The sequence below is a fragment of the Drosophila tropicalis genome, unplaced genomic scaffold (assembly GCF_018151085.1).
Source record: "Drosophila tropicalis isolate 14030-0801.00 unplaced genomic scaffold, ASM1815108v1 contig_4, whole genome shotgun sequence".
Lineage (NCBI taxonomy): Eukaryota > Metazoa > Arthropoda > Insecta > Diptera > Drosophilidae > Drosophila > Drosophila tropicalis.
In genome coordinates this window covers 2,756,319-2,900,497 of record NW_027172862.1, presented here as the reverse complement: position 1 = coordinate 2,900,497, position 144,179 = coordinate 2,756,319, and the positions used below count along the sequence as shown (strand labels likewise).

Below are 144,179 nucleotides of genomic sequence, written 5' to 3'. Positions count from 1 at the left end.
TCTTTTAAGCCATAGCTACTAAAGCGTTTCCTATTAAACTAGCTGAATTGGTTTTTTTTTTTTGCAGGGTATAAGCACTTCGTTTTGAATATAGATAGTTTTCATTTTGGTTGGCGGGCAAATACTTGGCACTTGGCAAGGGCAAGGGCAAGTCCAGACGAAAGTGAAAGTCAAATGGGGGTAGCAGCTTCTCAGGCACACAAATACAAACACACACACACACACACACACATACCAATTTTTTCCGCACACATGTGCCATGCCAAAAGCTAAAGAACGTAATCGCACGTAAGTCTTGACGTCCAGTAAAAAATGCAAAAAAAACGAAAAAAATTGTAAACGGGAAGAAAGCAGGAAACAAGGATGCTGCCACAGAGAGAGAGAGAGCGAGTCCTGTGCCTGTGTCCTGGTTCTGTAAAAAATTCATGTGTAAATGTATGCGCATATGTGTGTGTGTGTGTGTGTGTGCGGTGAGTGAGGAACGCACGGTCGAACGCACGCATTGCCACATCCACAACATGTCCTGCTCTTACCTCCCACACCCATCTGCCCTGCTCTGTCCTCTCCATCCATCCATCCACCTCACCCCATACCGGCTATCATGCAGCTATTTCGCTCTTCCCGTCTGCGTCACTCACAAGTCTCGAGTGACGTCCTTTGGTGGCAGCTGCCGGCAATTCTCCTACCCCTCTCCACCCCCTCCATCACCCCATCTCCCCAATCCATCTACCAACTCCCAGTCATCGCTTAAAAGTTCAATATATATTGAATAATACTTGCTGCAAATTGGATTTAGATCCTGGCCTAGACTGAATGTGTGCTTGTGTGTGTGTGTGTGTGTGTATGTGTGAGTGTAGTTAGTTGGAAGACTTGGTTGGATAGCCATGTCCAAATTAATAAGCTAAATATATAGTTATCTATTTCATCTGAATTGATTAGTTTTGCAATTGATCGGGTTTAATAAACTAAATGTTAGTAAACAATTAACTTCAAATTTTTAGTTTTTCTTTGTATATTTATGTATGAGCAGAGGAAAAATATAATCAACTTTTAAACAATGACTATGAGAGACCTTCACATCCTTGATTGATATGATGTGAATTCAAATTAATATTTTCAATCTCAATTATCAGATTAATCTTTATTCACTTTTCCTAAGACTCTCGGAAAATTCAACGAATGACTGAAGAAGGGAATTTTGGAACGGAATGGAAATATCCGGACATGTTCTTTATTCTTTCTCTTTGACAATCACAACTTGCTTTCGTTTATCCATGATATCGGCGACTCTTCGTAAAGGTTACTCCTCTCAAGATTCTACATAAATAAACTTTAGATTCTAAAACTATACAAATCAAACCAATAGATAGATATATTTGGATATCATTTCTGGCTTTAACACTACGTTCAATATAAATAATGTTTATTATTTTGAATTAAGCCAATAACTCTTTCATTTGTTTTATTCTCTACAGCTTTTTCACTGCTTCCTTTAGGATAAATTGTCATTTCAAGTTAATGAGGTCCAAAACGATTCATTGTAGTTCGTCTTGAGAGACGATATATCAGCCATGAAGTATATATTTCAATGATTATACGTCAGTCTGATCATTAAAACAAAGAAAGCATCTTCGGATCAAACTGGTTTTAGAGTCCTTATGACTATCTTTGATGGAACTACCTTGCTTTGTCAAAGATCAACAGATCATTTATGTATAAACATAATTAAATTTAATGACGAGACAAGTTCATATAGCCATTTTCGTCTGTTTGACTGTCTGAAGAGATAATCGTAACTTCTAACTAACAAGTTTTGTTGTTATTTAAGTTCCTAGACTATTTCTTAGAAACAAAAAGGATACTACAATACAAGTATGCCCAACAAGAGAATTGAAGTGCTTATACATAAATCGATTAACTTCTGCGACTAAATATCTATCAATCAAAATTAGACAATAAGTATACATATTGGGAAACATTTTCCGGGAATTTTCTTTAAAGTTACTAATCAATCATTTAAAATAAAGCAGATTTTATGAAAAAGTATTTTTTCTTCTGTTCTACAAAGGAACTTACACATACCCTCAGTACACAAGGAGGTCCTGAGATTCGGTCCTAAAATCACCCTAACCGGCACACCTGTCAAAAGTTTTTGATTACTATTTGCAGGATCTAAGGGAATAACACAAAAAGAAACTGTGTGAGCATTGAGTTGTCATACCTGGACTGGATAAAAGACATTACCTATGGATCTTTTGAAACTAGGATCTGACGCAGAATCCTATTTTTCAATAGGATATGAGCTGCAATTTTCGAGTTTTGCATTCCTATTTTTTAAAAGCTGAAACTGGGAATCAATATTAATCACGCTTTAAGTTCAATTATGTTTTCTTTTCATGATTTTTGCTCTGGCCTTAATATTAAACTGAAATTAGAGATGTTTACTTTATTAAATAGTTGTGATTGTCGTGTGCCTAGATGGAGCAAGTTGTTTATTGTGAAATAACAATTGGCAGCAAATAATTTGTGCAATTCTCAACTAGATAATAAACTTGTTAAAGCTTCATTGGACTCAGTTCTCAGTTTGGGTACATCAATACCCTCAAATAACGTATATACACACACACACAGTAATTTCGTCCTCTCACACACATGCAGACTCAAAAAGCATACACACACACGAACACACACATCCACAGAGAGCCCCTTGTAATTTTGGGTCCAGGTCCAGACGTTACGCTAATTTCCAAATCTATAGCCAACGGCGCTTATGAGCTTTGGCCAACAAAAAACGCCATGAAGTTTGCATTACGTATGTAAAATAGTGAATTCAGGCCTCAATCTACACACACACACACACACACACACACACACACGCAACATACAAACAAGCTCAGGGCACAACTTACACACTTTACATACGGCAACAGCAGGAACCATGGGACAGCAAAATTGTCGTGGGCTATAAGGTAATGGGGTTGGGTATGGAGGTAGTGGAATGGGCGATAGCTTTTATTGTAAGTTAAGTTGGTCATACATATGTATGTATATATGTATGCGTGTGTGTGTGTGTGTGTTTGGGTGAGGGTGAGTTAGCTTCAAGGCATCCTTCAGTTTGCCATTCGCAAATCTTCGTCCTTCGTGTGTCGGAAATTTAAAATTTTTGTGTGGAAATTGGTTTAGCAATGGATGGTCTTTGATGGCCAAGGGTGGGAGGGTTTTTGTGTGTGTGTGTGTGTGGGTGTGTGTCTGGGGGGGGAGGCAGGTGTATATGGTGCTGATCGGCCCAAGACTGCCTAATGGCCAAACTTTATACATATACACAAACAACTCTCTCTCTCTCTTTCTCTCCCTGTCTCTGTATATATAAGAGGGAAGCAAACAACATGAACGCCTGATTGTATGCTACACTTAACTTGAGCTCCTCAATTGTAAACTATGCGAAGCATAATATATGTACATATGTATGCATATACATATGACCATGTGTGTACCTACATACATACATATATGTGGAAGCAAGTTTGATATGTGTATATCCATCATGGTCCAAGCAGTCGATGTTTTGTTCTGGTCGTTCGGCATAGTGTCATGAAACAATGAATAAAATGGAGAATTGGTCAGGATATTGCATTGTCATTCGAAACAAATCCATCTTGCATAATGTTTTCCAAACGAATCCTGACAAAATTCACATAACCAGTAAGTCAAACAAAAAATTCTTGGACTGTAAAATTCTAAAAAGAAAAGGGAAAGTGCAACACAAGTGTATATACTTACTTACACCTATCAAATACATTTCTGTATAACAACACTGGTAATCTAATTGTTGACTAACACCAACATTGGAATATAAACTAACATAAACAGTGAGGAATATCATTACGAATACATTTAAATACATGAGCTAACAGTTTAGTTCTGAGTACTGAGGAATTTAAAAGCTTCAGTAGAAACCAAAAAAGTGCAAATGTTTTTAACAATTTCATTTTTGCTTACACTTCACATACTCATCATTCTCACTCATACCAACATAAATAGATATAGCAAAATAAAGCACTTACATGTCCGGGAATTAATCATAAATCGAACTTTTAGCCAAGTCTATAAGTTGGCATAGAAACTTATGCACTTTTATTTGATTAAATTTAATTAGCCTACTATCTTTACTTCATTTGGTTATAACTTGCAATTCACAACTAGTTTTTGCCTTGCCGCTGTAATGTGGTCTGAAGTTTTTAGCATTGTCAGATTGGCCAATACCTAAATGGTTTTAAGCTAAATTTCTGTACAAAAAACTAGGTAGAAGAGATGTCCCTTTTTGGTTTGATGAAACTGAATGGACTTAAATATATTATCATATTGTTCGTTACCTTTCAAATTTGGTCTTTTGTTTAACGACTATTTTAAGAAAGATATTCTGAAGAGACTTTGAACCGGCTCAAATGCAAGGTTTGCCTTTAATAAATAACTGTTTGAAGTCTACAAATCAAACTTTTCACATGTTTTACATAATATTTCTAAATATATCCCATATAAAGTTATGATTGAAGACTAAAAAACTTTGCTCCACTGTGTGATTGTGATTTTAGTCACTTCAGGAGTTTTGTATTGTGGTGTGGATAGTTTGTTGGCCATAAATTAGTGTGCGTTCCACCACCCACTCACCCACATACACACACACACACACACGCATACCAATGGGCACACGCACACATGCAGGACAGTCAGCGACACAGTTTGAAAGGATTAAATTCTGTTTTTGTAATTAAGTTGAAATTTATAATCAAGGCAAGTTTTTGTTGTTTAAGCAGAAAATGGAGACTGGAGAATGGCGATGGGGATGGCTATAAGGGAGTGAGGGTTGTGTGTTTGTATTTCCCAGTTTTGTGTCTTATGCAAAGTAGTTTTCAAGTTCTGCGACCACACAAACAAAATGCCCTTTGAAGGAGGACAGCTAAAGGTGGGGGAAGGGAAAACTGGGGGGATCAGGGCTGATGGGCATACATGAATCTTTACATATTTATGCAAACCTACAAACAAACAAACGTACATATATCGTTGGACAAACCTTCTAAATAGATAGATAGAGAGAGAGAGAGGGAGAGACAAAGAGTGAGATGGATAATTTTGTTGGTTTGCCTATGCCAGTCAGTCGCACGCTTCAGCGCATTTAGCATAGCATACATTTGTGGGCTGCATGCTTAATTTATGGCCATCGAAAATTTTATGCCCTGAATCTGTGTAGTTTTTCTTCCTCAGTTGGTTTTTTTTTTACTTTTTTATGTTTTCTATCTTTTTTCTTCCTTTTTTAGTGTGCGTGTGTGTGTATGTGTTCTCTGCAAACCAGACACACTGACTTAGTTCCCACAGCGGAATATTTGGGTTAAAGTTGAGACTGACAAAAAAAAAATGGAAAAGAAGAAGAAACAAAAAACCAAAGCCAGACAACATAACCAAAACCAAAATGCAAAATCACGTTAAAAAAAAAAAAAAAAAAAAACAAGAGGAAAATAAAAACACCACAGGAAAACTGGGGAAAACGTTGGAACATTTTGCCAATGACAAGCGCATACGACATTAGCATTAGCCCGCACTGCCCACCGCCCCCACTCCACATACCCCGACAACCCCCCGCCCAACCATACTTCATCATTTCAGGCAAACCACCCTCCCCCCTCTATCTTAACCGTTTGCCCCTTTCTATCCTATGCTTGTGGCATGGAACTAAAAGGGTTGCCTTGTCCTTGTTCGCCTTGACGGCCAGTGAAAGTTTACAAAAGAAAATCATTTGATAAGAGACAGCGACCAGAGATGACAGACAACGAAGCTTGGACACAATTTCCTACTTAAAAAACAACAACAACAACAACACACACAAAAATACGACAAAAAAAAAAAGGAAGTAAAAAAAAAAGAAAGGGGGCGTCTGGACTGTCAACTACATAACATTGAAATGAAAAGTTAAGGGAAGATTTTTTTCCTTTTTCTCCGACGCACACACACACACTGATACATATACATACATATATATATATACATATGTATATAAATTTGGTTTTTATGTAATTTTTCATTTGCTGCCAACGTCGACGACGACGTCAACGTTTTGGTCAGCATCTAATTTTTTCGGTTTTTTTTCCATAGCATACTTTTTTGCGCAAGGGCCTGAGTGTGGGGAATAAAAAATGAAAGTGGTAGAGAGAGAGAAAGAGAGAGGTGAAGTGAACTTGGAAATGGAAATGCGTTTGATTTGCCATATTTGCTTGACCAACAGACACACACACTTACACACACAGACACATAACACACATGGCATATATACATATGACTGTCTGTGTAAGTGTGTGGGAGAGAGTGAAGCGAATTTCATAATATTTTATATGCATATTCATGAATTTTTATGCACAGATACGACTGTAGCATTCACACACACACACACACACAGTATATAATATATATTTCTGTATACTCCTTGGGCCAGGATATGGATATCAATCACCTTTATATTTCCTAATGGCATTCCAAGGCCAACAGATATAGACAGAGTCTATATACATACTAGAAACAGGTAAGTTGACTAAATCAAAGCTCAGACATAGATCAATTATTGTTAACAAAAGGGAAACTAATGTAAATACATTGTGAAAAGCAAAAAGCAAAATGTCCATTGGATTGAACAAACAACATAAACAAGTTATTAGAATATTAACATTAATTGCTTACAAGACAATTAAGTAATCATTCAAAATTATGTTCCATGTTTAGTTTTATTGTGTCTGTTTTGAACCCAAATGTTTTCATTATCCTTTTTTCTTACGAATTTCATTTCTTTTTGAATGTCTACAAATTTTATGATTTTGTTTAAATTAAACATAAAAAACCCAAAATAAAATTTTATTCTAATTTCCATTGGCACTCACATAACAGAGGCTCATAATTAATCTTAAAATATAAGCTTGAACAAATTAGTTAATTATAAACTTGGAAAAACGAATTGCAATGCAGTATAAGGTTTAGTCAATATTTTAAAAAATAAAGTAAAATATATTGAAAGGTTTTTCCTTTCCTACAGTTTTTCTATAGATTAGTTACGAACTCACTTGGGGTAAATAAAGGAAAATCTCAATATTTAAAAGCGATTTGTGTACCTTTTATTGGATTTTTCTAAAAAACAAAACGTATAAATTTACAGTTTTTAAAAATTTACAAAATTTCACACCTAGATCTATCACTTTTCTGAACCAACCTAAATATTATTTAGAGGGTTTAAGCCATAAAACAACATTTAGATTACATTGGATTAGATACATTGATTGGATTAGATTGATTTGATTTACTACAAACTTTATACAACAATAGTATTAAAAAGTGATTCTATACTGTTTCTGAAATGATAAATTTAAATTTAAATCATTGAAAATTGAGTAAGAATAATAATAAATAGTTAATGTTCTTTGAGTACCTTAAAGGCCATTGGTTCGACTTTATCCCAGCGCTCGTAATTGGGATCAAGTAACGATTAATAAATGGATAGTTAATCTTAAACAAAAGGTTGATTATTGATCGCCCAAGTGAATCGGTCAGTCCAGGCAGTATCTTTCGATTTCATTGTAACTCATGTTTACTCTAGTATTGGGAAAGACGACACATTTTGATGAACGAGTTCACTTACTTACTATTTTTTTAATTGGAAAACAAATTCATTCACTTATTCATCAATTTGTTCATTTACTAGTTCAGTTGGATCGCAAACGAGTAAGAAGAAAGAAAAAAGTTACAAGTATTAGGCAATAATTGTTAGAAGAGTCCAGTGCAACAGTTGATTCAGTAAGGAAGTAAGTGAGTGAGGAGGAACGAGCATTAAGATCAGGTTCACCCACCCACTGAAGGGAACTAATCGAACTAAATTGATCATATTCAATCATATACGAACCATTGATGCATTTGACCTCCAGTTACTTATGCTAAACAGATGAATCTCATTGTCATTGCCCTAGTTTAATGTCCTTACATTCTTTTAAGCATAAGACAACTTCTTAAGCAACGTGATTAAGCTTTTCCTTTGAGCATTGAAACTATTGACCAAATGACCCTCGAACGAATGTTATCTTTATTCAAAAACCTTTTATACAAACTTTAAAAAGAAATGGCTTAAATATAAATGGGTTAGGGAGGGCTAAGAAGCTAAACTAATGACTCGCACTTGTGCATTCTTAGAACAACAACTCGTCTCCGTCAATTTTACATTGATAATCAGTGAGGAAATAAGAGAACACAGGAGAGCAGAGAGATACTTTTGTGAGGAGTTATGCAACTAATATATAAAGTACAGGCGAAACTATCAAGGGCAATTGCATACCCATTCTACTTTCATCCCCATACCCATGCCCATGCCCATGCCCATCCTTATATCTCATACCTCCATCCTTGAGTCACACACACACACACACACACTCATATACAATCACACGTCCGTCCACCTTATCACGGTAATAACTGTAAGCATGTAAGCCTGGCCGAAGGGGGTGATTTTGTAATTTTCTTTACATTTCTTTACTTTTGCCAACGCAATTTCTTCTAACCCTTTTTATTCTCCTTCTATTAGAGATTTTGGCTCGTGTGTTTTTTTTTTTTCGCTTTCTTTTTTTTTTTTATTTTTTTCTTTTTTGTACCGTATATTTTCTATATAATTTGGTGCGTCTGCTTTTGCGTTTTTTTTTTCTCCTTTTTTTTTGTGCTGGTCAGCTTTTCTGCACGCTTGGCAAACATTGTCAGTGCGGCGAGAAGGGAGTGTAGAGGGGGGTGAAAGGGGGTGACATTAAGGGGGTATTGCGTTGGCTAAGGAGTGGGAGATAAGCGAAAGGAGGTTTGCAAGGGGTAGCCATGGCCAATTGTCCAAACGAGCGTATCTGTGCGTGTATATATGTACATACATACATACAAATATATATAATATACATAACTGTGTGTATGTGTATGTGTGTGTGTGTGTGTGTGTGTGTGCGTTGGATGTCTTCTACAGTAAAGACTCTCAAAATTAAATGTTAATACAAAGTAACCAAACAATCGAAACTTGGAATGTAACTTGGCTAAAGGAAAACCTAACCTGAATATATAGGAAAAAATTTTAAATGCAAAACTTTGTTATTTTAAGTTCTCTTGTCAAAAACTGCAAAAAACCGAACTTTAAGTATTGACTTTCTTATTGAAATCCGTCAAATGAAGAGCCGATTTACTGTATTGTGTATCCACAACAAAATCTCAAAAATTTCATACCCATCGAATTAGATGATTAATTTATAATTCCAAGTGCATCATTTTGCCATCTGACAACAAAGTCATTATAACAATTTCATGATATATGAATATAATTATTATTATTATTAAAAGTATAGGATATACTTATAAACTATCAAACCTGACTATATTTTTACAAGCACTGGCAATTAAGGACTTCAATTTAGACGAAAAACTACACAAATACAATAACCTGGGATTCGAACCCGGGATCCTCGTTGTTGAGTGGCCTAAATGACTTAAACAACTCATCTACCAAGGACTCCATATCTGAATATATTTGGAATAAAACAAGACGTTTCTTGAATATATGAATATTATGAATATATTTGTGTACTTCCAAAGGGCTAAGGAGTATTTGCATCAAATTTAAATCGTTTCAAAAAGACAAACAATTTCTAATAGAGGTTAAAAACAAACCGTTATCCTTCATTGTAAAGCAAACTTTTGAGCTTATTTCTATGTTCACTATTTCTGATTGATTCTGTGTGTGTTGTCCATGTCATGCATCTAAGGATGAAGTTGGAACAAAAGCAAAACCAATGATTGTGATCAAGCCAGTCTTATGTACTTTTAAGAATTATTTTCGCTTATTGTTAGTGGACTCAAATTCACATCAAAATTACATTAAATAAGGTCTGCATCCAATTATCTAATATATATATTTAAAAAGGATTTTATTTGAAAATTTTCAATACAAGTAATCAGAACCTCTAAACAATTAATAATTATAAGTAAATGCTTTTCATTAAAGCTATGAAACTTTCATAAACTTAAATCGAAAGCATTTTAAGTGTAAAGGAGAGATCACCTTAGCAGGCGATTAACAAGTGAAGAAACTTTTTATTTAATACTCTTTCGACAATAATGCCAAACCACCCAAGCGATTTTCAAGCAACGTTTTCGAGATATTCACAAAAGGTTAGTTTTTAAGGTCATTCTATTAGGATGAAGTTCCGTAAATATTATGGGCGTGTCTCTAACCGTTGAACTTTGATTAAAAGCCCTTCCGACCCTAAGGAAAGATTTTTGAGATCTACTAAAACTAAGACAAACTGTATACAACAAATTTCCAATTTGGACTCGATTGAAAAACTCAATTATGTATGGTCTCTCTGCTTGACGGTATTTTATGCCACTAATTCATTCTAAAGTGAAACGACATTTGAACTACGAAAGATAGTGAAATGAATTTCCCGTGGAATGAGATATTGTTCATCAAAATCGGATAACAATAGATAACACTTCGTTGCCCTACAAAAAAAGGTATTTCCCTCTCTTTCTTTCGCATGGAAGTACCTAAGTATCATAAGTACTTTTTTTGCGAAATTGACTCTTCCATATGCTCAAAAGTAGATTTATATAACAAAAAGGAAGACTATCGCGGGTTTTTAATAAAATTATGTTCCAAAAAAGAGTTGAAGTCAAAGAAAAGAAGGGATTTTATCCTAATCATCAAGCAAAGTCATGAGAAGGATACAGAATCCTCTTCAAAAATAGTAGCTACGCTTAGATCTAGATCTTATGCTAAAATTCTTTGCTATATGCCCCGTACTTACTCTTCCAGGACTAAATTAATCTATAGAAACTAGTCAATGAATAAAATCCTTTGTTATGGGATATTCACTGTATGTACCTACGTATAGAAGTTTTCTCCATTCCCGTTGCCATTCTTGCAGAAAACGCCGCGCTCCCCATGCCCCCCCTCCCGTCCATACGCACTTTGTTACATTTTTTCGTTCGCTTTTTATTATATTCTCTTCTTGTTCTTGTTTTTTTTGCCTGTTCGTTTCGTTGGTTGGCGAAAGGATTCGTGCGAAACACAAAAAAACCTGCCTACCCGCCTGCCCAGATGACCAACTCCATCCTCCGTCCTGCATCCCCGTGCCACACTTTCACCTCCACCACGTCTCCTGTCAACTGCTTGCAACTGCTGCTCGCGTCTGACACACGCCTAGCACATTTGGGTGTCTTTATCATGAGCGAGTGAGATAGAGAGAGAAAGCGTTTTCCTTTAGCCGCCTCCTACCCCATCTTTGGCTCTGCTACCCCTCCACCGCCTCCCCCAGTCCAAGAAGTATGTGGACTAACGTCTACGACTCCGCTGCTGCTGCTGTTGCTGCTGCTACTGCGGCTGCTGCTTGTGTCCAGCCGCTTTTTCTTGTTGTTGTTTTTTTTAGCATTTTCCATTTTTTGTTGTAGCCTAACCCCCTTCTTACCCGCCTTTACGCACTTTTGCTCTTTCCCTCTTTCCTTTTACTTTTGTCTTTCTCCTGCTCTCTCTTTCTCTCACTTTTCGTTCTTTTGTTGCTGCTGCAAAGTGAAAAAAAAGAAATAGCAAAGGAAAAAATTGTAAATTGAGTTACGCATTCTGACAGTTTGCATTACGATCTCTAGAAGCACCCCCCTCCCCACCACAAAGAAGGTGGGTTGGGGTGGGCCTTCTCATGGTCACACATGCTGGTCATGTGTGTGTGTGTGTGTGTGTGTGTTAGTGCTATCTATCGATCTACTTTACTCTTCATTGGCATTATTCCTGCGTTATCCTCGTCGTCGTAGTCGGCGTCGTCATCGTCATCTCAATTGAATTCGTTTCATTTCGTTTCGTTTGAATGAATTTCGCCTTGGCCTTTTGCTGATGTTTCTACTATATCAGCCTAATACCAAACACACACACACACACACACACACACATACATAGAACTTTATGTGTATGTAATGTGCATATGTGTGAGTTGATTCTATTTGATTTTGTTTTTGTCCATTTTGTTTACCCTGTACCCCAAAAAAATGTGTGTTATAGACAAAACAGTTTCAAATACTGCTGATCACTATTCAGTATGTCGATATATATGTAGATATATATTTCATAAACTTCGGATAGTAAAGATCGTTTGATAGCGTAATACAACTTTGCCTGATCTATAAAAGGAATCGATTTGGTGTTAAAAATTACCCAGTTCCCTAACTTTCCGATTCCAAAACATTAGGTTAAGAACTAAAAATTCTATAGGATATTCTGAAGTCGATTCATTTGGCAGTTTTTTTATTTGAGAATTTGTTTCCGACACGCTTCAAAGGCTTTACATATTTAAGCATATTAAATATCAAAGAAAAGACATTTTGCCCAATTTTAAATTTGATTTTCGTTTACATTTTACTCCTTGTACATACACATACATACATACATAGATACATACATTTATGTACCTATATATTCCATTCCTGCATACATAATACAGACATATGTACATATATATGTATGTATATATATTTACCAATTAAGTTTGCATCATTTGCCATGGCAATACATATTTCAGTTTTTTCTTGGCATTTCTTTTGATTTTCCTTTAGTCTACTATATAAAGAAAACTATTTCGATCCCCATTAAGTATGCTATAGTATTATTCTATGCTTGACCAAGTCGGTGTTCGTTTGGTCAAAGAGAAAGGTTTAACAACAAACAAATAAATGAGACTTGAATTTATTAAGAAATAATAATAAACACATATGTATGTACATATGTATTAGTGTTTATGTGTGTGCTTTAATTTACCATTGACGAAATGCAAATCGTTCATGACCGTTATTATAGTGATTAGTTTTGTCTTTAATGTAATATTAGGAGAAATTTGTTGGCAAACTTAAAGTTATATTCAGAGAATAGAAAGAACAAAAAGAAAATCGAAAGAATTCTGTTTTCTGAAACTACTTTTAAAGCTAAACCGAATCTTTTCTCCACAAAAGATGATCTAAAGCCGACATAAACGCATGGCTTAATATATTTCAAGGACTTTGAGATCTAGAAATTAGTAGAAAACATAAGTATATCCCCTAAACTGTTTGAGCCTGCCAAAAATTCATAAATGTTTATTTTGTCTTTTCTGTATTAATCCTTTTGCTTATTGTTTCTAAGAATTGTGACAGCATCAAGGGATCAAGAGCTAACAAAACGAAGGGAAGTTCGCCAGTCCAAACAAAGTCCATACCAAAGTCAGATTTTTAATCGAAAGTTGAGGCTAAATTAAAAATTTGTGGTATGCAGTTTATGTTAGTTTCATAATTAGAATTTCTTCATGGATATTGTTTAAGAATAAACAACGTGTTCACCTGAAATGGCTTCACCAAACCAGATGGACCAACGAAATATACAAAACATAAAACAATAATAGGTCATACAGATTCATATATCAAGTATGGCTCAAAAACCAAACAAAACATGCGTCCACAATCTGTGGAAAAGCACTTAAGATAATAACAACGGCGCAATATCAAGTGGCCAACGCTGTTCATGAAATATAAACATTAGAATAAGCATTTTTTAAGAACAATTGTCGCCTCTTATTATAGTCTAAAAATTCATTTATATACACAAGACGTTTGTTAATAAAATCAGTTCATATTTTGAATTCAAGAGATGAAGATCGTGTTTTAGTTTGCGGTGCTAAAATCCTCTTCAGATATCAAACTTCTATCTGTAATATTTAAGATTTTGAAAAAAACGTAAAGAAAAGAGGAATTTTCTTTGTTCAAATGCACCTTTGACGAAAATGGATTAAACCATGAGGGCTATTCTTACGCTTCATCATCTGAATACATTAGCCAACAAATTAAAGAAAAAATTATTCCTTTAAGTTATTTAGTAGCAGAGAAAATCAAAACAAAAGTAAAAAAAAAAACGTCTTAAATTCGTGTCCGCCACTGTATGTGATAGTATAGTCGCTTCCCAGTTATCAGTATTGATATATACAATTATTGATATTGTCTAATTTCAAAAAAGTTAACTCGGCTTCAATTTCTAACCCTGTCCTGTTTATATATAAACAGAAAGCTTCAACAGCTCTGACATTGAATTATTCGATTAAATATCTTTAAACTATTATCATAATTTGGAAAATATTTTAGAAATGGGTCAATTTTTAAAGGTGGGGGGAAAATTAGAATATTCATTAATTTATTTTCAAAACCAATAACTGCTTGATTGAAAAACTAACTCCAACTAATTCGTCCTGCCACTTGGTTTGAATGCATCAACTCCTTGCCTTGTACAACCAATTTCAATAGCTTGTTCAGTTTTTACTCCTTCATCCTTTATTTATTCGCTCGAAATGTTTAACCTTTCAGTTAAAAATAATAAATGGACTTCAAAAACGAAAAACAAAAACAGAAAGAAAAAAAAGGAAAAAAACAACCTGCCAACGAATGAAGAATTCAATTAAAATTTTTTGTAACTTAAGCAAGAGGAACATACAAATACAAAATACATATAAAATACATTATATAAATAAAAATGGATAACGGCAAGAAAAAAAGAAAAAAAGAGGGAAAAAAATGAAAATGTTCGTGAGAGAGAGAGAGAAGGAACAACAACAAATGTTAATGGCTAAAGAGTTACAGCGACGTCGACAGCGAAGCCAACGTCGCTGCAGCAGCGGGCATTTCAAACAAAAGACAACATAACGAGATTCACACACACACACACACACACACACACGCACACAAGGGAAAGCCACCCCCTTTGTGCAAAAAGTCCAAAAAGAAAAAAAAAATACAAAGCAAAATCAAATAAAAAACACAAAAAAAAAAAAAAAAAAAACAAAAGCATGTAAAAAAGTAAAAAAATAAAATAAAACCCGCTTAAATTAAACCCACCTACTGGCCAACACCACCAACATGAGCAACCACCATCACCATCCCCCATTACCGCCGTCGCCCATCCGCCATCCGCCATCCTCCATCCATTAAGCCACCCGACGATGAAGATGGACAACGCACACGAAGGCAGCGCTCAAACAACGCACGAACGGGTTAAGGGTCCAGCCAGACCTTGGTCCTTCTTCTGTTCCTGTTGATGAGGTAGCATCGCATCGCAACGCATCGCGCACATTGCACAATGTGCCAAAAGCAGTCAAACAAGTGACGTAAAAGCCACTGTGGCCCACCACCACAAATCTCGAAATGGTGAAAAATGGATTCCCTCAAAAGTAGGCTACAATTTACAATCGAGTGAGAGGATCACTCAGTGATCCACCTGATCAGTTGACTCACTTGTTCAGTCTATACATGATCAATGAGTTTTAACGTCAATTGTCAGATCTTTGCTCGTTTACAAATCATCGAAATTGCTCTGTATCAGAAAGTAGAAGAGGCCTCTATCTTTGAGGTCTATCTCTATATTCCCAAATGATATTCCCTTTGCTTAACTTAAACTTGGTGAATATTAAAAGTCCGAAGAATCCTTACCAAAGGATTGTAAGCGTTTTGAGAGATTGACACAAAAGAAAAACGCTCAAGTAAAATTTACAAGGTAGTGATATTGAGAGCAACTTTGAAGTGTTTTTGAATGATATAACCATAATCGTATAGGCCAAAGTTCCCAATTGTTAACGAATCGAATATTATGAGCATATCTCAACGTTTGTTTTTGTTTTTTTCTTAAGTAATTTGGATACAACTCTTAACAAACTAATATTATGACATTAAGCTTTTTGAATGTTAAAACTTATAAATAATTAGGTATAATTTTTAAGCTTACAACATTTTTTTAGTAGTTTTTAGTTTATCGTTTTTGAAATGATTCAAATTGGAGCCACACTCAGCCCAGTGTAGGCCGTTGTCAAGGGGTTTTAGCGTTTGACATTGGCTTGAAGTGGTGGCAGAGTGGGGGACAGTTTTGTTCGGCTGTGTTGGCTGAGCTCGCCCGCTGGCACTTGCCAATTTAAAAGCACAACAAAAGTGGGAGAAAAGAAGAGAGAAACCAAAAAAAAAGTAAAAGATGAGGGAACAACAACGGACTTGGGAGACCAGAGCAGAGCCAAATAAGGAACAACGTCCACGCAACCACGCAGCATAAATAAAATGCCGAGCAAACACAAAAAAACACACTCTCGCACACACACACACACACACACACGGCTAACAACCCTTTCTTCTCTCTCCAACGTTTCGACTTTCTCTTTTGGATTTCTCCTTCCCTTATTAATGCTCTCACAAAGAAAGAGATACATCAGTTAGAGAGAAATATGAAGTTCAAATCCCATTTGAAAATAATTTTAGTTCCATTCGTGTTTCAAAATTATTCATAAATAAAATCAAACATCTGAAATTTAAAACATTTCCTTTGTTGGGGGGTTTTAGCCAACTTGAAATCAATATATCATAATCTGCCAACGAATCCAGACATATAATGGCCATTCTTTATAGAAATTTTGATTTACTTTGATAAAGTTTCAAACTTTAAAGAAAGGAATAAAGAAAACTAAATTAAACGAGAGAACATATTCATATTTTTATAGTTTTTTAAATTTAATATTTAAAGTTCAGTTGAAACAAATTTGTTTTGGCTTTGATTTGCATTTTAACAGAAATCAAATACAGATACATAAATTCATATCCTAATTCTATGGCAAAGTTTTGTATTCTTTTAAAATATTTATATCTTTCTATTAAGTAAAGTAAGATATAAATATTTACAAAAGTTAATACATTATTTTAAATAAACACTCATCGAATTGAATTTAACAAAAATATTTCATTAGCTTGGAGGAAATTCCAAAAAAGGAACAAACATCATTCAAATCAGTTTAGGGTCTATATTTAAAGCAAAGGAAGGGAAAACGAAAGAGTAAGCTAAATTCGGCATTCTGAATTTCATTTGTGTTAGTGTGAGTGTGTGTTCGTGTATGTGTGTGTGAGAGTTTTAATACTTTTTTTTTATTCCATTTTACGTACAATTTTGTTGTGTGTATTTTCCTTTTTCTTTTTTGCAGTATCCAGTGGCCGGCTGAAATCCAAGTTGGTGTCCACCTAAAGAGAACAAGAAATTCAAAATTATGGAGACGCCAAGGCTTTTGGTTACATCTGCGCCGACGTCGAGGCCATCGGCTGGCTTCGTGTCCTTTGCTCCAGCTTCCGCGCCTGGTCAGTGCGTGGCCATTAAAATGCGTAAATTTGCAAGGACTTCTCCTGCATTGAGTGTCTCTCTGTGTGTTGGTAGCGAATAGACGGAAGTATGGCTGACTGTTATCTTCCTACTTTGTTCATGCTACAGCAAAATATTCCTTGAACTGTGTGACAAATGCAATAAAACGTATAGAAAGGCTCGAGCCACTTAAATATATTCCTTCTTAAGTTTATATGAAATTCATTCTTTATCAACTTAGATTCAAAATTGTCTGAGGGACTTCAAGGACTAAGATGTTTTGTCAGGACGCAAATGTTTGTGATAAACGCAAATACCTGGACATAGTCCTTGACGCGCTTCTTGCCTTTAAAGTTCTCACTGAAGCCTTTCCTCTGGGGAAAGGAAGGTTCAAACTTTCCACAATAATGTTTTGCAACCGATAACAGGGTGCCCCTAGTTTATCCTAGTTTTTAACTCTGAAACGGTCGAGGATCATATTATAACGCCTAATCAATACAAGGATAAGCTATTAACCGTCACCGGCTGAAGGGAAGGACTCGCTTAACGAGGGTTATTTCTGTTCCACTTTTTTTGTTTTATCATCGATTTCTCTTTTTATCATCGATTCTTTGCTCAAAAAAATATAGTGAAGAGCGAGTAATTTATCTTCTTGTGAGAATAGCTTGCATACTTTTAGGCTCTATTTCTCAGTTGTTTTCTAGGAACTTTCTTAAACCGTAAATTGAAGTTAATAATCAAGCGATTCAGAACCACTGTGCGATGAAAGTGAATTGGTGCAGGGTTCTGGGACATTTGCTCAACTACCCAAAATGATTCGAAGAAATTACGATGGGAAATGAAGGGGGGGACAGACCTAAGCGTGCGTTGCATCGCTAAAGACCATCCGAATCCCCCCTCTCCCCGCCACAAACCGCTCACACTGTTGGTCTGTAGAGTCAACCCTTTCCAGCCAGCATCAGCTTCATGCGTGTACATAGGCAAATAAATATTATAGTTCGCCGTCAGTCCGTTGGTAAAGGGGGTGTGGCAGGGGGGCGTGGAGCATGGTGCAAAAGTTCAATTGGCGTAAGGTCCATGTTCACACAGGACTACCGCAGTAATATGATTTACGTTCTGTCTGGGTGGTAAATACATATGGATATTTGTATGCATGTATGTGGGCTGAGGCGTTTGCTATTTGCCTTAGGCGGGACAAGGACAACTCCACCCTTTCTGCATACATACATACATATGTGCTCTGCACCTCATTATCCTGGCCTCCAATTCCGGCATAAAAATTTGTCTGACGAATTGGGAAATAAATTTTCCACCGAAGTGTGCAATTTTTGTTCTTCTTTTGTTTTTTTCCATTTGATTGCTTAAACGACAAGGGTTAACACACACACACACACATCCATTTCAACAAATAAAGCAGCTAAGTCCTATACTATATATTCCAAGCACAAACTCTTACATCTGTATAATCAGCAACTAGATACAAATGTACGTATCTACATATATACATTTACCGTTAAAAGCTAGATATACGATGATAGATTTTGTGGAGGGCTGATCAGGATGTCTAAATAGCTAATCAAAGACCTATCCTTGCAAGTTTAGGCGCATCTAGGCACTTGAAGTGGCGATATCTGCTCCCTAAAATATGCAATAATTTGGCCTATTCTTACTTTAAAGTTTCTTAAATTCATCAAGACTGAAAAAGTGTTCTTTGTTCTCAACAAATTTATAACTCTTCTTAGGACTTGAAAAAGTATTGTTTTTTATTCGCAGAACAATCCAAAATTTCTTCACATATTGCAAAAAACGAAATATTGAACGGTTTTGAGGAAGGTTTTAGGTCAACAAGTTCCTCATGATTCCTCATAAGAGACCCTTTTGAGACTGTGTCAAAAGGAAAGTCACTCATAAGAAATGACTGCGAAATCAAACCAGAACAATGAGACCTTAAAATATAGCTACACAATATAGTATTTTATATAGTCCGATTTGAATAAAATTTGACAAAACTATACTTATTTCTGTCAATTATCGGTTGGGGAAGATAATTTAAAAAATTTTAATTATTAATTGTTTGCCTTTAAGTGTGTTTTCTTTTTTTTTTAGAAATAAGTATAGATTCTATTTGTGATTTATTAGTTATACTTATACCTTAAGTTCAGAAGAGCCTAGATATATAATATAAGAACAAAGTTAAAGAAAAACTTGTATTAAATTAAGGATTCATAATGCTTTTAGCCTGTTTTTGCATATTTTAATGAGGAGTACAAGTTTTCATTTCATTTTATGTTGCTCGATGTAGCGACAACGACATTCGGCGGAACTAAACCAAAGTTGGGAACCAAAAAAAAAATAAGGACTTTATACCAAATATTTTGCCATAGACATACTTAGTAGAGCATTGAGTTCATTTCAGTTGTTTATGTACATGCGAAATCGTTGAAATAAATGGTGAATGGATCATTCGAGAGGAACCAAAATGAATAACAATAAAACTATATTAAGGATACATTTAATAACACTTTTCAGTATTTTTACTTTTTCAAAGGCAGCCTAAAAGTATGCACACAAATTAAAATGTAAGGTATTTCGCGGCACGAACAGAATCATGGCTTAATTGGACTTTCAGTTTATATCCATTTAGCTTTCAAAATGCAAAAAATCCTTTCATTTAATCGAAATTTTCCACATAGTGCATAATTTGGCAATATTTTTTTTTTTTTAATATTTAACTTACGAAACTCATTATGGATCATCGCTTTGATTAAAAATGCAATTTAATATTGTTTGAATTTTTAGGCATTTGTTCCATTTATTTTTGTGTCGTTTTGTAGTTGTTTTTTTTTTTTTTTTGTTTTGTTTTTATTTTTTGTCTCTTTTTTGATTTAGTAATTTAACAAATTGTTTGCAAATTATCTTGTTCTTGTTGTTTTCTTTTGGTTTTTAATGTTTCTATCAAAATTACAAAAAATTCCCTTTTTTTAATTGGAATATAAGGTATATAGTCTTATGTATGTATGTATAATGTATACATACATGATACACACACACACACACACACACACATATACATATACATGTGCATGCGATGTATGTATGTGTATGTATGTATACATGTATAGTTTATATCAAATGTGTTGTTTTTGTTTTGGGAAGGGGGAAAATCTTATCAAATGGCAACATTGTTTTCACTATATAATAGACCTGCAAAAAATTTCTTGTATTTCATTCCATTATTCCATACATAATTCTATATATGCATGTATGTATGTATGTATGCATGTATATGTATATGTATAAATGTATAAATTAGTTGTAGTTGCTGTAGTTGTTTGTTTATGGCTTGTTTCTGTTTCGCTTTGTAAATTTGTAGTACATACATACACATATTATGACAAAAACACACTCACACATCCATTCAACACACCCACCCACACACCCACACACTGACACCCACTTATCAATGTGTATGCTGTATGCTATTTCAAATGTTTTTCATATTTGTATTTTCTTTTAATATATGTATGTATAATCAAGTCGCCTTACTTTTATACTAAATATGATTTGCCATCTATCTGCATCTCTATGAAGCTTTAAGTATTTTCGGCTGATTTCTTAAATTGAGGGAGGGTTGAAGAGTTTAGTTTGATTTGCTTTTAGTTTGCATAGTTACATACTTATGCATCTTGTGAAAAATCAAAAAAAAATACATACATATTTTATTTATTACACATTTTTTATGTTTAATTTTTTTTGTTTTTATATTATTAATATTAGTTTTGGTTTAGTAAAAAGCAAAAATTAATCAAAAATATTTAAAAGTTATTGTTTATTGGCATTATAAAAAAAACGTTATACCCTTGCAGAATCAGTATCAGATCCAAAAGCATATATCAGACACTCCGAATCAGAGTGAATCGTAAAATAATTTTCAACAATCTAAATAGAAATTCGGCGAATCAAATATGAATCAGAAAAAGGACAATACCAAACGAAAAGAACTCTTTAGATCTAAGCAAAACAAAAAGGAAAATATAGCAAGAGTTCATTTAACTACACATTGTCCACTACCATTTTGCGAAAAGGATAACTTATAATTTTATTTTTTGTTTTTGGTAATTAAGCTCTCTAAAATTGCCTCCAGATTTCAAGTAATTCAATAATTTTTCTACATATTTGCTTATGTTATTCAAAAACACTTTAAAACAGATTAAAAAACAAACTTTTCCTTTCGATACTTTTTGATGATGACCAGAATTCATTAACCGAAACATGCTAGTCATAAAAACAGTGGGACAAAATATTCAAGATCTCATTCTTGAGTCTCTAACCAAACCACTAAAAAATTAAACATCCAGAAATCAAGATTCCTTTCAAGTTGAGACGTAAGTAAGATACGGTGACGAAAATATAAATATGAATGATCAAAATTACAGAGTTTTCAAATAACAATGTTTTGAGTTTTTCTTTGGTTATTTCAATTTGTGAATATTTCTGAATTTCTTAGTCAATTAAGAGAAAAGCTAGGTCTTAATCTTCCGACCGTAATTTAACGCCGAAAAAGGATTCGATTTGAGTTTTAAATTTATCGGAATAAACATAGAAGTCGATCTAATAACAACTGCATTATAATATATAGAAAATGGATCAAATTTCGAATGTATCTAAGTGATACATTTGATAAACAGCCAGCAACTGCTACTGTGCAAGGGTATACGATCTTCGGCCTTAGCCGAAGTTATTTTGGCTTCTATAGACTATAGGTTTTTGTTTTTGTTCTTTAAATCGAATTTATGTTTAAAATATGCTTAGGTAATACGCATTTCTTTATAAATTCTTCTTCCTCCTTTATTTCTCTTACAAATAGGTAGATAAGCATATTTCTAAAGTTTTTCAGTTGCCATTCCTTTGTATTGCTGTAAAATGTGTGTGTGTGTGTGTGTCTTTCTCCTTTTGATTTCATTTAGTGTTTAACTTATGGCCTAGATAATTTATTAATCTGCTTCGTTCTTAGTACAATCGTTTAGCAAATCGCTACAAAGTATTTGTATCTGTTTCAACTTCATTCTACTTGCCGATCGCGCCTATGGCACATTTTCATTTTATAAGCATTTCATGTTCTGTTTCTATAATATACATATATATATATAGTTTAAATAAGTTGATTTTTATAATAATAATAATGATTTCTAAAAAATATTTGAATTTGTTTATTTATTAATTTGTTTTCTTTATTTTTTTTTTTTTATGTTTTTTTGTAATATTTATACATTTAGTTGTAAGCAAATTAAAATTGGCAAAACATATAAAATTTAATATAATTAAAAAAAAAAAAAAAAAACTTTTTGTTTAATAAATAGCATTTATTTATTTAATACAAAAATATGTCTATTTCATGTGTATAAAAATGATATGTGAAATAAAGAGTCTAAAAATGAGGAGACAAGTCACAAAAGGCCAAGGACAAAGGACTATGGCAATAGTTGGAGACTCAACTGAACACGATGGATGATTAAACTATTCATTTTAATTCATTTATTTTCACAAACGCCGCACTTAAAGTACACATTCTTGCTCCATGTATAATTGGAAACTATTGGAAACTACAAAACCTTTTCCTATTGCATTAGAACGGACCAAAAAAAATCAGAGATTCAACAACATCGGTAAGCCGACTTCAAGTTCTTTCTTAACTATTTCGACACAAGAATAGAAAAAAAGAAAAGAATGAAAGAAACTTATAAATTTTTCAACTATTTATGGTTAACAAAAAGATTTAGAGCTCAGAAATTGCAAGTCTATTGCTAAGTATATCATTTCGATGCTTAAACATAAAGATATATAGATGTAAATTCGACATAATACATATGTATGTACCTATATATATATTTAGTTAATACATATATGTAGACTCCGACTCCGACTCCGACTTTCATCATATATGGCTGCAGTCTGAGATTATACAATTAACCCGGGGAATACATGGCAAACAGTTTACTAAAATAATTACAATAATTTCTTTACTTTATTTTGATTGTTTTACCTGGAGCAATACACACACACACACACACAGACACTGCATATATATATATGTGTATTTATACTCCATGTATTTAGGTTGTTTTACAAATTAACCGTTGTTAGGAACGCCTGCAAAATTTGCTTTACAAATCAAATAGAGAAAACTAAAAAAAAAAAACTAAACAATTATAATATATATGTATATTTTTTTTTTTTTTTTTTGGCGTGTACGAAATTGCATTTGCGCACATTACTGTACATATATACCGTATATAAGTATATATATGTTCTCGGGCATGATTATTTAATGAAATAGTTTTGAATATGGCTGCTGCTGCTGCGTTTTTTATCAAATAAGTACAAATTTAAAAATAATAAAGTAGCAAAAAGAAGCTAAATAAAACATATGCATATAATTTGAATTTTAAACTTGCATTACATTCGATATTTATATATATACATATAAATAAAATACATATATATATATTGGGGTTGGATTACAAGGCCTTTTTTTTTTGCCTTATTGCGGCGCGCATTTTTAATGCGTTTTTCTTTTAATTGTTTTTTTTTTTTTTTTTCTACATACAATCAATCAATAAAAAATCATAAACAAAACAAAAAAAAAAAAAAAAATTAAATAAATGCAAATAGAATTGAAAATCCAATCTTAAAACAAAGAAAAATTATTACAAATGATATTCAATTTTTCTCTTCTTACTTATTAGCCGCTATTATATTATATATGTATATATATATATATGACACAAAAAAAAAAAATGTTTTTCTTTTTTGTTTTCTTTACATCTAAAATTTAGCTTAAATATTTTTACTAATGCCATATGAAAAATTTATATTTAAATTTAAATGAATTTTGAATTGCAACTTTTTCAAAACGAACATAAAACAATTTCTCTCGATTAAGAAGAAAATTTTTGTTTTAGTTTATCAACAAATCAAATAATACTTGAGAGAATTGAGGGCGTATTCTTAGGGCGTATATATATGTGTGTATATATATACATACTATATATAGATATTAATATTAAAAGTTTTGCCGCCTACACTTATAATAGGAATTTGCATAAATCTTGTTTCGCATTCTCATTTAGTTTTCGCCGACGTTTACGATTACGGAGATCGAATCCCAAAAAAAGTATATATATATTGGTGTAGACACAAATTGGTGTGGCGTGGTGTAATGTGGTGAGTTGAGGATGTGGATACGGAGGATATGCTGGAGAGCTGCTGCTGCGGGGGTGCGGTGAAATATCCTAAAGAAAACATAAATGAAATAAATTAGTTGCAGATCGTATGAGAAGTTGATCTTACTTACACTTTTAAGGCAGCCGCCTGCGCTATATCCCATATATATCTCATATATATATATATATATATATATATATGTGCATGTGTGTATGTGTTGTGGACTCTCCTTACACCCGATTTGTTAGATGAGTTTTGTCGCTACGTTTGGGCGGTGGCGGTGGTGGTCGTTTTTTACGCAAAGCAGCAGCTGCCTCATTTGTTGGAATCAGCTGCGGCAATATGGGACCCAGATGCGGTGGAGGTGATGCAACAGGAGCCATGGGTGTTGGTGCTGCTGCTGTTGGAGCCCCGGCAACAGCATTGCCATTTGTCTGGGCATGCACATTCTCGTAGAGGGCATTGTGGGCGTACTCGTAATGCTCTTGCACCCAGTGACTGACATTCGCCGTTTCGCGATAGTAATGCGAGGAATTCGCACCTGAATTGAGATTATGGGCAGCCAGTAGATCCTCATTGTTGAAATCCCTAAAACCGAGCACCTCATGCGGCGTTGTGGCCGGCTCCAATTTACATTTTTGGGCCACTTGCCACTTTTTGCGCATGACACGCTGCAGATCCTTGAGGAAGTCCCGTGGTGGATTGGATGCGGATTCCTGCAGACGCTTAGGTGATGTCACCTCAATGCTGCTGCAGCAACTGCTGCCATTGCTCTGCCTGGTGTTGGACGATAGACGGGAGAGATCAGTACGTGGTGGCAGCATTGGCCCCGGAGCATATAGCTGAAATTGGCCAGAACTGGAGGAGTTCGAACTGAGCGATGTGCTGGGATTACGCTGTGGCAACACTGGCTCCGGTGAGCACATTTTTCGACGCAACAGCACGGGAGAGTCGGCAAAGGAGACCTTCTTTTGCACGGGCGGTGGCGGAGGCGGCGGTGCCAGCTGGCCACCAGGTCCCACATAATCAGGTGGTGCCTTATATGGTGGTGCTGCCTTCAGGATTACACCCTGTTGTTTCACTGCCGGTTTAATGGGCTTTGCTGGTACAGCGGGCGGTAGCGATCCATTGCTATTCGGCAGGCTCATCATCATAGGCTGCTGTTGTTGTTGTTGTTGTTGTTGAGTAGATGGTAACATTGTGTGTACATCCGGTGGAAGTGGGAGAGCAGCAGCCGAAGCAGCTGCCGCTGGCATTTGACCGGTGCTGGTATAGGCCATCATCACTACCTCCTCTGGCGGTGGTGGCGGTGGCAAGGAGGCCAAGGATAATTGCGATCCATAGACATCTTGTTCATCGTTGACCAATGCTGGAGGAGGCGGTGGCGGTGGCAGCGAATCCAATGACAATGTCGATGAGCACATTAGCTCAGCATCAGACAATCCTGGTGGCGGCTTGGCGCATATACTGGGCGTGGGAGTGGGCGTTGAATTGCTGCTCGATGATGTTGACGAGTTGCTGCCCTCCACTACATCGCCACGCTTAACAGCACCAACAACCACAGAATTGATTGCTGCAACAGCACCAGCTGAACCAGCAGGCCGTCGCTTCAGTGTGCCACTGCCATTGCTTTCCTGCGATTTGCGACGACTGTGTCGACGCGTCAGTGTGCCACTTCTTTCCGGTGAGCTGGCCAAATCGCCGCCAGAACTCTCACAAATCGTTATCTCGCCCACCTCCTTCAGTTGCCGGGTCATTGTGGTTAATGGGAGATTCGGTTTCATCGATGGTTTCCGCTTGATGGTGCCCGTAGTGAATTCGGAATCGAATCCGTTGTTATCATCGGACAGGCAGCCACTGGAGCTGGAGCTGGAGGCCCGTGATGTGCGTCCACTAGTCGAATTAGACATGCTACTTATGGCCGATGAAACGCTTCCACACTGCGATGGCACAGCCGACGAAATACTACTAATCGACTCGCTACGCATCGATGAGGCGAAACTCGATTGTGAGACACCATCGCCCAGACAGAGATCCTCCAGTAGAAGTTTGTAATTGTGCCACAATTGTTTGCCGTATTTGCATATCCGAATTGCCGTCAACCAACGATCCAAAGTGGCCAGATCTTCGGCACATAACATTTTCAGAGAACGACACGATTTGCCCAGCGATGAGTCCACCGCTGATTTAAAACCAAATGTATAATCTGTCGGTGATTTCCATTTCTTGCGCCAACCCAGACCCGTATAGACATTATGGCCATTGAACAGGGTTAGGCAGGCCAAATCGCGAGTATTTTTGGTCTTCTCCTTGGGGAAGTAATATAGACCCGAGGAGCGTAAGACAAAATGATAGCGTTTCCAGCCCTTTTTAGGATCCGCCTTCATGTACAGTGGTCCATCCAATTGCAGTTGGGCATGGGGCGACTCAAAAAACTCTTCGAGGAGCATGTGCCGTGTCTGCTCATCATGTTGACAGCCCGGCGCCATCTGTGGACCAGGCAAATACATTTCCGGTTTGGCAAACAACGCCACCTTATCCTGACGCTGCTGGAAAAGCACACGGTTACCAGCATCTGAATTCCATGTCATTAGATTATCCACCAGTAATTCATGATCCTCGAAAAGACGTTCTAGAAATACAACAAATTAGTTTCAGTTTTTCTCATGATTTTGGCCATTACGCTCTTACCCATTTGTAGATCACCCAATTGCTCAACCAGAGACCAGTTTGGTTGCATTAGGACATGATTTTTATCGGCCAATAGACGGGTCACATGACCGCATACCATGCGTTCATCCACCAGCAGCGACTTGGATGCTCCATCGGCTGTAAAGGCCTTCACAAAGAGTCGTCGTATGGAGGCGCTTTCCAACTTTTGCAATGCCAATTGAATTTTAGCCGCCTTCGATATGCAATTGGAGGATGAACCCCCATCCCCGCCCACCAGTTGCCCTTGTAAATGATGATGTTGCACTTGTCGTAGCTTTTGAGCTGCCGCCGCAGCGGCCGCCTGTTGTTGTTGCAATTGCTGTTGCTGTGACGATGTATTGGATGAGGCAGATGACTCGCTTGAGAGCAGGGAAACTGTATCACTGAATGCCGAATCATTGTCCGGTGATTCAGTGCGTGGCTCCCGTGGTGACACCACGCCCATTGTAATGCCCATAGTCATAATGGTTGTTCCTGCATTGCCTGAGGGATGCATAATGAGTGATCCGGATCCGGTTGTGGTGGCGTTGGTTGTGCTGTTGCTGCTGCTGCTGGTAATTATAGAACCGGCAACAGCACCATTTTCCGATATTCCCGATGATGAGCAAGTGCTGACATCACCTGAAATACTGCTGTTCGTTCTCGAATGCGAACGCGAAGAGGCAGCCGATCCAGAGGCCGAACCAGGGCCAGAGGAGAGGGCAGGCGGAGGTTGTGCAACATTAGGATTACAGCCAGGACTCGGTGGGACGCCTGCTGTCACCACGCCCGGCAGAAAGGATGCTTCACCATATTTTATTTGGGCCTCCAGCAGGGTTAGCTCTCCCAATATCTGATCCAATTCGGATTCTTGGGTATCCTCTAGATTAGCCATAGAAATGCGATAAGTATGGGATTTTGTATCCGCCTGGGATGTTTTAAGGGGACGATCACTATATTTGCGCAATTTGACGGCGCCAGCACCGTTATTAGAGCAATCAATACCAACTCCAACTCCACCACCAACTCCTTCTCCAACTGCTGCGCCTCCTTCTCCAACGCTGGCACCTCCGTTGCCAGCAATCAAAATTCCCGCAAGGTTTATCTAAAAATATTACAAATTTTATTATTAAATAACTTAGAAAAAGGTTTCAAATATATTTTGATCTTAACAAGTCTTTTTCTTTGGCTTTAGCCAGCGAACAGTGGGATATTTGCAAAAATCATAAGTTTTTATCCAATAAAGATAAAGATATTGACTTAATTTCTGTCTGAATAATCTCAATCAATAGAGAGAAACAATGTAAGGAAAACCGCCTATCTGTGTTGGTCTTTGTATTCCACTAGTTTTCGATTCAACAAAAGAGACATTATATGTGTATATGTATATGTATATGCAGTTAACAACAATCGAAACTTTAGCATTTACTTTTTCAGTTTTTTGTTAAAAATCGGTCAAATAATGTGCTCTATCAATAAGCTGTGTAACTATTGCACTTCCAGCGACAATCTTTTCATTTTTATCTACGTCAGAAACAAAGTGCAAGCAACAGGTGTATGTAGAATCGATAGAGCTGCTTTTTTTGTTCGCCCTTTTTTTCTCGCAATTGATTAAGAAAATGAAAAAATTTGTAATAATTACAAAGAGAATAAAAACCGATATAATCATCAGCAGAGACTCATTCACTTTTGGTACGTGCCAATGGACGTGCGGCGGATTAGCCCCCTCCCTTCACCACCCAATCGGACTGGGCAATTGCGTTTGCGATTACAGCTGGTACATACACAAATACACACACTTTTAAAATCTCAATTTTTCTCTATCGCTTGCATTCTTTTTCCCTCTCTCTCTCTTTCCGTTTTTTTCTCTTTATGAAATAATTACTAATGCCATCATGTGTGCTGGCTTAGCCGATAAAACTATCCACTTCTCCCCTCAAATACACACACACAGACACACAAATCGGTTGAGGCATTTGGCGTCTTTCCAAGATTAAAGACTGGGCAACCAAGGCAAAGTCAGTTGTAAGAGCATTAGCTTTTGGCAAGTGTTAAGTAATTTTCCAAGACATAAGTCACGTACTAACGACACATAACGACGACATCCGAGAATCTCAGATTTTGTTGTTGTTGTTTTTTTGCGACACTGAGACAAACGCAGAGACTGCAATTGTTGTAGTTGAGAGTTGAGAGAAGGCAACAACCGACAGAAACAAAGTAGACAGCAACTGACAACACAATGGGCATAAAAGCGGATGCAGGCTGGCTGCTATTCATTCAGCGTTTGCAGCAGCTGATGCTGATCGTATCTACATTATGAATATTCCTCCTATTACCTTACTATTTATCTTCTTCCCTTTAGTCTGGCAAATTTTCTAATCATACTTAAGGCAATCTATGAAATATTCCCTCTTACATTTTGTCAATCTAAACTTAAAACCATAGAACGGATAATAAGAATTTTGTGCTATATATGCATCTATCCCTTTTTGAAGTCTCTGACTTATCATCTGTATGTTGTATGTCAATGTTGGGAAGTCTTTCTTACATTTTGAAGGACAACAATAATTAATGGTGGATGATGGCCCTTTGTGCCCTCTTATTACCCACACTATCAGTCCTTGTGCAATGCACCACGACGGCCACCAACAACAGCGGCAACATCAGCGGCGGCAACTGATTAGAGTCAAAAGGAAGGTTAAACGAGGCCATTCTACTAAATTATACATATAGCGGGGAGGAAATAGCATCTCATTGCCGTTGTTTGGTATATTCATATTTATGGATACGACTACCAACACATTTTTGTATTATTACAAGTGATTTCTTGTGAAAATTCTACCTCAATTCATCTTTCTATCTTGTTGTTGAGTGTGTGTGTTCATTTTGTCACAAAGTTCAATGACAGTTATACCAACAACAACAATTCTAATTGAGTTGCATTGTCAAACAGTGGACTAAAATCCACTAAATGCTGGTAAAAGAGGAAGAGATAGATGATGATGACGATTATGGGGAGGTGAGAGCAGAGGTGGGAAAAGGGCGCCATACACACGTTATTTAACGACCACCAACCGCACAGACACAGAAAGAGAAGTTCTACAGCATTTAAAGATTTGTTTGCAGTTAGTTTACGAGTTGTTTATATAGTGTCTTTGGCTATTTGTCCAGGTCTAGGGTCCACCAGCCGGTTACCCGTTGTTGGTCTTTGGTCTTGGTTTCTCTTTCTCTTTCTTTCTCTATGGGATTGCAACAGCATCTTGATTCACAGTCTGGCAACAAAGTGCCAAGTAAAATATTTAGCGTACATACAATTCTTTTTACCATTCTATCTTTGGAATTTTAAAAGTTGTTCCCCATCAATAGAGAAATAACTAGCGTCAGTTTCATTCAATCTTACTCTCTCCAGAGCTCTCTCTCTCTGCATAAACTTTCAATCCATATTGGATAATTATATAACTGCTAAACATTTTGATAAAACCAATCGAAAAGTTTTTTAGTTTTTATTAGCGCTTTGATGATTTCGGCCCTCAGGAGTCTACTAATTTTTGTTCATTTTCGGATGTACTCTTATAAGGCCATGAAAACAAAATAAAAAAACAATATTTATATTTCTCCCTTTGTATGTTGTACAAAAAAATTTAAACTTAAAAGTTTGTTTACAACAAAATAGCTCTTAATCTTCTTAGTGACAAATTTGTTCATTATGTATAAATCAAGCAAATGTACATAAATGTTTCTCCTATAAAAAGACACTCCCAAACAGCCTGAGGTTTGAAAGAAACTATTGCAGTTTCTCTAGTTGCAGTATCTACGAATTGCAGTCCAATATTGAATTGAATTCTGCATGTGTATACGTTTGTATATAGTTCAATTATTATTAGTTTAAGTTGTCGTCGTCGTTCACCTTCAAAAATTTCAACTTGATGAATGTTAATTGTTGTTGTATATATGCAAATTACCATTCAACATTCAAAATGCTTAATTATAGTATGTCTTTTAAAGTAGACATTTGTGTAACATAGCATTAAGCAAAACGACTTGGCTAAAAGGCGGAAAAATCTAAGTATATGTGGCTCTAAATGTGACCTAACCCAACCAACACTGAACAACTAAACCTTTATCTTATCTGGAAGCACTACTACCTACTATTTCCTCTTATCTAAACCCTAACATGACCTACTCAACTGAATAACCGAGTTTTGCTTGCATGTTCTATAAACATATTCCCTCTCCGCGAATGAGGGATACTTGGGAACTTTTAAGCTAATTGAGGTAGTTGGGAAGTCTTTCGAGCTTAATTACATTTACTTCATGGTCATAATCGTAATAATAATTTCAACAATTAAGCAAAAAGCGACCAAAGAAACAAAAACTAACACAAACTAGACTAACAAAAACTTCTTCTTCTAATGACGTCAAGCTTTGGTGGGTTGTTAGGTGGTGGTTGGTAGGTACTTATTCTTGTTTCGTTTTCTGTTTTCTTCTGGGAATGAGTCTACTACATACTAAACGCAACATGTCCGCCCATTTATACCTTTTTACTCATTTCATTTAAGGCATCAGAAAAATAAATAAATATATATAAATATTTTCATGTTTGTGGACATTTAAAGCAACTTCCGCAGTCGATTAATAAAACTAAACAACGCGTCGCGCAAGTGCCGAAAACTTTTATGTAGAGTAACAGAGAGAGAGAGAGAAACCTAAACTAATACATTAAATTAATTTTTTGATGGCACACAGTACAACAACAACAAACAACACGCCATGGGGCCCTTAAAAAGCATATATACATTCGTGTTCCTTTTGGCAAATTTGTCGCTCATAAAACTTTTGCGCAGATGGAATACGAAACGAACGATATATATACAAAAAAAACATTTCAATGATAACCCTCCCGACCGACCATCAAAAAAGATTCACTATTGTTGTTGCTGGTTCGTTAAACAATCTAATTGGACTTGGTCGGTCTTGCGATTCTTTTTCAAGGCACACTACTCTATGTAGAGGGTCTCGATGCAATGCAATGTAAGTAAGATGGAAGGTCGCGAATGGTAAAAATATATATGTATGTATGTATATTGAAAGGAAGTGACTGATAAGAACTTGTCTGTGAACATAATAAATGTCTAATTATAAAATGAAATTCTAATTATACTTATAAATACTATATACTGTAGATTTAAATATCAACGATAAAAAAAGAGCCTCCAGTCTTTATCTTTTAAGATAAAGGCCATAAAAGCGCCAGAGAACAAAGGAAAAAAGGAGTTAGCTACACGAAAATGAATTCTTTCCATCGATTTGGCCAGGTTTATGAACATATCGGGGTTTACTATGTTATGAATGTTCTGCAAAGCAATCCAGTCAACACTTATAAAAGCGTTAAGAGTGTTCTAGTCACATGGATATTTTGTTTTGACATGAAGCGAATACACTGGCTACGATGTACGAAAAAGTATCCCATTCCATTTGATCATGAGGATGCAAGCGAGAGGGAACTCGTGGAGTCTTTTGCTGATAAAAATCGACTGAAAAGAGTGCCGACTGTATCTGATTTAATAACTTTGGACGATTTACTATAAAAGATTCGAAAATTACGAAAACGATCCTACAAATCAGTTTTATGCAGCCAAAAATTGTTTCGAAACTGGTTGGAATCCCTTCCAATACATTTGGGGAATCTGCTTAAAACTGAATGACCCAAGTTCGAATAAGAATAAACTGAGTAAACTGCTGTCCAAAACAGCAAAGTTTATAGTGCCTCGTGTCCGATTAGCCAAAGTAAAAAGTAACCGAATGTTTTCTTAAGACGTTATGACGAAAAATCATCATTCTTAAACTAACTTTACAGACAAATATTTTTTCTAAATGTTTCGCCACTTTATTGATTTGATCAATAAGAAAATACTCTTCTGTCATGCTAATAATGCTCATTAACATATTTTAGAAACTCAATCAAGACTCAGGAAACAATTATAAGAGTTTCCTCGAAGTATGTAAATATATTTAACAAGTGTTTTTCATTTGTTCAAACTTCGAATCATTAAACTCATTAAATCCACACATGACAACGACAACAAACGATTCGGCCAAAAACATCTGCTATACACATATGTATACATAAAGGGAATGAAAGAAATCTGCAACGCCATTTTAAAGATTACCCATTCCACAGACAACAAACATACACGAAATGGAATGGAGTGGAAGACGTTTCCTTATTTCCTTAAGGACCGTCGTTGTTGTTGCTGTTCGTTGGCTCGTGCAGCCGGCAAACGACGCGTGTCCTTAACAGGCAGACAGACACACACACACGCACACATATATAAATCGTATAGGGTCGAGGTTTTGCTTTTTCCATGGTTTTTTTTTTTTTTGGGGTTACAAATGCTCATACTCAAAAAGTAAGAAAACAAAAGGAGCTGGCTGGCTACATTTTGCACCTGCCACGAAGAAACGAACATAGCATGTCCAAAATGACGTCGATTTTGTTCCTCAGACCCAGTCAGAGTGGTGACTCACTCCACTCTGATTATAAGATCAAGATAAGCAACGTAGCCAACAGATGCGTTTTGAGTACTTTCAAGTTGCTCGCTCGCTCGCCCTTTCTATCACTCTCAGTCTAGAGAATTAGAGCTCTAGAGAAAAAGGTCGTCATCGGTGGTTGTTGTAGGTGAGTGAGGGCCGTCTCGTTTTTCAGATATCCGAAACTTAGAGGTCTCTCTTTAAAATTTAGGGGTTGCTTCTTGCTTGAAAAGATCTTCTACATCATCATCATCAATCACTTGTTGATATGTAGGCAAAAGTAGTACAGTAGTCGAGACCTGAAGGGGGAAGGCAACCACTTCTTACAAGGTTCAACCATCTCTTACAAGCATTATAAATCATATAAAAAAAAAAACAACACAAACATATGATTATGCTATGTACCTACGTACTTCCCGCTTTTCGTTTTCTCCTTCCTCTTTACACTTGATTTTTGACAAATTTTTATTGCATCTCAATTCAATTGGGAAATGGAAGGGAAAGGGAGTTAGAGAGCAAAATGAATGTTTCAAATTTCCTAATGTTAAAGACCTAAGGGTCAACTTTATCCAAGGGGGTTAAGTGAATTGATGTCAACGTTATTTTTCTACCTGATATTTGCCCCCCTCTGTCCTTGTAGATCTAACACTGCCTTAAATACAAAGATTTTTACTAGAGATAAAGCATTCAAATGAAATTCATGTCAAATATCTAAATGATATCTCTCTCTCTCTCTCTGGATTTCAAACGAAACACTAAAATATAAATTTTTTAAATTCCTTTGAAAAATCAATCAAAAATATTGGAGAATTTATTTTCCAATTGCCTTTAATCTAATCAATTTGCATTATAATTAGTAAAACAATTTCAACAAATTACCAGTTCGTTACAGTAGTTTTTAATGCCCCGACACAATTTTGTTTGCTGTTTTAATTTTTCTATTTTGTGTGTACCAATTAGATGGACAAGGAATGCGGAACCGACAAAAATGTGCTAAAAGATCATAAAAAAATAATACAGAAAATTGCCATAAAGCGGCTATATAGATTTATTATACAAAAGCATTGTTTAAATTGTTTGATTTATATTGCGGGACACTTTAGTCGCAGATCTAAATGACTGCACTTAATTAGGAGCAAACATTTTGTGGTATAATGCAGAAATAAAAAAAAAATGAATTAAATAAGTCGTCTCACCGACTTCAGTATACCATGCACCAAGTGAAACAAATATTTTAAATTTATAATAACAAATGTACTTAAAGTTCTGCTTATAAGCTGCTTAGTAAGCATATCTCTCTATCTCGCTCACTCTTGCAAGGACTAGAGCACTGCAGCGCCGCCAACGGCCAAATACACTATATAATACAGTCGAATTTTATTAAAATTATGGTCACAAGAGTCTGGCTCTTGTATTCTCCGAAATCTACTTAGTTGTTTATAAAGGGGGTCGAAAAAGCTTTCTTCTGACTGTTACATACATTCTGGCGACTATAATATACCATTTCATACTATGGGTGCATGGTACATAAAAAAAAAATTTCAAATGGCTGCGAGAAATTTATATTCGGAGAGTTAGAAGTTAGGAATTTGAAATTTTATCCAATTTCTCTATTCCTTCAATTAGTTCTCACAGAGTTCAATGCGCTAAATGAGACTCGGAGCGTGTGTGTGTGTGTGTGTGTGTGTTTGTGGCAAAATGCAATCTATTAGCAAAATTGGGTCACTGCACGCCCACTTGGTAACACAACTCAGACCCGCTCCGCTCCGATCTGATCCGATTCGAACCGATCCAAATCCGCATAGCCACAAGCCGCCGACACATCCAACAAATGACGAACGCACCGACCGACCAACAGACAGACAGACCACATGCGAGTCAGTCAGATTTTCTTTTCTTTCTTTTTTTTTTTCTATGTTTAAATATAATTTACAAATTGTAACAGACGCCCACAGTAGTGACAAGCACAAGAAAAGGAAAACCTGAGAAGATGGTATGAGATGAAGATGACGATGAAGAAGGCAATAGAAAAGAGAGCAGCAGCATTTAGAAGAGGAGAGGAGGACAAAAATTTAAAAACCACAAAACTAAAAATACAAAAAGGGAAACTATAAAAATTCTGCGCTAATTTTCGAAAATAGACCAAAGCAAAATACTCAATAAAAGATCATATTAGGCCAAAAGAAGACACGAGAATAAGTCTCTTAAACTAATCTATTCCCTTTATACTTTCTTCAAGTAAAACTACGAATTGGTTCATGTTTTACACGAAATACTGATCTAATATCAATTCATTAGAATAATATTGATATAGAGTTGAATTTGATTCAACTAGAAAAGACATAAAACGCTTCCACTAATTAGTAACGATGGGGCGACAAATACAATAGGAAAACGTCTTGAAGGACTCCAGGAACTCCATTTATTTTAGTCCCGCACTGAGTAAGGGTATTAATGAAGCCGATTCGATATACTTTGATCATATTTTTTGTTTCCTTTGGCAATTGGTTGGTTGGGCCCCCTCTTCTCAATATTCTCAGTGTGTTATAACATAAATGTACTGCAGGGTCACCCTATAATGCGGCAGGGTGAGTGTGAGAGAGAGAGAGAGTCGGGGGAGGGAAGAAATAATAGAATGGAGAAAAGAGCATGAGAGTATGTAGAACTGAACCGAAGCAGAACCAAACGATAGGATAGACAGCAGCAGATAGCAACATACGCACATACATACATGTGTATGTTTGTATGTGTACATAAATTGACAAGGGCTTGGGGGAGGGGAGTACGGAGCCAAAGAATTGGAGGGGAAAATGAAACGAGCAGAGTGAAGTGTATTGGAGGTAGGGGAAGGGAAGGGAACGACGATGCGCGACAAAGCGTTTTCGTGTGAAGCAACAAGCCCCAAGTACATCATTTCGAAATGAATATGGCGACAAAAGAATTTCAAATATGTATGTATGCATGTGTGTGTGTGTGTGTATGCGTGTGTTGTAAATGTAAGCCCATGTGTGCGTATGCCGTTCATTACATTTTTCCCCCTATTCCTCATACTCCTCCACACAATTTTGGTTCCTAAACGGAAACAAGCGATAATAAAATATTTTACAGTAACAACAACAACAAAAGGAAAGCAAAAACAAAAAATTCAAATTCAAATAAGCAGCATAAATATACAGTCAACGTCGCTGCTAACAGTAGCAGCGCAGCAGCAGAGCACAATATTTTGTCGCATGCAGTTTTTCGAAAATGAAATGAAAAATGAGGGAAATGAAGTAAAAGAAAGAGAGCAAAAGCAACGAACCATGTAATAAGAGAATCATAAAAAAGTAAAGCACTGAAAATCCAGCATCCCAAACTGTGTGGAGACAGAGGAACAACGACAGCAAATGGCAAAGTTTCGACGATATTCAAACTTTTTAATACCCTTGAATTCTGAATTGTTAAATAAAATAGAGTGACCCATTTTAAAAATGCATACGTATGGTCAGCGGGTTAGCCCCCTTTTTTTGACTTTGATTTTCAGTTTCTCGGCTCCCAAGAAATTTAATGAAGAAAAAGTATTTTATTTCTTAATCTAAATTGAATTTCGTGTCAAATAATACGTGTTTGTGAAATTCCGACGAAAATTAGATCAATTTCATCGCCCATACTTAAAAAAAGAACAAGGTAAGCTAAATAAGTGCAAAAAAGGAGATGGTCCCCCTCCATCCATGTATTTCAGTTTAAATTGGTATTGTAAAACGTCGTAAAACCAAGAGACCTCAAGAATTACATACGAAAACCTTAAAACCCAAATTATCTTAAAGGGAGAGACCTTTTTCTCTATTTCTACTAAAAGGGACACAAATAACTATAGTCGGTGATGCTTTCACTTGTTGTAAGTGTATAAAAACGTTGTAGCCAAAGCTTAGAGCATTGAAACAAGAACGCCAAAACGACCGCAAAGAATACCAGCAACAACAATAGGATGATGCAGGAGATGGAAAGGGGGATAACTGTGCGGCTCCAACGATTCCGCGTAAAGCAGATCGACCATGTGCAAAAGTTACACTCATGTACATATGTGTGTGTGTGTGTGTTTGTGAGTGGGGCGGGGATGCTGCCGGCAAATGTCCGCTATAGGCGGCAACGGCGACAGCGGCTGATTTACTTTTTTATTTGCCGCAACACACAAGAACTAGAAGAAGAAGAAGGAGAGCCAGCAGCAGGGAAAGACCCAAGCAAAAGCACAGTGGGCCAAGGCAAGTCAAAAGATTTACGAAATCCAAAAGTAATTTAAAGTCAAGTAGGCGGAGGATAAATTGCAACATACATTCATATATGAATGTACATACATATGTGTGTGCATATGTTTCTAAGTATAAACATACATACATCAATTTTCGAGTTGAATAATGTTTAGCAAAATAAAAGAATATATGTACATAAATGCAACTATGCTTAGATACACATTGTTTGTACATAGCTCTAATGCAAACTAATGGAACTAAAGTGCAAATTTTTTGGATTACATTTAGAACTGGGCCTCGACATATAAACTATTTTATTTATTATACATACAAAACTAAATAGTTGTATAGTCTTAAGAAGTATGTATGTACATATGTATGTATATGGCTTGATGCATTTTATTATCAAGATGACCTATAATCACAAAAGATATACACACTTTTTGATAAGAAAACTAGGAAAAACTAAGCTACAGTCATGGACATAAATAATGGCAATGTGTGTCTTTCTCGATTAAAGCACACATATTGTAATTTATAAACAAAATAAATATTTTAATATACAGTCCTCGGTAGATGAGTTGTCTAAATGGCCCAGTCATTTGGGCATATTAACAATAACAATATTTTAATAGTCGTTACATAAGAAATGCAAAAAAAAAAACATCAACAAATTACATTTTCAATCAGTGTACATTTTTTAAGTATGTATATATACTTTCTCCATAAGACAATAATCATCAATCATCTTGATAGAACGTTTCTAAGAAACTTAGTCACACTATGCATTCTCATTTTCTGCCAAATGCACTCGCTCTCTCTCGTTCTATTACTCCCACTCTTTTTGTTTATTGAGGAAAGAGCAGAGCTTGCTTGTAAAAGGGTATTGTATGTACATACATATATACCATTTACCGTATGGTTTCAGTGCGTATGATATTCTATGTGTGTGTGTGTGTGTGTGTGTGTGTGTGTGTGTGTGTGTGTTAGTGGGCAAATGTAATTAAAAAGAGTTGAGCAAATATTTGACGAACGTGCAGAGGCAAAGAGAAAGTAAGAGAAGAAGGAAAATCAAAAGAGTTGGAGAAGGATTTAGCCAAGTCAGCACTGAGCACTGAGGGTGGATGCCATAAAGAAGAAGCATAAATGAATGAATGAATGACGCACCTATGATGACTAAAACTGGCTAGGATGATGGTGGAAAAAAAGCCGGCTATGACTACAGTTATTGTGAATGAAGGCCATAACTTATCAGAGAGAGAGAGAGTAAACTACTACTGCGAAATGTAAAAATATTGAATGAAGTAAGGCAACTACGCAGAGAGCTCTAAATAATTGCCAAGGAGGGGAATAACTGTGGATGATGTAAACAAATAATAAAAATACTATACTCCTGTACTGCTCCTTTGCTTTGTCTCCCGCCTACAACTGTTTACTCCTCCTGCTCCATCTTCTGAACATAAAAGCCAAATAAACTGCTGGCAATGCAACAAAAGCAAAAACGCATTAAAATTAACTGCCAAAAAGAAAACAAACAACAACACAAACGACAGCAACTTTCCAGTGTTTTATTCCCATTCTTCTTCACAGTGAAGGTTAAGTTTTGGGGCGTGAGCGGGGGCGCTAGGGGTGGTTGGATGAACACAGATGGATATGGATCAAGAGGGAAGATGGTATTTCATATTATTGTTGTTGTTGTTATACTTCTCTTACCAGACGTCGTCGTTTGCGTCAATTTTATTTCGATTGCTTCCCGCTGTTAGGTTTACTCCCTCCTCTTGTTTCTCCTACGCTTCAATGTTATATACATATGTCTCTCTCTCTCTCTCACACACACTCACTCTCTCTGTTTCTCTTAATTAAAAAAGGCACTTTTAATTATTGCTTTATTTGTATATTTCTTCTGTTTTGTTGCTATATGTAGAAACCGAAGTTACAGGCGGCAGGCAGCATTTGTTTTTCTCTTTTTTTGTATAAGGAACTCACACTCAAAAAAATAATGAAAACAACAACAAATAAGTAACGGTATATATGTACTTCGTTGCGGCGAATCGCGAATTACTACGATTACTAGTATAAATTGTATTAAATGAAGAGCCACAAACTAAACACAAGTATGTTAGTTTCGACACGTTTTTTTGCACAATTCGTTTTAATATTATTTTGTTTTATTTTAAACAAACGTTTCGGGTTTTTATGGACGTAATTTTTGTGTCGTTTCCCGTTTTGAAAAACGAAACGTTCGTCCGCTGCGCGACGCGAAATGTAAATGCGGGCGGTTTGCTCATTTTTGAGCGCACGTTTGTGTTCATTTGCCGAGGGCTGCCAACTAGTTTTTGGTTGTTGCCCAAACCAAACAACAGTTGGCAGCTCTAAGCAAAACACAACGTTAGATAAATGTATGCAGGAAGAAAGGAGAAAGGTGAGCTGCGTTAGGATGCGTTTTTGGTTTGAATAAATTTGACACGCACTCGCGCGGCGGGTTACAAACAAAAACTCGCATGTCCTGCTGTTTTATCCTTGAGGTGGGACATTCAAAGAATGGCAAAGAACACTCACACATACACATTACAAGAAACCTAAGTGTTTGTGTATGTGTGTATGCATGGAGAATTATGCGTCACGTAATTGCAGTTAAATTTTATTTTATTGCAAGCACGTAGCAAAAGAAACAAAAACGGAATTACAAGAAAGAGCAACAACGTTAGCAAAGACAACGAATATTAGATACCCTTACGGTGGCCACAATATATTTGGCAATAATTGGCATATTTCTTTGGATTTAATTAATGAACTTTTCCGATCCGATTATAGACGGCTTTATATTGAGTTTCTTAGCGATGGACTGAACAAGCAGGATTAGTCTATATATTAAAGAGACATGACTATAGATACATAAGTACTCGAGAAATTGCAGAGCATTTACCAGGAGGCAACGACAAATAAAAGCAGCAACAACAACAACAACAACTGTTGCGCTGTTGTTTTTGTATGTGTCCGTCAACACGCCAACCATGTCTTTATACCCTCTACGCAACACGACTTTAAGCATAAAAGGGTATATTAATGACAAACAAACGAATACATATGGACGTAAAAGGACCCCATAGATAATAGACCTAAATAATGTTTTGATTTTTAGATGGCATTTCATGGAAAATAAATACATATGCCAATAAAAAAACAAAAAGCATATAAAAGTAGAAGAATTTAGGGTATTTTTCAAGTCGGAGCCAAACGACCTTTGTCTTGTAGAATTGCTTCATTTTTAATGTTCTCTTTCTTTCTTTACTTCCTTGTATAAACAATTTACAATAATTTCTTGAACTTTTTCACGGGCTCTTCTGTGTCTCTTCTATCTATACATACATATATCTTTTTCTTTTTCATTGTTGTTGTGTAGAATTTATGCACGGTGAAAGTAATGGGCAAAAAGAGAGCAATGGAAAAGAACCAAAAGGGAATTGGGGGGTGGAGGAGGAGGAACTGGCGGAGGCAATCGGCAAAGTTAGTACAAACAGCACTTAATGTGTCGGCACTTTGTTGCCGCCTGCTGCTTCTGTTGTTCTGTTTTGGTTTTGGTCCGGGAATACGGCGAGATGAAATGGAATGAGATGAGCTGAGATAAAATGAGATGAAATTAATCATCATCATACAACAAACACACAGATCTGTGATTCATTTTTCCAATTGGCCTTCTGAATACGCAGTTTTCATTTTTGTTTAATGGAAAAGTCAATTGAATTAATAATGCATACACACTATATGTACATACATATGTACATGCATATGTATACAATATGCTGCTGCCACGCCCCCTCCACCCCTTACCCAAATAACAACAACAACCATCCCAACTCTCTGAAGGAGGAATCTAATAAGAAAGAAAAACCAATAAACTGCAATACATTGGAAATTTTGTGTGTGGGGGCGAATTATGAAGTTAAAAAGAAATGAAAGACCCAGTAGGAATTTGAAACTGAACGAATTGAAGACCTTATTAGTATATGTACATATGTAATTTTATTAGTCCTCTGCTCGTACATATTCATATGTAAACATATTGAAAATAATGATACATTTTTTTGTTTAATTTTTCGTTGGCAAAAAGATTTATTTAAATGAGATCAGTGAGTTGAAACTGCGTTGCAAAATGATATACATATGTACATATGTATGTACATATTTCACATTTCAAACATAAAACATGTATGTATGTATGTATGTGTGTACATATAAGTATGATGGAATATGACAATTTCCGATTGGGTACTTACATTTGTTGCTGTCGTTGTAGTTGTTTCCCCAAGGCAATTTAAAGTAGTTTGTTGTTGTTGCTGCTGTTGCTGGAGTAAGCGCTGCTGCTGAAGATGTAGTTGTTGTTGCTGTTGTAGGAGTTGCTGTTGGGCAGCCAGACCACCACAATCCATATTACAACAAGAGTCTTGAGGCGTGGGGGTGAAGGGGCAATGAGAGGCAAGTCTACGTAGGCGGAGGAATTATGGGAAACCGACAACGGTACGAGAGGACGAGCTCCAGCTTACTATTTCTCTCTCTCACTCTTTTGATGACTTGTTCGCTACAAGTTTTGATCGCTTTGTAGTTGCTGTTGTTGTAGCTGTAGTTTGGCAATAAAATTCCAGTAATTTTCTTTATTTTTCGTTAATTCGTTTTAAATTTCAGAATATATATGTATTTGTATATATGTACATACATATGTATACTTCTTTTTGTTAAGTTTGCATTTTGACTTTGTTGCAATTTTGTTATTGGCCTTTCCTTTTGGCCTGAAGCTGCTGCGTAGGCGAAGCAATGGAACGAACGAATTGGAACGACGACATATGCAATTCTCTCTTGCTCTCTTTCACTCTCTTTCTGTCGCTCTATCTTCCCCACATCCACTCTTCTTTCATCAAGACCGAACTGCAACTTGCATTTATTTCTTCATTTCATTTGCCTTCCTCCTTTGCTTCTTCTCATTGACAATATTAAAACTTTTTTTTTGTTGTTTTTCGAGCATTAGTTAATGTTAATTAATTGGTGTTGTTGTTGTTGCTGCTGCTGCAACTGCATATTGACCAGCATTATTAAACATCACTCTCCACCCTTCTTTCACTTTTTCTCAACACAACTTTATTCAACTTATTTATTTTAACTTTTGAACACCACCAAAAAAAATATGAATATTGTCCAATTTGTTTCGTTTCGTTGGATTAGTAAACAAAAAAAATTAAATGAACAGGACTAATGTAGGAAAACTAAATAAGAAAACTCGTTTGTATTTCCATTGAAGGGGGAGAACTACGAGAAATTCGTGCGTAAAATTTTCGTGAAAAACGCCCCGCCCGCGCCGCACTACAATTGTGTGACCGTTGTTGGAAACTCTTAAAATATCACAAATAACGAAACACTTAACCGTGACTGGTGAATACTAAATTTAAATCTCATTCAGCTTATATGTAAATAAAAGCTTATTTTGAAATTTTAAATAATAACGCGCTTTGTTCATAAGCTTAATTTAAATTAAGCTTAATTTAAATTTGCATTTTTTTATGGATCATATAGATGATAAAGGACCGAAAATATTTGAAAATACTTTTTCCCCCGATCAAACGGTTTCTCAATTTTCGTCTGTACAAATTCTGCACTTTAATATCCACTAGCTGCAACAGTAGATATACAGGGTGTTTATACAGTGCTATAAAATGCGTTCTTTTATCTACGCGCATTATGTAGAATATGCGAATTTATTTTGCCATTGAACTATTTGGTCACACTGACCGCAAAGCCGGCGCAAAATTGCCGCGTTTATTAACTAATTTCTTGTTTATTGTGTATTCAAATACTTTTTTCACAACTCAAGATATCACAATGGATGGTATGTCGATGACAAACATTGGAGGAGGACAGGGCGCTTAAAGGATTGAATAAATTTGCTTTATTTCATCGTTTTTTAGCAAGTGTGACCGAGGACATGTGGGCGCCGTACAAGCATTTATATGGTGTAATACAATCAGCTTTAAATAATCCCAAGGAAGTTACCTCCGATCTAGAGATATGTCTTAAAAGATATAAACAAAATTTTACGAATTTCCTGAGGAACCCGGTAAGCCAGTAAAAAATATAAGATACAAAAAAAAAAGGACCTAACCTTAACCTATTTATCCTTTTTCTTTACCATCACCCATCCCCATCACTCTTTAGCCCAAAAGCGAAAAGAGTCGCAGCCAGCTAAGGAATACTGTGATTCAGGATGGCATTCAATTGCCTGGGCAAAGTCGTAAGGTACAAATCTCACAGGAACTTGTCGATGAGGCTCTCATATTATCGGATATGTTCGATCTGGATGAGATTTTTGCTGTCGAACTATTGTGCACGGCCCAACGGCAACAGATGCACCATCCCGGTCTGCCGCGTGGTCTTGTCGCTGTTTTATTGTACTACGATGGCCGTAAGGCAATGAGTTGTGCCCTCCGGGATATGTTTCAAGTTGTGGCCGGCGTTGCCTGGAGCACAGATTTGCCACGGGAGATAACCTGCTTGATAACAAGCTTTTCTCAAAGTCTCGTTGATGATACAAATATCCTGGGTCGTTTGTTGGAGTTACTTAGCGATATGGACATTGATAAAGAGGTAAATAAACATGACTATCTATTTTTTGTTTGGTGCAATATAATGAATGTACATCTTTTATCCAGAGCCTGATGTTGACAAAAAATCGGGCATTCGGCTCAAAGAAGCATCAGAATCGTGTCTTGGGCATGTACAAATCTATACGTAAATCTCTTGCCATGGCCCTGTTCAATTGGTCAGCTCAACGTGGTTTGCCCAAACTGATTGCCATACGTCTGCTTCAGTATTTGGCCAATAGCAAGGCTGTAGATACCTCTGGCTGCGTCGATGATATCACATTAACGATGTTAATGGCATTGCTATATTCATATGACACATCCGTGTTGCTTTTTAACGAAAGTCAAGGTCCCTACGCATCACGCCTGCCAATTTTTGCTGATCAAGATTTCGCAAAGGGCTTTTATGATGCCCTATACGGACAGAGCAATTGGCAATCACCCCGATTGGATTGCATTATCAAGTATAGTTTTGGACTAACTTTGGCCAGTTTAAGGCATGCACCAAGCAATCTTCAAGCAGCTGCCGGTGACATTATCAATAGAGATGAACAATTAATTGATGAGGCATTGGCTGCCAATATATTTGGTTTCTTCTATCGTCAGTTACTCGAAAAGGAGATTGTTTATACGTGAGTTGACTTAATATCCAATGGAATTTGGCTCGCTGTTTTACACACACTCTCTCTCTCTCTCTGTCTCTCTTTTTGCAGAACTCAATTCTTTTATCGTCGTGTCCATATGCTCATCACGGATTTCATAGATTTTATGCATGCCAAAGTTGCCGAGTTACGAGGTCGTGCAGATGAAACTGCACGCACGGTTATTAGCTTCACAAACGAAGGACTTGAACCTCCTACCAATTTGGATACAAATTTTGAGCTACTCATGCTGTGTGTGGCCAAATTGTACGGTGATAAACGTTCCTGCGTCAATCTCTGCAATGAATATTGGGGACCAGCAGAGGCTGGTGGAGGTGGTAATGCTGTTGCCGTAAATGCTGGTGGATCCACTACAACAACAACAACAGCAAGTGGTAATAACGGCAACTATTTGAAGAATACTGCACGTTCCGTTTCGCTGTTCAAGTTCATTAGTTTGGCCAGTGAATTGTTGCCACAAACTCTATTTAAATCCTATCTAAAGATGTTAACCGGCCTAACACGCACCAAATTCTCGGCCAGATGTGCTTTCAACTTGTTGAAGAACTCACAGACTCTCACACCCGCCTATGCCGTCAGCTGGGATCACTTTTTTACAGCCCTCACCAACTATTACAAGTAAGTGGAAGAAAGTTTCAACTCAATTTTAAGTGACAGCTTCTTTCAAAGATTGTTAAATTTTGTTGTTTTAAGAGGTTCTAGAGACTTGCACAGAGACAAATGAATTGAGAGTTAAGCAAATAATTCCGACTATAACACAGCCGACTTCAGAAAACAAATAAAAAATTTCAACTACTTTACAAATGGTACTCGGATCGAGTACACGATGACTTGCATTTAAAAACATTGAGTTGTATTCGAATACATTTGTTTGCTTTATTCTGTTTCGAACCTTATTACTTAGTTCTTTATTATCCAACTATCAATATAGAAATAATATTCCTCTATTATGCGATCTCAAGCCTTATGGCTAAAACGTTTAGATAAAACTCAGTTAATGAATTCTTAAATTGCCTTAGCCAGAACAAAAGTCAGAAAAAAAAAACAGATCTCGAACCAAACCGTTTAATCCTTTTTATAGTACTTGAGTATAATTTATATTTTCTTTGTTTCATATACATAGATCACTTTCTTATAAAGTGAGAGATTAGTTAATTTGCCTTTAGCCTGTTTTGCCAATAAATATTTAGTTAAATAGACAAAATGCAATGACCAAGTCATGCCTAGAGCAATACACTGATTTAAAGGTTTTGAGATGAAATCAAAGTCATTTAGAGATACATTTTAACTGATGCTAAAAGGTGTGGGCCGACCTAGGGTAAGTCCTTGCTAAATAAATGCTTAAAAGGCTCAGAACAATAACTATATAAAACTTATTAGTTGATCTTGGCAGTACATATGCGTAAACCATAAGATAGAAATATATGAGCAATTTGGGGATGTCCTTTAAGCTTATATAAATCGTAGGTTAACTTACAAAAAAAAAAAAAAAAAAAAAATAGAGAACGACCAGAAAAATACAAAAAATTATACTTTTATCTGTTTGTTTACTTTATCGAGTCATGTCCATTTATGGAAATCTTCTTTTTGACTTGAGTACCTATGTTTTTGCATATATTTATCTGCTGATATGTATATATATATATATATAAAAAGAAGATTTCCATAAATGGACATGACTCGATAAAGTAAACAAACAGATAAAAGTATAATTTTTTGTATTTTTCTGGTCGTTCTCTTTTTTTTTTTTTTTTTTTGTAAGTTAACCTATATATATATATATATATATATATATACATATATGTACATTTAAATTTAGATGAAAGACATCCATTTTCAATCTTTAAGTCAAACTGTAGTAAAACAAAAAAAAAAAAAGAAACCGCCCGAGCAGGGACTTGAACCCTGGACCCTTGGATTAAAAGTCCAATGCTCTACCGACTGAGCTACCCGGGCATGTAAATTGCCATTGAATTATCACCCATAACAGACAGTGTATTACTTTTATTATACATTTTATTTATGTTTTCCATTCTATCAAGTTAGATAGATCAGTCGACTGTATCATAAATGTTAGAATTTGAATGAACTTATTGAACTCAAATGAATGTTTTTCTGTTTCAAATGTAACAAAAACAGAATATATTCGAATCTTAACGTAGGACAATGTAATTAACACAAATTTTTTGTTTCGAATACATTCGAATCCCAATTTATGGACATTAAAATTTTAATTTTATTTATGTTTTTTTCGGTTTGTGGGAATTAGAAAACAAATTTCTTTACATAGATTTTGAACATTGGATACTTTTGAATTCCAAATATATTTTAAGCCATAATTTTAAAATTCTTTTTGTTATGTTTAACATAGAAATTCGAATGGCCCAAAATTTCTTACATTCCAATTATTTAAATGATTCGACAATTAAAAAGGCATTAAGGTGTCTCAAATGAACTGCGGAATTGTGTATACTTTAATTATTTTCATCTATTCAATTCTTTCGCATTTAATCGACTAACATACATAAGAATTCGAAGGTATCTACGTATGTACATACATATATTCATAATCATAATAGTTACAGATGATTAATAGTTAAAGCATATTAAAGTTTTTATAAATGGAAGTTAGATCAAAGATATATATTGTTAATTAAGAAAGAGAGATAAAGCTTCATATACCAAATGTATAGATGGAAGTTGCCAAGAGAAAGAAGGAGAGAGAAAAGGTTTTATAAAGTAATTTAACATGATCTCATCATAGCTAATGATAACCCTTAATTCTTGTTCTTCCTCTTTTAGCAACATGCGCAATGATGTCAATTTTGCTAGCATGGGTGGTGTTGGCGGAGTTGTTAGTGGTGGTGTTGGTGTTGGTGCTGGAGGAGGTGCCGTTGGCGGTGGTTTTAGTGGAACTGGAGATACCATATATCGTAGTCGCACCATCCCCAGAAGTATGACCCAACGGGAGACGGAACATCTGTTGGCTGTCATGGGTATAATACAATCGGTGACCGAATATGATGAGATCTCTAGACTTATGATCTGTGAGCACTCAAACTGGCAGACACCGCAAGTTCTATTGGGTTTAGTCACCTGCTCAACGCCGTTGGTCCTTAAGGCGAAATTGCTTTTCACTCTGGCTGCGCTGGCGAAATCCAAGGATACGGCACGAGCCATTTGGTTTCATTTGGAGGAATCACAGATTATACCAACCATACCGGTGGCGACTACATACACTCAATCCAGTTTGGCCGAAGAGATTGAGCAGAATGAGAGTCGCCTAGAGACATATGAGATGAGTCGGGGAATTCTCCATCTGCTTCACACTCTAATGACCACACATATGCCAAAGAGTTTGGGCGTTGGTACACGTAAACCGGGCTACGATGCGTATTTCAATTTCATTTTGGACACCATACTCTTGAAATTCTACAATCGGGCATACAAAGATCCCGCCGAGAAATGGGAAGTGGGTGCAAAATGTTTGAAACTTTTATATTTCCTTTTGGCCACATATCAGCCACGTGCTTCGGATTTCCTAGAGCTACGCGACGAGCATCCCTATCCTGGCTATCACATAATGTTGCATCTACATGTTAAATCGGATATGTTGCGTCTTTTGCTACGCGTTATCGAAGAGGCACGCGAACGTCTGGATGATTATAATGATTTTCGTGGCAAAGAGTTTCTCGAGGAATGTTCTCTGTATGCCCTACTCATGCTCGAGATGGGGGTATCCAAACAGAATGCCTTCTTCGAGGCCCATTCGACAGCGAACTGCCCAATTTTGTTATCGGGCCTAAATCGCATGCTTCTCGACCTGAATCCACGTAGTCGTAAACCAGATTATGTACTGAACATCACCAAATATGTAACCTACAACAGTTGGCTGCCTCGTCACACATTGGCCGCAATTAAAATACTTGGCGCAGTCACTCTCCTACCCAATGTTGCAGGCCAAATCCTAACAATGTATGCCCAGGGTTCAAATGAGAAACTTGAGATCCGACAGGGTTTTGTTGAATGCCTGGAAATGGATTGCAATTTTGCACCCCATCATGATGAGCTATTAGAGCAATTGAATCTAATTAATCCATATGAGGGAGCAGCTCCTCCAACGGAGAGTGAAAATAGCAGTAGTCTGGAAACGAGACAACCGTTGCGCATTGAATTCCAAATTAAAGAGGCAATTGTTGAACTATTTCAATTGAATCTCAATCAACCATTGCCGAATTTTGTATGCTTCCTTCTGGGTATCGATGTGCTGCGTGATTTTATGGCCAATGAGAAGCAACAATTGGGCATTGAGATGCATTGTTCGTGTTTAAATTCATTAATATTGGCACAGGAAAAGTATTTAGAGGTAAGTTAAATGCTTTTGCTCGCTCTAAACGGTACATTAGCTCATTCTGTCTCTCTCTCTCTCTCTCTCTCTCTCTCTCTCTCTCGTTTAGAAACAGCGAAATAGTGAAGAATATTGCGAACATACAGCCCATTTGGTGGAACGTATATATAATCTTCTATATGGCCTATGTGCCAATCGTCGTACATCGGAGACAATTTTACGTTATTTCCGCTTGTCATGCAATGATTTCATTTTACGTCACTTGAACTCAATGCCCTTTCGTCATCCCACAGAAGAACATATTCTTCATGCGATGAGCCATCTACTCAACTGTGTTGCAATTGAAATTAAATTGGCTGCCCTCCATGGACAGACGACACGTTATAATCTTCTCTGTGACATTCTACTGGCCGGCAATCCGGAGCAACAGCAACGAAATATCCATCCATTACCTTTGGAATTGACCCAAGCGACATCGAATTTCTACGGGGTCGATGGGACAAGCGTGGTTGATGGTGCCATTAATGTGACCATAATGCAAGAAAATGCCTTGGGCTTGCATGCGAATCGTCTGCTGGATTGTCTAACATTCGATTCCTATGCATTGACTCAGCCGCGTTTGGAATTCTTTGATAGTCGGCTCATAGCACAAGTTCTCAAGGATTGCGAGGTACCAAATGCAAGTGCCGCTGCTGCTTCTGCTGCCATTTCTGGTGGCGGCAATCAGGGATCGACTAGTTTAGTTAATATACGTAAACTACATGATATACTGCACGATGAACTGCGCATGGTACAGAGCACCATAGCCAGTGGCCAACGCAAGGCAATCACTATAGAGATAGCCACTCTATTGCAGCATGGCATAGAGATCAATCGCGTACGCACACATCGATGGGCCACATTAAACTTTATGAACGCCTGGTGTCAGGTGGTTCAAATTCTATTTAGCAGCATGCCCGAAGCTGTTCTGCAGATTGCTGCGCGTCGTCAGTATATAATCGATATCATTGAGAAGATTCTAATGAAGGTGCAACCGATGCAACCGTTAATCGAGATTTCCATACAGATAACGGAAACGGTTTTACTCTTATTGGCCAATCTGCGGTATTGCTGTCATCTAATGGAGGATCAGGGCATGCTGGATGATCAGACCAAAGATCAGAATACAGATTCAAATGGTGGTGCTTCAATTGCTCCTGATGGTGGTAGTGGCATCTCTCCCGATGGTGTATTAATGGCCAAAATGGCCAGGAAGTCACTGATTTTTGGTAACAATAACAGCAGCAGTAATAATATACGTTTCATTTTGAAAAAGCTTGTCGAATGGATTATGGTTAGCGAAGTGAAGTCACAGAAATTACGCATCAATCTCTATAGTGCTCTGCTCAATTGTCTGCGCATTGTGAAACGTTTGCGTAGCGATGACCATTTGGGATATCACGAAAAGTAAGTGAACCTAACAACACTCCACTTAACCAATTATTAATATCCTTTTCTTTGCAACAGTTTGGTTTCCCGTTTGGATAGCTCAAGGGGTTATAATCATTTACATCTTGGCGATGAGCTGATGCAACAAAAGGAAATGGCTGCCGAAGTGATTGGAGCATTTGGTGAAAAACTAATTGATACCATTTGTCATGATGCCGTTACAGGACATGATATATGCCGTATGTTGGCATTAGCATGCCTCGATATGATATCTGAATTGAATGCGGTTAGCACATTGAGTGAATTCATTACGGTGCGTGGCTATCTGAAGAATATACTCGATAGCCTGGCCAAATCGACAGAGGATTTGTGTGGCATACTCCAACCGGTGCCCGAAAATCTGCGTGCCTTGTACGTCTATGAGTCGCGTATGTCGTTCCTCACACGAATCGCACAGACAAGTGTCGGTGCACACCTGTTGCTGGGCGAACGGGTATTGGGTGTGCTATCCAATATGAGGGTATATGACTTGCAACCCGATCTCAAGGCCAGCGAATTGAAAAGAAATTACCCCAAAGAGTTCATACCCAATATTGATGAACGTTTCCGTGCTATTCTATTGCCAGCATTGGCATTATGTGATGCCATTATGAATTCATTGGGATCGACAAATATGTCGGCATCGTTGCAGATATTGAATTTTCTGTTCGCCCACATCGATATGGTTGAGGCAATGCTGCGCACTGCAACACCATTCATGGATTTATGCCATCTGCAGCAATTGGCGGCGATAACGAATCTATTTGCACGTACCACATCGCACGATGTTACCACATTGGAGGACGGTTTAGATGTACAAAACGATATAGAACTGAGATGTCGTTTGAGTTGTCTGCAACAATTGATGATTGTGGTTTTTGGTAGATTCACGGTTAGTGAACAAAATATACGGCAAATGATAAATCAACAGCAACAACAACACCATCATCATCATCCCCATCTGCATGAACATGAGCAAGACGAGAGTAAACAGAGTTTACATATCAAATACTTTTTGGATATTGCTGCCAATCTATCCTTATATTGTCGCAATGCCGTAACTAGTCATGCGAAAGATGGCATGACCTCCAAATATCTATTAACCACAATGATAAACGATATAACACCATTGTAAGTGATCTAGATGAAGACATTTCTCTATCTTTAGTTCCAATTTATATTGATTTTTATTTTAGAACTGGCAAATCGGATGGAAAGAAACTAACTGCCATTATGCATACCATATTGAATCAACTGAAAGGATCTATTGGCTATTATCTATCACAGAAGTCCATTGCCGATAATCTGTTGCAACAGAGGGCTTCGTTACCCAACATAACTTTTGGACCAAGTGGTGAGTCTAAACAATGTATTTACAACCATTTGATTTTCATCTCATACTGTATCACAACATGACACTGACAATCTCTTCTCGCTCTCCCTCTCTCTCCTTGCAGGCAAACAAAGTTATTTGGAACTTAGCCAGCGACACAATGAGAAACGCAGTGAACTAATGCAAGCCGTTTTTATAGCTGAGCAAAATTTGTATTTACTTTGGATACATTTAGACTTTTATTTACGCAATGCCGTATTGTATATCCAAGAGAATCGCAATGCCATTAACGAGAGCAATTTGGGTAAGTTGGAGATAGCCTGCCTTTGGAATATCTATGTATGGATCTGTGACTTAACAACAATATCTTTTTCTTGTTGTAGATCCAACCAATCTGGCTGTACTTTATGCCTCGCAAGATGAAGTTATTCAATTGAAACAATTGCTCATCTCCACATTCAACGAAACATTCTGCACTCAGCTGATCAATGCCAGCGAAGGATATACGGTCAAGTGTAAGGGTTTCAATGCCTCACTTTTGCGTCGTATTAAGGCACTGGTGCAATTTGCTCCAGTGCAGGAGCAGTCAACTATATTATATAGAAAATGAGACTTGATATACTTTCCAAATTAATTATTATTTAAATTTCAATTCACTCCTTTTTTTCCTATGTTTATTGTTACGAATGTTAAATAATAATAAACAAAACAAAAATAAAATAAAATATAAATATAAGCTCCCTTGCATATTTATAAAGTCACTTGAAAAATAGCAGTATTTCCAAAACTACTAACTGTAGTTCAATACGGTATATTAAGAAAATGAAGAGGAAAAGAAGGAAAAAGAAACAAAAATAATACAAAAACAATTGGCTTAATCCAAACTAACTGTACTTTGTTTATCGAATGGTCGCGAGTTTTCACTGTTGCATATTTATAATGTCACCTTTAGAATTAGAGCTTTCTGATGCAGTTTGAGATTAGATTTGGCGGAGTTTGTACGAATTAATTAAGAAAACCATAAATTTGCGCAAATGCCTCGTGGACAATCTCTAAGTGATATTGAAAAGTGCAAGATTATAGCCTTAAGCGATAGTGGTGTCAGTGGTCGAGGTATTGCTCGTCAAATTGGGCGTAGTCAATCCGTTGTCCGAAACTTTTTAATAAATCCATCTTCGTATGGCTCTATAAAGAGAACAGGACGTAAAAGGCATCTCGACAAGCAAAGGGAAAGGCAAATTGTGCGAAACGCCAGCAACTCTTCAACGTTCCGGAATACTCCGGTATGAAAAAAATGAAGCAAGTCCCCAATCTATTGGCACGTCATAAGACTGCCAGATTAAATTTTGCATTAGGCAATTTGAGTACAATATGGAATGAGGTAACCCCAAATCAAGGATATTTTAAACTCGACAGATTTTAAGCAGTTCTTTTTTAGATGATTTTTTTTTGACGAAAAAAAATGGAATTTGGATGGTCTAGATGGGTTTCGAAGCTATTGGTATGATATTCGAAAGAAACCACTTCAATGTGCCAAGAGAAATTTTGGTGGTGGGAGCATTATGGTGTGGGGAGCATTTTCCATAATGGTGGTGTCCTTTCATTAGAAGTGTATCATCATTAGTATCATCACGAATGAAAAGCGTTGATTACATCCGTTCTTTGGAAAGTAGTCTGGTATCATTTTTAGATGAAAATGGCTATGCACGACATACTTTTCAGCAGGACAACGCGAGAGTCCATGTCAGTCGGGAGACTAAAGCATGGTTTTCCTCCAAAGGAATCAAAGTTTTAGAGTGGCCTGCCTGTTCTCCCGATCTAAATCCCATGGAGAATCTATGGGGGATACTCACACAGAGAGTATATGCCGAAAATCGCCAGTTTTCAACTTTAAGTCATCTTAAGGATGCTCTTTTCGATGAGTGGGCGAAAATTGATGCCGGTTTGGTAGCTAACCTTATTGGAAGTATGCAAGGGCGCATAGAAAAGGTTATTGGCTCCCGAGGCGATGTTATTTGTTAATTAAAATTGTTTTTTTTCAGTTAATTTTAAGCTATAGTAAATAGTAAATATGCAACATTAAGACTTAGCTTAAGTGTATATTTAAAAATACCGTTAGTTTGGATTAAGCCAATTGTTTTTGTATTATTTTTGTTTCTTTTTCATCTTCATTTTCTTAATATACCTTATTGAACTACAGTTAGTAGTTTTGGAAATATTGCTATTTTTCATGTGACTTTATAAATATGCAAGGGAGCTTACATTTTTAAATGAAGTTTCTGGAAGTTTCTGGATTTTTTTTTTTTTTTTTTTTTTTTTTTTTTTGAATGTCAATCAAGGTATCTTTGACATATACATCTGTCATTATGAATGTCACTTAATTTTGGAAATTCATTTCAGCTTGTGAATTTGCCTGCCATAGTTGTAGCTCGGAATATTATTTTTTTTTTCTCCTAGTTCATATCAGACTTTCGAGACGATTTAAATATGAATAAAACAAACAATAATAATTCGCCAATAACGCGTTTAAATCGTTTGGTGTTTACCCATGAGCTGCATTTATGGATAAGCCATTGCCTACAGCTTCTTGTGCCAAAGAAGGAAGGCATCGATGATGTTGATGAGCATATTCTAGAAAGGGTAAGCAATCTAGAGATATATGTAACTGCATACATTTGTAAATTCTCCAATGGGTTGCTATTTCAACAGTTAACGTTCGAGTTTCTGGACGAGGAGGTGGAAAGATGCAACAAATTTGGACATAAGCTGATATTCGATGACATGACCAAACAAAAGGCTTCGGATTTCGTACTCCTTAAATATCCCACTTTTCTGTCAGAACTGACAAATGAGACCCCTGAAACAGTTGAGGACGACTCGTAATGAATACAAGTATCTTGTAATTTGCATTAAAAATCGTTTTTTCCATTGCATTTTCCGTGTAACTAACTGAATTGCGATAATTTGGCGGCTTAGTACGATAACTCATCACTGCCCCCAGGGCTGCTGAGTCTTAAGAGTATTTTTTTGGTTTTGGCTTAGCGAGTGGCACTGGGTAAAACTATATTTTATCCACCTATGTATATGTGCATAAATAGTCTTTGGATTACTTTGACTGCAGTTGTATATATTTGTTTAGAAAATTTTTGTACATTTTTCTTTTCTGCGCTGTTATCGATAACCAGGCAAAAACGATATACATATGAGAGTGCGGCCACACTACACACACACACACACACACACACAGTTGGAAATGTGCGTGCGTGCGTTGGTTGTGTGTTGTTGTTTATTTATATATTTATTTATTTTTTTGTGTGTGTTTTTTTTTTGAATGCGATTTGTTTATTGCATTTCGTTGATTTGTGAATTGTGCCATATTAAAGATTTTCATGAGAATAAAAAGTCAAGCGAATCAAAATGAAAACCCAAAACGAAATGAAAATGCCAAATGATTTCCAATAAGAAAAACGCTGCTCACGTTCACGTTTATGTTGTGTTGAAATAGGGCGAGAGAGGGTGTTTTTGGTGTGGGGAGGGGGGATTTGATGATGGTGGAGGGTGTTGGCAAAAGGGAGGGGGTGCCCGTTACTCTTGGAGGAGTGTCGTGAAGTAAAACCAGTGAATGAGATGATGATGATGGTGGTGGCAGTAGTAGGTGGAATGGGGATGGAAAAGGCTAGCTGTAAAAACGATAAGAAATGTGCAAAATTTCAGCCAAAAAACCAAAATAATTTTTCGAAATAAATAAATGAAAATATTGATCAACTACCCCGGCTCCCAAACATGACTACAAAAACAAAATAGAGCCAAAAACCTGGTGAAAACTTTTTGTGAAAAACGCGCTCAGTTTTGTGTACAAGTTTTTCTTTTGTTGATATGCTTGTTGGATATTGGTGTGTGTATGTGTGTGCGTGCGTGCGTGTATGTATAAGTGTTTCATTAGAGTGTATGCGTGTGTGTGTTGTTGTTTGCTGTTGCAACTGCAGAGTGCATAATAATAATGTGTGGATGCTGTTGTTGTTGTAGTTTTTAAATTCATTTCTATAAATTGTTTTATCTTTCATTTTCATTTCCCATAGGCCAAACACAGCATAAAAATTGAAAATCCACTTAAAGCGAAGAGAGAGAGAGGCGAGCGCCAATAAGTGTTTTAGTGAGAGAGTGCGAGCGAGAAATCCATATATATAGAGAGAGATAGTGAGAGAGCAGTAGCAACAATGACATTAAAAAGTTAATAACTAAAAATAAAATCAAAAATTAAATATGAAATCAAATTTGAAATCAAATAAATAAAAACAAACAAAAAAAGGTACAAACATCTTTAAATAAAACTCATTAAAAAAATTGACAAAATTCCGTAAAAAAAACCTCGTATTGGAGTTGGAGTTTTGATGGTCTTGGCGTTGCCATCATCATTCATGATGAAGCCGCCAGTGTTGCCACCACCAACTCTCATGCCTAGGAATGCCGTTGGCTTAAATTGTGGCCAAGGAGCGTAGTGCCAAAGACCACATACGGTGGGACGAGTGAGAGAGTGTTCCAGAAGGAGGAGGAACAGAGAGAGAAAGAGGTAAATATTAAAACATCCTACTAACTACTACGACACATCAACAAATGCACATTTACACACACACACATACACACAAGTCCCCGAATATACATATATGTTTATAAATACATATATATCAATCTCAATGATTCTCAGCAATAAAATGGGCTTAGTATGGTTTAATCGAAAATCCTAGAGACTTTTGAATAGAGATTATCCTTTTTAATTTTGTATGTACATTTATCGAAAAATTACCACCACTAAAAGCCCTTTCTAATTAGCTTCTGAGCTGTTTTTCTAACCATTCACCATATTTAAAAAGAAATTTCCTCACTAGAAAGACAAGAAAAGTTAATCCAATTGAGTACCTCCGTCCTTTTCAAGTGGTCTCGTGGAATAAAGTTTTATTTTTTCATAGTATTGACTCTTACATCACATTATTCAGTTATAACTCACAACTAGTTAAAGCCACGATAAAGTGAAATGGGCTATAATCCCGTCATAATGACAGAGTTAGCTTGCTTGAGACAATCTGTTCATCATTCTCAGACGATTATTTTGTTTTAAGTTGGTTGCAAATGCTAATTTACAAAATTTTGGCAGTCCTAAAATTATCCAGTCCCATACCATTCAGCATTGATTTCGAACCACAGAAAACCTCAACAATTTAGATTATACCTACTAAGTGAACGCAAATAAAGAATATTTTGTTTCATTTTTACCCAAATTTAAGTAAAAAATTCCACAATAAAAAGGATATATAAAGGAAATACATTTTCCCCGCTGAGATACAATTGCCACTTTTTGTCAGGCCCTGCCACCCACCCAATTTCTTCCTACCTCATTCATGTTTACGTTTTTCTGTGTCTTCACATACGGGGACAATTAAGAATCGTATTGTTTGTCACGCGCCGACACTTGAACTAAATCAAAGAGAGAGAAAAGAAAAAATCGCAAAGTGAAGTGGCCTGAAAAAAATCACTAAAAAGGAAGAATGGAAGGCTTTTTCTCTTTTACTCTCTCCCTCTTTTACTCACTTCTTTTCTGTCTCTTTCTTTCTTTCTTACTATCTCTTTTACTCTTTTGGTGATTTGTCAACGGTTAGGCCATCGATATGGTCTCGAAGAAACGTAACACGGTGGCTGAGCGTGTGCAACGCTCTACTGTAGCTGCTTCCATGCGTCCAACTACGTCATCATCAACATCTGGATCTTCGTCTACGGGTAAAAAGAGAGGCGGAAAACAATCAAAAACAAATGACGAGACGACGACGACGACGGAGATGGATAAAAAAGGCAGCCACAGCAACATCAAGCAAGACGACGACGTCGGAATCATCTGGCAAACGACAGACAAAAGATCCAACCGCAACATCCAGCAATAACCAAACATCGTCATCGACTACGGGGACAACTGCCACCGCCACCGCTACCGCCACCAGCGCAGCCACAGAAGGATCTGCATCATCATCCACAGCGAAGCCATGGTCTTCTTCATCTTCTTCTGCGGTTAAGGCTGAGGAAAAACATGAAGATGGCAAGGCAAGGGCCATTAATAAAATGCTCAAGAATCTCGATATTAAAATCCATGGTTTCGATAATCTACTGCCAAGTGGTGAAGAGCGTTTAAATGAGGGCCTAAAGTCATCCATATCTGAGAATGTGAAAACCAAATCCCGGGCAGCCGCTGTCAAAGTAATTGCCAATCTAAATCCAGGCAAAATGATGGCCGTAAAACGTCAACGTCCCTCACCGGAGCCGCTCAAAGAAAAGGATAAGGACAAGGATAAGGATAAAGACAAGGACAGGGATAGGGATAAAGAAAAAGATAAGGATAAGAGTAAATCCAAATCAAGCGATACCAAATCAGAGTTAAAAACAGAAACCGATCACGAGCCAACGAAAGATACTCAAACCGAACGCAAAGAATCTCTTACGAAAAAGCAACAACAACAACAGCAAAGTAAAAAATCTCGCCAAGATGCCCCTACCAGTCCAAGTAAACAGACCAAATCAACTATAACTAAAAAACCATCCACAGAGCAACTGAAAAAGGATTATGGTAAAGGTTCCGGCAAGAGTGGCAAAATGAAGAAAACCAATCAGGATAATGGTAAAATGAATCGTTCAATAGACTCTAATACGGAGCTAGTGCAAATGGAATTGGAGGAGATTGTGAGTAGTGTGGCATCATCACCAGTGCCGACAACGACACCAATAACAACAACAACAACGACGACGACGACATGTCCTCCAGGTGTAACACCACCCACACCACAAGCAACAGCAACTGTACAACCGTCTGCTCCAGTTAAACAACGACCAAAGATCAAATATACCAAGTCAACGGGGCCAAAGGGTCGTCTACAGCAGCAACAGCAAATGGCCGGGAATAGCAGCAATAGACTCGCCGCTTCATTGGCATGGAGTGGGACCAAGGATATATATGATTTCAAATCTGGTTCCGAAGATGAGGAACCAATTAAAATGGTTTTGCCATCATTAAAAGAATTGCGCGAATTCTCCGATGAGGATAATAAGCCATTAAAGCAACTGGAAACTAAGTTAAATGACAAAAACGATGAGAAAAAAATTAAAGATGAAACAGCCGATGAGACGACGGACGAAAAGGAGAAATCATTAACGGCAACAGCAACAGTCACCGATAACACAACTGAAACTAAAGAGTTGATGGTGGAAAAAAAGGATATAGATAAGGAGAAGGAAACGCCAATTGAACAGTCCGAACCTATACAGAGTACTACCAACAATAGTTGTAATAGTAGTAATAACCCCCCCACAAAAGCAACAAACTCAACCAAAAAGCAAACGAAACGTAAAAACGTAGAATCCAAATCAAATGCAAACACCACGACAACTACGGCGACAAGTGCTAGCACAAGTGGAGGCGGCAAAAGAAAGGCACAAGCCAAATCGAAAGTCTCTGTGGTTAATCTTCAAGTGAGCGACAGTTTCGGTGAGAGCAGCGATTCGGAGGATGAGAAGAAGCTAAGCACTTATAGTGGACCTAAAAGACATCGCATGGCCTCATTAAATGCCTTGGCCAAGGTGCAATGCCTATATGAGAATGAATCACGGACAGCCCATGAATTGGGACTCTCGAAGGCCACACAACAACCACCACGCATACGCACACTAGACGGTAGCGATGATGATAATAATAAAGAGTCAATTCCACAGGGTGGTGATAGGACAACGGTTGAAGTTGCCGGAATACCAACTACGGCGACAACGTCAATGTCAACACCACCGCCGCCGCCACAGCCATCATCATCGAATCAATCAACCATTGCTCCTTTGGAGCCTTCTACGGCGGCAACAGCAGCACCATCACCCGTCAAAGAAATCGAACCACGTCGAGAGTTACGCTATGTGCCTGGAGGAAGAGGTGTTGGCAAACATTGGGAATTCGATAGTGATAGTGAGGTAGAGGATTTACATTTACTTATACCTCATAAGCAGCCGCAAAAGAAGAAATTGCAAAAGAAAAACGTTGGAAAGAAGCAACAGCAAAATGAAACGCCCGAAACGGGGGAAACGTGGTGCAAAAGCTAAGAAACAAACTCAATTGCAACAACATGATGATAGCGATGAAATGGATCAAAAACCAACAGCAGCAACATCATCAGCAACAGGAGGAGGAGCGGGATTATCAACATCTGCCACAGCAGCAGCATCATCGTCAGCAGGTGGAGCATCTGGATCTAAGGCGACCAGCAAACAATTGCCAAAGAAACGTAAAAGCGCCTTTACCGAAGAACTAATCGGTGACTATAAAGGCATTTTGGCACGCAAGCGCATGGCCAGCTTGAATGCCAGCGCTATTGTGGCTGCAACCTATGAAGTGGAACGTCATTTGGATAAGAATCTGGCCAGCGATTGCAGTAGCTTTGAAAGCTACGATGAATTGGAGTCGATGGTGGCATATACAAAAACTGAAAAGAAACAAGCAGCAACAGCGACAGCAACCAGCACCGCAACCACATCAACCAAGTCCTCCACCTCATCCTATGAGATACAAATCAAAAAAGAACCCAAGGATCACAAAGATGTGAAGGAGTCAAGTCGTGATATTTCATTGGCTAGCAGCAAATTGCAGATCAATGCAAATGTTATCGATGAGAGCAACGATTCCAAATACTCCAAGGAGACAAAAGAGACCAACACCGATACGACAATAACAACCACCGGTTATCGAGATTCAAGCAGCACCAAAGATGCCAAGGATTGCAGTCGACCCACCTCGTCCAGTGTGGTAATTGTCCAGGACACCGATGTCACCATTACCGGTGTCTATGTCAATGCCAGCAATGGTGCCGCCCAAGAGGCATATTGCAAAATGCAGTATCGTGTCCAGTCGAGCGTTACCGAAGAGCGTGTCCTACGTCCCGGCTCAGTGGAGCCACCAAAATCGTATACACCATTAAGTGCATTGTCCAGTATGCTGCCACCTGGCGCTGGTTCTGGCTTAAGTGAGGGTGAGTACTCTACAAAAAAAAAGAAATTAATATATTTATTTGATCTTTTTTACACAGTAAAATCTAGGGCTGTAAAATGAGGCAACTTTGACCCCTAAAGTATGCAATAAGCAGTCTAAAAAATGGCTTTTTGAGACTTTTTAAAAAGGCCTACAAAACAAAATAAATGATTCTTGAAGCAAACATTGTCTATAGACAATTTTTTAGTTACAAATCATACGAAAGGTTATAAATTAGTTAGTAAATTGAATACTTTACCAGCCCATTGCATACTTTAAAGGGCAAAGTTCCACCAATTACCACAGCTGTAGATCCGCTTATGAAGAACCATTTTAAATATTCGTTAATAAATTTATTGTTATAAAGTGTTATTGGAAATAATGAATTTCTATACCTATACGAATCTTGAAGTTGCTTTTCCCTATTTCTTTGAACAGCTCACAGTTCCCCACCGTTGCCACCGCAACCACCTCCTGGTCATGTTTTGCTGCCTGGCGAACCTCTTACAGCTGGCATGTATCATGCTCCCGATTTGGGGCTACACACAGAGCACGCTGTACCCGATCATCATGGTCCACCGCCGCCTTCGTATGCCGCCGCTGCAGCAGCAGCCGCAGCAGCAGCTGCGTACCATGCCCATCAATTGGCACCTGGAGCCGGCAGTGTCCTCCATATGCATCATCAGCATCAATATGCCGCCCACGCAGCGCATGCCGCCCATGCCCATGCTCATTATCAGCAAGCTGCCGAATATCATGGAGGTCCACCACCACCGCCGCATCATTATGGCGGCCCACCACCGCCGCCGCAGGCTCACTATGGTCCGCCATTGGCTGGACCGCCACCTGTGCCGCCCGAACGTTGCGATGTCGGTTCACCGCCGCCATCGTATCGGGCCAGTGCTTATCCGCCACCACCGCCACCGCCGCCGCCCACATTGGGTGGTGGTGCTAGTGCATTTTGTGCCCCGAATCCTCATCATCATCATCAGCATCAACAGCAGGCCGCAGGGCCACCAGGAGTGCCGCCGCATCACGATCCTAGCGGTAAGTAGACAATTATTCTATATACATATATAAAGAATATCGACTTTATAGACTCTATGTTGCTAGCTGTTTGGGGCGATTTATATATATTTTAGCTTTACTCATTGTAACTGAAATGAAAGATTGAGTTCTCCATCTGCTTTTTAGTCCTATCTGTGGGATGCTGTGTAAAAGTCATTGCATATACTTAGGCGCGCGCACAATAAGTTGCGCTCTTCGCCTTACGTGTGTCTGTGTGCCTGTGTATAAGTGTGTTTGTGTGTTGGTGTGTGTTGGCCAAAGCCGGAAGCTGTAAGCAGGCAAGCAGCAAACGGAAACGAAGGCCAAAATGCAAGCAAAAAGTAAACACGACTCGAGCGCCTAGTCAACGTATACCGAAAGCCAGCAGAGGCGCCTCCGTCCACAAGCCAGCCAACCTCCATTGATGTCATTTACCTTTCGACACAGACACACACACACACACACACACACTCGCAGTGCATACAAACAAAAAAAAAAAATGCATATTACAAGAGTTGCGTTTAACGCCTAAAAGCAGGCAAACATGCATACATTCCTCTTCCTATTTTTCTTCCATTTTACGAATGGTTTGTGCTATTGCTCTCTTTGCATCGAAAGGGTTCTTGGGAAGGGGGAGGGGGGCACGTACTGAAAAGTCAGTTATTGATTTGCTCTTTTCATTCGAAATTCACTTATTGTTCAGATTTATCACAAAAAAAATCAAAATTGGAATAGGAAAATTCACAGCCAAGAGTAAAAAATAGGTGAATTTTTAATGAATTTCTTATGCAGTTAATAATATCCATTAGCGAGAAACAATATCGTTACAAATTCAATATATTTAACTTAGTTTTTTTTTTTAATTTTGGAAATTTTCGATTACGGAAAAAAAGATAAGGCATAATATAAATAGCTTCAGAATATTTTAGTATTTTAGAAAGTTTTTAAATCTCTTTTCTATGTACTGATTTCTTAATATTTCTCAACACTCGAGCAAAACATCGGTTTTAACTTGCAATATTTGCTATGTTTTGAATGAATAATGCAGCTAAATATGTAATCTGTTGATATGGATTAGATACACTATCCCCATCTGCTGTATAAGATCTGGGAATGTGAAATGGATAAAATTGAATTGAAAATATCGATAGTTTTGCATTAATCCAAACGTCTTAGATTTAAGATTTAAACAAAGAGATTGAGATCTAGAGAGGTGACAATTGTGAAGCTATAGACTTTTTCAAGACTTTATGTGGTTCTTTGAGAGGTAATTCGATTCTTCTATCCTGCCATTTTTTAGTCCTAAATTGACTTTTACCCCATTGAAAATATATATAGGGAACCCTTTGCATCTAAAAAGTATGCTATTAATTTGTGACGCCTTTTTTTTTTATACATTTGGTCCTTGCAGAAAACACTTTTGCTTGCTCATCCTTATCACCGACCCCACCCCAAAATGCACCACTTCAGCTCCTGTTATTCATGTCTGTGTCGATGTGTGATGTGTGTGTGGGTGTGCACTTTGCGCTTTGCTGACAGTTGATAATTCATTAGCACATGTTCTATTTGACGTTTGTTCATCCATGTTAACATTCGCATACTATAACACATACCAAACACTTGCACACACACACACACACACACACACACACACACACACACACACACACACACACACACACACACACACACACACACACACACAGAGAAATAAACAAATAAGAAAAAAACTTGAGAGAGAGAGAGAGAGTAGAGAAACGTTTCTAAGCCTAGCCTCTGTCTCTCTAGCCATGTAGGTAGTCTATTTTCACTCACTGTCTTCTGGGCTGCTGTTACCCAAGTTTTCTAACAACATTGTTTGCGGTATATGAAAAAATGCCAAGAGTCATAGAGAATGGGACACAGACACAGTGAGCACGAGATAGAGATAAATACATATACATAGAGAGAGAGAGAGAGAGAACAAGCAAAACATAGAAGAGATAGAGAGAAAAACAGACAGGCAGAGGGACACACAGAGAAAGAGAGAGAGAGAAATAGAGAGAGAGAGGGAAATATCAAAGGATTTGGCATTGCCTTTTTGGCCGCGTTATTCCGCCGTTTCAACGTCACTGAAAAACGGAGGCGGAACGATGGCAAAGTTGGGATTTTTAGTGCGCATTTAGACGTCGACGATTGCAAGCGATGCCTGCTGCTGCTGCTTCTCAGACGACGTTCGTGTTTGAGGGGTATATTATTCATAATGATCATTAGACAACAATGATGACGAAGGAGCGAACAACAAAAAAAAGAAAACAACCATTGAAATAACTAAAACGACGGGCATATTACGTATACGTAACGTGGAACATGAATACGAACGACGCGTCGTGGGATGCGCGTGTTGATGATAATAGTGTGCCGTTTATTGTTGTTGCTGTAGTCGGCATTTTGAATAGTCGTTTTGTTATTGTTGACTTCTTCTTCTTCATCATCTTTTTTTTTTTTTTTTTTACATTAGCAACAATAACTACCACCAATTATTGTGTGTGCGTGTTAGTGTGTGTGTTATTTGCTCAATTTTGTGTTCATTAGCTAAACAAATACTACAATGTACAATAATCATTTAGTTAATTATCAATGTTCTATCTATTTGTTCATGTGAAACGGTGTAAAGTGCAATAAAATAAATGTCTAAAGTGGTCAAAAAAAAAAAACTGTAAAACGCCCCGCCCCATGAGTAAAAACGAAAATATATATCCCATATATATATACCTACATATGTATGAAATATTTATTCTGCACACACACGTGTTTTATGCCGGTGCCGTATATTGTTGTTGTTGTTTTTTTTTTCTGTTTTTGCCGGCATAGTTTTCATCGTTCCAAGTGTCCAAGTGGCAGAGAAATACAACGAACCGAGAATACCGAAACCGAACCAGATGCAGTCTCTGTCTCTGTCTCTGTGACTACAAATCCAATTAGCCTGGCATTTTCCCCCCAGTTAATTTTAATTGCAACTGATTTATGAATAAAACACACACACACAACAAAATGTCTTTTCATTTATATTTTTTCTTGCTGTTGTTGTTATTACCAATTGGTTTTTCTTTCTTTTGCGTTTGTTTTTTTTTTCATTTCATTTCGCTTGTGCAGTTAACAGCTTCTCTGCGTTTTCATCTTTTCCATCTTTTGCCTCTCTTTGGCAGTTTGTATTATTCTGTTTTTGTTAGAGCAAAAGCCGGATGCTGATGGCCACAAAAAAGAACACACACATACACACATTGTATACATATGTATGTTTGTGTGTGTCTCTGTGAGTGTGTGTGTGTGTATACATAGACAGACAGAGCTATGCAGGCGACAAAAGTTGTATAAAAAATAAACCTGGAACCGGTCACTCATACGATTAACAAACTTGAAACGATTCGATAAATCCTTTAAAATTCAATTTTACGACAAGTAAAGGTGATCAGAAATTAATTGTTTTAGGTTAAGGCTAACTAACTGGATTAAGAGCCGCACTTTTCTCAAATTTATAGCTAAATATTAGGCCATTACATTTTAGATCAATTTCAATGTCCTTGTGTGAAAGGTGAAAATCGAAAAGGATAATTTCATTTCTATTGCTATTAACCATTTCCTAACAGATTTTCATGAAATTTAAAGGGCGAATGGATACAGATACAGAAATATTATGTAAATCTTAAGAAATTGACAATTTTTAAACAGATGATGAATGAAATTTAGAGACATTAATTAAAATTGGTCATCTGAAAATGATAAACTTTTCTACTATAATCCAAAAAGGCAAAGTTCTTCATTGGAGGCGCAAAGAGTGAATGAGATAGCCTTTGCATTTGGTTCACTTAATGCAGTTTGTGGTCTTAGTTCATTTCGTTCTCAACTTAGTGCAAAGAAAAAGGAAGCGCTCCTAAAAAAAGGTTTTGCTAGCAACTTCAGAAGGATACATACACATGTAAGATGGTTAATTTAGAAAAATCTTAGAAATTATTGAGTTATTATTTGTAAACACATTAATTGATTAGTTTTTTAAAACATTTTGTTGAGCTATTTATTGATATCGTATTAGATGTAAAGACTTATGCAAAGAAAGGATATGTTAAAACTAAATCAAAGTCGGGAATAGGCACGAGCCGAATGGTTGACCGATGGCTTGCCGAAGGTTATTTTGAGAGAGAGTCAAAATTATAGCACCTTTCCCTTAGCTCTCATTAATATGTCAAATGCAGGACCTAAGATCCTTTTCTAGAGAAACAGTTGGTAAATTATTTGGCTAATAATAAATAAAGCTTAAGTTTTTAATTAAAGTTAAAGATACTTTAATCTTGCCACATTTGCCGCCTGAACCATATTGGCTTCTGTTGCAATTGTCTTTGGTTTGCTGCTGGTGCTGCAAGTCGCGTCTTGTCAGAAAATTTTGCTCTCTGTTGCGCTGCGCTCTCTTATTTTTTATTTGCTCTGGTTTGCTCTTTCTCTCCCAAGCTCTTTGGCAAAGAACGTAGTTGGTGAGGGAGGGGAGATGGAGGGGCGGTGGGGGCTGAACAAAATAAAAAAAGTAACTTACAAGCTAACGGCGAAATTGGCATCACAGCCGAAGCCAGCTTCAGCGTCAGCGTCGTCGGCGCCGCGTCGTTGTCATCGTCATCATGATGATCATCAGCGGGTTCTTTGGTTGTGTTTTTTTTCTTTCTAATTTCTTACAAGAATTTTCTTGAACAATTTTCCTGGTGGTGTCCCGGTTTTTATTAGAAGTCGCTTGGTGGCAAGTTTTTCTTTGTCGTTGTTGTTGTTGGTTGGTTTTTGTTGCTGCTGCTGCAAGTTTAGAAACAGCTTTTTGTTGGGGCTGTGTCTATCACCATTTAACGGTGCTTTTGTCCATGTGTGTGTGTGTGTGTGTCCAGTGAGCGGGGTTGAAAGCCTTCCTTCGTTCCACATTTCGGTCACTTTGTTTGCTGACAAGTTTCTCTTATCAGCTATCAGACAAAGATGAACATTTGGCAGAACGTGCAACGTTTCAATGTGCGGCATGTGCAGCATTTAAGTCAAGAAAAAGAGTGCTAATCGCAGAGAGAAAACGCTACATGGCTACGAAAAGGGATAAAGGGAGAGAGAGAGAGAGAGAGAGAAAGAGAGTGACATCAAAGTGGAAAATGTAAACAGATTCATTGAGGCAACTGGCGCTGACACATTGCAAATGCACCACCACCTTCCACCGCCCGTCTTCCCATCAACTAACCAACCGACCATCCCACGCCACTTCTTTTCTTGTGACCCCCCCCCTCCCACTCCCTTCGCATCATCATTTCGCTTGCTATGAATTTGGGCCACAAAAATGCCATCGCTGGCAATGTCCAAAAAAGCAAAGTAAAAACCAAGAGAACACAAAAAAAAAAAAACGACTCACACGAAAACGTCTAGTAGTGAATGTCTCTAGACTTGTCGACTTTCAAATACCCTGCCCTCCACCAATTTATAGCTTATTTGGGTCTCAAAATATATCAAAAATTCTTTCGGAGGGAAGAGGATTATCACCATTAGAAGAGAATTAATAAGAAATAATTGAAAATCAAAATTTAGATCAGTTTTGAGTGACCTTGAGCAAAAGGATAAACCATGAAAACAAAAAGTTGAAAAAACTTGTCATTTAAATTTCTAGGACGTCTAAATGAGGTCTAAACCAAACTGTTGACTCAATTATATAAGCACAAGTTTATACATTTTTACATCTTAAGATTTCATTTGTTCAATATACCCCAATTAAATACACTATATGTACATAGATGCATATGTATATACAAAAAGAAAACGCATACATACATACATATGTATGTACATCCAAACATATGTATAGATGCAAGAGAAAAGCAGCAGCAAAAGAATGCGAATGAGAATGCATATCGGAAAGAAGGAGGGGGGGAATCATGCATCCCGCTCATCCCTCTTCCCTTTGGCAATCCTTTGCCTTACTACCACTCTTTTCTTCTTCGATCGCCCCCTCCTGCTGCTGCTGCTGCTGGTCTTCATCTCATCGTCAACCAGACTAGCGCGCGGCCAATGTTCGACGAATAAATTCGAAAATTCGCGTTGAAAATAACTCAACGTGACACATAAAAAAGTGAATGCGGATTGGCCAGAGCAGAAGGCAACCTACTGGTTGGGCAAGTTAAAGTGTGCGCTGGGTCGCGGAGAGGCAGGAGGCTGGGTATGGATATCTGTTTGGTAGTTGGTAGTAAGAGTATTATACGAGGGAGCATATTCAGAGACAGCTGGGAGTCAGAGTCACTGGCATTCATGTCATGGATATATCGAGATGTGACCTATGTGACCAGATAACAAAAAAAAAAAGGAAATAGAAAGAGAATAAAATAGATAACAATGAGAGATATTTAACACTTGATTCTAGGTCTTTAAGAATGCAAAACCAATTTCAATCCAATTGAATCGTTGTAATCAAACATGTAAATTCCCTGAAATCTAGAGACAATAAATGTCTTTTTAATGAGTAGCCCAAAGGATTAGTCTCAGGTTCAGTTCCTTTTTACGAGCTTTGATTAACTAAAAATTTGTAATGACAAGAGAGATCAAAACTTAAAGTTCTCATTTAGGATTGAAGACTTCATCCTTGGAATCCTTTTAAAGTGAATCCAACTGAATTGCAATTTGCACTACAAAAATTCAGCAAACTAACTGGTAAACACAATTGGGGAGGGGTAAAAATGGAGCAACAGCAATTGCCATTCAATATCCTGGACAAGGCCATGCGATGAAATCCAATTTTGCATGCACATCTTCAATGGGGAAGGGGAGAGAAACCCAGCGGCATGGCCGTTTATTAAGCATCCTGTCATCATAGTGTCAGTTCCTTGAAAACAAACACACACACTCACACACACACACACACACACAGAGCGATTGTCCACCAATCGCAATAACGATGATGATGATCATGATGATGTTGCCCTCGCTTGACTGCAACTCATTCAGTCGTATAGCTGACCTATCATTCAGTCCCGCAAACCATTTTTCCCGCATCATCAGCAAGCCAGCCGACATCCTGGCAATTGGGTCAGAGTGGGTGGTTGGAATGGTAAATGGACGATTCTGCGGTTGGCCGAAAAACGCAATTTAAGTGCACGCACATTTTCATTTTCGGTTCCCAGCGTCCAAGTGATACACGACCGACCACCCAAACCCACCCGCCTAGCCACCTTTTCCTCAGCATGTTTCCTGTTTCACCCACCTGTTTGATTCTATAAATGAATGTGTATTGGCTTATAGGCCATTTTCTTGGCCAAAGCATTTAACATTTAAGGTTTTGGGCCTTGGAGGCCTTCGAATATCGAACGAGATAAGGATTAAGCATATACACAGATATTTTGTACGATAATAAGGAAACTGTTTTAATAATCCTTGTTATGAAGAGTTCTTTAAAGGACTTTCCTTTTGAAATCTTATTTTGGAAGTAAAGAATCGATATCCAATCAAAAAATGAACTTGGAACTGGTCAAGTAATAGGATGTGATAGGATCGACAATTCATTCTGTTGTCATTATTCATAATCGTGTGTGAAGGTGCGTGACATAAATATAGAGTCTAAAATGCATCTAAATCTTAATTATACCTTATTGCCTTCATTTGCTTGCCGTCAAAGGGCAATTAGCAGACGATTTGCAGCAACATTATTTCTATTTATTAATGTGGCATAAAGCTCCTAACAAAGAAAAGACACTGTTCGCTGGGGATTGGACATTGTTGAAGTGAAATTGTTTGACTAGGATAACAACAAAAATACCAACGACGACGACGACGGCGGCAAGAAAACAAAAGTAGAAAGAAAAAAAAGAAAGAAAGAAAAAACATGAACAAATCTCTCGCTGCAAACAACAGAAATTACAAAATCTGATTTGACACGCAAAGCCACAGTAAAAACAGCAACAAAATGTCGATGAAAACAGGCAAAGCGACTCGACTTGAGAATACCCTGTAGTCTTAGACTCCAGTGGAAGAGGTTAACTTAAACATTATGATTGTAACTGAGAAGTTTTGCCGATTCCCTTGTCAAACAGACAAACGCAAGGCATACTCGCTTTGTGCTTAAACCAGTTGGGAATTACAAGTTAAAAGAAAAATTTTTGACTCTTTCATCTCAAGTGCTCTCAAAGTGCTTCCATTTGGCGATAACTACAGGGTAAACTACACAAAGAGAAGGGAAAAGAGAGAGAGAGCAAGAGAAAGAGAAAGAGAGGTGGCGCATGCTAGCCCCAACAATGATTGGCATATAAAGCGTTTTGCTAGAAAAGGATTATGTTTATGTTTATATTTATGCTTATTTAACGCATTGACAGCCAATGGAAAGGGAGCAAAAGGGCTATGTGAGTGAGAATGTGTACGAAAGGGACACTTGATCGGTAGCCGAACTTTAAGACTGTTAGATATAGGATAGCTTACAAATATCGGTTAAATATTAAATACATTGCAATGCAACTTGGCCAATTGCCAAGATTAAATTTGTTGTTCTTTGCATTAAAGTTAGATTTCCGTTTTGGTGTCCGTGTCCTTGGCAGGCATTCATTCTTTATGCATCTACATGTATGTATATACATACATATGCATATGCATTGTTGTCGCCTATTGTTTGTTAATTGAATTGTCCTTGATATGCCTGGTTTGGCTGGTGGCTTATGGATTTGTGCGAACGTTGCCAGGGCAACCTTCGGGTGACAACAGGCTGGGCTGTGTTGGGGTTCGAGTTTGGGGCTGGGACGAAGGGAGGGCCTTGACATTTTTAAGCGCATCGTGAATGGCCTCGCGTTGGCGTCCTTGCCGCTTATTTGCGTTGCCTTTTGCAACGCAACAGCCGTAAAATGTGCTTGCACTTTGTCTTCGCCTGCTGCCTTTATTTTTGTGTTCTTTCCTCTCTCTCACTCTCTCTCTCGCGCTCGCTTGCTCCATATTTTTGCTGTTTTTGTTGGCTGTTTGTTGGCTTTGTCTTTTAACTTGGCGCCCTCTTCTAGTTCTTGGCTTGACTCATTCATTATGACGGCAGCCATTGTATTGTTGTTTTCTCAAGATAAAAGTGCAAAACAGGAAGATGAAATGAAATGGCATGAAATCCATGTGTGCCTGAGTGTTGCAGGTAAGATGGTAAAATTAAAAATAACAAAAATCCATCAAATGGATCATATGTCAATGGTGTGAAAGATATTTACCAAAATACCTTTTCGAGCAGAATAAACTTCAAAATCTTTTATAAATATTCGGAACAAAGTTTAAGACTGTTAAACTTGGAAGACCTTTAACTTCAAGTTAATGTAACTACAAATGACTATTTGTGATAGTGGCGAGTTGAAGAGGAATGTGGGAATACTTTATCACTAAAACGAAAAGATGTCCCAACCTTCAACTTTTCATTTTTAAACCTGTAACTAGGAAGGGCATTACTTATGTATGTTTCTTTGCACTTTTTTCTAAATTTATAAAGTTAACATCGCAATGATTAATTGAGAAATATTTCGAACAACTTTGACAAAAAGTTTCATACAGTAAAATCTTAGAAATTTCCTAGTTCCCTAATATACTCCCTTTTTAGTTGAGACACAAAACTGATGACAGATGTTTAAAGGGAAGATTTTAATGCATTCCATTCTATTCTCCTTTATATAGAGCACGCATTAAAATGGCTAACCTGTTGTTTGTTATGACCAACCATCATCATCATCAGTATAGCCATCATGATGAGTGTCATCATTATGTGTTATATTTATGTAACGCCCAACAACACTCGTCGCTCATCAAGCATTGCCCGTAGGCGTCGATAATTGTTCTATTAGGCAAATGAGTACCAGGTTGCTACCTGATGAGACGAGACACACACAAAGAGTGTGAGAGGGAAAGGGAAAGACAATCAGGCAGGCAGTCTGGCAGGCAGGCAGACAGACATGACGGGGTCCGTGCAATAAATACGCCCACTTTTCCCTGGCTGATTGTGCCCTCGCCCTTGATTGTGCGATAGTATGCCTGTGCCTGGTGGTTTTCTGTGTGTGTGTGCGGATTTCTGCATGCATTTGTGTCAAGGTTGTCGACTGGTTAGTTGGTCTGTCTGGCTGTCGGTTGGTTAGTTAGCAGCTGTGGACAGCCTCAACTGGACTCGCCACTCATTGTTGTTGTTGATGATGATGATGGGCTCAAGTGCAATTCGAAACATTAACATGCAAATTATATATACATGCATATACTAGAACATTTAGTTAAGATATTCATAGTTTGTTCTAGGAAATCGTTAGGCAGCAATGGGAAAAATGACCAAATGCCTTAAAGGGATCTCAATTTATCATGATTGAATCAACTAACTTATGAAAACATATAATTTGCATTACTTATATGCAAGTCGACCTAATTTGCTAAAACGTCCTTTGATCAGGAATCTATCAGTTAGTGGAGTTTTCCTTAAAACTAGTTGAGAATTATGGAAAAAAACGATAAACTTTTAGTTGAAAACGTTTCTGTAAATTAAATTCCGTTTTCGTTTGTTTTTTTCTTGCTCATTAACTCAAAGGCTAAAAACCTTTTTGCAAAAGTTGCCCCACGTTGGGCGCCAATTTTCATATTCTTGCAGAATTTAATCTTTCCCGCAATCAACTCAAGAGAAAATGGAATTTTCTTTAAGAACTTGTCACCTAATTTCAGCTGTCTTCAGTTTTTATTATCGCATCATTCAATCGGCGGACTGATGCCACTGACATTGCCGTTCAACCCACACGTGAAGTTTTAGTCTGACTTTATCTTCGCGCCCCTTGTGTGTGTGTGTTGTCTTTTCTTCTGTTTTCTTCAACTTTGATCTTGGTTGGATCAAGTTGTTGTAGCATTTGCATGGTTGGACAAACCGACAACCAAGTTTTTCATTTCTTTTCTTCTCTTCTACTTTCGTTCTCACGTCCTACCACTACTTTTGGCCATTATAATGTACCATTCCCGTCCATGTGCGGCTAAGCGTGACCATTTTGACTTCATTATTTTCCCCTCGTCTGTCCCCACCCCTCCCCACGTCCTCAACACACAAAGTTTAGTTTCGCTCAGCTGTTGGCGTCTCGTCGTGTGTGTCCATTTCCGTCCATTTGTCAGCCGGACAAGAGAAGACATATGTCTATGTGTGTGTGTGTGCCAAAAATCTCACGCTCTGCAAGTCGAATGCATGTATCTTTTATCCAGTTGTGTCTTTGTGGTCTTGTCTAGCCTGGACATGAGCTCTAGAGGGGAAAAGGAGTAACAACAATAAGAAGTATAAATAATTTAGCATACAAGAAAATGGTAACGAAATTAAACATAATTTTTTGTTTGTTGATTCTCTCCTTTTCTCAAGCTTGTATCTCTCAACACAACATACATATACACACACTCTCTTCTCAGTTCTCCATTCTCCAATCTTCAATTTACGAAATGGAAAAGTCGTTGCTGGCATTTTCACAGGCCTGACCAACAACTTTCACCAATTGATGATGGCGTTTCTTTCTCTGCCTCTCTCTCTCTCTCTGCATTTTCCCATTTTTTTTTTTTTTATTATATGCTGAGCTGCCTCTGCCGCATGCCCTTAATGGCTTAAAAGATACAAATGTATCTGCAACTGCAGCAAAGTCAATTTAGTCCCGTTGCGTTTGGGTCAAGGTAGAATGCAATGGTGTAAAATGGAATGAATCACTCTCCTTTTTGGCTACCATTTGAGCATGACTCATGACACATGGCCAAAAAAAAAACACACACACACACACAAGACATAAAAAAAGTGGGGGAAAAAAAGTTATCAACGGGACATGCGGCACGCGCACTTCAACCACTTGTCCAGTATTCCAACTTGTATGGCTTTTGTCTTATATATCATCCATGTACTTGCAAATATATTATATTGTAGAATTGTACGTCAGAATATTTCATATTTCTACCTACTTGGCCAACAAACACATGGCAAAAACCAAAAGAAAAAAAAAACCTTCGCTTTACTTTACTTTGGTTATCTTATCAAGAAAGGAGAGTGCAAAAAAAAAAACAAATTCCAAAATTCTCTTTCAACAGAAATGAAAAGAAACTAAACAAGAAATTATTTAAAAACAGAGGCAACAAGCAACAGATTTCATTGTTAATATTTATCAACAAATATATATCGAATAAAATGAAATTAAGAACATTTCAAAAGAAAATGACAAAAAAAATAATTAATATATATATGCGACTTGCAAATGCCTTGTGCTTAAAACTTAAAATTAAAGATCCTGTTCAACAAAGGTATCCTTCAAAATATCCTTCCAAAATATGTCACAAATTTCTTGTCTGACAATCTTAACAACTTTTTCATTTCGAAGAGTATCTGGCGGATACCTAAAACAAAAGCTACAACTTAAATTCAAATTACTTATCGCTAAATGTATTTTCGTTGCTGTTGCTATTATTATTGTTGTTATTGTTGTTGTTGGTGGTGATAGTGTGTTGGTGTTAGTGTTGATAAAGAAAGTCTGGAAAGTCTCATGTTGGATCTATCCAGCCTACTTGAATGTGTGAAGATTCTGGAAGATTTATTGTTCATTTAGTTTTTAGTTCATTTTTTTTTTATGTGGTTTCTTAATTAGTGTAAACAAGTGTCTTTTTTTTTACATTTAGAGCCAAGACCACACACACACACACACACACACACACGAGTATTTTGTATATATAATGTATTTTAATGACATAAAAGTTTTTTACATTTAGTTTTTAAATTGTGACTCATACGATTGACTTACATGGACAAACGTTTTAAAAATTAATGCCAATTTGTTTCAAGTTAGAAAGAATCAGAAATTTTGGAAAATTTGTTCATAAATTATGTATATTTGTCCAAAGTTTATAGTAGAACATTGTAAGATTAATACTTTACAATTCTTATATCCTTTACTTAATAATAATCATCAAAATTGGTTAAATTTCCTTAATACTGATAGTAAAAATTAAAGTTCAAACCGAAGTTGAGACGAATTATTACCTTTTCGTTTGATATTTTAATATTTTGTGTAAATATTACAGTTAAATTCTAAATATTCGAAACCTTTTTTCAAATACATAGAAACACATTTGTTTTTTTAACTTTTGGGCATTAAGTGGTTAAAAAAGTTTTCTTAAATTCATTTTGATGTTTCATTTGTCAAAATATACAAGGATCTATAACAATTTTGATTATTCATAACTATACGAATAACTATAAAAACAATTGAAAAAGTATTTGCAAATGTGAAGCAATATTTTTAACTTTTTAGCACTTCTTTCACTTTTCCAGCCATTTGGGCTGGAAAGCTGCTTAGTGTTTGGTTTAGTAAAACGGATTCTTCTGAGATTTATCCTTTATTCGGGATGTTAGCTTTTCTTTAAACGTCACTTGAGCAATCAACAACGCATTATACTGAGCCAAAGGCTCTTTAATGATTGTACGATGATAACACGATGAGAGGACGATATGTAGAAGGTGATGACCATGACTCCCACGATGACCCAAGACAATCTCCTTCTCATTCATATTATGGTTATATTTTCCTTCAGCTGCCATCTAATATGTTTTACATTTTGCTTCTTTTGGCTACTTTTGCTCCTGTTGTTGTTGTTGTTATTGTCACGCTCAATTGCTTGACCACTACGTCATAGACGGCAAGCAAGAGAATTGACTTCGTTTGTATGGTATTCGGCTCAACATCCTTTCAACCAATCAGAGAGCAGCGTTTTGACTTCGTGCGTTTCGTTGCATAATGCGACAAGTGTTGGGCGAAAACAGCAAAAGCATAAAGGCAAAGCCAAAAGCAAGCAAAAACAACATCCAGCAACAAATAGAAGAGTCGAGAATAGTCATTTTCTCTCTCTCGCTCTCTCTCTTGCTTTGGACCTGGCCATATCTCCCTCTTCAAAACTCTCTGTGAATACTCTCTCGCTCTCTCTCTCTCTCTCTCGTATTCCCTCTCTTTTGTCTGCTGCTCATCGTTTGTTGTTGGCAGAAATGGCTCGATGTTGCCATCAATGCACACTGGTACGAATGACGCAAATGCAAACCAAACTTTTGCAAATCCCAAACATTTTATAAGAAACTGATAAAGTGTTGTCTTGATCGAACCAGATTCCCTTTACTGTCTCGTATTCAGTCGTAGCACTGTCTGTTTCGTACCTTAATTCTGTTTTTCTGATATTCGATTCCCAAATTAATAAGGAAAAATAAATAATTGCTCTAGTCAAACAGAAAACAGGTATACCAGAATGGAAGATAAGTGGCATAAACTGATAATTTATGTACTAAGTATAATGATAATGGATAAATGGGCGAATATTTCACAAAACTATTGAAATTTAGAACCATTAATTTAAAATTCACAGGAAATGTTTATTAATTAGATTAAATATAAAACTGATTATTGCCATCGTATTTATACGCACAAACACTTAAACTTTGATTTCATGGAAACAGAACAATTACTACATTACTTTCAAAAACAAATGAAAAATTTCAGCCCAAATGTCTCAACATTTGCCCAGTGTGCAAATGGCTCGATGGCTCGAGTTCGATTGTGGTTGCAAGGAGTCTAATGTGCTTCGTGTGGTTGCGTTTGGTTTCGTGCGGTCGGGAATGGCTTCGTGTGGTTTGAATACAACATTAGTCGGCTCGAAGGTTGTTGTTTTTTGTTTTCTGTTTTGTGTTATTATTGTTTTTGTTCTCTTGTGGAAAAGACATCGGTCGAAATGAGCGCGGAACGCAAAGTGAAAATTCAACCGAAAGAAGTGCCAAATTCGTATTAACGTTTACAAAAATGCAAAAACGCTTTACCTGTCGACTCGTTTACAACGGCGTCGCGTCAAACGCAGCGGTAAAAAACAAGAAGAAGAGCAGTAGAAAATAGAAAAGAAAAGAAAAACAAAAACCAAAAATATTGTGATTCGTACACGAGCAAAACGTATGCGTCGTCGCGTCGCAGTCGTCGCCCACAGCAGCGGCAGCGGCAGCAGCAGCAACGACAGCCACAAAATAAATGTAAAGTTTTTGCGCGTTTTTATATTGTGTTGCTGCTGTGTGTGTTTGTTGTTGTTATTCTTGTTGTAGTAGTTTTTCTTCCTTTTTTTTTTTGTTTTGTTTTTGTTGCTGTAGTTTTTGTTGTGCGCAGTGCGTTTAGTCTGGCGTTGTGTGCAGTTGTTGTTGTCATTGCAACAACAAAACAAAAGTGGCAAAGTTTTCGCCTTTAGCCCATTGCTCATACGCCCCGTTGTTGTCGTCGTCGCCATATACACAGACAGACACACTCACACACGGAGACACAGACAGACACGTTACACACACGTTGAAAAAAAAGAGAGACTAAAACACACTCACACACACACAAACAACAGACACATGCTAACAACTACGCGCGCGGTTTTGTTGTTGTTGTTGTTGTTGCTTTTCTGCTGATGACGTGCAAAAAAAAAAAAAAAAACCAACTTAAGTTTTGTGATATTTTTTTGTTGTTGTTTTTGTGTGCTGCCAGTGAAAAGTAAAGAGAAAAAGAGAATTTTCGATTTTTTTTTTATTTAGAAATAAAATTTTAATAAAAATAAATGAACCACAATTTGAAGTATGTAAAACCTCTACCATACATAAAAAGCGAACGAACACCACACACACACACACACGCACACACACATAGGCACAGAGAGCAACAAGTTTGCGTTCCACAAAATTTCCATTGCCTATTTGGTTATTTTGTTGTTGTTGTTGTTGTGTTTTTAGCTGCAATTGCAATTTAAAATTTATTTCACAATGTGAAGCAAGAAATTGTTAATGTTGTTGTTGTTGTATCTTAACTGATAAAAATGACATCTCGGAAAGTTCTAACAATTTCTAGATGACAATAAATCTAGCCTGTTTCAGATCTTCTATACCTTTCTTTTTGATCACATCAGATTTTCCTAAAGTTGGGCAATTTGGTATTAATATCTTTTACATTTCGGTTTGAAATTTCAAAACTTAATGTCTTTTAGTTGAAAACAAAGTTGAGTAGAACTTGCCAAAACTAGTATTTCGATTTGTATACAAAATATTAATCGATTTTAGTAGCTGATTTAGTAAGTGATTAAGTTCTAATCACAAACAACAAAACAGAAGAAGATAGTTTAAATTTTAAACTTTAAAATCTAATTTGGATTAGATTCTTTCGATTTCTTTCAAAAGATTTCATTAAAGTCGGTAAACTTTAATGTCGAATTAGTTATTTAGTTGTCTGATGAAATACGAGAATAATTTTCATTTTGCTTTTTAAAAAACATTTCATTGAAAATTCAATTTACACCGGGCAAACAAAAATACTCTAAATAATAAGTAAAACGTTTCAAAATTATTGGTGAAATAATAAAATCTACTCATGTTTCCTTCTTATTTTTCAAACACAGACACATCTTTTTGCAAAAGGAGATTTATTTAAATTTTTCTGAGTGTAGATTTGTATTCGCATTAAATGACTGAAAAATTATGCTTTACTTGATAATGCCTTAAATGTATTCTCCCCTTATCGCCCCAAATTCCCTTTTATAATCACAATCTGATTCATGGGAAACCATGGAACACAAAACATTTCTTTTGAAATTTTTTAATTCGATTACAAAAACGAAATGCCATATACATATGTACATGCAATGAGCGGATATATAAGGGATAGCCGATCAGAAACTGACGATTTTCGGCTTAAAAATTGCAGTAACTTCTGAGGAGGCCTTGATTTTGGATTTAACAAACTTAACCAAACAATTCAAAAGACAAACGAAAATAGTAAAAAATTCTTAATAATATCAATATATCTGGGGGAGTGACCAGACCCTCCCGGACTTCTGAAACCAATCACGCCTGATATGTATTTATTTTGCAATTTCACTAAATACTTGACTTAAGACGATTTAACTAACAACATAATTGGTTCAAACACTTTGTTGTTAATCTTTAAAGACAATTATTGATTTCTATGACAGTCAGGGCTTTTCTGTTGTCTTCTGCTATACCTTATTCCACAAATGTTGTTGGATTTGTAATTGATTAGATGTCAAATTTTTGAGAGTCTAAAGATTTCAAAGATCTTCGAATGTTCCTATTTAAACTGGAAACTTTGAGATCCATTTGAAGTTTTTTCTTTGGCCAAACAAAAAGATGCTCTAAGCAAATGTCAAAGTCTCTACAACTTGTGCTTCTTCTTATTTCCCTTTAAAAGGAAGAACTTTGTTGATCCACCTCGAAAGAATTAACTTTTAGTATTGGGTCACCATGGCGAAAAACGAAACTTATTAGTAAGTTCATTAAACTAGGAGAAACTATTTTCGAGAAGAGGTTTAACAGGATGCTCATGTTTATATACATTGAGATGAATGACAGGTTATCTTAAGAAGATGAGTGATATATGTACATACATATATAGATATGTTTGCATGTAAATTGATCGTAGTAGGTGATGTAGGACTCTACATTTACCAATGAAACTTCTTCAAAGTGGGTTGTCAATTCGAGATCAGTTTCGCATATGTATTACTATATATGTATGTATGCTTGATCATTGAAAAGGTATATAGCAATTTTTGACTATGTTTCGTTACTTATAGTTCAATAATATTGAATCTATCCGTTCCATTGAAAATTATTCATTCATTTTTTTGTTTTATTCATTCATGCATTGTGTTGGCAGCTATTCTTCTCTCTTTTTTCATTTTGTTGTTATTTGTTCTTAGTTTTCTTGGTGTCATACAACGCATAAGGACACGCAACATAAGGACTCACACACACACACGCATACTCACACGCCTTTACACTTTAATTCCTGCTTCTTATTTAGCATCTGCGCCGGGTGTTACTCAACAGACGGCAACGGGCGGCCGCCGCTTCAATGTCAATAAGAAGCAGCAGCAGCGGCTGTGGCGACGGCTGTTACCACTCACTCAGTCAGCCAGTCAGTCAGTCATTAAGCGAGTCATTCAGTCAGTCAGTTGGCCTGCCTGTCTGTGCACGCGCTCAGGACGTGCTGAAACATGTACACACACAAGGAAGCAACAGTTCCTCATCCTTCGGTGCTTATCCGTTTTCATTCACTCTCTTTCGGTCCTTACTCTGTCTCTCTTTCTACTCGCTCTCTCTCTCTCTCTCTCTCTTTACGCTTAGTTGGCTCATGAATGATTGCACTTAAGCCGGCCGCTAATTTTGTTTGTGCCAGCCGTTTACCGTTTACTTTATTGTTTCTCTCCTGTCGACTACCTGCTTTTGTTTTCTCATCTCTTTCATAATGTTGTTATTTTTATTTCTCTTCATTCTATTTCTACTCTGAACTGTCACATGTGACGTATGCGTAATCAAAAGGCTCTACATTGAGATTGGTTTCTCACATAGAGGAAGTTTACTAGATATAACTACATATACTAACTACAGTTACTCTCTTCATAAAGAGTATTGAAACGGCCATTTGAAATCCTTGGCCCATTGGCGAAGGAGTTGATTTTGGATCATCTCTACAATTGAAAACTTTATTTCTGTTTCCAAGCAAATGAGAGGTGAAAAGAGAGAGGTGTATGATGATCCTTAGTATATTTCTTAGGAATGACCCAAAAAAAAACTAAAAATTTGTTGTAATCATAATTACAATAAGAAAGGATACCACAATGAGTTGTGTATTAGATGTCTTGTGAGGTCTTCTTGATGAGCAGCCAAAATTCTGTTAAAAATTTTTAAGGGTTGTCCATGACGCAGTTGTTCGTCACACACACACACATAGACACACACATGTCAGCTGGTTAAGGGTTATGTATTCCTTGCCTTTTCGGTTTTCTTTCTTTTAAACTCGTTTCGCGTTCTGCGACGCACTTTTCAATGTCCTTGAGAAGGATGTTGTTTTTTTTGTTGTTGTTATTTTTATTGTCCTTCAGCCTGACGTTTCTCATCGGTGGGAACTTTATTTAATAATTTGCTTCTTCTTTTCTTCCACACACACACACACACAAGCAAAACCTATTTCAAATCATATTAGGTAAACATAAGAATTGAATATGAAAGAATTGCTAATACACGTCACCCTAGAGCCTACCTCTGCACTGCCCACCCCCTGCCCAACGCCTATAACCATACGTCTATATGCAATGTGGAATTAAAAGAAAGGAAGAGAGTGAGAAAGAGATAGAGACCGAAGAGGGAGAGGAAAATAATGCAATTAACTGTTGCATTTGCTGCGCAATTGAATGTCAGACTGGCAGAGAGGGAGAGACAGCAAGAGAGTTTGGGCTCGTTGTCGATGTGACTATGAGGAGAGGAAAAATTTGTGTTTTTTATTATTTTTTTGGTGTAGCAGGGACAGAGCCTAAGTAGAGCAACAGAACTCGAACAAGTTTTTTTGTCTTCACAAGTTGAAAATTTATCAAAAATCGTAAAGTGTGTGATTTCTACATTTGATATAGGTAGACATATATTGAATAGATATAGAATACATGAAGTGACTGATCCTATTGCAGCTTTTCTTTATTCCCATCAACGATCATAGTTCTAGGCCAAAAAGTTTTCACTGATATCGATAAGTGATCCCTATTTGAAAGCATTTCTAGTGCAGGATGATCAAGGATAGGGACTTGCAAAACTCCTGATAGTGTAATTCCAAAGGACACTTAAACTAAACTATTAATGATTGAACTTTTGTCATGGTTTCCCTTGCGTTTCTTTGGTTTTCTTTTTTGACTTGTCTGATAGCTGGTGATCAATGCATTTCGAAAAAATAGTCAATCACTTGATTTTTTGTCAGCGCGCCTACATTTTTTATTCATACAATATTTCTTTCTTTTATCGCCGTCGCCGTCGCGGAGGGCACACTCACAGAGTGAGTGAGTGAGAGAGAGAGATATAGAGAGAGAGGGTGTTTGTGGGGGGAATATGAGTGAATGAATTCTTGCTTTTAGTCAGTCGTTGGGCTGTTTCTCTTGTTGTGACCTTCGCATAGCGGCGTGTCGTCGACAGCTTCGCTTATTATAAGTATTACCGAGCATTCATTCGCTGCTTATTTTTGCCGCTGCTGCTATCCAAGTCCACGCTTTATCGCATAGTTTTGTATATGTTAATTTGATTCCCCTTAAACCCCGCCCTCCAGGGTTCCACTCGTCGCCATCGTTGTAGTCGTCGTCGTCGTCGTCGTAGTCTCCTCGTCAGTCATCAAATGTTACTTCAACTATGAATATGGCCAAGCCTCAGAGCACAAATAATGAACTCACTTGCCAAGCGAAACCGGAAGCCCTCGTAGTCGTTGTTGTTGTTGTTTTTTTGTTGGTCTTGTTGGTCGTACCGTCGCTTAGATGAAACATGTTTCTTCTTCTTTTTCTTAATACCCTCTACCACAAAAAAACCAAAAAAAAAAAAAGGAATCAGCCCACAAAAGTAACTTTGAAAGTGACTTCATTTTCGCTACGCAAAATATGAATTAAGATTGGTCTACAGGGTATCTCAAAGTCGATATTTAACAAGCTTGTCTTGTGTGGGGGAATTTCTTTTCCTAATTGTTTTTTTTTTTTTTTGTTAGAAAGTAACTGGCTTTAAAAAAGGTTTTGTGCGCTTGTTTTCAAGTGAATCGTATTCAAAAGTATTGTCATTCAAAAGTTTTTGTTTTAAATAATTTCAAATTCTTGGAATATTTGCTCCCAAGAGCACCTCGCACCCTGCTCAAAGGCCAAGTATGTACTTTATTGACAATCTAATTTGATTTATGGCCAAATTGTCGCCACACTTTTGGAGACATCAAATACTAAAAACAACACTCACGAGGGTTGTCATAAGGATTTATTATTTAGAATACTCTAACAAACTTTTCAATTGTAGTTTTCATGTTTTTTTTCAATACTCTTTAATTAGCCCTCGTTAAGTTTTTGCGCCATTTTCATTTTCATTTCCTATTCATAGTTTTTGTAGCTTTTATTTTGGACATTTTGATTTTAATGTTTAAATGTCCCGTGGGTTTCAATTCTTCGTCTCCAAATGTCTGCTACAACTCACACACACACACACACACACAGAAATAAAGAACAAACAAAAACAAAAATAACACCAAACAGCTAGAAAAATATTCTCAAAATGAAACAAACCATTTCGTATCAAATAGAAATCAAAAAGTTGCAAACAACAACACATTCTTTATGTACAAAAAAAAAAAAAAAAACAAAAATAACAATTATGCGGGGATAAACCGATAAATCGATCAATTAAAATGTGAAATCAAAATCAATACAAAGTCAACCAAAATGCATGAACATTTTACTATGTGGATTAATTTTGGATTACCATTTTTTAAATGTTTGTATATTCCCATTAATATTTTTTGTTTACTTAAGTTATTCCATCATATTTAGTTAGTTAGTTAGTTTAGTTTGAGGCTTAAAAGACATTTGAATTAAATTTCCATTATTATTTTGATCTATTCAAAATCATTCATTTAGAGAAAGCCAATTTTGCTTCTGATTCTAAAACTTGGTTGTTCAGCTAAGATTTTCACTATTGCCTTAAAGATATTATCTTACGAATGGTATTACGTATACTGATATTACGTATACGTACCTTTGGCAATTAAGTACAATATGCAAATATTGAAATCATCAAACAAAGCATAAACCTCCTTTTTATATTACATTATCTGCGAGATCCGTAAATATTTGGTCACACAGAACTTCTTAAAGAAAGTTAATCATTCTGACTAGCGGAAAGTAGCTAATATAACGTTCTTTACGTAACTTAAACCAAGAAACATATTCAAACTGATGTTAAATTCTCAAAATGTACTGATCAAAATGAGAAAGAAAAACTAAAATACGAAACAGTTTTAGAAAAATGTAGACAAACCAATTGATTGTTAGTTTTTTCTATTAACTATTAACTAGAGAATTCGGTTTGGTTGGCATAGGTTAGACTGAAACTAGAGAATTAAGTAACTAATAATTAAATACACAGTTTAAGATCTTCTTAGTTGTCTATAACCGATTCAGCTTCTCCTCATGTGTGTGTGTGTGTGTGATAGAGTATGTCTGTAAGGGTGTGTATGTGTGTTTTATGCAAATTGCTTAAATGCTAATTGAAATGTGTTAATTTGATTGGCAGATACAATTTTACTTTGAGGTTAATGCAAAATCTTTTATACCCTAACAAAATGACCTTGATAATATATCAATAAGGCTAATGGTAACAAAAGTTTTTTGGTTAAATGAATAGAAATGAGAATTTGTAGTGGAAAAGTCCACTTACCTCGTCTTAAACATCTTCCTTTAAAAAAAGTCCAAGTAATATCCTCTTGAAGAAGATGTCGATCTCTGGTACAGGGTATAACGATGTCGGAATCATTGTTGCTCTTTAAAAGACAAAATAAAAAAACTATTTTAATGTACTATCCGACTGGTTTATTGTGTGCTTTTTCGTTAAGACAGCAACAACAAATAACAATAATAGTGTTAGTAGCCGTAGTGGTAATAGTAAAAAGGAGGCTAATGAATAAATATAAGCCATAAAATCAGAGACACTAAAAAGAAAACCAAAAACAAAACACACACACACACAATCCAAATTAAGCAAACTGAAATATTGAAAAATCAAGTGAACTTAGTCAACCTCACCGACTTGGCTATACGCTGCACTTTTGATTTGATCAGTTTGACATTCGAGGAACACGTTAATTTTAGGTACATAATTTACTGCCTTAAATATTTTTATCTAAAATTCGACTAGTCTCTACTAAGGTTGCAGGGTATACAAAAAGTTGAGCGGCACACAGACACAACACACAACTACATATACATAAAGCAAACATTTATTTACATATTCAATCAAAACTGAAGAGTCATATGCAACAGAAACATAAAAAGCAAAAGCAAAAGCAAAAACAAAAACAAAACTAAAAACTGCAAAATTCAACAACAAACTAAAAAGACCAAAAACCAAAAAACCACAAAAAAAAAAAATGACCAAATAGATAACCAAAAAAAAAAAAAAAAATACAAATTTTTTCAGTGCGACATAAGAAAAAAATAATAAAAAAATAAACGTGTCAATGGCGTAAGCAAAAGTTGCTAAAGTTAAAAAACAAAAACCCAAAACTAAAACTAAAACTAGAAAAAATCAAAATATAAGAGAAGTAAAAGAGAGATTTTTGTATTATTTTTATTACTACATATATTCATTTTTTTTTTTCAAATATTATTATTTACATATTTAAGTACTTACCTATATACGCATAGACGAATTACATATGTCTATGGTGTGGGAGTGAGAAAGAGTTGCTGTGTGAGTATTTTCTTGTCTTTATTTGTCTCACTCTCTCTCTCTCTCTCGCTGTCTCTCTCTCTCTGTGTGTGTGTATATTTGTTGTTGTTGTTATTATTGTAGTTGTTGCACATCATCAACTCCTTTACCAACTCATTCGTTCTCTGCTCTTCCACTCTAACCTCATCAATTCACCATGTACATATATATATGTATATATGTCCCGATTTGATTCGATTCATTCATTCTAACACTCAGTCATTGCTTACATATTCTAGTTACGATTCGCTTCATTTGTTTCTGCACCTGTCAATCATTCATCTATCTGAATCATCAGCGCCAACAGAGTTGGCTTCATGGCAAGGAAAACTCTTTTTTGCTTTCCTCCCACCTACCCCCTTCCCCCTCTATGATGTGTAAAAGTAAACACTTTTGTTTCATATTCATTCAAGTAGTGTATTGGAAGCATTATTATTATTTGTTCATATGACTCATTTGATTCGTTTTGATTCATATTGTACATAATTTCCATCTCTTTCTCTGTCTAAATGTTTATTAAGATATCCATTGAAATTTTCCATCATTATATGATTAATATTTATGCTGGATTTCGATAATAAAATTTAATTTATGAAATTTCCTGGAAATTGTAGTTAATAATGGAATATTGGGAGGGGTTCCTGGTTGTTTGGGTTGGATCAGCATCAGATGTACATAGAAGAAGAGAAGTTGGGTTTATTTCAAGTTGTGGGAACTTCTTTAGAATTGTTTTTTTTTTTCAGAAAGGTTTTTGAAATTTGTCTCTCAACAGGTTGTACCTCTATGTGAGTGTTTACTGTAGAAAATTATTTGAATGTTTAAGCACTTTTGCATGAACGTCGTCGATGTGTTTCACGAATTTGTGGCCAGAGTGAATAATGAAGGTAGACACGCCTACTTATTCACCTACTTCAACTTCTTTTCATTCTTTGCGTTTGCTTCTTCTTCTTCTTAGCGGTATGTCAATCGCCACAGACGCCTGATTATAATGCCCTTTGGGGCCGATCCCGATGCATTTGTGGTAGTTTGGTAGTGCTGGCTGCACAGCTGACTCTTTTGGTCTTGTGGCAGGTGCCAAACAAAAACAACGAAAAACCGCAAAAAAAAAAGAAAGAACAAAAGAGAGAGGTGGAGAGAGGGAGGGAGAGAGAGAGAGACACACGTTTTGTTTCTTACCTGATGATGACCGGCAGAGCGTTGCAGCAGAAGAAGCAACAGCAATTTAATTGAATTTTCGTTTCAGTCTTCTTGAGCGGTGGCAGCAACAGCAGCCGCATTAGGGCAACGCCCCAGCCGGCCTGCTGTTTCTTCTTCTTATCTCTTGTTCACTATGTCGCTGGCAATTTCAATATTTTCAATTTGTATACCCTTGCCCAACAATAGAGTATATTGGTTTCTGAAACACATAACATATTCTTGTTCCAGGATAACAGGATACTGAAATTTCAAAACGAACTCGAAATAATTTACAATTCGCCCACAAATTTGTCAATATCAGAAAACTATATACGATTTGGCAGTTGGACTAAAACTTGCAAGGGTATACAATGTTCGGCTTAGCCATGGTTTTCTTTTACATTTGTGGCGGTTGTCTTTTTGCCCGCTTCCATTTCCACTTCCTCTCCACTGGCCGCTGCCTTTTTTTTCTTTTTTTTGCTCTCTTTTCCTTTTTATACCATACACCCATAGGGTGAAATGGTATATTAAAGTCGCCAAAATGTATGTAACAGGCAGAAGGAAGCTTCTCCGACCCTATAAAGTATATATATTCTTGATCAGGATGAACAGCCGAGTCGATCTAGCCATGTCCGTCTGTCCGTCCGTCCGTCCGTCCGTCCGTCCGTCCGTCCGTCCGTCCGTCCGTCCGTCCGTCCGTCCGTCCGTCCGTATGAACACGCAGATCTCGGAGACTATAAGAGCTAGAGCCACCAAATTTGGTATGTATACTCGTGTATTATGCACGCGTACAGAGTTAATTGGAATTTCGGCCACGCCCCCCTTACGCCCCCAGGAATCACATAAAACTATTTTTCTTAAAAAGTATAACAGCTAGAGACATCAAATTTATTTTGTATACCCGTTTAGTTAGCGCGCAAAAACTGATTGTTCAAACTTTTTGCCACGCCCCCTTACGCCCCCAGGAATCACATAAAACTGTTTTTCTTAAAAAGTATAACAGCTAGAGACATCAAATTTAGTATGCAGATTAGCTTGATAGACGCGCAGATATTGGCTATTTAAAAATTTTGGCACGCCCACTTCCGCCCCCGCAAATTAAACAAAACTGATTTTCTCAAAAACTAACAAAGCTAAAGTCACCAAATTTAGTATGTACACTGGCTTAGTATGCGCGCAGGGTACATCTATTTTCATATTTTGCCACGCCCACTTCCGCCTCCATATTTAAGAAAAAACCGATTTTCTCCTGTAGATTTTTGACTATCGCATTCAAATTCGGCAGACTAATTATTCTTATCTATTTCTACAAAACTACCGAATTTTATTGAAATCGGACTAGAAACATGCAAAATATGCGTATGAACGTATTTTACAAAGCAGTCCACAAGGCCAGAATTGGCCGTTGGCTAGTGGCGGCGCTAGAGTGCTCGTATGTTCGTAGAGTGAGCGAGATAGCACATACTATGAAACATGTAAAAACAATTTAATAGACATACATTTGGTTTTCGAAATTTGAAATATTTGTTTCGCCTGGTGTATGGTATACCCAAGTCGACGAGTCGACTTACTTGCTTCATTTTTTTTTTTTGTTTTGTTGGTTGCTTCATTTCGGCTTTGGCTTTTCAGCTGTTAATTCAAAGTAAATTATGTATTTTGCATAATTACAATATTTGACTTTTACTGTTGACTGCACGCTGCGTCGCGTCCGCTCGGGACGGGTCGAAATGATGATAATGATGATTCTTCTTTTGCCTTCTGCTGTTTTGGGCCTTCATTCTTCTTCGCACTGTTGTCTTCTTCATTGACTTCTTTTTCCCCTCCATTTATATACGTTCATTTATCTTTTTTATGAATTGTTGCCGTTTGCCTCTCTTCCCTCCACCCATTTGCCAAAAAAAGAAGTGCTTACCGCCTAATCCATCTCTTTACATCTACATCTCTCTGCGTTTCAACGAATCGACTAACGCCCTTTATTAGAACAATGTCCAAAAAACAGTAAAAAAAACGCAATTTTCTATAAGGAACTTCAAATTTACCTTGTGCCAAAAGTTTTTGTATAATTCAAGTCTAAAGGGAACCAAATTAGTTCCCCCTTTAATGAGAAATTCATGTTTTTCCAACTCTATTCGTCCTGAGTTCTCAAAAAAGTTCTAAAACCCATCGAGTCATGGCCAGTCTAATAGGCATAAGCTTGAGGACCAGAGTCAGAAAATTGTATTATTCGTTGTTTCTATATGCAGGATCTTCCCCTTTCCGTGGGTGGTTCTTTCATATATGAATTTGCTGTCCATGGTTAGCCTTTCACCACACACCACAAATTTATGAATATCGACCTTACAAAACAAAAAAAAAAAATGTTTATTGGTCGGTCACTCATTTTTTTTTTTTTTGGTTTTTGGGGAAAGGAGAAAGTTGTGTTTTATGGTAGCAGGAATGTGTTTGCCTGGATGTTTGGTTAGTTTGTTTCGCTTTCACATTGTCATCGAGAGATACAGAGACACAACCACTCACACACACACACACACACACAGCAGGTGCAAGAAGCAGGATCAATTATAGGATAGGCGTTGGGTGGGCGTGGTGTCATTAATTCTTGTATGCATTTAATTCACTTAGGCTGTTAAGGCAACCAGAGCCAACAATGATAATAAAAATGATGTTGCTGTAGCCCCTCATCATCATGCACAGGTACTTAATTGCAGCGGGGTTCGCTAATTGCTCCTCATCTACCGATTCTCCGACGGATAATAAAGGGTTTGGGAGGGGGGGCATGGGGCGTACCTTGTACCTTGTTGTAAGCTGGTATTTTATAGGGGAAGGTTGCATGAAAGTGTTGTTACACATATTTGCCCCCTCTTACATGTGTTTTCAACCGCCTAAAGTGTTTGCCTTAACATTTTTCTCACGTGATTTATAATCGAGCCATTAGCAATAGATAAAGTGGTCTAGTTGTATTCGTTTATGTAAAGTTTAATATAAATTCGATTATCTAAGTCTGATCTTAAATTCTTAATGACAGTATTAAAAGGTACACGCGTATCTATTACTCTTAAGGGTTTTCATTCGGTTAACTTCAACTTGGCCTCAATAATGGTAGAACAGTTTCTTACTAGTTGTAATTGACAAGGCTAACGGGGACCAAAATCCCAAATTTCAAATGAAAGTTTGTAAATGGGAGTAGTTGTTCCTTTTCAGTGACAATTGTGATTTGTTTTTATTGCACATTTATAATTATTAAGGCACGAAAGAAACCGTAAACAGATCTAGGGGTATGTCCAATCAAAAAACTATGATTTTCGGCTTAAGAAAGTCAAACACTTTCAAGGAGAGCATTTCGATGGATCCGTCCATGAAATGCACCATAGAATTCCTGAAGGAAACAATTTTGTTTTATACAAGAATTTGTATATCTCATCCAAAGGAATCTCGCAAGAAATGTCGCCCATAATGATTTGTCAGAATTGTTGGCCAAATTTTAGATTGATCTGGCTTAGTTTTAGCTAGTTTGGGTGATAGTTGCACAATAAGCAATCAAGATTTATCGGTTCCATCATTCTGTATGATAAATTCGTCCGATATTGATGAAATTTGGCATTAAAAGTTGTATGTAATTTAATTAACGATTTTTATAAGATTAATATTAAATTAATATTAAAAAAATATCAAATGTTTTGATCTACAACTGATTTCTTGCTCGATTTTTCAACAAATTTCAACAAGTACAACTATTAAACCAATTAAACGAAGTTATTAATAAAAATCATCATTTTTGACCATTCTTTTCTATAAAAATTATATGATATATAGTAGAAACCGGTTATAACGGTGCTCAAGAGACTGACGATTTTCGTCGTTATATACGGAAGACGTACTAACCGGAGGCCCTGCGATGTTATAACCGGATTTAACTGTAACTTGTTGTACGATCCATACTATTTATATAGTTTAGGGCTAAAAAACCCAACAGAACTGTTTTTGGATGGGCAATACGAACCAAAAGATTCTCACAAGCTAAACTGAAAATATCTTTTAAAATTTTGTAATTTCTTTGATGATTGAAATTTCATTTCAAGCAGAGGATGTAGCGGGATGAAGATTAATTTTGTAAAATGTTGGCATTTAAATCATTTTTAGCCAAATGCGATGAAATTGTGTGAGTGTGTGTGTGTGTGTGGTCAATATTCATCGTCTGTTTATGTATCTCTTATTTATTTACCTCAGCCTTCTCCTTAACCCACTACCTTAACACTCAATTTGATTAAATTTGTTGGCTCGAACTTTCGGGAATCGAGGTAAATAAGATTAAGGCGAATAGCGTCGCGTCTCCTGCTCAATACTGGTCTCTCTCTCTCTGGCCCTATGGGTTGTACTCTGTGTGTGTGTAGATAAAAGGGGTAAAAGGTTATTTGCTTGTTGTTCTTTGTGAACATTTACATATATGTACATATATATATTGAATGAGAAATATTGCGTGGGCTTTAAACGGTTGTGACCCTTTGCACCGAACCGCCCTACAGGTTGCGGTTGCTCTATATACACTCTATATACATACATTGTATGGGTGTGTATGCACATTACGCATTTAGCGAGTTGTAGGTCAAGTGCAAACGTTGACAAATTGTTGTTGTTGTTGTTCTGATGTATTTTTACAATATTCTTGCATTTGACAGGCGATGGTGACATTAAATAATAACACCTGACAGCCAACACGAAACTTAGTTCTCTCTCCCACACTCACGAGGTCTCTGTCTCTCTCTCTCTCTCTCTCTTAGCCACGGCTAACAGTTGCTCTAGCAACATCTTCATTATCATCATCTTGGTTTCCCTGTGACGTCAGAGAGTGTAATTCACGCCATTCAGTTAACATTTCTTGTTGCTTTCCGTTACGTGCTACGTGCTGTTGGGCATGCCGCTGTCTCTGTCTCTGTCTCTGCCTCGGTCTCTGTCGCGTTTGCAGTAGGCGTTCGTTTTTACGCGTCGCATTGTTGTTTATATTGTGGATGCTCCAAGAGGGGCAAAGCGGTGGGTGATTTGTAGGAGGTGGGTGGTGGTGTCTTCGTGCCGGCAAGAGAACAATGTTGCTCTGGCTTTTGACTTCTCGATGCTTCCGCGCTTACAATAAGAGAGCAAGCAAACAAGAGAGAGAGAGAGAGTCAAAATGTGTGTGTGTGTGAGTGGGTGAGAGTTGGCGGTAAGAGGGGCTAACTTACCTCTCTTTCTCTCACCATCTCTTTGCCTGTCACAATTGCAACTTGTTGTTTTCAATTCAAATTTGTTTATATTAAAACGATTTGTCTTTCCTTTTTGTTATCCTTTTGCAGGATAATTACCTTACCTTCTTATTTCTAATTTTTATACCCTTGCAGAGGGTATTATAAAATTGGTCAGATGTTTGTAACGCACAGAAGGAGACGTTTCCGACCCCATAAAGTATATATATTCTTGATCAGCATGAGAAGCTAAGTCGATATAGCCATGTCCGTCTGTCCGTCTGTCCGTCGGTGCGTACGCGTTTTACTCAGCCATCTTAAGAGCTATCGGGATGAAATTTTTTTTGGGAGCTTTTTTTTACCCGTGTGAGATAAAGTATGAAAATCTTTGGGATCGGACTACTATATCATATAGCTCTGGAACAAAAATTTTTGCAAAAATTGGAGTATCCCCATGAAATTTACCAATATAATAGAATTTGATATAAAATCTCAGATCCCAAAATTTGACCCTGATCGGATAAATAGAACACAAGTTACAGTCTATATAAATCGGTTCAATCGCTGCCGGCAGCTCTGCTTGCTGCCTACTACGTCATCATCAAATCAACAGAGCACATGCATACACACACAGACGCAACGCTACATAAACTGTATGTGTATGCGTGCGTTGCTTTGCTTAGGGAATGAGGGAAGAAGAAGAACAAATTGTACATAGTATGAAGAGTAAAATTGTTTTGTTTGTATATTAATGAATTGAGTTGCAGAAAACAAATTTTGAACATGTGAAATTATTATTGTCAAGGACTGCAAGGGTATATAAACTTCGGCATAGCCGAATTTAACTTCTTTGATATTTCTCATTTGACTTGGTAAAAAATGTGAAATTTTCTTAAATTAAGCTTAATCGATTGGGATTTAGACCCCTTTTAAAATTTCCTTCTTCTTGCTTTCACCCCTTAATGGTATCCTTTGAACCTTTTAACTGCTGCGTCACGATGCTGATCTCAGTTTGGGAGGTTTTCGTCAGACTGTGCAGCGAACTGTATTGACCACATCGACGTATTTGGGCTGCTCGATGCTAGCTTTAAATAGCGTTTATTGAACATTCTACTCTATCCGTATCAGTTAGAAATATGTGTAGGCATATTGGGCGTCTTGGGTTTGGCTTTTTTGATACAATTAGCACTCGATCGTTTACTTCATGACTTTCATCAGGATAATTGGCTGAATTTGGAGCTTATCTTTGTGTAGATCGAGTGCAAAGCGTAGGTTGATGTTGATGTTCTATACGCTGCTCATACGTACCGTTTGCCGAGTCTGCTCTACCATCTAATACGTACCCATCTTTGTGTATTGATGGGCTTCTGGGTCTTAAGGATACTAATCCTTATAGTAACTATTGGTGTTGGTGCAGCAGGCGGTTTTCTTTTTTTTTTTTTTAACTTTACTTGTTATAAGTTCCAATAGATGAGCCAAATTCTTTTGTTGAGCTACTTTCAAAACATTAACATTTCAAAAGGATAAATATAATTTAACTGCCAACGCGTAAACCTGAAAAAAAACCAAAAACAATCTGCGTAAAACACAAAATTTAAAAACGCGTACGTTTTGCCCATTTAAAAAATAAAAAACGTCGGAAATGTTCGCTCAATGTGCCGTGTAAAACCACTTAAAAAACAATTAACCAAAAAGTGTTTGGACTCTGTGTATAAAGTAATAACTAAAAATTGATTTGTTTTCCTTTTTTCGCAGCAGAAATCAAAATGAAATAATTAACTTTTGGAATAAAATATTTGCAAACGAAAATCTATAAAATGAATGCAACAAATACGAAATGAAATGAATAATAATAATAATGATAATGATGTGAATTCAAAGACATATTATAACAATTAACAAAGAACAATAAAGAATAATTATAATCTATAAGCAAACAAAATATATCGAAGAACTGTAAAAATAGTTGCCTTAACAATGAAACTTCCTTGTTGACATACATGCATACATATACATATACATATATATACAAATACAATATATACAAAACAAACGAAAACAAATAAATATATATACATATACATATATACAAGAATATATATACAAACATTTATACAAAAACATAATTACAACATACATATATTTTTAATACCAACACTAAAAACCAAACAAAATACCAAAAAAAAAAAAGAAAGAAAACAAAAAATTAATAATAAAAACGGAGCAAACAATTTCATAAATTTTATAAAAAATGCGCCTAAAAGAGACCACGAAAAAATTGAACGCTTCCTCGTCATTGTCGTCGTCGTCGTCACCGTCGGCTAATAGCATCTCCACCTCATCCTCTTCGTCTTCATTGTCGTCGCTACCTTTATCCGGTGATCTGTTAAAGACTTTACGCATCTCGCCGCCGCAACACCAGCGCTGTTCCAGTGTGGGCAGCACCAGTAGCAGCGGCACCTGCGAAACGGAACGCTCATCGGCAGCGGCTCTTTCGCCGCCAGTGGCAGTTGCAGCAGCCATGCCAGGCATGGTCATGCCATTGCCGCCCATGACTATGCCACCAATGAGCATGCCACCAATGGCAATGGCACCCATGCCTGCTAGGGATGAGGCTGCTGCGGCTGCCTTTGCTGCCGATATAGCCGAATCGTTCACATTTCTGGAGCAACATGCGGCACATCATTTTCGCGACATTTTGTATGCGGCTCATATGTTGGGAAGAGGTAAACAGGGGGTGGAGGCATGGTTGGGGCATAGGGCAAGGGAGAAAGAGGGGGCCATAAGCGATAGCTATATTTGGGCGGAAGGGAGTTGCAGGGTGACGGGGGCGGGTATGTTGCAATAGTTGTATGACCAGCTAGCAGCTGGCTAAGAGCAGCACAACTGGTTTGGCCAGCAGACGAGGCCAACTTTCACTTTATGCCTTGTTGCCGCATTTCACTTGGTACCAACAGCAATCACTGATCCTCGTTTATTAATTTTCGGTTTTTTGTTTTTCTCTTGCTTTTCCCTATTTGCAGGCTACTATCAGCCGGCTGGTCCGCTGATCTCACCCCATGTCATAGCAGGGCCACCTCAAGCTCAACCCCAGATCCCGGCTCAGCCGCAGCCCGTGAAAAAGCAACAAGACGAGGATTCGTCCTCATTGCAGCCATCGACGCCAACGTCGCAGCAGCATCCAACGAGAACGACACCCTCATCAGAATCGGAACAATCGACTCCAGTTGCTGTGCCAGCCCAACAGCCCCAGCCATATCCGGGTAGCGCTTTGGCGGCCGCGGCAGCTGCCGCTGTCGCTCATCCGGGCGTGCCCTATCCTCGCTCCATGCACGCGGCCCAAATGCACTATACGACTGCCTATCCACCCAACTATTATTCACCGTATCCCGGTGAGGTCATGTGCTACTCGCCGCCCGCCTATCAGCCCTACTTCTCCAGCAAGGTATATCAAAGTGCGCCGCCACCAACACATCCAACTGCCCACCCGCCACCACCACCACCGGGAGCCTATCGACGCTATCCGTACTATCAGCACGCTGGACCGCCGCATCCACCGCCACCTGAATTATACGAGCAGCAGCCACAAGTGCCGCCGCCACAGGCAACGGGGGCGGCTCAACCAGCGATACCAGTTCCCGTCCCAGTGTCGGTCCCTCTTCAGCAGCAGCAACAGCATCAACATCAGCATCCCACCTCGGTGGTCACCAGTGCAGCAGCTGCGGGGGCGATAACCACGCCGATAACTGCAGCAATACCAGCAGGCACTCAATTGGTACCAGCGCATCAACAACACCAGCAACAACATCTAGAACATTATCCAGGCCCGCCCAGCTACTACGCCGGCTATAGTCCAGGAGGCGCTAGTGCTGCCGGCCAATGTTATACACGGACCCTGCAGGGACCGTATATGGGTAAGGAAAAGTATGGTTCTTAGATCAATTTACATAACATTTTGGAACTCAAAAAAAAAAAAAAAAAACAAAACAATTAAAAATTAGCAAAATTATTATTTCATTTCATACCAAAACTACACCCAGAATGAACATTAATCAATAAAAACTTAGATAGATATGAGAAATAATAATTTAGATGATTAGATAACTTGCATTCTAGGCAAAAAATAGAAAATAAATAGTCGTAGATAATAAAAAAAAAAGACTATCATCTTTCCCATACCGGGAATTGAACCCGGGCCTCCCGGGTGAGAGCCGGGTATCCTAACCACTAGACAATATGGGATAGCTGCGATGGGAAGTTTATGAGCTGTATTTATAGCAAAACAGAAAAAGTAAGGCAATGACCAACAATATTTATATTTGTCCCTTACTAATTATCTTTAGCAACAGACAAAAAGGTTCTAATGTCTTTAAAAAAATATACAATTAATTCATAAATAAAATATAAAAAGAAAACTTTCATTCTTCCCATACCGGGAATTGAACCCGGGCCTCCCGGGTGAGAGCCGGGTATCCTAACCACTAGACAATATGGGATAGCTACGATCAGAAGTCTATTATCGCATCTATCGACACAATAATCGAGCTATAAATAACCTCACTTTTTAGTATTATATGCTGTACTCATGGAGTAAGAAGGGTATCAACATCAACAGCCGTGTCGATTAAGACATAGATATTTGACTAAGATTAAAAATATGGGGAATATTAGATTAGAATTCTCCAACAAATCTTAAGACCATCTTTAAAGTAGATTTGAAACAAGCAAAGTGAATAATTTGACTAAAGTTTAGCTAATTTTTGGAAATATTAGATGTCGACTGTACGTTTCATTCATGTTTTAGTAATAAATATAATATTCATAGAAATACTAAATCATATTGTTTACTGATTTTTTGTATTTATTTTTCACAGAATATCCGCCCCAGTGTCCATGCCCCATGCAGCAATCGTGTCCAAAAAACGTCCATACTGGGCCTCATATTGGTAGCAACAGCAGCAGCAGCAACAACAACAACAGTTCTATGCACAAGACGAGCAATAACAACAGCAGCAGCAATATGTTGATGAGTACTACTAGCAATAGCAACAACAACAGCAGCAGCAGCAGCAGCAGCAATAATAGCAACGGCATCAGCAACAGCAACAGCAATAACATGCAACATCAGAGCAATGCCAGCAATAGCAGCAGCAACAGCGATAGCACTACAGTAACAACAACAACGCTGACTACCAGTAGAGGCCCAGTTAAAAATGGCAACAACGATAACAACAACACCAGCAGCAACAAGACTAATGAGATGACAACAACACCAACAACAACTACAACAACAACAACAGCAACACCAGCAGCAACAACCAAAACGACAGCAACATCAACAACAGCAGCAACGACAAACAATATGGGAACCCAATGCCAGATGCTGGTCAAGACAGAATTAAAATCAGATGACACAAGTCAGGTGGTGACCAAAATGCAATATGAGGCACATGTGATGCCACCTCCAACGCCGCCAGAGAGCTATTATGGTGCCAGTGATGATAAATTGCTGGAGGAAGGGGATGTGGATACAGAGCATCACCAGCACCAGCAACAACAGCGAATTGATATCTATGACCTAACAGCGAGTACACCACCGCCAGTAGCAGCAGCAGCAGCGACAGTAGCAGCATCAATAATTGTTCCAAGAAAGGCGAGAATTGGCAAGAGCATGGCCAGAGAAATGGTTTATGCAGCACAGCAACAGCAACAACAACAACAAACACAGCAACATCAACAACAACAATTGGAACTGCAGTTGGATGATGAGAAGCTTGAGAAGCAACAGCTGCAGTTGGAAGATGAAGAGAAGCTTGAGAAGCACGGGAAGCTAGAGAAGCCAGAGTTGCCTTTTGTACTTAAAGCGGAAATCAAAGCAGAAACCAAAATCAAAATTGAAATCGAGCATATGTCAGAGCAGGAGCCAAAGGTCAAACTACAAGAACATATCAGCAATTTGCTTGATTTGAAGCCTAACATTAAGACAGAACCAAACGAATCTGAACCCCAACTTGAGGTAGTTACTACATCAGCCGAGGTGCAGACGGACACAACAGCAGTGGCTAAACAGCGCTTCAATCTATTAGCTTCATCTTTAACTCTGGGCAAGAAATCCAAGGCACATCATAGCTATAAAAGTCTTATCAAACAGGCCGAACCGAAGAAATATTTGTGTCCGGGTCGTAAATTTGTGCGGCGACATGGACGGGCTCCAGTCAAATATGCCAAAAGGCGACAATTGCTATTAACGCAGCGACAGCAGCAACGTTTGCGAGCCCAACGGCGGGAAGAGCAACAGCGCCTAAAAGATGCGACAGCGGCAGCAACATCAATGACAGCAGCAGCAGCAGTTGAATTGCAGTTAACCGGCATTACAAATACCGTTAGCGCATCGCCCAAACGAGCACGTCCACGAAAACAGGAAATTGCTGCATTGCATTTGCTCGATAGTTTAGATACAACTGTTTCTCGTGGTTATTTTAGTGATCCTGAACCAAATACTAGTAGTCGGCAACAAAACTCTACAGTGGCTGGAATTTATGGCGGCGCCACATCGACCACGCCCACACAATTGTTAACATCACAGCCAATTGCTGAAAAGCGCTCCAAGTCAGAGACTAAGAAACCCTTGTCGAAAATATCGTTGGGTCAGGAGCCACCTATTAAGAGAAGTCGAAAACAGCAGACAGCTAAGACCAAAGTCAAGGGCAAGAAAGCAGCAATTACGGCTGCAACAACAGCAACATCTGCAACGGCAACAGCAGCAGCAGCAACCACGGCAGTTGCATTGACAAACGCTGCCACTGAAACAAATAATAATGAGTATCAAACGGCTGATTTGCAAGCTCAAAAGAATGCCAATGTCAATGGCATGGCCACAGATGCGTCACAAATCGGTACAGTAATGCCTCAACAACATTCCGATGATCCCCACAAGTTCCTGGCGCCCAATCAACCTGTCGCAACCATAACGTCAATGTCCATACCTGCGCCCATGCCAACGCCTACGACGCCAACTCACTCGTCAACATCTCGTCATCAGAGTCAAGCCGCAACGCATATGAAACGGGCTCGATCACGTTGCAAATTTGGCAATCGCAAGCGTCAGAAACAGCGACCCGGTGGCGTTAGCTATGAAATAGACGACACTCAACCACCGGCAACGAGAGCCAATGTAGTGCCCAAATGGAATAATGGCTGGATGTGGGCGGGCAAGGCGTTTCAAGGACCAGTGTTTCTTAATGTGAGTCTCAGCTTTTTTTGTCTACAAATTCATATGTTTGAAAAAACCTTGATTTAGTCGGATGAAGACTATTCAGATATCGATTTATAGTTGCTAGTTTTAATCTTACCTACAAGTTTTGGAAATGAAAAGATCTAATCAATGAACACCAAAATATAATATCGAAATATCCTTGCGTTCCATTTTAGAGCGACGATCCATTGGTTTTACGCACTTGCTATCCGGCTATGAGGCATGTGGAGGGTGATATTATACGCACAAGGGATTGTGTCCTGCTCAAGGCCAATGAGGATAATGAGCTGCCATATGTGGCTAAGGTGGCACATCTATGGCAAAATCCAGAAGACGGTAAAAAAAACAAAAACTAAAAACCAATTCGAATACTAATTAATTTTATGTTGTAGGGGAAATGATGATGTCATTATTATGGTACTATCGGCCCGAGCATACAGATCAGGGTCGCCAGCGGAATGATTGTCCTGATGAGGTTTACGCCTCACGACACAGGGATCACAATTCGGTGGCTTGCATTGAGGATAAATGTTATGTCCTGACATTTAGCGAGTACTGCAGGTGGAGTAAAATGAAATAAAACACGATTAATACAATTCGAAAAACTAATTAACTAAATGTATTCTTCTATACAATTAGATATCGTCGACGTCTGCGTGCTGCCGAAGAAGATGTGGAGGATGTAAGCATTGTGCCGAGACGCACAAATGTTGCTAATTGTTATCCTGTACGGACTGTGCCAGAGCATACCAATGCCGAATTGGTAATGTTTTGTCGCCGTGCCTATGAGTTTCGCACACGACGTCTGCTCAAGTTGCCCCAAAAGAATGGACTTGTGTGCAGTTAGCAGCGCAAAAACATTCAAAAAACTCTAACAACAACAACAACATCATCATCATCATTGGAGATCCCATTAAACACAATTGTTTAGGATATTTAAGCTACAGTAGCTTGTAAGAGAAGCAAAGTACAGAAAATGCCTGCCTGAGATCAGGTTACTATATATTACATACAAATATTATTTATCGATAACAAAGCAAAAAACAAACTGTTGAGTATAGAAAAAAACACAAAAAAAAAAAAACATTAGCATAAATTGAAGATAAAAGAAGCAAAAATTAACAAAAGAATACTAGAGGCAAGGCAAGCAATAAAGAGGAACAACAATAACAACAACAATTAGACAACATAATTTTATGCCCTGACGGTAAATGAAAATATACATACATATATTTTAGATAATCAAATCAACAAAAATGATATCTTCAGCCAAATACAGAATGTTCAATTCGATTACTTTCCAATTCAATAAATTCAATTCCACTTACAATTAGTTTAATTAATTACTGCCAGGGCTACAATTATGAAGAACAATTTGAAATAAACAAAAAAGAAAACACAACCAAACGAACTGATCGGGCAATACGAAAGGCTAATGGATTGTGTGAAAAGTGGAGAAAAGTGAAGAAAAGTGAGGTGAAAAAGGCAAAATAGGAAAATATTATGTGGATATTTTCTGCATAATATGTTTTCTAGCATAATGTATTAAATCTATTTATTTATTTTATTCCCAAACAACCAAAATCAATACCCTAAAATCCCAATTCCAAAACCACACACACACACACACACGCACACAAACCAACAAATACATAAAATGTTATTAAGTTAAATGTATTTATTATTATTATGGATTTAGTCAACAATTTCATTTTGTTTTGTATAATTTTTAAAACTTTCTTTGTACTCAAAAAAAAAAAAAAAAATGAAAAAAATTAGCTTGTTACATTTTTTTTTATTTTTATATATTGATGATCAGGCAAAATACTTTTGCGCACACACACACACACACACCTTACTTTGAAATTACATACATATAGAAAAGGAAAAAGAAGAGAAAAAAAGAAAACCGAATCTTAAAAAACAAATGAATTATCCTATGAAGAAAAAAAAAAAAACTTAACACAATTCTACGTGCTGTTAGTTTTTTTGTTGTTAGTTTTCGTAAGCAAACAATAAAACAAAAATCAAAGAAAGAGAAAATATTTAGAAAAAGTGAAGAAAAATGCAATTACATATAAACACGTTTTTTTTTTTTTTAGTTTCTTTTTATTTGCTTTCTTTTTGTTTATGTTGATTAAAATACTTTGGGAAATATGATTTCTGCAAAAAAAAAAAAAACAAAAATTAATATGTATCGGTTGAGATATATGTATATACATACATATATATATATATTTTTAGATAAAAATATTATGTTCAGCCTTAGGTAAAGTTTCTTAATTTTTATAATTTTGTTTAATGAAAAAAACCTTAATAGACAACAACAGAAACAATCACAAGTCACATTATTATAGTACTATACACATAATATATATGCTTGTATATAAACAAACACACACACACACACACATACAACACACAAAAGTACATAAATATTTTTTAAATATTTAATTTAATTTTAGTTTTTAAGCAATTGAAAATGATTTGTTTTATACCAAATACAAAAAGTACATAATTTATGCACTTAATTTTAAAAATTCCCCCAAATACACACAAACACACATAGACACACATTCAGAGATGGCGAAAACTGTTTGTTTATGTGTGTATAATCTATTATTATTATATATGTATACATAGGTCTATATAATACGTATTATTATTTTTTTAACCCACTCTGCGTATTTTCGTTTATTTTTCTTATTTTTTTTTTAGTTTTTTTTTTTTTTTTTGCTATGCATAATAAAATCAATTATAATCGATTTGTTTTTTGCTGACAGAAAACTCCTTTTCTTGGGTGTAAAAACTAAAAACATTTGCGTTATCCAGGACATTCATCAAATTGGCGAAATGGCTTGATCTAAATAGAGTGGGGAGTTTATAGTATTGTCTACGATTAATGTTGGAATGAAGAGTTCGAATACTTTATCTCCAAGGGGTTCTTTCTTTTCTCAAATCTTATCAGTTTGGTCCTTCCCCATTTTGTCTTCAACTTGATTTGTTGTGCCAATGTAGCGAGACATAATATACACACAAACATACATACATACATATATACACATATATATATATATACATACACGGGCATGTACATGTAGATATGTAGAGGGCTATAATACAAATACATCAGCACAAGTTTAGGAGAGAATGACGCTTTTCGGCTGGCTTTAGGATTGTAGGGGCAAAACCAAAATTCACGTATACATAAACTAAATCTACATAGAGGGAGCATAGCAAACATATGATACGAGTATATACACACACAGACACAGACACGAGCAACATTTACATATATAGGATATATATATATATTAACAGTAACAAAATGAAGGAATCAAACAAATGACAAAACACGGATCCATGTAATACGTATGTATACCTAGTTAAGAAAGTAACATTGAAACACAGGAGAACAAACAAACAATTCAATTACAAGTAAAAATAGTGAAACAAAATGAAAATTTAGCATAAATTACAAAATTATATTTGTATGCCATATTTAAGAAGTGAGAAATGTGAGTATCAAGATATATATATATAAATCTAAAACTATTCGCATTCAAAAATGGAGTCGGCCTCCATTTGTTCCTGCTGGGAATGATGCTGGCCTAAATAACTAAACCATACCATAAACCAATATGACACACACACACACACACACACACACACACACACACACACATTATAAAGTATATATACATATATATATTTCTATAGGACAATGAGAGGACAAACAGAAACAACAACTAAAATAACAACCCCAACTAGTTTATGGCTAGAACTGAGATTTGTATAAAAGAGAAGTGTGTTCTTTTTTTTTCAAATTGTTAATAATTATGGGTTTTTGTTTATCAACAAAAACAACAAAATAATAAACAAAAAAGTACAGTCAAAACAAAAACCACAAACTGACTTAAAAGAAAAGCCTCTGAAAGAAATCCAATTCTTATATGGTTTATAAAACAAAATGTTATCGATTAATTAGTCAAAGTGTGTGAAATAATTAATTTATTTTTTAATTTAATAAATTACGTAGATTTTTTGTCCATTTGTCGCTTTCTTTGTCAATTGTTTTCCAAATGAATAACACACACAGAAAAGTGGAGAAAAATCAAAAGAACAATATTTTTAAAGAGATATACATCACATAGTTGATAATGTTAACTAACAATCTACTAAAATTCCATCATTTCCATATATACAAATACCCAAAAAACAAAATTTCAGTTTTTTATCAACTGAATTTCCGTAACAAACAACAAACAAAATGAAAATAGAACTTGGAATTCAAAACAAAACCAAAAAACCAGTTACAAATATTTCATAAAAACGAAATCAAGCAATTGTATTGATTTGTATTCAAATCAAAAAAAAAAAAAAAAAAAAAAGTTAGATAAAAAATTATTATTGTTATTAAAATTGACAAATTTTTGAGTTTCTCGTAAATTGTTTTGCTAAATCTTAACTTAAATCAGATCAAAATCAGTTAAACCTAAAACCAAAAACATAAATTTTCATTCAAACATTTAAATTCAAATGCAAAATGCAAAATTATATATCCATTAGATGCATTTTCAAATATATATATATTTTAATTTTTTTTCTTTCTGGTTTTATCTTTTCTTAAGCAAAAAGTTATTTGTTTGAGACACTATTGAGAAAACTAACAAAATTTAGCAATTAAAACCAAAAAAATAAAAGCAAAAAAGGAAAACAAAATCGTAATACTGAAAACCAACAACAAGATCAATAAAAATCAATATAACTATTATTATGTTTATTACTAGACAAATAAATGTATTTTTTTGCAAACTAGTTTCACTCTGATGGGAACAAATAAGTAGAAACATTAATTTTTTAGCCATTGGCCAAATGAATTTCACATACAATTAAAAACCACAATTGATCGTTGAATCTGTTGCCTTCTTATCTCTAATGATATTAAATGGCAATCTAGTACACGTAAGTATATATATATGTAAATAGCATTGAAATCAAAAGTGTTTTCATTTGACATTGATAAACTGAAATTAAAACCAAAAACCGAAAAACTTATAAATTGTTGCTTAAGGCAATTAAGTTAATCGCTGTTAAAATGTTTGCATGTTTCTTAACAAATTGCTTAGACTAACAATCCAGAAGAAAGTCAACAATTCATTCTCATATTCTCACAATTGCCTGGCCAATTATACATACATATATGTTTGTATACAATTCGATATATGCTAAAATGACTATGCTAAGGTTGATATGAGCTCATAGGTCTCTGACTCAGAATCAGTTCAGTTTAGTTGCCATTTGGTTCCAATTTGGTTGGTTCCTATCAACAGGTACCTGGCTACACTTTGCATGTTTTTGGAAGAGTATGTAATTTTGATGTGCTATTTGTTTTGTTTTATTTACATCGTGTCATGTTGTTTTTGGCCTAATCACATGGGCGGGAACCGCCTTCACTTTGTGTGTGTGGGCGGGCGGAACACGTCACTTTGTTCAGCTGCGCATTTTCTGATGAGTGAACATGATTTGATGATCCCATCTTGAAGCACGAAAACAAGAATAACGAAATGTATGTATAATAAAAGTAGAGATTCTAAAGAAAATAGAAGTAGTTTAGTATTGGAATAAAGACAAACCTACATACATACCTTACATACACATATGCATGATGAATGATGTATTCATAGAACCCTTATATGGAGATTTATTTTATTTTTATATTACATTTATTTTATTTTTCAAACTTTTTCAAAATACTTCCTAAATTAATGTTAAAATTCTTCTAGCCCTTTTTCAATTGCTTGGATAGAAAAAAAAAAAATGAAAATGTCCCTCTAGGGAAAATGTAATTTATTGTTCATTCATTATCAAAATACAATTTGGATAAAATTGAAATTTAATAATTCTCCTAATCTGTAACTTTGACAAATTTTAATCGATTTTCGAAAGTGATATAAGATTTTAATGTGTTTATCAAGTCATCAAAAAACACTGAAGCATTCCATTAAATTGTAAATGAAACTCTAAAAAAGAAAATTTTTGAAATATTTGCAAAATTCAAGTATTTATTTTCAAGTTAGAATAATGCCTTCAATATAGCCAACTAAATTTTGTTTGGCCAATTTCACAAAAAGACGTGATAATTTGATGATTTCACGATGGAAAAAGTTAAATTAGAATCTTTGACCATATAAAGTACACCTATGTATATATATTCTTGATCAGCACGTCGAGTCGAGTTCAAATAGCCTTTTATGAATAACTTTGTTGTTTTCTAAGACATTGTCATGAATATTAACTTTTAATGACTGATCTCATTAGGATTAAATGACAAAATTATATAGCTCCCATAGCACGATCAGCCGAAAAGAGTTACTTTGGATGCGACTGAACTTTAGCCAAATCGGATAACTACATTATATAGTTGTCATATAAACATACTATAAAACCAGAGGGCCGGGGCTAACTTCGACCGCGTCAAAGTTTGTATACCCTTGCAACTTTTTTGGTAACTCTATCCTTACCTATTAGCCATCAATGTGGAAGAACGTTTTATCTAAAAAGGCTTATGCTTGCGAAAGAAAGGCCTACAATCATAGGAAATAACGAAGATATTGATCAAAGTCACTGTTTTCCACCGATCGTTCCTATGGGAGCTATATGATATAGTCACCCGATCTTTATCAAATTCGGCACAGTCATTAACATATATATTAAATTAAGAAATGTTTAATTTAAAAGCAATCGCGTTAAAAGTAACGAAGTTATTTACAAAAGTCACTGTTTTCGACCAATTGTTCCTATGGAAGCTATATGATATAGTCACCCGATCTTGATTAAATTTGGCATAGTCGCTTATAGGCGTAGTAAACTCTCTAATATTAAGTTTCACGACAATAGCTCAGAAAATAACGAAGGTATTGAGAAAGTCACTGTTCGTGACTTGGCCGTTTGTATGGAAGCTATATGATATAGTCACCCGATCTTGATCAAATTTGGCATAGTCGCTTATAGGCGTAGTAAACTCTCTAATATTAAGTTTCACGACAATAGCTCAGAAAATAACGAAGTTATTGAGAAAGTCACTGTTCGTGACTTGGCCGTTTGTATGGGAGCTATGTGATATAGTCACCCGATCTTGATCAAATTTGGCACAGTCGCTTATAGGCGTAGTAAACTCTCTAATATTTAGTTTCACGATAATAGCATAGAAAATAACGAAGTTATTGAGAAAAGTCACTGTTCGTGACTTTGGGGTTTGTATGGGAGCTATATGATATAGTGGTCCGATCCGGGATATACAACGCCTGCAGTATATACAAGCCTACGTGCAAAATTTCAGCTCTGTAGCTCTTACGGTCTAGGAGGAGTTTGCGTTGATCCAGACGGACGGACGGACGGACGGACGGACGGACGGACGGACATGGCTAGTTGAACTCGTCTCGTCGTGCTGATCAAGAATATATATACTTTGTATGGTCGGAGATGCTTCGTTCTATGCGTTGCACACTTCTGACCAAAATTAATATACCCTTTTTGCAAGGGTATAAAAATGCTCGCTGTAGATGTCTAAAGTGCTTCAGCCTAAGATTGTAAGTTGTTCTTTCGCATTAGACATTAGACTTTAAAAAAACCTTTTTGACAATAGGTAAGAAAAGATTAACAAAAAAAAAAAAAAAAAAAAACTTGCAAGGGTATAGAAACTTCGGCATGGTCCAAGAGTATAGAAAATTGGCCCGCTGGAATTGTTTTGACCAAGGAAACATCTCTCCTTCCATGACAAAAGATTTGTAAATTTGGCTTAAGAATTCATAAATATATGATAAAGTACCAACATCAAATCAGACTAAAAAAAACCGTATTGTTTATGTTAGTTTAATTTTGTTGATGGAAACGATTTCCATATTTTATTTGTTGTTTTTTAGTTCCAACTTAAGCCAATTTGTATGGAAAATTCTAAATTGTTTTTTAAATTAAAACTAAGTGCTTAAATGGACAAATCGGTTTTGCTTTTGTTTTGTAAGGACAATCAGTTAAAAGGATATAAGAGCTCTATTTCTTTGCCAATTTATTCCCAAACCCATTAGAGGGAAGCACATAAACTATTATATGAACTTTCATTTAAAAAACACAACGCAAATTGCATTTTAATTTGATTTCGTCTAACAATGATTTGTTATTTATTGTTCGACAACTTCTCACAGGTTCTCATTCACACTTTTGGTTTCGCAATCGCATAAATTACACTTAGACAAATAATTACAATTAGAAAAAACAAAAAAAAAAATTTTAGAGAAAACTTAATATTAATGATTAAAACTAGCAAACAATTAATTTAGCTGTCTAGAAGTTAGGATCTTCTACACAGCATCGTTGTAGAGAGTATAATAGAGAGGGCCACGCCCAAAGATGTGGCTGGTGCTGTCATTGAAGCTGCTCCACGATAGCCATAATAATCATTACGGCCGGGATAGCCAGGCGGTGGTATTTGGCCACCACCATTATAGGAGAAGGGTCGCCCATGCTCATCCGTGCCGCTTACATAGTAGCCACCATTGCCCCCGGCTCCGCCATAGGGTCCACGTGAATCTACGCCAGCGTAACCGTAGCTAAATTGAGGATCATTGCTGCCCAAGCCACCGGGTGGATGCATGCCACCGGTTTGAGAATTTGACCAGGCTCCAACACCAGCTCCATTAGCACCTGCTCCATTTCCAGCACCCCAGGTAACTGTTCCGGCCTGTCCACTGACTAAACACACACAGACACACACACACACACACGTGAATATTAGACAAATTGATAATCCTTATTGTCGCGCGTTTAACTCACCGGCACTTAAACAGGCGAGTATCCATAGAGCAAATGAAATCCAGCGATTACCAACAATCCCAGTAGACAACAACATGTTAACGGCCTGGTCGACTTCCAGCAACTAATTCGCCAGCGGCCTCATGTCAATGGTTTTAAACTGGTTCCCAGGCGGCGGCTCAAAAAGCGAGAAAAACGAAATAACAAACCTCAACAATAAAATTTGATTTGTTGTTGTTGTTGTTGCTGTTGTCGACGAGTCATCATTTGTTGTTTTTGTCAATTTTAATTGTTTACTCGCTTACTTTTGCCCTAGTAAATAATGTTTTGCCTTGGGGTATACCAGACAATTTGACTTTAAATATTAAAATTTAACTAAGAATCAAGATTTAGGCCATATCTAAAAGAAAAATTAGTTTTTTTTTTTGAGCACAAAATAGTTTTTCTAAAATAGCAAACAGTTTTTGATTATTTAGATAATAAATCCAAAATATAATAATCTCAGTTTTCGTTAAATTTTCAACAGACGCAGATGCATTTGAAAAATTGAAAGTTGTATCTAAAATTTTCTACTTTAAATTCACCTTTAAACTTTATACTTAAAAAAAAAACTATGTAAATCTAACAAAACTATAAAAAATTTAGATTTTTTAATACAATTTTTGGGTCTTTAACCCTGTTTTACTAAATTATAAAGAATTTTTTTTTTTTTTTTTTCTTAAACCTCGCAAGAAAGTGAATCAAATTCCCCGTTGAAAGATACAAATAAGATAGTTTTTTTTTTAGAGCCCCCACAGAATGGCGATTTTCATAATAAAAAAAAAAAAAATATTCTTCTTTTTGATGTTACATTAAACTTCGGACCACAAACGGTCGATGGGCTTAATCTTGGTCGACTTAATCTTGGCTACTTCTGAGAGAAAAACAGAATTAAAGTTCAAAAACAAAAGAAAACCTACAAAAAGGAGCCTGCTTAAAATAAAACAAACTGTATATCAAAAATCCTCTTCTGACTCCAATTAGGGATGTAAATTTTGTATTCATTTGGGTCCTTCAACTTGGCGTCACAAATCAGGACTAAAGCATTATCTCTCTGAAGCTGAAGCGAATTCCGCATTGAATAAGTCATTTTTAAGATACTTTGATAAAAGATACGTTTCTTTTGGCAAGACAATCGAACTACTTGTAGTCTCTTTCCTTTTCAGGCGAAAGTATCTTTGTAAGTACATATATATAATGCACAAAGGACATTTTTTGCAAAACTGACCTTCTATTCTCCATCTCTTTCTTTTCAGGCGTATGACTCTTCAGAATGCCGCTATTTCGATTGGCATAAAATGTCCCTTATTGATAGGCAAAAAAAACTATCTAATTTTTATCCGATTTTAATGAATGATATGTCATTCGATGGGAAATTAAATTCACTTTCTTTCGTAGTTCAAGGAAAAAGTACTTTAGTGCAAACTAGTGTCGTAAAATAACCTCGCCCAAAAGGATCAAAAATTTCCATACAAAATGCAGATTTTCAATTGGCTCCAAATCGAAAGTTGCGGCTAAATGAATAAAATTTGTGGTATGCAGTTTATTTTAGTTTTGCTAGATCTACAACTTTTTCGAAGATATCAAACGTCTATCTTTAATATTTAATATTTTGAAAACGACTTAAATATATACCCACCAAAGAAAGGACTTTTCTTTGGTCAATAAACTAAGAAGTTCATTCTAACTGTTCATCATCTAAATACAATAAACAACAAATTACAGAAAAAATTATTTAGGAGCCGGGAAAATCAGAACCAAAGTCAAAAAAAAAGTCGTCTTAAATTGGTGGCCGCCACTGTAAGTACAAGTACCTACAAATGTCTGCAAGGGTATACAAAATTCGACATGGTCAAAGTTATTGTAAATGTTTTTTAAAATATATTTAATATATGTATATTGGACATTCGAAATTGTGAATTTGGAATTTTATACATATAATTAAAAACATTTAAAATTAAATTTGGTTTAATGGCTCTATGTGTATGTATTTATAGTAAAGATACTTTTAAATTTGGGAAATGTTTTCGGTTTTTGATTGTTTTTAGGTACATATTTTCACTATATAACAGACTTGGCTTGATGTAATGATATTGCGGTTGTTGAAGTAGGTACATGAGAGATGCAGGTATTTTTCCGGTATAGAACACGTTAATTTGTTAACTCACTAATGGCATGCATGACGTGCCAGGGCGTTGGGCCAGGGTTATGGCCAGACGGGCAGACAGACTATTAAGGGGGGAGGGAGTGTGGAGTGGAGGTGTCCGTGTCAATGCCAGGGGTTTGCGCTAATCAAATGGGCAAATTAAAACTTGATTTTCGTATGCAAGTGAGAATTATCACAGAATATGTAATACATAGCTGCGATCATAAGTAGATGAAGTGCATCACAACATCACAGATCGACATAGTCATAGATATGGCATAACATAACTTTTACTTTCTTTACTTTTGGTTTCTTTTCTTTTTCGAATGGTTTACTTTCTGTATCTGTCTCTGGTCAATGAACTTCAAAATGCATTTGAAATGCGGTCAGAGATTTTTTTTCACACATACATATGTACATATGTATGTATGTTTTCCACGTGAAGATCAATATTTTTCACACAATGCGTTTCCATTGTTGTACAGAAAAAAAATATACTGAAAAAGAAAACGACACGAAAACTATTGTCGTATAGTGCAAATTATTTACTTTCTAGCTTCAGTTTGCTTACTTTATGACGTTGAGCTGCGGGCTCTATGTGAAGCAATCGTTGAAGTATTTAGGCCGAACGACCAAACGTGTAACTATTTATGTTTCATTTATCTATGCAAGGTGATTAAAATTAAGTGGCCCCAGTAGAGTTAAGTTCCTTCAATTGCCTGTGAAAAACGTTTTATATAAAAAGTCGTATGTTTGCCAAAGAACGGCCTACAATCTAAAGTGATTGATCAAAGTCACGGTTTACCACAGATAGTTCCATAAAAGCAATATGATATAGTCACCCGATCTTTATCAAATTTGGCACCAATATTTCGAAAGTTATTGAGAAAAGTCACTGTTCGTATGGGAGCTATATGATATAGCAGTCTGATCCGGCTGACTAAAGAAAGATTTTAACCCTGTAGGAGTAGTTTGCGTTGATCCAGACAGACGGATGGACAGACATGGAACTAGTCTCGTTGTGCTGATCAATAATATATGTATATACTTTATATGATCGGAAATGCTTCCTTCTATGCGTTGACCCCTTTTGATCAAGTACTCCAAGAATTGTATACATATATTAGAGTTGAATAAAGAAGGTTTCTACGAATACTTTGCTATTCCTTGTAAATTTTTGTCCTGACATGGAAAGAATAAACAAATTAAATGCATTAAAGGGAACCGCTTTAAATTTGGGAAAGTTATGTTAAGATAGGTTAATAGGCTTAAACAATTTGGTTTAGCCCTTTCGGTGATCAAAACTTTTCCAATTTCCGCTAATTTTCTTTTTTTCTTTTGGACTGAATCAATTTTTGAAACTAATTGTTTATACAGCTAAAGAATTGTGTTTTTTTGGGGGTTAAATGGTGAGTTTAATATAAATCGTTTCCAATTTCAAACTTTTCCAAAGAAATTGTGATGAGAAGAAGTTATCGAAAAGTAGTTACAATTGCAGTGGATATAAGAAAATACTAATCCAAATCGATTGTCGATAACATATCTGAAATTCCAGCAATTTAGCCTGTAAGTGCTTCTGCGCAGTGTAATGTAGATTATTTTCACATGGATTGATTAAACTAGGCAACTCTGCACACACCCCAAAAACAAAGCTCATGTCTCTCTCTCTCTCTGTGTGCGTTTGTGTGTGTGTGCGTAGATGTTTGCAAGTGTGTTTTTTTGGGATTTTACTACGTTGGTGTTTTTGTTTTCCTTTTGCCGCTTTTCCAGTATCAGTATCGGTATCAGTAGCAGTGGCAATACCAGCAGCAACCATTAATCGCCTGACCTGGCCGTCGTCAATGCGTTGTTGTTCGCGTTTGGATTCGAGTGTCTGGCTTTAGATATTTTAGCCATCGCATTTCGCATACTACACACATATGTAGTTTTGGGATTAGATTTCTTGTTTTGGGTTTTTTTTTTTTGGAACGCATGTCTTTTCGGTTGGCCCATGTTGGGCCCCACGCCGCGTCTACCAGATATACATAAACAATTTGTTTATTGTGTGCAGTTCAACAAAATGCATAAGTTTCGTGTGCAAAGTTAAGCAAAGTAAAAGAAAAAAAAAAAAAAGAATAGAAAAGAAAATTCAACAAATTATTGGAATTGAAGATTTGAAATAATCACAAACGGTATTAAAGAAGCAAGAAGAAGACCAAACAAAAGGAAACAAAGGAAAAAGAAAAATCATTGCATTCATTTAGGCGCATACAGAAAATGAGCGCAAAGGTAGGCCAAGGCTTTTCTCTCTCTATGTGTGTGTGTGAGTGTGTGTGAGTGTGCAGCAGCTCTTATTTCTATGTTTTATTGTAATTGCGTTTACCAATTAAGTAAGTGAGTTGTTGCCTCAGTAACTCCAACCGCCTTTCCCCTAAACCCCCTTCAACTATGCATCGTAAACGTCAACCCCCTTACGTCCCCTCTCTAATGAAATCCCGCCGCCACTCTAGTTGCGATTATCAATATAAAAGCATTTGTCTAGTTGGTATAGAGAAATTGCACTATAAATTGAATTTGCAAGTCAAGATTAAATTACTAACATATGTTACAATCAGATACAAAACGAGACACAACAACAAAACTGAAAAATGAGTATGACAGAGACAGAGTTGGGGACAAAGAGAAAGAGATGGAGAGTAAAAGAGAGAGATTAAGTTTTGTTCGGCTTATACATGCGTATATATATATATATATATATGTATATCCATTATCATATATAATATCCAATCAAAAAATTTGGAAATCTCTTCTTTTTTCCGGCTTTATATTATTTGAACATATGTAGTACGTATGTATGTATGTGTAACTAACGATTTTCATTAATAGGTACATATGCTCAAAATAAGACTCAATAGAAGTATCCAACATATAAACGAAAGCAATTCTGAACATAATAAGTAGGTACATTTATTCTTAATCATCTCGATAATACGAGCTCATAAAACAATGTCAATTCTCGAATCAACGAAAACTTCTCTTAGTGCTAAAAATTTGACTGTAGGCATTGTGCTGCTGGATTCAAATACACACTTTATTATATTTTAAGCTAAACATAATGTTTTGGATCAATAACTTTATTATTTGCCAAACGATTCTTTTGAAAATTAATATTTTTCAGTTTAACGTAGTCATTAATTCCTGTGTTCAATTTCAACAACATTATGCCAATATATCGTATAGTTTCGATTGGATCGATGGGGTTTAAAAATAGATTTGGTCTTCAAAACACTTTTTTTCAACAAATAGGCATTTCTAACTAGAATTCTGCCAGAATTTGATTAAAGTTTGATCAAAGAATATATATGTACATATGGAACTTATTTAGTCTTTGCCTTAGCCCGTTTTTTGCCTTGACACAGCTGGGTAAAGAGAGAGTAACACCAAAAAGTTGTGAGGGTATTTATTCTTCGGCAAGAGCAAAGGTTTGGTTGGTAATTTATCGTTAATTTTGCAATTCACTATTAAACTTACAAATTATTTTAATTTTTATAGTATGTTTTAGTGGTATAATTTAAAAAATTTAATTTGAATAAATTTTAATTTGATTTTTTACTAATAAATTTAAATTGTTCAGTCATCTCTGTCTTTATAAATAAAACTTCCTTTTAGCCTCTTGATTTTGGAAAATTAATTGTGGCAGTAGGAGATCACAAGATTTGGGACAAATATATTCTTTTTCTTTGGTCTTTTCCACTTGAGCAAAATAAAATTGAGTAATTATTTGATTAGAAACAATATGAAATCTATTTATTGTTGGATTTTTCGCTTGAGACTTGCCAAAGTGAATCTGAAGGGGAAACTTGTTGCTATCGATAGCACCATTGAAAATCCCTGTTGGTATATTTCCAGTGGGGATGCCAATTGAGCACGTCCAGTGACCTAGTTAGCGATGTCTTCCAATTGCATGCAGTTGGCTCCCTAGTTCCTATAAGCAATTAAAACTGTTTTCAAAGTCGCCTGGACGAGGCGAGGAGCAAACTTGATTTAGTTTTCTAACAAGTGAACGGTTAACCATGGCAGAAGAGGCATCTGTCAATACCAATTTAAAGTCCACAGTAGTAAGTACATAGATTAAAAGACATAAGCAAATACATACATATAAACAAATGTAGAAATTTATTTACAATTTTCATTTTGTTGCATCTATGTATTCGTTTGCTCTTTTCCCAGTCTCTCGAGTGTCATTTTTGCTATTTTCTTTTTTTCTTTTTGTTTGAAAACACAAAATCCTCGTAAAGCAAATGCCATTTAATGTCTGTTTACATTTGGCAATTGAGTGTGTTGTGACTGTGTGCATTTGTGTGTATGTGTGTGTGTGCGTGTGTGTGTTGTATTGGGTGTGTGTTTACATTCTGTGAGCAATTCTGTGGAATGATGTGGAATAGCTTCTGGCAAAGATATTGCCATATTTTGTGGGTGGCGAAAAACACAATATTGGAATGACGAAAAAAAGAAAAAAGGAATCCAACTGCGCAACAGTTTTTGCTCTTGTTCATTGAGTGTTTGGGTGATTGTGGGTGGCTACTGATGATGATAATGATTAAATATACATATATGCCAAGCCAATATATTGTAAGCCAACACAAAGTAAATACATATGTCTATGTACATACATAGCTTGGGTAGAACAATATACATCTAAAATGTGTATACACTTGCCATTATTCTTTATTTCTTTCAACCAACAAAGCATTTAGCCATAAAATCTGCTTAAACTGCGATTATAAGAACAGGTTAATGTTAACAAGAAAAAAAACTAGAAGTAAGGCTTAAACAGAAGTTGCAAAACAAACAACTTCGACACAGTGGCTATGTTCCAAACCCCAACTCAGAGATTTGGGGAAAAGCCATAGAGTTTTGGTTACTTTGTGTAGAGAAGACAGAGATGAGTTGGGAAAAGTTGTTAAAGCAATTCACGCTGGATTCATGTAACATGAGAGACATTTACAAACTAAAGTTGTCAAAAAAGTTGCTGATCGATAGTCAGAATACTGAACAAGTCTAGATTATCAAATAGAAGAATATGTAAATATGAAGATGATGATGACTTTCGTTTATATGGCATAGAAAGATTAATAAGGATATGAAGATGATTTTGTGTCTAGAGAAGAAAACCTATTGAAAGAGAGATGGAAAGATGTCAAATTTCAGTCTGGATCAGTTGAACAATAGAGAATTATTGATGTAAAGACAAAGAAATGTATGCTTGCATTTTTCTGTTGAATTCAACTTGGTTTATTTGAAAAATGTCAGGATAAACAACAACTTCAATTGCTTAGTTTAATGTGAAAAATTGGAAATATAAACAGTTTTCCTTTGTTACTTTTCAATTGCTTAAAGTTCTTACTAATTTGACATTTGATAATAATTATGGAATCCATGAAATCAAAGGTCTCAATAGCTAAAAACTAAAAACAACAAATTTGGTTAAATTATTGAAATTTTTGGTATTTCCTTTAAGTGAAGCAAATAATATTATTACTATATTCTGACAGTTTAAATTCCTTTTGAATGAAACGAAACGAAAAATTATTATTTTATTTATTTTTATTTGATGATTAATTTGAAAAAAAATAAACAACTTTAAAAGAACAGGAAGAAGAATTAGCTTCTATTTGTTAATAATTTTAGTGAAAAACGAAAGCAACTTATTGAAAGTTTTGCTTACGCCAATTGAATACACTTTATATACCCTTTCATTTATAGGCTTCTCTGGCATAAGAAAAAACCAGAAAATTCCAACGAAGACTTAAATATACCTTATAGCAAATCAAATTATAGATCTTTTTATTTATACATACATATATGAAGACACTTTTATTACCTTCAAAAAGTCAATTTTAAAACTGAAATGCTTACTGAAGAATTTGTATAATGGAAATTTTGTAATTCGTTTCGAAACAACATCATCCGAGGGTTTTGAATCCGTCCCTGAAGACCTCCACTGGGAATACTTCAAAAAGCTAATATATATAATATTATATATATATTTACACTCTGATCTCTAATTGTTTTTATAAAATGTTTATAAAATGAACTGATCTTATCAAACTTTCCAATGACAAAGACACAGGAGAAAACCCTTCATTATACTGAAATATCTTATTTAAAGATGGTAGATGAGAATCCATAAGAATCTGAATTTGAATCCCAAAATAGTATATGGCAATAGTTTGCTAGTGCTTGTAAAAAAATAGTTAGCTTGATAGTTTACAACGATCAATAAATAAATAGTCCTTAAGATTCACAAAGTACACGAAAAGGCAAAGAAACTAGTCGCCATCGGTTAGTAATTATTTTTAGAAATATTTTCTTCAAATCTAGAGTAAGGGTATACAAATGTTTTCGTATAGTCGGCATTGCCGGTTTTGGTTGGATATTTTGTGTATTGGTATTTTGCTATCGTTGTGGTTGTGTGGTGAGAGCACATAGACTTGTGTATACTCAGTTACCGATTCGGCAGATACAATTGAGTCAATTAATTTGTTTATACTGCAAAACTATTCGAAAGCGTGAAGCGGAGTGGAGGGAAACGTAGAATAACAATATAAATGAGGGCCCAGGAGCTTTGGCTCTGGCATCGTCGTCGGCGTCGGCGTCGTCGTCGGCAGCGGCGTTAACGAAACGATGACGACAATGGCACTACCCAATAAGCGAGATGCTTATATTCTTGGATGCCTTAGCCTGAGAATGAGTGTGAATGAGGGTGAATGGAAAAGCTCAGTGCACTTTCAACGGCCATGGGCTGAACACGAAATATTTATCGTAGACGCGTTTGTTATCATTTCGATTGCCTTCATCCACACCCACAACAAATAGCCTCATAACTATACCGGCATTGTGCGTTGATTCCAATCACTATATTTAGTTTTTCTTCTTTGCGTGTTTCAAACAAATTGATGAAAATGTGGCTTACCGATTGCCGTACGGTAGGTGCGGGATAAATTGAGTTGTCTAAATGGCGATAAACATATATGTTTTCCATGTGGAATCGTGTGCACTGCCACAGAGCTGTAGAAAAAAGTGCTCGAGTTTAGTATATACTTAGATCTAGTTAGCGATTGAAAGTGATATACATTGAATCAAAAATACAACTGTTTAAGAGTTACAAGTGTATCAACAACAAGTCAAATTAATCAGAAAATAACTGAACTTTATGCATTCAATATTCTAAAGAACAAATCTGTCATTAGCTGGAAAATGCATTCAAAAAACCAATACGAAATCCAATATTCATATGGAATGTTCTGTTTCCCGAATTGTTAAATTGTTGAAATTTGTTTTATTTGTTTTAAATCGAAAACGTGTAATACTATTACAGTAGAATCTGGCTATAAGGACTCCTCTTTTAACGTCCGTCCGGTTATACCGACTAAAGTTGGATGAGTGATTGGTTGGTATCAATACAAACTTATACGAAAGGGCCTCCGTTTAGTACGTCTTTTGCTCCTTTAAGCTTCGTTATAACCGGATTCTACTGTATTTGAGATTTAGTAATCCAAATTGATTGTATTGGTGCTTAGTTACTGCATTTAAAATAGAAAGTGATTCAATTCAACAGAAGTTCTTGTGAATTATTATATGTAACTAAATGACGCATTCTTTATGAAACATAATGAAATATCAGAATGAAATTATTTAGTAATAAAAATGAGTATTTCAAAAGTGTATAAAGTTATCAACCAACCACCATAAAAAGAAATACAAAAGAACTTTCGTTACTGTTGAGTTTATCCATCGATATATGAAATAAATCCTCTAAAAACTAGATAACTAAATAACAAAAAAGGAAGATCAAAGATCATTTTGCTTTTGATATGGAAATTATATGTAAAGCAAGGGGAGAAGAGATCAACCAAAAAAGAACAACAAATGTTTTGTCAACAAATAAAACACAAAATCTTACAGACCGATCGTGAGACATGTGTGAAAATTGAAAAGCACAAAGATAAGCGATAAACAAAAAAGCCGAAAGCCCAAAAAGATATATGCCAGAGACACAGAGAGAAGGTTAAAGAGATAGAGAGAGAGAGAGAGAGGAGCCCGTGAAGCTTTGTTACACTTATGTATGAATACACAGACATTGTATCTAAATTCAAGCGCAATCAGATTCTTTAGAGAGGGAAAGAGAAAGAGAGAGGGAGAGAGAAGGAGAAGTGGTAGGGCACGACATGTCAGATAGACAGACAAAAAGTCTAAAGAAATCTTCAATCTCTGTTAAATTTAAATAGCTCTGACTGTCTGAGATCTGTAGTGAGTGACTTGTTGCATCCACCCACATGGCTTGGTATTATAGTATCATTATCTGACATTGAACGGATATTTACAGATGACACGCTACAAACAAACCGAATTTACGGAAGATGATTCAAGTTCAATTGGTGGCATACAACTAAACGAGGCAACGGGGCACACAGGCATGCAGATACGATATCATACGGCGCGGGTGAGTAAACAAACACACACAGCTACAAATATATGTATGTATACACATAAGTAAAGAAAGCTCCCTTAACAGAGTGTGAACAAATTGTTGGCGAAAACTATTTCAACCACCATCGATTGGAGGTTTCAAATGAAATTTGTTGTGATAGATATAAGCAAACGATAGTTTATGATGGCTTTTATCAAATAAAATCGAAATGGTTTTTAAATATTTCGACTAGCTATATATAAAAACTAAAAAACTAAATGAAACATACGACGGAGAATTTATTTTCCAAAAGTGCAATGAGTCATTTTACATGTGGATAAAACTTGAATAATATTTTGGAACTAAGCCTTAAGACTTGTATTTTATATTATCCACTATCAACAATTCCCTATCGATTCATTCAACACTGATATCGCATTGATTATTCCTAGTCGCTTTGGGGGCGTCTTCTTGACTATAACGTATACGCAGGGTGGACCAGTTGGTTGTTAACATGAGATTGTTCTTAATGCTATGTCGTTTTTTCTTTACTCTGTGTGTATGTGTTCTACTAGGCAACGTGGAATTGGCGTTCAAGGAATAAAACAGAAAAATGGCTCCTCATTACGACCTTTGTGATGACCTTGACAATTTTCACTTTACTTATTTTATTACTTTCGAATGGATCGCACGAAAAGACAAAACACGTCCTTCATGTCCAGCCGCATCAGAAAGGTAAGTAAGCTTAATTAATTTATGTTTATTTATCTAAATTATTTATTTTTAATTTTAGAATGTCCTTCGGGCAATGACCTGCCTTGTCTCAATGAGCATTGTATATTTGCATCGAGTGAAATTCTTAAATCGATTGATGTCACTATCGATCCCTGTGATGATTTTTATGGCTATGCCTGGTAAGTTAACAAATATAGAAATGAATTAAATAATAATAATTTATGTTTTTCACAACAGTAATCAATGGATTAAGAAAAATCCTATACCAGAGGGTAAATCCACTTGGGGAACATTTGGCAAACTCGAGCAATCGAATCAGCTGATCATACGCAATGTCCTGGAGAAGCCAGCGAAAACTTTTACATCGGAGGCCGAACGCAAAGCCAAAATTTATTATGAATCCTGTGTAGATGTCGATGAGCATATGGAGAAATTGGGTGCCAAGCCGATGAATGATTTGTTAGTTCAACTTGGCGGTTGGAATGTAACAAAAAGTAGTTACAATCTAACCGATTGGAATTTGGGCAAAACATTGAAAATATTGCACAACAAGTGAGTTGTATACACACCTGCATACATGGATGAAAAGCATTTTCTTACCTTTCTATCTATATAGATACAACTTCAATTGCCTTTTTGGCTGGGCCATTGGTGAAGATGATAAAAATTCATCACGACATGTTATTCAAATTGATCAGGGTGGCCTGACATTGCCCACAGCGGATTACTATAACAACAAGACGGATATTCATCGTAAAGTACTCAATGAATATATCGAATACATGACCAAAGTCTGTGTCCTTTTGGGGGGCAATGAAACGGATGCTCGGGCCCAAATGATTGGGGTGATAAATTTTGAAAAGAAACTGGCAAATATAACAATACCATTAGAGGATCGACGCAATGAGGAGGCAATGTATCACCCGATGACATTGACACAATTGTATAAGCTGGCTCCGTTCATCAATTGGACGGATCATTTTGATAATGCCCTGCAAATGGTAAACCGACGAGTCACCGATCATGAGGTGGTTGTTGTCTATGCTCCAGAATTTCTCAAGAATCTCTCGGACATCATTCTTCAAATGGAAAAGACTGAAGAGGGCCGAATGTAAGGAATTATACTTCGGAGAAAAATGAACGAAATTTGATTTGATTTTATTTGTTTTCTAGCACTTTGAACAACTATTTGATCTGGCAAGCGGTTCGTACATTAACCAGTTGTCTATCCAAACCCTTTCGAGATGCCTACAAGGGTGTGCGAAAGGCTCTAATGGGATCGGATGGCGGTGAAGAGGTTTGGCGCTATTGTGTCTCTGATACCAATAATGTGGTTGGTTTTGCCGTTGGGGCCATATTCGTGCGGCAGGCATTCCACGGCGAATCCAAGCCGGCGGCCGAGCAAATGATTAGTGAGATACGCGAGGCATTTAAATTGAATCTTCAGAATCTCACGTGGGTTGACAAGCAGACACGTGAGCGTGCCATGGAGAAAGCCAATGAAATTTCCGATATGATTGGTTTTCCCGATTATATACTTAATCCCGAGGAACTGGATCGAAAGTACGCCGATTTGAATATCACGCCGGATGCCTACTTTGAGAATAATATTCAGGTGGCAATATATAATTTGAAGAGCAATTTAAAACGTCTTGATCAGCCGGTGAATAAGACCAATTGGGGCATGACACCGCAGACGGTCAATGCCTATTATACACCAACTAAAAATCAAATTGTCTTTCCCGCTGGCATTCTACAAACTCCGTTCTTCGATATTAACAATCCCAAGAGCTTGAATTTCGGTGCCATGGGTGTAGTCATGGGTCACGAACTGACGCATGCCTTCGATGATCAAGGGCGAGAGTATGACAAGTTTGGCAACATCAATCGATGGTGGGATCCAAAGAGCATTGAGCGATTCAATGAGAAATCCGAGTGCATAGCCCGACAATATACTGGATACAAAATGAATGGTCGCAATCTTAATGGAAAGCAGACATTGGGTAAGTCAAACAAGTTATTCTGTTAGATTTAGATCAAAGCTTTAAATACTTAAACTATTTAAGTACTAGTTCAGACACGTGAGTGTGCCATAGAGAAAGCCAATGATATTGATCCAATTTGATTGGTTTTCCAGATGATATCCTTAAGTCGATCGAGCTGTTGACATAAGAGAGAATATTTTGCCTCAAGATCCTTTTAATGATCACTTGAATTACAAAACATTTCATAGTTAAAAAGAACAGCAAACGATTTTCCATATATTTTTATACAAATGTACCTCGTCCAAAGATGTTTTTCTCTAAAAGTATTTTTCCACTTTATTCAGGTGAGAATATAGCCGATAACGGTGGCCTTAAAGCAGCATATCATGCCTACCTGCGGACCAAAAACGAGAAGGAAGCAGATATACTAAAACTACCAGGCCTCAATTTAACGCATTCGCAACTGTTCTTTGTATCGTTTGCCCAGGTAAATAATGAATATTAAATTGAGTACATACATAGTACATTTAATAACAAATAATAAATATTATTTATCGCAGGTCTGGTGCTCGAGCAATACTGATGAAACCAATTTGCTTCAAATGGAAAAGGATCCGCATTCGCCATCACAATTTCGTGTGATTGGTACCCTATCAAATATGAATGAATTTTCCGAGGTATTCAAATGCAAACCAGGCAAACGCATGAATCCGACCAAAAAGTGTGAAGTTTGGTAAATGCCGCAACAACAAGAAAAACAAACAAAACACACGCACACACAAAAAAGTAAAGATCTCCACCATCAAAATAAACTACCAAGAAAATGAGGCAACCCACAAAGAAAGCCTTGAAAAAAAAAAATTAAGCATAAAGAACTAAATAATGCATTATATTATATGTGTTTGTCTATGAAGAAATTACTTTAAATACCAAAAAAAAAAAAAAAAAAAAATAAAAAACAAACAACAAATACAAATACTTAGCCTAATTTTCATATTAATTTGTTTCATATTTATCCCCCACCCCTTATATTGTACACTTCATTAATTGGTGCCTATGAATTTGATAGAAATTATCGAGAAAAATGTATTTAATTAATACTTAAATTAATATATATATGTATAAACTACATGCTTGTGTATGTGAGGCTGGACTTCAATTGATTGAGCTACAGTCAGTCCATTAATTGCCAAAAATCCTCGAAAACAAAACAAAGAAAAGAAAAGAAAAGAAGATGAAAATTTAAAAAAAAAAAAAAAAAAAATACTAATTATTCTTGTGAAATAATTAAAAACTATACAAATAGTTTACATGGAAAGTATTACTGACTGAAAGGTATTTCATTTTGAATCTTAAATATTCAATATTTAGTTGAAGAAATGAAAATGTGAAAGAAATTCAGTATATCAGTAATGCCATTACTTAAATTTTTAAGTCCCATTTAATAAATGAATCAGAATTTAAATTTGTAATCACTTTTAAAAGTCTTAGCCCAATTCCAGCAATCTTTCATACAAATAGTAATTCGGAATATATGTATATATACGCTGATTCTTAGTACAGCTTAACGATTTCAGACTAAAGTCATAATGGGATCATCATGGGATACTTTTAAGCCAGTACAACTTTCTATGTATGTGTCTATGTAATTCTTTAGCAGAGGTCAGAGTCTGTCTGATATACATACATATATGCATATATGTGTAGATAAATGTAACTTAGCTATGTATTTGTAGAACTATTTATAAACATATATATATATATATATACATATATACACAAATATTGTATGATAAAAATAGGAAACAAAAAAAAAAAAAACTAAAGGGAAACAATTAATAAGCACAATTGAAAAAGTCAAGATGATAGAATGAAAATAATTTGCAGAAACAAAAAATTTTCAATGAAAATTATATCCATATATGATTTTAGTTTTTTTTTTTAAATTGTGAAAAAGAAATAGCTAGCTAGAAAGAATGCGATAAGGAAAGAGATATATGTATCTAAAAGGATATGTAAAATGGATGTGTGTTTGTGAATGTATGTGTGTGTCTGTCTGTGTGTAAGTGAGTGTTTTGCTTTTAAGTTGCCAAACTAAAACCAAAAATAAAACCACATAAATGAAAATTGTATTTTTCTACACAAATATTAGTTATGAATATATAAGACAAAATTCACTAAACAAAAAACTAAAGAAAAATTAATTTAATTTTTGTTTTTTTTTTTTTTCTTTTTTTTAATTTTACATTCCAAGATGTAATGAAATTCAAAATTGGTTTCAGTTCTTTGAGCACATCCATTTATGTATATATGTATATGATGGTATATTGGCCAGATCTTGAGATTATTTCTATTTCAAGAAACATATCAAATTGCGATTACATACATACATGCATACATACTTATGTATATGGGATACATATAATGGATATGTCTCTCTGGTAAATGAAATGAAGAACATCATGAAACGATATACCAAAACGAAAGAAACCAAACACAAATACCAATTACCAATATTATAAACTAAAAACACCAATTGTATGGAATTTATTTAGTATTAAAACCGATAGTCGATATAAGATTTAAGTCGAACAATATTTTCGAAATAAACAAAAAACAAACGAACCAAAATAACCCCAAACACCAAAATGCAATCTTTTCACATATGTGTAGATAGACGTTGTTGAAATACATGTGAATGTGAATTCCAAACTCTTTATATACATGCATGTACATACATATATGTATATGTACACATACATATGCATTATTGAAACTATGCCAAAATGGTTCCTTGATTCTGATTATCAAAATAAAAACATAAAATAATACAAATAATAGAGAATGTAATTACTCGACAAAAACAGAAATGTATTGCACAAACAAATAAGATATAGCTATACATACATATATACATATTAAAAAGAATATAAACAAATGCATTTATTTAATAATTTTTTGTTTCTTTAATTTGCTTTATATTTGAATATAAATTTTTTAAATTGTTCTTTTCATTTATCAACATATCTACCAAGTTTAAACTAAAGTAGTTATCTGCAAATAAATTTGATATACATATACATATATATATGTATATATATTCTATACATGTACTATAAATATTAAATGATAAATAATATACTATACACACATACATACATACATACATTCGTGCATACAATACAGATATACACACACATACAGATTAATATACATCCAACTAAATGTTTAAAGCTAATTATTTTTATTGTCTATAAATAAAATCATATATATGATACATATATATAAATATATATACATACATGTACATACTTTGTCTATAATGGTCTGCAGTGTTCCAATCGCTGGCGAAATGAATACATTCGAATATGGGAGGAAAAAGGCTATAGGCAAAACAGGCGTGTGTGAATATGAGGGAACCAAACTACTAATTAGCCATACCCTGCACCTATTAATTGAAATGATATATTAAGGTCACCAAAACGTAAATATTAAAAAACGCCAGGAAGAATAGTTTCCTCTTAAATTATAGATCAGTCCTTGATACTGAGTAGTACATAGTAACGGTATGTCCATCAAAATTTTATGTAGACTTGTGAGGTATGTATCACGATGCCTTTTTTTATCCCTCGACATTTGAAGTAGCATACTAACTAACTATCCGGCTTTGGCAAGTACCTTTAAGTTCAAAAAGTACGTAAATGGTCTAAGGAAAGTGTAGTATTACGTATACGCAATGTTATCTTATACAGTTGTTAGGAATAGATGTGGCTAGTTTATAGTGCAATTTTACGCTACTTTCTAAACATTCTAAACTATTTTTTGCCACAAAATCATGGAGATTGGACCCAATGGGCATCTGTTTGTACTTTAATATTCTTGTGAAACTATATTCTGGATAACTAATAAATTTATAGGATACTAGCTGTACCCGCTCCGTCTCCCGTACCAATTCCCGCTCTTCTTCAGTCCTATTCGAAACATTTCTTCTGGTTCTTTCTGCGCTGCAAGTACGACGACCCAAATTCGCCTTTTTTAGGAGGCATTATTTCGTTTGTAACTGAAACAGGAGAATTGCTGCGGTCGATACACGGAAACCCGTTATAAAACCCATTTTATTCGCGCTCTCGAGCAGACAAAAACCAAGCTTGAATCTGACTTCACATTGTGTCAAAATTTGAACGCAATCGGTTTAGTAGTTTCTGAATGCATAGCGATTGTAGGTACTCATATAACATTTTTATAGATATCTTAATGATCCAATTATACTTTCAATAGGGCTGACTTTTGTTCTCAAAGTCGGCACAATTGTTATCCACATATGGTCAAAATAAATTGTAGGTAGAGATTTGATGTGGGATGATGTGGCAAGTTCAACGTTCAGAAAGGTGTTTCTAAACTGAGCAGGAAGTATTATAAATAAGTTTGAAGTTTTCTTCACAAAGCCTTTTCATTTCATACATATAGTTCGCAAATGAAAGAACTGCAAGATTTCTTCGATACAAATTAATTTCCTTAAGATATTTGATTCAATTCAATTTGAGACTTCATTTCAAAAAATACATGTGAGGTTGGACTGGTAATAGTGAATCTCCTAGCAGCTATAAAATGACGATGTGGTAAGTGATCTATAAGACACGATGTGACAGGCAACCCACAAAGAATCCATGTGGTATGACAGCCGATACACAAAACGACCAGAAAAAGTGTAATGAGTGGAGATTGGGGACATTTTAAGGACGAGAGACATGAAAATACGTATTTTTAAAGGGAGATTGATGATAGAACTCATAATTAAAACTAAATCTAAGTGGGACTACTTATTTTTCAAAAACATAGTAAATTTTATAATAAAACAAGTAAATTTTTTGCAATGAATAGAATGAAATGGAAATTACTGTTCATTTTAGAGAACACTCGGCAAGGAATTGGAATTTCAATGATAACTGCCTTTTAATTATTAGGTTTAATTATAATGGTTGTCGAAGGGTTTTCTGATAATTACCGAAAACCTTGTGATTGGCTTTTAGTCAGAGGCAAAGGATATTTTGGCGATTATTGCAACTTTAAGTAATGTGTTCTTCAAAAATGTGTTTTCTGCTGCCACCTCAGGGCCAAAAGTCTTAACTGTAGTACATAACGGTTAATATATGTGTATATGTATACTGGGTGTAGTTCAGGTTATACATATAATATATATGTAAGCATGGCTCACGTTTGATTGGCTTGGTTAACTTTGCCTACAGGTTTTGTAGCAATAACACTTTAAGTGCTCTATTGGAGCTCTTTAAGTCACCGAACTTTGACTTTATGACAAAGTTCTAATAAACTTTGTTGCTATATATGTGTGTGTGTGTGTAGTACACACAGAGACGCACAAATTTACCACATAGCAAGTGGAATGCCAGCAAATTGCTTACATAATAAATAATAATAATAGCGTGCGATTTTTGGCGCAATTTAAATTTATTTATGGCACTTGTTTGTTCGCATGTCATGCGCAAGTTTCACCAGTTTAGGCTCTAAGGAGGTGTTTTTCTTTTCTGCTCTTTTTTTGGTTTTGTTGTTTGGCAAAATATCGACATTCCACATTCGATGGGCTGTGGGCTCAGTTTGTGGGGTTCCATGCGTCATAGTTAAGTTACCTGGCTAAAAAGAAAATGTACAGACATTCAGTTTCAGTGAAGTCCTTTTTGCGGATTTTCTATTTTTATCATTGCGGCTGATCCTGGTTGTCGCCTGGCAACCTGCCTGCCTGCCTGTGCACAAAGCATTTAATCTGCTTAGCTGAGGCGACGGCAGCTGAAGCACCAGTAGCATAAATTCACCTTGTCCCATTGCCAAGCATTTTTCTCATCACACAAAGAAAAGCAAAAAAAAAAGAACTCAAAACGGAAAACTGAAAAGAGCATGAGGTTAATATTGAAAATAGAAGACATGTCTAGTACTCAATGCCGTGGGAAAGGGAGTGTGTGGTGTGGTCTCAGTTTTGGCATCCAACTCCAATGGCAATTAGGCGTAACGCCCTTTTTTGACAGCTTCGTTACATTCAGATAGGCGATGATGTAATGCCAACTAGCTAATTAATGCACATTCACACACATTTGGCACACATTTCTTTTACGACAAGTACATATATCTCTTTGCATTGGAGAGCTTTTACCCTGACCTAAAACAAATACAGATATATTGTATTCACCTGAATGTTGTTACCTTAAAAGAAAAGGTTACTAAAGTAACGGAGTTGGGAAACTCCTTGAATTTTTTCATTTGTTTCGGCTGGCAGATGGTTGTCATCTCCAAGTTTTACAGCTTTTAGGGTTTCGATTTCGAGGACTATCTCCTAACTTTTAATTTAATTGAAACAAAGTGAGAATAATTGTTCTTTGAGCGTTCACAGGACTAACTCACAATAACATCAAGTTAAATAATCAATCGACTTTGAATACCCTTAATGATATGGCGCATATTTAAATAAACCAACTGAAAACGAATATCTGTGATGCACAGTCTAGGTAAGTTGTTCATGTTTAAGTAATAAGTTCTATACTAATAGCACCTAAACTGAGGGAGAGCGATGCAATCCAGATTGACATAAGTAGATCGAAATTAAATAATGTTTGGTCATTTCGAGTAACTTGGATTGAAACATCGCATTAAGTACTTGAGAGAAAAGATACAGTTCTGTTATCAAACTAAAAAGAGTTAGTACAGAAAATTGAAGCTTCAAGTTGATCTATCGGTAGACTGCATTTCATTAGTTTGTATGTCATGTTTAAGTTTTCCAAATGTGAAAACGAGCCTTCTTCAAATATAAAGTAGAAATATGACCGAGCTTTTTGTATCCGAAAGTTGAGCCATTTAAAAGTGTAGTAAGGTGTTAAGTCGACTTGCAATACCAAGCATCAATTGAACCAACTTTTTCAAAATAACGATGACCTAGTTAGTATGCAATTTCGGGTATCTCCTTTGCTCTTACAAGCAGCCACCATCAACCAATTAGGTTCTTTAGGTACTTTCATTTTAAATAGTTTGCTATAAAAGAACCTACTTACATACATACTTAATTTGGACGTTCTAGTTATAAAAGTTTTCGAGACTTAAGTGCTGGGACATCGGTCTGTCTCAACATGTCTAGGCAAATGCATTTAGATTAAAGCTCAACTCGATAACTGATAAAAATACATATGAGTATATTACTTGTAGGAGTCGGAAAGGACATCTATTTTACTAAAAGAAACAGCAATTAGTTTTGAATTATATTGACAGTAGAAAATTGGAATGCCTTTTACAATTATGGCTTGTTGAACTACAAACTCGATTTGATCAAATAGACAAACAATAAATTGGCAAATCTATTGAAATTTTAATGGTTTGATGAACTATTTCGCATTGACAAACTAGAAAACTGCTGACACGATTAAATCTGAGCCTCTACTCTCTAACCATGTTGACACGCCCATTGTGCTGGTGTGTCATCGAGTTATTAGCTTTATTCCACTTACCCCTACCACGGGTCCCTTTCCGCCAACCATCTACCCCTTGACACTAAGCACTTGCACTGCTGTTTGTGCTTGTGTGTGTATGTGTGTGCGAGTGTATGTATTTGCTTTTGTGGCATTTCATTTAAATATGTAAATCAAGGGGCAAGTAATTAAATAAATTAAATGTATTCCTCGCCTGCTCATCTTCGTGTCATGTGCTAATTTTTGCATGTTGATTTAAATTAACATAAATAAACGCACAACGCAAAACAACTGAGTTGAAAGCCTCATGAAATGGAGGCGGGCAGGGTGTGTGTACGGGTGTGTGTGTGTGTACACACTGGACATATGCATATTTTAGTAGACATCACAAAACACGCCCACAACTTTGGGTTAACCTCTAAACTTATCTACATAATTTTAATTGCCAACAATTAATGAATGAACGCCATAAAAATAAAAAGAGACGAACAAAAAGTGTGTATAATAATTGCAATTATGATAAGTGAAGAGTGAAGTGTGGGAGAAGAGGAGTGCGAGAGAGCATAGGAAATCATTTTATGTCTTTCAATCGTCTATTGACAAGGCTAATTAGCCTTAAAAATGAAAAAAACAAATAAGCGAAAAGTTTTTAAACTACAAAATATGCCCCTAAAAGTGCGCTACGAAAAAAAAAATAATTGGCTGGAACTGCTGGAAAAACTTTTCACCGAAATATAGAACAGTTGGAAAAACTTTTTACCAAAGTATTTACAAGCAAGGAGAAGCTTTTCCGACCCAACATCAGACTGTTAATAGCCGGTTCTGTCTGTCCATCCGCCAGAAAGATCTCAGAGACTATAGAACAAAAGCCACCAAATTTTGGTATTAGACTCATGTCGCCTTTCATTTAAAACGAGGTAATTTTTTGTTTAGAGAATCCAAAGGACGTCTCCAGCATTTCAAATACTCTTTTGAGTTTCTCGCTGATTTGTATAATGTTCCAGTGAAAGTATATATCTTACGATAATCCAACATATTTTTTTGGCAACAACTTTTCGCAGTTCGAATCCTTAGCTTTATGAATGAAAGTGTTGATAAGACTAGGCCCATAAGACTGACGATCTCTTGAAGATTATTATACCCTTGCAAAAAGAGTATAGTAATTTTGGGCAGAAGTGTGCAACGCATAGAAGCAAGCATCTCCGACCATATAAGGTATATATATTCTTGATCAGCACGTCTAGACGAGTTCAAGTAGCAATGTCGATCAGCGAACTCCTCCCTGAACGTTAGAGCTACAGGATTGAAAGACTGTGATTGTAGACTTGTATTTTCTGTACAGTTTGTCTCTCGGACTCAGCCGGATCGAACAACTATGTCATATTGGTAAGATTATTACACCTGTAAATATTAATAAACGTAAACGACTGTGCCAAATTTGATTAAGATCGGGTAACTCTATCATATAACTCCCATAGAAACGATCGGTTGAACACAGTGACTTTGATCCATAAGTTCGTTACTTGCTATGCTAAGATTGTGGGCTGTCCTTTCGAAATCGAAGTTAACCCCGACCTTCTTGGTTTCAATTGTCTTTACTTCTTGGGAATTCTCATTTGGCATTTCCTTTTAAGGAGGAATTCACAAAAGTTGCTTTCAGGTGAATAAAAAGTTTTTGAATAGGCGACAAATGGTTTTATGATCAGAAAAATACGTCGATCAGGCTTAACAACTTTTAGATCTATACTCTTTTAGAGAGTGTGTGCCGAATATATGTATGTACATATGTCGAATTGGATAATTTCTAAGACTGAAATTATTGTTTAACACGATGTGCGGGCAATCGGAAACTTTAGTGTTTAACATTTTAATTGCAAAAATTTTCTGGCCAGTTTTGGCATGGGCTTTGGCGTAACGAGATGAATATGGCAAATGAGATGGGTGTGTCGGTGGGTGGTCGGGTGGTTGGGTTGTTTGTGAACGGGTAAATTGGGAGGGGATAATGGGTAGTGGTTGGCCTGTTACGACAAAATGAGATTTTAACCGCAAAACAGCAGCAAACAATTTTGGCTTTCAATTCTGTACGCTCGCACTCTCTCGCTCTCTGTCTCTCTCTCTGTCTGTCTCCCTGTCGACCAGTCTTTCTCTCTGTGCGGGTAATAAAATAACAATCAACGCAAGCCGCCATGCCATGGGTTGGGTTGTTAGTGTGACGGAGGATGGAAAGTGGGTGGACATGGCACAGGAAAACCACCATCAACGAACCACTACCAACAACAACAACAACAACAACAAGAACGACAAATGAATACACTTTATTTTACAACAAAGCAAAAGGCGCAATCACAACAATTTTCTTTGCCTCCACCATTTGCATGTCCTTTGTCTTATGCTCCAGCAGACTCACACTTCAACCTTCTGAATTTTTAGATCTCATTGCTTTTTTCTTTGTTTTTTTGTTTTTGATTTGTCTCAGGAGCTTTGGCGCATTTTCAACATTTTGGGAAATGTTTTTGGTTTCGGTTTCGGTTTTGTTTCTTATTTTTTTGTTTGTTTGTTTTTCGAAACAAATTAATGAAATAAATGAATTTGTTTAATTGAAGTAAATTGCCTATAAAATTGCTTTTCGACTAGTTGGCAGCACTCGCCTTGTCCATATAATTGAGTCATAAATTAAAATATTTATTGCATTCAACAAATGTACACAAAATTTCTTTGCCGACTTTATGAAACCAAGTGGAGAAAGTGGAGCAGCCGTTGAAAAGTGTTGGGTGCTTGAAAAGTGTTAAGTGTACCGCAAGGACAATGGCAATTTCAATTAAGTTTCATTCTGGTTCAGTGTAGGCATGTGTGTGTGTGTGTGTGTGTGTAACATATTTTTGCACTCACAAGAAAAAAGGAGTAACAAAATAATAGTAAAACTATGCAAGTGTATATGTACGTAATACGTTGCGTATGCGTTATATATAAATATTGAATGATATTCGGTGTGACATTAAGTCTGTGTGTAAGTGTGTGTGTATGTGTGGGTGTATTCTTTACAGGGTAAAAGTATAATACAGATAAAGACAAAGAGAGACAGAGAACGAGAAAATGAGCGACAGAGAACTTTAGTAAAGTGGGATCGTATGTAAAATACTTTCACGCGCCCATTGAATAATTTAACAGCCCACAGAAGAGCGCAACAGCAAAAGCCAAAGCCCATAAAGTGTGTGTGCGTGTGTGTGTGCGTTCCCTTACTGGGCGAAAAATGAGTTACTTTACATAACTAAGTAATTGCCAAGCTGCCGACAGCGACACAAACGTAAAATTATTATAAACAAACCATTCGCCAGTCATAAAAAAATAAACAAAAAAAAAAAAAAAAAATGGCAAAAAACACAAAATATAAAGCAAAATATATTCCTGTAGATGTATATATATATACAAAACGCATAAAATTGTGACGGTGCCGGCAAATTTCTTCATTATGCAAACATCGAAGGTCTTACACACACACATACATATATATCTGTATGTACATATAATAAATATATAATACACAGAAACATATTTAAATGCAATAAAGCATAAAGTCTGTGAGACGACAGCTGATGAGTAAAAAGCCATATAATATATAGATATTGGTACTTTATTATATCAAGTCTGAGTATATAGTAAAAATTAGATGCTGATGTTGGGCGACTAGCTCTGCCATAGACTCAGTTTGATGAAGTTATAAAACGCTTTGAAAAAAAAAAAAAAAAAACAAACTGAAGAATAAAGGATCATTTGCCATGAGTAGGGACTCGTTTGTCAAATAGACTTACGAGGTACGCTTAAAAAGTTACCAAGTATTTGGAATTCATCGTTTAATGTGTCAATGTGTCTTAACTTACAATTAGAGACTTAGTATGTATAGTTTAGATTGAGCTTTTATATTAAACATGTATTAATATATTCGGTTACGATTTCCCTGATATAAACTTAATGATTTCTGGATTTATGTTTCTATATTTCCCGACTTATCGAAGCAGATATGAAGACTTGGTAAAAGTTTCTTTGACTAAAATTTTTAAACTAATTAAAGAAACAGCATAAAAACAACATATTACAATAGTTTTACCCTTTTGGCACTTTGACTGTAAAGTCTTGAAAAAATTGAAAGAAAAAGTTCAAATCAACTTACTTTCCGAGCACAACAACAAGTTGCCAAGATTACCACAATTGTAATGATGGAGAATGGCGGTGTGGTTAAGTGGAAAACTGAGTAGCTAAATGTTAAAGCAGAGCTTCTTAAGCTGATTTTCCTGCCGCGAGCCATAAGGAAGTTGAGTTCGCATTGTCTAACTAAATCTGGTTGCGTTTCCTTTTGAATTTGAAAAGTGCAAAAGGGAACTTTACCTGATGGCGGAAGAGGTCATCGGGAAGTCAATTCAGTAACGGTTGCATTATGAGTGGCTTAGTTGGCCAGAAAAAGAAATAGAAAAGCATCCGAGCAAGGACAAGCAACATAATGTCAGGTCAGCGGATATGCTTAGCGCCAGCAAAGAAATGAACCGAGTCTTAAGCTGCTATAGCATGTCCTTTTTGGTGACTTGGTTGGGCTTCTGGCTATGCCAGTTGCCTGTTGCATGTTGCCTGTTGCCTGTTGCTTTGACCTGTGTTGGTCCCTTCACCAGGCAATTCATTCAATGCATTTCAATTGCTGGACAAGAAAGTTTAATTTGCCCGACGAACGAGGCTTAAGTCGGAATTGAATGCATTGCATTTTCGATTAGAAATGGTTTATCCTTTTGTACGTTTCTGCTCCGGATATCTATTTATGAATTTGAAAGGGGCTATCCTTTGAATGGGGAAGTTTCGTGTCACGCTGCACTCAAAGTAAAGTCATTAACGAAGCATTATCACTATGGAAACTAACAATATACATTTCCTTACACAATCGCCCATCTTATAATTGATTGTAAATGGGCAAATTTCCTTGATAAATTTCATCATTTTAATTTGGATTGTGAAAGGAAAAGTAATTTAATATAAAAATTTTATTTCACTTGTGCCAGATAGCAAATGGCATAGACAATAAATGGTTGTGGGTCTCGGGGTTTTAGCTTGAATTTTGACCATCCTCGTTTCTATTGCTGTTTTTGACCTTAGCGAACAATATGAAATGCTAAGGCAACAGATGTGAACTATAGCTAGCTCGTTTTGACGTTTCAATGAATTGGCCTTTAACAGTTTGCCACAGATTTACGGCTCTGCAACAAAAAGGGCATCTCTCTTCCATTTGATTTATGTATATTTACTTTTTTTTTTTACACTTGTTGGAAATTTAACAAAAACTAATCATAAAATTTTTAATTTGAACTTTCCAATGTTTTTGCATGATATTCAAAATGTTGTGAGGCTTGTGAAGATTTTGAAATTGAACTTACTGAAAAAGAGCAAGGTTAGGACTGGTTAAAAAGACGAGTCAAACTGAAGCGTTATCAAATAGCATAAAGCAGGCCCTTTCGGTTGGCTTATCTTAAATGAATCCCATTTAAGACTAGCAAATCGGTATTGAAATCTAAGAAAGAAGATAGTATAAGACCCTCAAACAGTTATGCTTGATAATGACCTCAACATTGCCAGTGTTATAAATGAAAGAAAGACAACTAGCAAAAGGGATCGACACCCTAAATAACTAAGCCATTAATCTTTTGGTTAGTAGTGATACTATATACCATATGTTATAGAATAGATTGCAGCCCAATATTCTTATAATCCTCAAATCGATACGAGCAAGTAGAGGAAATATCACAACGACGCCTTTGAATCTTTCATTTCGGTTTTAAAAAAGGATTTATATCTTGTTTTCAATATAAAAACGGGAAAGAATATAACTTTGGCTGCACCGAAGTTCATATATTTTTGTACTGCATGGAATTTGAAAATAGTTAATGCCTCCAAAAAAACTAATTGAAAATGTCGATCGAGTCTCTGGAAAGTACTTTTTAAATTGGTTCCATCGAACAGATTATAAAACTTTGGTAACAAAAACTCTAAGCAAATTACCTTTTTTAGCAGTAACATAGGGGCTATATCGGCCATATCGTCCCTTCTTCTTCAGAAATCAATTAAAGCTAGATATTTTCAAAATCTAAGCACTTGAAGACAAAAATCATGTGAAACATTAATCAAACTAGTTTATAGCTTTAAATTCCAGTACTTTTTCAAAAGATGAACCCAGGCGAGGTATATTAGACTAGGTTAATTGTGTGTTGACGTTTGATACATTCTACTGTGAATTCGGTTCATCAAGAGTACGAGATTGCATTACATTTCGGTTGCGGTTTTTTTGGTTAGAAATTGCAATTAAATATGAACAAAACGACAATAGAGAATTGATGACATTTCGTGGGCAATTGATGGAATCGTTGTGATAGCTGCAAAAACCAATTCAATTGTGTGAAGGGGCACGCGAAAATTATAATCCATCCATTTTCAGTATAAATAATGAATGAAAGAGCTCAATTGAGAGTGAGGACAACAGGTTGCCAATATAATTATATTTAAAATTAACATAAATTATTTAAATACATGAAAATAATACATTATGCAGCATTGTTGATGGTGGGTATTCAAAAACAGGATGTCTCTATGTGTATATGTGTGGCTGTGTGTGTGTGTGCCTGTGTGTGTGTGCCCAATTTGAAATAGTTAATGATTCATGCGGCAATCAAAGGTAAATAGAAGAAAAATACACGAGATATTGATCGATGGCTGATGTATGTAGCAAGTGTTCTGATTCATTATCCATGTGAATGGCAGAACTTTAGATTCTCGGTGTTTACTTCTAACGCCTGCAAAACTCGGCAAGAGCAACGAGAATCAAGTTTTCCTTGAACTTTAACGTTGATGAATCGTCTGCACTTTATGGAAGTCAAAACATGTTGACGGCTCCTACTCCCCTTGCTCTTGCACTAGCGTTTTGCCCCTGGGATACGCAGCAAACCCTTATGTTGAGCTGGGATTAGCGCTCTCTCTCTCTCTCTCTCTCTCTCTCTCCCCTCTGTAATGTCGGAAAATCCTGAACTAACAAGCCATATTAAAAAGTGCCAAGGGTTAGAGACAAAAAGAAAAAAATTGCAAAAAAAATGCATACAAACATTTACACTCTACATACATCTTCATATATACATATATATATATATCAAGATGCAATGGAAGAGATTGGCCAGACGGATGCTGTAGCCAGGACATCTTATTACGTTGTTTTATTGCCAACTTAGAAATCAAGCAACAAACAAAAGAGCAGCCAAGCAACCAAGCAACCGAGCAACCGAGCGACCGTGCAGTCGAGCTGCCAGCTGGCTGCTGGCTGGTTGGAACACTCAAATGCAATAAGATTAATGACATTTATAAAATTTATTATTGCCGTTGCTGCCGCAACAACGTTTGCTGCGTCACCTACCAAACAAAGCTACATCCTACTGCATCCTGCTGTCTGCTCCTTCTACCCCTGCTCTTATTACTACTTGGCGGGGTTTGGAATTTACAATAAGGTTATAAATTTAACAACTATTTGCCGGGGGAAAACCCTTTGAAATGGCTCATTTATTATGCAATTGCCGCTGCTGCACTCTTGAATGAAATGCGGAATGAAGTACATACAAGTGAAATCACAGTTTTGGACATTCATTCATACCCCTCACTCCCCTCACTCCCTTCACTCACCCTGCACTTTCACTCCCTCTCTCCCACTTCACACTTTAACTGTTTCTGGCAACTTTTCTTCATCTCTTTAGTAGTTAGAAATCATACCGTCAGCAATAATTTATTTTAAAGCATCAGCTAAATTGTCATCAAGGGCATTTTCGCCAAATATTCTCGTTTATCAAATCCAATGAACCGACCAAGTGATACCCTCTGTTTTTTAAGAGAATCCGTCTCTTATTCACCCCAAAAAGTATTCCCACTTTGTTTGATATCGGGTATAGGGTATATTGTGATTTTTTCTCACTCATCTCTCTCTCTCTCTATCTGTCTTTCTCTCTTTCTCTCGCTTATTTTGTCACATTTTTGTGCTAGTTGAAATTTTTTGGCGTGCTCGTCACGTGATTAATTATTTTGGGATGTTGGGTGGACACAACTAATGTGAAAAACGTGTACGCTATAACACCGAACACTGAAGGACCATGGACCATGGAGCTGAGGAACAACAGCAGCAGCAACAGAGCCATTAAGCTTAAAAATTCCCCTGACCACTCAATTGTTGAGATTTCAAGTTTATTTCAAATAATAAATGTACCCAGCGCTGTCAAATCATTCATCTCTTGTTGCCCAGATAGAGATATACAATGCTGATGTTGCACCTTCTAAAAAATTTTGGTTCTGTGCCTTGTAGTTCCTATCATGGCCATGAAATACTTATCTCTACCTGCTAGTTATCTCACCATCACGTTGTGACCCACCAGAGAACGTGCAAAACCAATAGAATCCCAGTCAACTGTAATGGCAATATGTGACCCATTTTTGAAAGCCACAAAAATGAATCCATGCTGTTCTTTAATTATTTACGAACACCTTTTTTGATTGCTGGCGCATTTTTTGTTTTTGCGGCATTTTGGAATTACATTTGCATTTACATTTCTTTCACCTTTGCACCAATCACAAAGAGAACTTCAACATTTCCTTAGCAAATGTTGCTGATGATAGAACCTGCAGGTTCTTGAAAGATAGACAACCTGGCTCATGTTTATGTGTTAACTTGTATTTAATTTTCTCTTGAGGCTTGACCTTGAGTTTATTTTTAACTAACTTTAATAGTTTTCTCAAACAAGTCGAGAGATATCTTTGGATATATGTCTTTATCTGTTTTCGTGAAGATTCCTGATAACTTGAAACGCTTTTTCTTTTTGTTTAAAAGATTACTTTTACAACAAAGCAAAGAAACGTTTTTAAACCACGCAGGGTCATAGGGTGATCAGGATCAACAGCCGAGTCGATCTAGCCTTGTCCGTCTGTCCGTCTGTATGAGCACCTAGATCTCGGAGACTGTAAAAGCTAGAGCCACCAAATTTGGTATGTAGCCTCGTATAGTATGTAAAATGATCGAGTTTATTTCAAATTTTTGCCACGCCCCTTTCCGCCCCCGCAATTTAAACAAAGCGTTTATGTCAAAAACTATTCTAGCTAGAGACACCATATTTGGTATGTATATTTGCTTAGTAAATGCAAACATTATGTATAAGTAAAAAAAAAAAAAAAAAATTTGCCACACTTAAATTTAATACTAATATCCAGCAAAATACCAGGTTTGATCATCGGGCTAAAAATAGTCGAGTTATGGTATACCTAAGTCGGTGAGACGTTCTACATTAAAAACGTTGCTGATGTGTTATTGGATAAAGGATCATTACATTCATTTTGCTTCGACATTAAATATTTCACTTACCATGTTGTAACTTTGTAGAGGTTTTTTAAGAAGTGCCAACTTATTTTAACTGAAATTATCATGCATATGTACCCAAATATATAAATCAAGTCTTTATAGATTTAAATGCAAATAATGTACAGAGACTGAAAAAAAAATGATTCTCATGACTAAAAGAATCATTCTCAGTCCTTTGTTAAACCAAAAAACCTGGTAATTGGGAAAAAGAGCTATTTAAACAACCGTCTCACTTGATTCTACTAAATGAGGGATTAACCGCCGAGTAAACCGATTTACTTCGTTCGGAAACCGCAAAATATTTTGCATATAGTAACACATCCTGCAAATAAAACGTGATGTTTAGTCAATTTAAAGGATTTTTTACGCCCTTTGGTTAAGATTCCCTTTTTGTGGTCATAACTAGTTGCAATTTTCAACAGGTTTTCCAAAGTCTAATGGAAGTTAGAGTATAAAATTATAAATTCAAAGTGTTTAGTTAGTCTGCTAATGAGAAAAATTGTGTAGTCCCGACCTCCAGACTTATACAGACAATCTGCTTATACTTATAATTTGACAATAAGTCGAAAAAAGCATGAACACAACAACAACATAAAAGTTTATTTAAAATTTGAACAAAAAGTGGACAAAATAACGAGTTCATGTATTTACTATGCTGTGACAGACCAAAAATTAAATACACAGAAATCACCCAAAATGAGCAGCGATTGAATCACTTTCAGTGTGGACACAAAAGTGATAGAATTGTCGGCTTTTACGCTTTCATTTCGCTTTCTATATGTATGTAATCCTGAACTTCTCGTTTCTACTCGTTAGTTGCAACTCATTTGGGCATTCAGCGTTTTTAGTCCGTATCACCAATTATTACACACTAAACCATTTGAGGCCCTATAGGCTTTTTTCGCAGAAATGCAACAAATTGAAATGCTCATTCATGCATTTGGCAGTCGAACGAAAGACATACATATGTATGTATGTACATGTATATTTTTTCCAGCCCCGCGTTGTGATATGTATGTATGTATATGTATTTGGTTGTCTGCGCCACTGGTCTAAGCCCACATCTCTCGTTTGTGGCAACACTTTTTGGCTGCGTGCAAGGGTTCAACGGTTTTCAGTTAAAAAGCAGTCAAGTGGATGAACAATATTTATTGGTTTTCATGTGGGGCCTGCCGAGGACATGCCACTATGTCCATGTCCATGTCCGTATCCATATCCATGCCCATGTAGGTGTCTGTATGGCTGTGTGTGTATGTATGTGGGTGTGGCTGTCCAAGTTTCCGGCTAGCTTGGACATATAAAAAGTTATGGTTGCCAAATCCAACAGACTAGTACAATAAATTCTGCACTCAGGAAAAATAGAGGAAAAAAAAAACCTAAGCCAAGAATTAAACTCATTTTCAAACTAAAAGTTGCCTAAATTCTTTGTTTTTTACAACTTTAGTAAATTTCCAATCTTTAGTTAAACATTTATTTTCAGTTCTCTTCCCGATTGTTTGTGAAATTCATTCCTGCCTATCTCTTAAAGGCCAACATAATAAATGCAGGTGAACTCTTGAATTACCTGAAAAAGATCTTCAAGTCCATCAGTACCAGAACCTGGGGGAGGGGGTAAGGTGGGTGGTGGGTGGTCTGCCGATTAGAGAGAAGGTTGAGAACATCGTTTGCCATTTTGGGTAATGCAATGTCGGCTTTGCGGCTGCGTTTTCACGTTTTTGTTGTCGGCCTTTCCTTTCGTTTCCGTTTTTCTTACGTCTGTTTTTTTTCTGGCTTTTTTTTGTGGCAATTTTCGTGTAACGGGCCGTTTGGGGTATCCCTTGTGCGATTTTACGGCTTCCGGCGGCGGCAAAAACGACGACGACAGCGGACGATATAAAAGCGGCACCCACATAGCCACCAATTCACCTCTCCACCTCCTATACACTTTGAAAAATCCCCATAAAGTTCAATCGAGTCAGTCAACAATTGGCACAGATACACACACACACACATCCATGGATGTGTGCATATGTGTATTGTATCTATATATGAACGTGTGTATCTGACTGTTGTCAAAGTCAATTGGGGGCTCTGCTTCTTTTGCCTCTGTGTGTGTGTGGGGAAGGTTAAAGTTGCTCTTATTTTGTATTTTTATGCACCCTGTAACTAGAGAGTTAGAGAGTATATTAGCAGCGGTCTAAACTATAGATGATATATCTATATATTCTTGAAAGTAAAATAGTCCCAATAGAAACAAACATACAGATTAATATTCAAGAGGTTTATAAGCTATCTGAAGGCAAAAAAGAGCTGAAGTGACTTTCTTGCTTAGAATTTTCTATGGATTCAGGGTTATTGTAGACTATAAGGATAAATGAGCTCGGCAGGTCCTTTGAAATCGGGCAAGGGGTATCACAAAGTTGCCTCTCCAAATGGGATTACAATTTGGTGGGTTCTCCTTTTTTCGGGCAGGCTTAATGCTTAAATACATTTGATTGTAATTCGCTTTTAAATTCGATTCTTTGCAATTCTGTTGCGATTTGTTATTGGATGTAATGGTGCGACATCTGAGCTCGGTGGGATCCTGGGTTCTGGGTCTTGGTCTCGGCCATGAACTGGGCTACAGATAGGGATTCGTGTACAGAGTCAAAGTTGGATTCGCATGGCATTGTATAGTAGTTTATTTTGTCTGGTTTGGGTGTTGGTTTGGACCTGGGTCGACTTATGTGATTAATGCGGGTCACAAATGCAATGGGATTTTTCTTACATGTTTCTATTCGTGTGCGCGCGTGTGTGTGGGTGGGTGAGTGGCTGTGTATGTGGTGCCTAAAGCCTGCACCTTGCTTTCCATTTATTTGGACTAGTTTTTCCCTTTTGGCTTTCTTTTTTTTTTTACACTTCTTTGTAGCCATTAATTTTTTGTTTTTTGCTTCGTTTAGGTCAGTTTTGGGACTACTTTTGGTTAAGTTCAGCATTGGTTTAACATGTTTAATTTATACTTTTAGTCGTTGTGTAGTTTAAACTTAGAGCAAAGAGCTTTCTACTCAATACCATATTGATAGATAACCAGTAATAAATACTTTTTTAATTTGATTACTATTCGTAAATTGTCTGAAATAATTTCTATCTCATCTCAAGGCAGTTGGCTTTCAGTTGTTCATCATTGTACTCAAATATATTTGGAATTTATCATAAATTTCCAAAATTGTTAATAAACTTTTGAATACTTGGAAACAGTTATTTCGCCACTAAAACTAAGATAAACTGTTATTCAAACTGAATCGAATTGTTTTATTGATCTACAAAAGTATTTGCCTTCGTTTAGATTGTTCATTAAAATTGAATGGTAATTAGCTAGATTCAGTGAACCCCAAATAAAAACTTGTTTCTCAATATTTTAAAGAAACATTTATCTAATATAATAACAATAATTGGAGTTAATGGAGAGTTAAATTTGTTTGTTCTTTTTCAAGAAAACTCAGGAATTAATTGTATTTTTAGTAAATGTATCCAGTTTTATCTCAATAAACCGTTTAATACTTTTGTTTTTGTTATTGCTGATACAGATCGAGTCGTTTCGTTTTGATGTTTTTTGGTAGGAAATAGTTTCGATTTGTTTAATTTGTTGTCCCGCCATTGCCGCCATTTGGCAACAAAGTTTTGTGGCGTGTCTCAACAGTCAGCAATACTACATACATACATCCTTCTTTTCAACCATTCTGACTCTTATCATGCTGTCAACTCACCCTCCTTCCACCATAGCTTTTGCTATACCACATGGTGCACACACACACACACACCCACACACACACACACACTCATGAGTAGAGTAGAGTACCTAAGACTCATTCTCTTGGCAAACAGACGGCACTCCCCGTTGCCGCACAAATCATTTTCAAATAGAAACTTTGGCAAGTTTACTGCAATAAAGTTGTTTTGTGGCACACAAACACACACACCCACACGAAGCTGAAGCGGTTTCCTCCACCTGCCCCACTTACCCATACAACCCCATCCATCGAACAATCCAACTCGGCGACGACTTGTAACTCTTTGGTTTTATGTAGCAGGTAATTTGTGTTTTTAAAACTGTAAAACATAAATTTAATGGAACGTTTAGGTGTTGTAAGGTAACGACACGTTGCTGTTGTTGCTGCTGCTGCTGCTAGTGGTTGTGGTCCTGTTAGAATCGAGTTGAATGCAATGCCATGGGGTGGATGGGGAGAAGGTTGTGAAAATGTTTGTTTGTTTACCGAAATGTGCGACAAGTGGATACGCTTCAAGTTCGGACCAGAACTTTTGCCCATTTGAGGCTTTGCCATGTGTTTGAGGTTAGTGGCAAATGGAACCACAAGAAACACATCTGCTCTATGTACTTATAATGAAATTGGACCTCACCTTCACACATACATTCATACACACACACAAATACATATGCATGAATACAGTTAAAACTTTTGTTATTCTGAGTGCTCATATTTGAATACAAAAGATTAAGTTATTTGAACACTAGTTGAATGAGTACTCTCATTTAAAAGAGTTTTTCCGAAACTTCAAACGAAACTGAATGAATGGATGAATGATTGAATCATTTCAAAAACTAAGAGTACTTTGAATACTTCTACACACACGAATGTTGTTGTGTCTAAAAGCTGAAATTTGATGCAACTTCCGGATACGGATGTAAACTAATCTAAGTCGAGTTGACATTCAAAGTTTGGTTAAGCTAAAATAAAATTATTATTCCTTAATGAACATGAAAGAGAAAAAACTTTATCAATATAGAACACATCCTTGCAGAGCATCAAAGTCCGTCCGTTCGTTTGTTTTAGTCTATGATAAATCTGAGAATCATTTTGATTAGTAGATATGAAAATAAAGGTATTGGACTCCATTGGAAACATTTTTGATTGATCTCCATTAAATTTTAGGGCTTATTTATCACATTGATTTGAAGGATAAGAGAATTTGATGTTTAGCAAGGGTATACAAACTTCGATGTAGTCATATTTGTTTGCTGAAAACACTTTAAATTTTGATCCACCACTTTCTAGTTCTTTATGTTCTTTAATTTCAACATTTTTCCCTTGCCTTCACACAGAAAGTCTCTCACACAAATACATTGGACTTGGTGGCATTGAAATTCCCTTTGGTGGCTTCACTTTTGCATCCCAAATTCACTTGAACTGTAAATGTGGCTGGTGTGCAACTGAAAGTACAATATGTTAGTATGTGGCATACATAAGGGCGGTTCCCTTTTGCCACTCATTTCACAAGGTTCTCAAATACTTTCGAATACTGCATTTGTCATATTGACTTGACATCGAAAGCAATATTTCGATTTCAAAGAATAAGGCCTATCCAATATCCTGTTGGGTTAGTTCAAGAAACTAGTAAAGATTACTGGTCAATTGGTAAGCATTGTTAATAGCAGCAATGAAGCATTGTAAACGAATGCATCTTCTTTTTTTTAGATTCACAGACAATTCAAACTTGATTTAAAATTTGGCAAACAACTTTATTTAAATAAATAATTAGTAGCCATGTGTATTTGTATGTTTAACCATTGGAAAAAGGGTGCCATGGTTTTATTTTCCATAGAGGAAAAGCCTTATATTCCATGAGTGGAGAAGGCAATGTGCCTTTAAGCTTCCCTTTTGAATCACCCCAATGGTATATGTATGTATGTATGTTAGAATAACTGTAAATGTTGCCACGCCCTTATCAAACGCCCAGCCACCCACAATTTTCACCATTCA

The 144,179-nt window shown here is 36.3% G+C and overlaps 5 protein-coding genes, 1 long non-coding RNA gene and 3 other non-coding genes across 14 annotated transcripts; 4 read left to right on the top strand and 5 right to left on the bottom strand.

The window, feature by feature from the left end:
* Positions 1-23,636: 23,636 nt before the first annotated feature.
* On the bottom strand, positions 23,637-43,225 carry pico. 2 transcript variants are annotated; one of them, XM_068285390.1, is made up of 4 exons: positions 42,174-43,225; positions 27,137-28,241; positions 24,576-27,077; positions 23,637-24,513 (listed from the first exon to the last, which is right to left on the bottom strand). In XM_068285390.1, exons 1-3 carry the CDS (start codon positions 42,324-42,326, stop codon positions 24,676-24,678), a joined length of 3,660 nt encoding a protein of 1,219 aa, XP_068141491.1. In that variant the 5' UTR covers positions 42,327-43,225; the 3' UTR covers positions 23,637-24,513; positions 24,576-24,675. The 2 variants fall into 2 exon arrangements, with proteins under 2 accessions (XP_068141491.1, XP_068141492.1); XM_068285391.1 differs by lacking the exon at positions 42,174-43,225 and adding an exon at positions 39,610-40,154.
* A 423-nt stretch (positions 43,226-43,648) lies between these two features.
* Nup205 (nuclear pore complex protein Nup205) lies at positions 43,649-53,071 on the top strand. The gene is made up of 11 exons (XM_068285054.1): positions 43,649-43,774; positions 43,854-44,002; positions 44,101-44,529; positions 44,595-45,157; positions 45,239-45,805; positions 47,990-49,553; positions 49,645-50,981; positions 51,042-52,133; positions 52,199-52,356; positions 52,460-52,639; positions 52,719-53,071. The coding sequence occupies exons 1-11, from the start codon at positions 43,768-43,770 to the stop codon at positions 52,943-52,945; spliced, it is 6,273 nt and encodes a 2,090-aa protein (XP_068141155.1). The 5' UTR covers positions 43,649-43,767; the 3' UTR covers positions 52,946-53,071.
* Positions 47,071-47,143, bottom strand: TRNAK-UUU (transfer RNA lysine (anticodon UUU)). The gene has a single exon. It is a non-coding gene; the product is annotated as a tRNA-Lys (tRNA).
* Positions 53,072-54,781: 1,710 nt separating the features above from the next.
* Positions 54,782-55,266, top strand: LOC137573448 (uncharacterized). The gene is made up of 2 exons (XR_011031880.1): positions 54,782-54,975; positions 55,045-55,266. It is a non-coding gene; the product is annotated as an uncharacterized lncRNA (long non-coding RNA).
* A 2,737-nt stretch (positions 55,267-58,003) lies between these two features.
* Hers (Histone gene-specific Epigenetic Repressor in late S phase) lies at positions 58,004-102,721 on the top strand. The gene is given in 8 exon segments (XM_068285383.1): positions 58,004-60,444; positions 60,446-61,382; positions 61,820-62,428; positions 95,161-96,051; positions 97,012-99,380; positions 99,569-99,728; positions 99,785-99,953; positions 100,032-102,721. Coding segments are annotated over 8 exon segments (7,647 nt in total). The 5' UTR covers positions 58,004-58,140; the 3' UTR covers positions 100,240-102,721.
* On the bottom strand, positions 96,308-96,379 carry TRNAE-CUC (transfer RNA glutamic acid (anticodon CUC)). The gene has a single exon. It is a non-coding gene; the product is annotated as a tRNA-Glu (tRNA).
* TRNAE-CUC (transfer RNA glutamic acid (anticodon CUC)) lies at positions 96,562-96,633 on the bottom strand. Its single transcript has one exon. It is a non-coding gene; the product is annotated as a tRNA-Glu (tRNA).
* A 4,816-nt stretch (positions 102,722-107,537) lies between the features above and the next one.
* On the bottom strand, positions 107,538-108,327 carry LOC137573316 (uncharacterized). Its single transcript, XM_068285245.1, has 2 exons — positions 108,225-108,327; positions 107,538-108,143 (listed from the first exon to the last, which is right to left on the bottom strand). Exons 1-2 carry the CDS (start codon positions 108,298-108,300, stop codon positions 107,743-107,745), a joined length of 477 nt encoding a protein of 158 aa, XP_068141346.1. The 5' UTR covers positions 108,301-108,327; the 3' UTR covers positions 107,538-107,742.
* Positions 108,328-112,197: 3,870 nt separating this feature from the next.
* Nep3 (Neprilysin 3) lies at positions 112,198-122,372 on the top strand. 5 transcript variants are annotated; one of them, XM_068285043.1, is made up of 9 exons: positions 112,198-112,656; positions 118,757-118,873; positions 119,416-119,575; positions 119,634-119,754; positions 119,813-120,127; positions 120,192-120,686; positions 120,749-121,578; positions 121,905-122,047; positions 122,121-122,372. In XM_068285043.1, exons 1-9 carry the CDS (start codon positions 112,645-112,647, stop codon positions 122,295-122,297), a joined length of 2,370 nt encoding a protein of 789 aa, XP_068141144.1. In that variant the 5' UTR covers positions 112,198-112,644; the 3' UTR covers positions 122,298-122,372. The 5 variants fall into 5 exon arrangements, with proteins under 5 accessions (XP_068141144.1, XP_068141142.1, XP_068141146.1 ...); XM_068285041.1 differs by lacking the exon at positions 112,198-112,656 and adding an exon at positions 114,382-114,485; XM_068285045.1 differs by lacking the exon at positions 112,198-112,656 and adding an exon at positions 117,183-117,267.
* Positions 122,373-144,179: the final 21,807 nt, after the last annotated feature.

What these genes read in the sequence shown, in the direction of transcription:
- pico (XM_068285390.1), bottom strand. Translation starts at nt 42,326, where the DNA reads ATGGATTGTGGTGGTCTGGCTGCCCAACAGCAACTCCTACAACAGCAA. An exon ending in CTACAACGACAGCAACAAAT is followed by an intron (nt 28,242 to 42,173) that starts GTAAGTACCCAA and finishes TAATATTTTTAG; the next exon opens with ATAAACCTTGCGGGAATTTT. An exon ending in ATTGGGTGATCTACAAATGG is followed by an intron (nt 27,078 to 27,136) that starts GTAAGAGCGTAA and finishes TTGTATTTCTAG; the next exon opens with AACGTCTTTTCGAGGATCAT.
- Nup205 (XM_068285054.1), top strand. An exon ending in CACAGGAAAAGTATTTAGAG is followed by an intron (nt 49,554 to 49,644) that starts GTAAGTTAAATG and finishes TCTCTCGTTTAG; the next exon opens with AAACAGCGAAATAGTGAAGA. An exon ending in CATTTGGGATATCACGAAAA is followed by an intron (nt 50,982 to 51,041) that starts GTAAGTGAACCT and finishes TCTTTGCAACAG; the next exon opens with TTTGGTTTCCCGTTTGGATA.
- LOC137573316 (XM_068285245.1), bottom strand. Translation starts at nt 108,300, where the DNA reads ATGTTGTTGTCTACTGGGATTGTTGGTAATCGCTGGATTTCATTTGCT. An exon ending in ACTCGCCTGTTTAAGTGCCG is followed by an intron (nt 108,144 to 108,224) that starts GTGAGTTAAACG and finishes GTGTGTGTTTAG; the next exon opens with TCAGTGGACAGGCCGGAACA.
- Nep3 (XM_068285041.1), top strand. Translation starts at nt 114,441, where the DNA reads ATGGCAGAAGAGGCATCTGTCAATACCAATTTAAAGTCCACAGTA. An exon ending in TACGATATCATACGGCGCGG is followed by an intron (nt 118,874 to 119,415) that starts GTGAGTAAACAA and finishes GTGTTCTACTAG; the next exon opens with GCAACGTGGAATTGGCGTTC. An exon ending in TAATGGAAAGCAGACATTGG is followed by an intron (nt 121,579 to 121,904) that starts GTAAGTCAAACA and finishes CACTTTATTCAG; the next exon opens with GTGAGAATATAGCCGATAAC.